At 45.7% G+C, this 108,853-nt stretch overlaps 1 protein-coding gene across 4 annotated transcripts; it reads right to left on the bottom strand.

Annotated features, from left to right (window-relative positions):
* Positions 1-5,685: 5,685 nt before the first annotated feature.
* On the bottom strand, positions 5,686-94,434 carry INF2 (inverted formin 2). Of its 4 annotated transcripts, none has more exons than XM_044271215.1 (23): positions 94,083-94,434; positions 50,489-50,882; positions 48,996-49,111; positions 39,898-40,057; positions 33,904-33,937; positions 33,029-33,170; positions 32,312-32,453; positions 31,376-32,215; positions 31,123-31,265; positions 30,985-31,046; positions 30,384-30,486; positions 28,723-28,808; positions 27,651-27,751; positions 27,179-27,249; positions 26,704-26,811; positions 21,979-22,049; positions 20,807-20,927; positions 17,747-17,911; positions 17,229-17,331; positions 15,410-15,565; positions 10,766-11,879; positions 8,849-8,902; positions 5,686-5,885 (listed from the first exon to the last, which is right to left on the bottom strand). In XM_044271215.1, the coding sequence occupies exons 1-21, from the start codon at positions 94,107-94,109 to the stop codon at positions 10,921-10,923; spliced, it is 4,104 nt and encodes a 1,367-aa protein (XP_044127150.1). In that variant the 5' UTR covers positions 94,110-94,434; the 3' UTR covers positions 5,686-5,885; positions 8,849-8,902; positions 10,766-10,920. The 4 variants fall into 4 exon arrangements, with proteins under 4 accessions (XP_044127150.1, XP_044127152.1, XP_044127151.1 ...); XM_044271217.1 differs by having other exon boundaries at positions 15,410-15,556; positions 94,083-94,433; XM_044271216.1 differs by lacking the exon at positions 8,849-8,902.
* Positions 94,435-108,853: the final 14,419 nt, after the last annotated feature.

Here is a 108,853-nt window from a genome sequence, read left to right as displayed (position 1 = left end):
CAACTGTTGTGAAGGGCGTTTTCTTCACCAGGGAAATAATTCTTCGGTCATCCACCACAGTTGTTTTCCGCGGTCTTCTGGGTCTTTTGGTGTTGCTGAGCTCACCGATACGTTCCTTATTTTTAAGAATGTTCCAAACAGTTGTTTTGGCCGCGCCTAATGTTTTTGCTATCTCTCTGATGGGTTTGTTTTGTGTTTTTCAGCCTAATGATGGCTTGCTTCACTGATAGTGACCGCTCTTTGGATCTCATCTTGAGAGTTGACAGCAACAGATTCCAAATGCAAATAGCAGACTGGAAATGAACTCTGGACCTTTTATCTGCTCATTGTAATTGGGATAATGAGGGAATAACACACACCCGGCCATGGAACAGCTGAGAAGCCAATTGTCCCATTACTTTTGGTTCCTTAACAAGTGGGAGGCACATATGCAAACTGCTGTAATTCCTGCACCGTTCACCTGATTTGGATGTAAATACCCTCAAATTAAAGCTGACAGTCTGCAGGTAAAGCACATCTTGTTCGTTTCATTTTAAATCCATTGTGGTGATGTATAGAGCCAAAAATGTTAGAATCGTGTCGATATCCCAATATTTATGGACCTGACTGTATAACTATCTATCTTTATGCAATGTTAGGACAAAAAAAAAAATCAACACTAATTTTCTGCAAATAAATAATTTATTAATAGGCAGTTTGCACTTTGAAAAAAACAATTACAAATCAAAAAAGATATTTTCCAAAATACGGATATATACAAAACAAGCAACTATTTAACATTTTATTGGATAATAATTATATATACTTCTATAATTAGTAGATAATACCAGGCCGATGCAGCATATGGGATAAGTATCTTTAGGGCAGTTCTATTGTTTTGTTTAGATCTGAAGTGATAGAAGGTCCTACGGGGATGATGCCTCTTATATTTTCTAAGTGAGGTGGATGGGAGAAGAAAAGAGGATGCGCATTGGTTTCGTGTGCTTAGAATAACAACCTGTTCTGAGTTTACTATCCTTGTACAGTAAGGTATAGTAGTGTTCAAAATAATAGCAGTCAGACATCACTAACCTGATCAATCACTGTTTTTAGTAGAAATTATATTTCTACATGGCAAATAATTTACTAGCAGGTGTAGTAGAGTAATAGAAATCCAACAGTCATGACATGCATGCTGCTGATTCTGTGTAATTCAATCACTTATTGAAAGGGGCATGTTCAAAATAATAGCAGTGTGGAGTTCAATGAGTGAGGTCATTTATTCTATGAAAAACAGGTGGCAATTATTGCCCTTTTTTAAGGAAGGAAGGCAGCAAATGTTGTACATGCTGATTACAGTGCATTTCTCTCTGAAATTCTGAGGAATATGGGTTGCTCCAGACATTGTTCAGAAGAACAGCGTACCTTGATTAAAAAGGTTGATTGGAGAGAGAAAACATATAAAGAAGTGCAGAAAATGATAGGCTGCTCAGCTAAAATGATCGCAAATGCTTTAAAATGGCAACCAAAACCTGAAAGACGTGGAAGAAAGCGAAAAACTACCATTCAAATGGATAGAAGAATAGCCAAAATGGCAAGGACTCAGCCAACAATCAGCTCCAGGAAGATCAGAGAAGGTCTAAAGTTACCTGTGAGCACTGTTACAATTAGAAGACACCTATGTGAGGCCAAGCTATCTGCAAGAAGCCCCCGCAAGGTCCCACTGTTGTAAAAAAGACATGTGCTGAAGAGGTTACAATTTGCTAAAGAGCACATGGACCGGCCTAAAGAGACATTCTGTGGACTGAGGAAAGTAAGATTGTTCTTTTTGGGTCTAGTGGCCGGAGACAGTTTGTCAGACGACCCCCAAACACTGAATTCAAGCCCCAGTACATTGTGAAGAAAGTGAAGCGTGGTGGACAAGCATCATGATATGGGGATGTTTCTCATACTACAGTGTGGGGCCTATTTATCGCAGACCGGGGATCATGGATCAGTTTGAATACATCAGAATACTGGAAGAGGTCATGCTGCCTTATGCTGAAGATGAAATGCCCTTGAGATTGGTGTTCCAACAAGAGAGCGACCCCAAACACACCAGTAAACGTGCAACATCTTGGATACAGACCAACAAGATTGACGTTATGGAGCGGTCAGACCCAATCCCCGGATCTTAATCCCATAGAAAACTTGTGGGGTGACATCAAAAATGCAGTTTCTGAGGCAGAACCAAGAAACAGAGAAGAACTGTGGAATGTAGTGCAATCATCCTGGGCTGGATACCTGGTCACAGGGGCAGAAGGTGGTGACTCCGAGCAACACAGATGTCCAGCAGTTCTCAGAGACAGCGGTTACACAACTAAATATTAGTGACGGGATTCAAAGTAAAGAAACATCTTCAAACATTTCTCAGTTTATATCGTGAATGTTTGAGTTTGTAAAGAAGAATACAAACACTGCAATTTTTTTGAACAGTCTAATATTCACTTTTCTTCACTTTTATTTAGAGGAACAACACAAATTTGATATATTTTTCTTCATGTTTTGATTTGGAGTAGAATGTGTAGTGTTCCCGGTGCATCTGTGTGTATGGAAATCGAAGCTATTAGAGGGATTTTGAGCTTTATTCACTTTTTTTAAACACACTGCTATTATTTTGAACAGAACTGTATCTCCTAAGTATTCGTATGGTATATCGCTCTTTATGGATGCAGGTGCCCTGTGTACTTATTCTTATGGCAGGGTCTATGGTGTAGAGCTGTTAGAAAGGGCCCGTCACAGTTTTTCTTTGCTGGAAGCTACAGGACATCTCCATTCAACTGTACAGAGCAGGTTGCAGTTTTCTGCAGAGCTAGGTGACAGGGAAACGACACAGTGCCATATTAGTGCCGAGGGATTGTCATTATCGGGATCAGGTGGGGTCCCAGAGGTCACATCCCCTCATGATCATACAGTGATGGACCTATCCCTTTATGAAATGGGATTTTTCAGCTTTAAATGGCTTGCAAAAAGTTCTAAAGTTGTCCTCTATCCAAAAGATAGACGAGAACCATCTGATCGGCACAGGTCCCACTACAGGGGCCCCTGCCGATCATGAGGGAAATAACAGGTTGCACATGCTGCTGCTCCACTCATCTCTACGGGCGTACTAGCCTTGCGCTGTGCTCGGCTATCTCCAGCAGTCCCATAGAAAATTAATGGAGCAGCAGAGGTCATGTGCGATTTGCCGTTCCATTTATTTGGGGGAATGCGGTAAACGTTAAAACTTGGCACAACCCCTTTAAAGTAAAAAGCCTAAATGTACTTCTACTATTTTGTTTTGGCAATACTTCTCTACAGAGCACCCCATGTTTTTTTTTTTCTTATATCCCCCATGCGTAGGAGACTGATCTAAATTGTACCTACAATGCTCAGTTGTTTTTGCTGATTTTCATGTGACAGTTATTAAAAGTGCTCATAATTGCTTTGTGCAAACCGAATATACAGTCCCAACCAATCAGATCACTGGTGAGATTTATAAAGGTGATGAACGGGAGGAAGTTAATAAGGAGACATAAGATGGACAACACCTTCTTAGAAGGAAGCCATGCTGAATGCTGCAGCTTCTGTTACCTTGGTGCTCAACTAATATAACCAGGGAGAACTGTGCGGCTGATCACTTCCTCTATAGCTCTTCAAATGAATGGCTGACCATATAACACATGGCCATGTTGAGCCCATAGATCTTTGCTAAGGCTCAGTTAGAGTATGGAGGGTCCCAAGTAAGTGGGCCTCTATGATGTCCCTAAGCTCTAATCAGGTGTATGGGAAGTGTTGTCCAGATGGGTCAACAATAACTTCCAAGCTGAAAGGGTCCAGAATTGAAAAATTCTCCACGACCTCTACATTCTTGTGACCAACGTTGGTCAAAACTGCATGTCCCCCCATAACATGTCTTGGAGCCAAAATATTGGGGTGCCTATTCACTTTAATGCACTGAACTGCCCATTATAATTGGATGGGGAAGCAGAACCTCACATACGGCCATGCAAACAGGGGTTCTTTGGGGCAAAGCCCCTGCCATGCCCAACATCACCTTTCATCATACTGGTAATGCTTCATTCATTAGCCATTCATTACTTTATTCATTATATAAAGTGCAATTTATCATCTGAACACTTTTTTTATGGTTTTTGCTTTAATAAAATGCCTAGATACTTATGTAAAGATAGTGATTGTCCTAAGTATTTCCCTATCAGTTACTATTGTATAGCAATCTTCCCCTGCCACCACTACAAGGGGCTCATGCACATGACCGTATCTAGTTTGCAGTCCACAAAACATGGATCCGGAAAAAAAAACATCAGAAAAAAGGCATCTGTATGATGTCTGTGTTGTATTTCTACTTTTGTGGATCCATTGTAACAATGCCTGTCCTTGCCTGTAAAACGAACAAGAATAGGACATATTTAATTTTTTGGTGGAGTAGAAGTTGTGGACATACGGACACAGAATGCACACACAGTCATTTCAGTTTTTTGCGGCCCCGTTGAAAATGAATGGTTCCGTATATGGGGGCGCAAAAAATAAATAAAATGAACATACACAGGCAAAAAAAAAAAAAAAAAGATACGTTTTTTGTGCACAAGCCCTAAGGCCTTCAGAGTTTGTACAATAAAAAGATATATACATTTTTTTTTTTGTTACACGTCAATGTGAGGGTTTAGACACCCCCTTCAAATTTGGAAAAACAAAGCAAAATCTTTCGAAAATAGTTTCTCTCACTTCCGCTTTGGTCTAATGGCCCCAGATACAACCAAGTCCCAGAGGTAACTTCAAAGTCAATACCTTCTTTGAAAAACATTCTAAAACATTACTATACATACTTCTATAGCATAAAAAACTCCAAATTGCCACCATTTCTGGTCATGTTACTCCTAGAATTTAGGCAAGGAGACAAAGTAGTCAGAGGGTGCATCATACAATGGCATCTGTGAACATTTCCACAATATATTCCATGGCTTCTTTACCCATGTTATTAAACATATACCCGGTAGTCTACTTTACTTCTTAAAAGGTCTACATGGGTCAAATTGTTTTTGGCCACTACGTCACCATTCACTTCCTGATCTATCCCGCACTATCAGATCGGTGGGGGTTCTACTGTTGGGACCCCCACTGATCACTGCTCTCCTGAAATGACCGGAACAGATGGTCGCAAATGCTCATGGCCACTCCATTAATTTCTATGGGAGTTCTGGAGATAGCCAAGTGATAGAGATATAGCGCTTCACCTACCTCCAGAATTTTCATAGAAAGGAACCGGTCCCTCTAGTGCATTTCACAGGGAGCAGCAGGGGGCATGCAGGGGATACGAGGCCTCCAAGCTCGTGATTGGTGGGGGTCCCAGTGGTAGGACCCCCCCACCACCTATCTCATAGTTATCCCCTATCCTGTGGATAGGGGATAATTCTTACTTACCAGAAAACCCCTTTAACAAAAGGAGTAACTATCTCAAATCTTAACGAAAACCTTCCAATTCTGAGTAGAAACCAAACTGTAACATCGAGCACAGAGCTCTTATAATTTGGAGTAAGGAATTCATACAAAAGACTTTACAAGAGAAGGTTTTTCATTTTTTGGCCGGCGTTTTCCTATTGTGACTATGTAGCTAGAGAAACAATGGCCTTTTGAGTCCCATTACTGTTAGGAGTTATTTTTTTCCAGATATGCAAAACCCTTTTAAAGGGATCTGTATAAAGAAAGAACATTAAAACGCTATATACAAAAAGTTGAAAAACAAAAAAAAGTTATATACAGCAAGTTTCCCAAAAAGCATTTAAAGAATTCAAAATGTAGGCAAACAGAACAGATGACAGTAGTTTTCCAAGATCTTCACTGCTTGGGGATATTCTTTGTTCTGAAACCTATAATAGAATAAAGGGAAACTAATCAGAAAACAAACATTCAGCTATTGTATTCTCCTGATGGGAACAGCCCAGAACTTCTGATAGATCCACTTTGACAGACATTTGATAAAACAGAAGATGACAAAAGCTATTTTGCTGGATCGTGGAGCAGGGTTCTCCCATTCATTTGTAAATTCACAAATATGTTGAAGCCTTGGCAGTTTCCCCTTTCTTGCTTTCCAATATGACCTTTCACTGAAGGGAAACCAGTACGAAAGCTGTAGCCAGTCTGACATTCACAACATTTTGGAGGAGATGACGCAGAACAGATTTTTACGTTATTGAAAGCCATGTGTTATACAGTATGTGGCCTTGCAAACTAGTGCATGTAAACTAATTGCCTTGCATGTGGAAGTCTTGATGCTCAAATGGAAATTTACAAGAGAAAAAAAAAAAAGAAAAGAAAAGGCCAGGATGAGTTACGATTCTGCTCCAGTCCTCTCTGCATCTGTCCTGGTCCAACATGACTGAAATTGCTGGAAACGCCCACTAAACCAATCACTGGCCACAATGATGACCCATCTCAGCCAGTGAATGGTAAGGTGGGGTTCTCCAGCCATTTCCTGCGTGTTGAGATTGGACCAGAAAGTGGAGTGCAGCAGGAACGGGAGCAGAGTTAGATCTCGTTCGCATTTCCTTGTCCATCGTAAGTCACTGAAATAGACATTTAGGCCAACTATTACCCTGGACAGTGAATGTTGTTTTTTTTTAAATCCTTTTTGAATTTTACAATTTAGGTAAAATTGGAATCTATGGGTAGTAGTGGGCCATTATGGCCATTATATTTTTACCATCTTCGCTCATCTTGGGGGCATAGCTAGAATAGGGTCATTGCTTCCATGATACAGATTAAACAAAAAACACAAAACACAAGGTACTGTTGTATGTAGACGCAAGATGTCAACACTGAACATTTTTGGAAGTATAAGCAAAAGGGAAATATCTGAAATTTGACACACAATGAATATTATGTACAGTAGAAGAACGAGCCAGTGGGGTTTTACTAGGCTACGACTTGTCAATCCTATGTCAGAAAAGTCACATTAGTGGGAGCCTGATGGCTGGAACCCCCACCAGCAGTCAAAAAGAACAGGTCTCGGCAATGGGACCCATTTACTGTGTATATGAGGTCACTTTTCTATTTAGCGGTTTATGGAAAGGAGTTCACTAATGATGGGTTATAAATGGTCTATGGTCAGAAAAGCTAAGGTCCACTTCACTTCAACAGACCCATTTGAACGTCTGCATTAGGGTGGTTTCACTCATGCAAAAACACTATTAAAGTTTTAGAAAGCTTTCGTTTTTTTTTTAGCTAAAGTCAGAGGTTGATTCAAAATAAAAATCGGCAACATAATGGAAGAACAACTTCTTCTCTGCCCTGCTAGATCCTCTTCTAGCTTTAGCTCAAAAGCCACATAAAAAATTGCTGTGGTGTTTTTGGCAAAAATACTGTCTGTGGAGGTTACATGATGTTACTGAACCAAACCTAAATCATCACAGGGTTATACAGTGATCAAAGTTTGGAGGTATTGAACTGCAGAAGATCTATATCTTGTGGGACGTTGAAATGTGGCCTGATTAGGCTACATAACTTTTGTCACATCAAGTCTCAGTAATACCTCACGAGTTGACCAAAGGGAAAAAATACAAAAAATAAAGATTTTGGCATGTTGTCCAGTGACTATTTAGATTTCTGATTTGGTTGTGAACAAACCCCCCCCCCCCCCCCTAAACAACTAACATGCCTCAAGCAAGTTGCATGTGACTTTCAACCAAGAATCCAGCAGGCTTGGATTTTTGCAGAGTCATGATGCAGTTTGTGTTATGTTGCGTGCCGCAACATAACCACGTTGACATGATAGATGCAATTTCACAATGCAACATTATGATCTCCATGTCTCTCGACCAAAGTCACCATGTAGCCATAAACCTTGGTCGTCTGAAACCTAAGGTCTGTTTTGCAAAGCTGCCCAGCTGACTTGGTCATACTTGGCTATAATTGATAAAAATCAAGACTACCCAATATCATTGGGACATCCAATCATGTTCAACGTAAAAGCAAGTTTCACAATTCAACGTCCAAGAAAAACAATTTTTGAAAAAAATCAAAAGCCTCATATTGAATTTTACCCATCACCCTGTGAGCAACCTAAATAATCATATTATCAGTTTATATTAATGAAGTTTAGCTATTCACTTGGAAATTCCAAGTGAATTCAGATCATTTACATGAATACCACCACCCTACATTACATGGCTGGACATCTTTGGAGGAGATTTTTAAAATTATTGTATTCTACTCATTTTGGGCTAAACATTTTTCAAATTGGTCTTTATTAAAATATTTTTAGGAGTTGTGATACAGAGGTAAAATTTTAGTCGAATTGCAGACTGTTACTCTGTTTACTGCGAGTCCCAATCTGATGGGTCCTGTATAGCTCTTATCTCTGATCTCCTGACCTCATGAACTTTCATTATACCTAATCTACTGTATTATCAAACTGATAATATAGTTTAAATGAGTGTTTATGAGGCTGAATTGTAACCCCTTTATCAAAAAAACTGTTGAATATGTTTTTTTTTAATAAAGACCAATTGCAAGAATGGTTTGCAGCCCAAAATGAGTAAAATGCAATCAAAGAAATTGCCCTGAAGTTGTCTATAGCCTTTAAGTTCTTGAGATGCCATCACACCCACTGGCCGTTCCACACTTGATTAATCATCATTGGATTGGGAGCAGGAGACAGATATAAGCATCAATTAATTTAGAAGTCACGTAATCAAGACACATAGAATACAAGTAGCCGGACACTTAAGGGTATGATTAGTCTTGTCATTTAATTTGTAGGAAGGGTATGGAGTGAGTTTTTGTGGACGTATGTGACATTAGTTGACAAAGTCGGCTTTACATCTATACATACCTTACTGTACCACACAACTCTTTGTTTTGTGTGTGCCAGAGTCAACTCCAACCTCTGTTTTGTGAGAGAGAAAATAGAGTATCGCTATAGACACAATTACTACATTACTGGTGTTAGGAAAACCGTCCAACTTTAATTTCCTCTTTTAATTATCAACCCATTATCTATAGGACATCTGATATTAGAACATCTAAAAATAGTCCAACCCCTCATCACACAGGCAGTGCTTGGCACCTACTGCTTGCTACCGGAATTTCTTAAAAATGATGTCCAGGATCGGAAAAACAGACAAACAGTGTTGCTTCTGTCCATAGGTTCTCTCTGATATCGTAATTTAGCCCTATTCACTTTAAAAGGTGTGAGCTACTGTATCAGATATGGTCAGTGGACAAGAGTGGGGTGGTTTCATTTGTCTCTGATCCTGAACAACACCTTTGATACTGCACCAGAAAATAACATACATTATTAGATGCTAAAGCAGTTTGTCATGACAACTAAGGTTAATTAGGACACATTGAGTAGTTTAAGGGCCTAGAATAGGCGACTGTTACTTAGATGGAAGTCTCTTTAAAAAGGGCCAGAATTTACAGATTCAAGAGTTCTTACACTGGCTACTGGAGCATCATCGCTCATCAGATTTCCTATGTAGACTGGGACAGTACTAGCAGAGTCATCCCACTATTATTATAGGATGGGGGATTTAAAGATGAGCAATTGTACTAGGCTGTCTCAGGCAGTCCCATAGAGTTGAAAATACAGCTGCTCGATTCAAACAGGGAAACACAGGGTCTCCATTCTCATGATTGGCTGTGGGTCCCACTGCTGATCAGAAGCTTATCTCCTATTCTATGGAGAGGAAATAATTGATCACATTAGTAAGTTTGGCCCCATTATATCTATTCTACATTTTTAAATAGAGGTAAAATTCCCTTTAAGAAACTTTAAAAAAATAAAAAAATTGTATTTAAAGGGATTCTGTCACGTAGATTTTGCATATAGAGCTGTGGACATGCGCTGCTAGATTGCCGGTAGCACATCTGCAATATACATTCCCCATAGCTATGAGTGCTTTTATTTAGGCAAAAAAAAACTATTTTATAAATGAGGCAAGTAAAGAGCCCAAAGGGATGTTACTAACGTTTATGGAGGCCAGCCACGACCACTGTGAAGGAGCCAAGCACCGCCCCGCATCCTCCGAATCTCCTCCTTGCTCCCCAAGGTCACCAAGTCAGAGCTCTGTAATCTCGCGCATGCGCGAGTATGCGGCATGTCAGTGCCGACATAGTGTTCCTTCCCTCCTGTGCTGGCATCAGCCTCAGGGAACAAACTGCGCATGCGCTAGCTGCGAAATTACGGCGCTTTAACTTTGTGACATCCAGGAGCAAGGAGGAGATTCGGAGGATGCAGGCGGTGCTGGGCTCCTTCACAGTGGGCGTGGCTGGGCTCCAGAAACATTAGTAACAGCCCCTTGGGCTCCTTACTTGCCTCATTTACATATATAAAATAGTTTTTTTGCCCAAATAAAAGCACTCACAGCTATGAGGAATGTATATTGCGGATGTGCTAGCAGCGCATGTCCACAACTCTAGGCAAAATCCAGGTGACAGAATCTCTAACACTTGAAGAGAATGGGGACTCAAACATGTGCCATTGGTCTTCATCACTGGAAATGGGTCTCTGGGATTGAACATCTGGTTAAGTTGCTGATGAGCAAATAATTATGTTATCAGTAAAAAAAATTTTGGTCACAACTAAATCTCAAAGTGGTGGCTTCGGTCAGACAGAATTGTTTAATTTAAGTCCATGGATGTGGGAAGTTACTGTAAGCAGATGGTTTGGTGTTGTATAGCAAAATAACTGAGCTCCTAAAATAATATAGTATGGAAAAATTAAATAAAACATTTTGTAAGAAATTACCTTCTATGTTTTTTGAGTTCCTTTTTTTCTTTTTACTTTTTGTCGAGCTCCTTTTGACCTTTGATTCAGCCGAACTTTGTAACTCCGTTGTCGTTTCATATGATTTATTAATAGAGCCATCACTTAAAATATTTTCATTGGCTTGAGGGACGACTTCAGGTTGTTCTTTGCCTGTCAATTGGCAGAGGTCCTTCAACCGACCCATTTTTTTGAGCTGGCAGGGAAACATCTGTAGTTTCATCATTCTGAACTGATGGAGGAACATCAGTGGCTCCATTGTTCTGGACAGGGACAGGTGGGAGTTTATCGGTGGTCCCATCAGCATGGATGGATGTGGACTCATCAATCATCTCTTTGCTTTGCACTGAAGACAAATCAACAGAAGCCCCATTCTGTTCCTCTAATTTGAAGACATTAGCAACCTCACTCTTCCCATGTAGTGGGGAACCATCCATTTTCTCCTTTTGGTCTATTGAGGACACCTGATCCGGTTTCTTATTTTGAACTAAAACAGAACTGTCAGCCAATGACGAGATTTCCTTAGAAGAAACATCAACTGACCCTCTTTCTAAAGCTAGCACAGAGTCAGTCAATGTTTTTCCCTTTGTTGCAGAGTGTTTATCGGTTTCATTATTCTGGTCATGAGGAACGTCTTTCAAAAATGTTGTGCTTTTGGAGTCTACTTCATCAGCTTGACATTGAGGTTTCTCCATTTTACGCAAGGAATTCTGTGGTGGCACCTCAATATCCTGGGGATGCGTTGTATTTTTGGCTGCAACACTGGTACAATTTGGGTCATCAGAATCAGTAGATAATTCTTGCTTAACATTCACAGGAATAATCTCTTTGTCCACATGAATACTAGAAGCTTCTGTGGTCAAGGTCTCTTTTTTATCATTATTTCCAGCACAAGTTTGTGCAGCTTGAGTGGCCTTACATGCATTTTCATCTACAACTATGTTATCTGATGGCTGACCCAGAGGCAGGTCCCTTTGGTCTTCAGTGGCCTCAATGGCAGGAGATGGCTTGGCGCTATCTTTACTATTATCAGTGGGACGGTCTTTTATACTATCCGTCTTTTTTGAGTCTTCATCCTTTACTTGCCCTGGTTTGCCTTTGTAAAATAGGATCAGATACTACTTTTAGGTGGCTTTATGTCAAAAGCAACACATGCACGTAAATAACTTGGTCTCCACAGGGTTAGTTGACGTATCTGTTAGTCATGCACACCATTCACAAACTTGGATAGAAATTATGCCATTTGTGCTCATGCAAGGTGCCTGCTCCAAGCATAAAATTTACAATAAGGCCTCTTTCACATGAGCGATACGGAATGGGCCAAAGTCTGTTTAGTGAAAAACAGATTTTTTTATTATTTTTTTCCAAAAGTTCAATTAGTTTTGTCTGTGTGCGTTTTTTTTTTTTTTTCCATCCAGACTGCATCCATTTTTCACACAATTAATTTATATGGGGCAAGGGCTGTGTGGAAAAAAATTGTGCAATATAGAACATGCTGGGATTTTTCTGAATGTAACAATGCTTGTGTTCCTATACACATTGCAATTAAAGAGTCAGGATTCACTTTGGATGCTCTCCGTTCACAAAATAGAACAAATCTGGATGGAAAACTCACTCATGGGAAATTAGTCTTATTCGATAAAACAAAAACAAAAAAAAAAACAGTAAGGACCAAGTAGCAAAAATAATTTTATTCCTTTTTGGCATAGGTGGTCTTGACTGCCTTTCAATAAATTAAACAAAAATTCCTAGTTCTATGGTGACTACCCATGACACAATCTTAAATTATTTTTATTTTTTATACAGCATTTGCTGTCAATATGTATAAACCATTTTACACTCACGACACACTCACCGACTTTTTTCAAAAAATTTGCACTTCGTCTTCCATATTTTTACATACTGCTTTCTAGGATATTGAAACACATTTTCTTGCTCAACCCAAAAGGAATGTACTCCGCATAAGAGGTCTTTTGAGGGGGAAAAAAATACTTTAAAAATAGGTTTTCTGAGACGTGATGACCAGGCCAACCTTCATTTATTAAACAGGCACGGTGCCAATCAAACAGTGGTGACTGTGCCTGGTACTGCAGCCCAATTCCATATAACCCATCTGCAGTACCAGACACTGACACAACCGCATCACAAACGTGTCACACATAGACTGTGCAATTCATATCCAGGTAAGTATATTGCGTTTATATAGTGACTTTTAATCCCAGAACGTTTTGGTCATATATGACATTTATCGTGGGAATCTGGAAAAAGACGAGTAGGTATTCAACATATATGTTTTCGGGATAGGAAAGATTATATACAGGGAATTATAACAACATAGGGCAAGAAAAGGAGAGAAAACAAGTCCAAAGAGGATGCCCAGAGAGGAAGCAACCTAGGTACATTGGTTAAAATCATATCAAATATGGTGCCGTGGTGTTAGAAAAATCAAATATACAATGCCCAAAAGTCTGGTAACATAATATAAAAATATCACATGATATGAACCCCAAAGGTATGGCAACATATAGAGAAATATGACAAAACATTTCTACATATGTTGCCATATCTTTGGGGATCATATCAGGTTGTCATATTTTTATATCTTACTTACTCACTTTTTGGCATTGTATATTGATTTTTCTGACACCATTGTACCATATTTGATATGATTTTAACCTCTCTGGGCATCTTCTTTGGAGTTCTTCCTTTTCTGGACGTGTTCTCTCTCTAGGCATCTTTAGACCTGTTCCTCTTCTGGACATGTTTTCTCTACGTTTCTTACCCTACGTTAGAATTATTTCACAGTATATAATATTCCAAATTCCGAAAAACATCTATATATTGAATACCTACATGTCTTTCTCCAGATTCCGTTGATAAAGGTCATATAGACCGAAACGTTTGGAGATTAAAAGGGTCTATATAAAGCAATATACTTATCAGGATATGAACTGTATCTATGCGACATGTTTGGGATTAAAGCATCTAAAAAGCAACAGCAGTGGCATACATTCGTCATATCAGACATAGGACTTCCAGTCCTCTATGAGCACCCTCAAACAGTTAATTGGAGTGCAGATCACACACATCTACTACAACTGTATGTATGGCGCTGTGCCCATTTAAACAATGAAAGGGGCCTTTCCTCCTAATCAGATCTTCACTGATTGAACACTGATGAATAGGTCATCTGTATTTATGTCCCAGAAGAAAAAACATCAAATAGGCAAAGCCACGTGTTCACATTAGAGCTCGTTCACATCTCTGTGCTCATCCAGTTCCTGGGGAAATGTTATATATAGAAGGGAATATGAAAGTAAAAGGGGTTGTTTCACGTCAGCAAATTGCATTTATCATGTAGAGAAAGTTCATACAAGGCACTTGCTAATGTAGTGTGATTGTCCATATTGCCTCCTTTGCTGGCTGGATTCATTTTTTCCCATCACATTATACAGTGCTCGTTTCCAGGGGTTATGACCACCCTGAAGTCCAGCATTGGTGGTCGTGCTTGCACACTATGGCAGGGCTGGCCAACCTGCGGTTCTCCAGCTGTTGCAAAACTACAACTCCCACCATGCCCTTCTGTAGGCAGACTGGGCATACTGGGAGTTGTAGTTCTGCAACAGCTGGAGAGCCTCAGGTTTGCCAGCCCTGCACTATGGGAAAAAACTCTGGCCTATGCGCACTCCCATGGTCCCAGCCACCAGAGAGGCCGGCACTTTTTCCCCCATAGTGTGCAATCGTGACCACCGCTGCTGGATTGCACGGTGGTCGTAACTCCCTGGAAACTAGCAGTGTATAAGTGTGGTCAAGCCTGCAACTGGAGGCAATATGGACAATCACAATACATTAGTAAGTGCCTTGTATTCACTTTCTCTACATGATGAATACCAGTTGCTGAAAAGAGACAACTCCTCTAAATAAGCTTTGTTGAGTGAGCCTATAAGGTCCTGATTTAGATTAACCTTATTGGCCTCCTTTTTGGGTTTCTAAAAAGACCATGACCCCCGAAGCTCGACTGACCCAAACTCCGATCACAATACAGTTTAGTAGAATTGTGGCCATAAAATACAGCTACCTGAAAATGGCTTAAGGATGCATCTAACGGCCCAGGGACAAGAAGCGAAATATCATTCTAAGTACTTAAGATATGAAAACCTACCAAGGCAACATAGGTTAAATAAGGTCATACTGAGAGGCAACACAGGTTCATTTGACAACTAATTTCATTTTTTGAAAATATAAGTGCTCTCACTCTCAAAATGTATTATTTTTTTTAAGCAGGAAAACAAAAACAAAATTTTCTGATCTCATGCACATTAAATCATGCAGCATTATGTACAGGGTTAGCATGTATAAAACAGGATCAAAGGAGCAAAAGGAATTTAGCAACAAAAGTACATGCAAAATGCAAAGCATTTTTTCAGAAATACTTTGCTTATGGACTTTTTAGTACTTTTTCTTCAAACAAAGCAGGTTTTTCAAAAGAATTAGTAAGGGAATGGAAGGCATGCGGTCCACAAGAAGCAAGTCAATTTGATTAGTCTTTTTTGAAAGCCAAGCTTGAGAGATGCATTCGCATAGGTGACAGAGCTGGCCCCCTGGGAAAAGTTACAGTCATTTTACCATTTAGATCGCAACTCGAGTTCCTTTGAGCATCCTCAGGATCTGGTTTGCTTTTCGCAGTCTTTCGGAGCTGGAAACCTCTTTTGATATCGGCCAGTAAAGCATCAATGATACAACCTTCTTCTATCTTGGGCCCTCCTTTGCGAACTTTGCAACCAAAAATAAAAAAAATTTAAAAAAATTAAAAATGACATTAGTTTAGTTTATTTTTTATGCAATTTGTGCAAATTACAAAATGGCAAAAACTTAATAAAAACATAAAAAAAAAATGTCTGAAAATCTCACGGGATAAAATGATATTTTAATTTAAACAAGTCAAGTGTAGATAGATAACAATCATGAGAAGTAACGTATAACAGGAAGGGGTCCATGGAGGGTACTTGTCCAAAACAAAGTATTTTTGTGACAGCTATTTATACATCCCTAACAACCTTCATCGTACAGTCCATTCAGTAGGTAACGTGTGCTTTTTGGTAAATTCAGTACCTTACTTTTAAACTAACCTATGCAATACCCCAGACCTGGGGGTATCTCCAATTGCATTGTATAAAGTTGTGTATTATAATGTTATATATTTCATATTATTTGGCTATAAGTTCCAGTAAGGGAAGATATGGTTGGTAAATGGCTGGCAGGAACAGGGACAACTACCCTGTTCCTCCTCTTCCTGCCAGGAAGTGAAGTTCTTGTGTAGCTACAGAGAGGAGTAGAAGCACATGCTAGAGCTCCTACTCCTGGGAACGACTTATTCTTCTATGAGACCAGCAAAATTCGGGTTCCAGAAAGCACCTGAGTGACAAGACAGCAGAGTGATCTGCGAAATAGAGCTTTACAGATACTGCTGCAAGGTGAGGGACTACGGCTCAGGCACCCATACCATCACTAAGCCAGACAAAGCTCAACTCTGAACCTTACAATACATTAGACACCTATACCCACAAATGTCAATATACAACCATCCAATCTACCACCATACCTCCTCAACTAATGGCAGAAACTGCACTTTGAATTTGCTGCTAGTGGATGTACCGCAAGTTATATTTTGTACTAAGTAAAAAGAGACTGTTAGGCCCCTTGCAGACGAGCGTTCCTCCCGCAGCGAGTCCGCATCGCAGCACCCAGCCTGACCTCCCATCGCTGCCGGGAGTCACATAGCATCATAAATCAATATAATGCTATGTGACTCCCGGCACTCTACAAATTACATTTCCACTGCACCGATCCACAGGGAGCAATGGTATGAGAGCGTGCACCGTGACACATCATCTCATCAAGGCCACTACTACCACACCCATCCTCTGCATTGGCTGCACACTTATTCTATTGGATGGTCATAGAAAAATATCTAAAACCTCAGCTGAAATGTGGTAGACAACCTTCAGGATGACTCCCCAAAATAAAATTGTTACATCTTCTTGTTACGGTTCTTGTAATCTGAAGAATTTCCAAAACATTCCACACTGTATGGTGGTTCGTTTCTGAAAACAAGCGGCAGATTATCAGAGTTTCTGGACTATTGTATGCCGGATTAAGGGAATCTTACTGCACTCTAAAATACTGCAGGGTAATTGTAGCATGGACAGGACGAGACACTAACAAACTGGCTCATAGAGCAGGTCCACAATGTAGGGCAGCCACCTCTATGATGGCCATTTGCCCTAATAGGACATTTAGACAGGGTCTGCCTGTATAAGACCACCCTTGTAACAAAATTTAACTGTTGCCGGTGAAAATGGTTTTACATACATTGTTAGAAATTCAGCTAATATTCCCAACGTCCCATAGGGTCCATCTCGTGGACAGTTCTGCTGGAACTTACTGATTTTCCCGTTCTCTCCTTTCTGTCTTTTTGCTTCGTCCTCCTCGATTTGCTTCTTTCTCTTTTCTGCCTTTACAGCTTGCTCTTTTCTATCTTTATTTTCCTAAACAACAAAAAATTCATAATTATCATCAAATTATACAAAAAAGATCAAAGACAACGAAGTGTAACCAGTGACGCAAACCATTGACAATTACATATTCAAGGCACTTTTCCAAACACAAAACTATCTCGTACTTGGTCATGCGAGCAAAGAAAATTAGAACATTGACTGAACATTTTAAATCTTTCCAGCAAACCATTAAAAATGATAAAAGTTTCCTATTTTTTTTTTTGCACAATTTGAGCTCAATCTACTACATTTTATAACAATCTTAACATACATACATATCTTTCAGCCAAACCAATTATGTTCCATGTTAATTTGTTGATAACGGAGAGGACCATGGGGGTTGTTTGTCAACGTTTTCTTGAATTTCCCAATGTGTTATCTATGGAATAATTATGAGGCTACAAACCTTCCTTGCTTTCAGAAAGAAGTCCCGAAATGTTTTTATGGTTCCAAAAGTATCTTCCAGTGAAAGTTTTGTTGGATCTTCGCATAAATAATCTGCCAATTTCTTTTTTTGCTGCGAAATGTCTTCCAGCTGTAGCTCCAAGTCCTTTAGTGCATCAAAACAGTCCTAGAAATAGAACATTGCATGTGATAATTATCCATCTATTGTTTTCTTTGATTTTAGACTTTGCAATAATATGCAGCAAGCTATTGAAGACATCAGAACAGGGATTCTGGATTTTAGAAGGTGTTTTGGACAGTACGTTTAGGAACTGGAGAACACTATACAATAGTTGGCTCCAGGGCCGGTTCTAGGTGAAATGGGGCCCTGGGGCAAAAAACAATAAGGGGGCCCCCCCATGCACATTTCTCCAGTCCAACTGACTCCAAACAGAACCAGGGCCTCAGGGCGGGCTAGTACACTGGCATGGGTGAGATGGTGCCTGGGATGGATCTGATCCAGTTTAATCAACCAACCTACCAGACTGGTAGGTTGGTTGATTAAACTGGATTGGGATCCATCCCAGGCACCATCTCACCTGTCCCAGTGTACTACTAGCCCGCCCCGGTTCTGTTTGGACAGTTGGACTGGAGAAATGTGCATTTGGGAAAGGGGGGGGGCAGTTACTGGTAGTACCAGTAACTGCAAGCCCACCCCCCTCCCCCTAAATGCACATTTCTCCAGTCCAACTACTGACTCCAAACAGAACCAGGGCCGCAGGGCAGGCTAGTACACTGATGGGGAGTGAGTGGTATTTGGGAAACTGGGAATGAATGGATCCGATCCAGTTTATTAACAATAAGTTTAACCAACCAACCTACCAGACAGTAACTGGTCTGTTCTCTCTGTAGACTGTACTTAGTTGGAAGTGGAACTTGGCCGTCGCTGGCAGAGTCAGACTGTGGGCTGTGGCTGGGTGCCAATGGCGCTTGCTCCTTCTTCAAGTTCTCTGCTCTGGGGGGGCGGAGCCTCTGGCAACGTCAGCCAGACGCGAGACGTGCCTGCCTGTGCCGTGCATGCCACTTTAGTCGTCTTGAATCTCTTAAAGAGACAGGCAGCGCAGCGCAGGTAGAGCGGCCGCCGGCGCCCCTCCAGTCCAGACAGTTTAATTACATTACTCAGCGCCGCCACACTGTCCTGTCCATCCCAGTCCCACACAGAAAAGAATTATAGAATAGTAGTTGCGGGCCGGCGCTGGGGGCCCCTAAGGAGTTGGGGGCCCTGGGGGAACAGGGCACCCCCCTTGCCTCTATAGAACTGCCAGCCCTGCTTGGCTCTCTCTGACACTTACGTGCATGTTGGGACTGGATAGGGAAATTACATTTTAAAGGGGTTTTCTGGGAGTCCAATATTGATAGTCTATCCTCAGAATAGGTCATCAGGATCTGATCAGTGGAGATCCAACTCCCAGCACGGGTTTGATGAAGCCACGGCGATCCATTGAGAGCTACGGCTTTTTCCAAGGCCAATGACGTCATGTTCATCTGTCCCATGGCCTATTGGCAGCTCCGCCCTGTTCAAGTGAATGGGCCGGGGCTGCTATACAATGTACAGTGCTTACCAAAGCATTGTATCCTCTTCAAACAGCTGATTGCTGGGAGTGCTAGGAGTTGGACCCCCACCAATCACTTATTGATGACCTTGTCCTGAGAATAGACCATCAATATTAAATTCCCCCAAAACTCCACTGAACATGTTCTGTCTAATGCTCTGCAGAATCTCAGAACTATGGCGTCAAAGAAGAAAAATCAAACAAGGGTCTATGGTGTAAATAATTCAGACTGGACTAAAATTAAAGCCCCCAGGAGAGATTTATCAAATCCGGTGTAAATGAAACTAGCTTAGTGGCCCATAACAACCAATTAGATTCCACCTTTAATTTTTTAGAGCTCCGTTGGAAAGTGAAAGGTTAAATCTGGTTGGCTGCTATAGGCATCTAAGGCTACTTTCACACTGGCGTTTTGGCTTTCCGTTTGTGAGATCCGTCATGGGCTCTCACACGCGGTCCAAAACAGATCAGTTTTGCCCTAATGCATTCTGAATGGGAAAGGATCCGCTCAGAATGCATCAGTTTGGCTCCGTTCCGTCTCCATTCCGCTCTGGAGGCTGCCTGCAGCGGTTTTCTGTCCGCCTCACGAAGCGGAGCCAGACGGATGTGTCCTGGCACACAATGTAAGTCAATGGGGACGGATCAGTTTTCTCTGACACAATCTGGCACAATAGAAAACGTATCCGTCCCCCATTGACTTTCAATGGTGTTCAAGACGAATCCGTCATGGCTATAGAAGACATAATACAATCGGATCCGTTCATGACTGATGCATGCGGTTGTATTATTGTGACGGATCCGCAATAAACGATAGTATGAAAGTAGCCCAAACCAGTTCTACTTTACACCAGTTTTGATAAATCCCCTCCCCATAGGTTTCAGATCAAAGTAATGTAGATGGGCAAAATGAGTAGATCCTCCACATTTGCCAATGGTGTAAGGGGAAGACTTACAAAATTCAGAATGGGGAAAGCTAATAAGAAGAGATGAAGGTAAAACTGGGAAATCTGATGTAAAAAAACTGAAGGACGTCTAAACACAAAGAGACAATACAATAAAATGGTTGAAATTTGGTTCTGCTGCTATAGAAGAACAAACCGCACAGTAGAAAGTATCGCCAACTGACTAGCGGCATATAAGGTGGAGTCTTAGCTAAGCTTTCATGAACCCAGGCCAAAGATTAAAAGGGGTTTTCTGATTTTTTTTTAAACTGATTACCTATCCTCACAGATGTTTTGATCCATGTGATGGGGAGATGCAGCAGTGGCCGTGACACAGGTGTCGGGGGAGAGGGATAAGTATTATCTATAGGAGGGGCCCAGGCATTGTGGCAGACATTTTTAGAATTAGGTAACCCCTTTAAGTGGTTCAGTTACTTTTTTTTTGCAGCTGACTCACCCAAGGGGTGTCCTCTGACTAAATTAAACGGGATTAGTAAATCTGCACCTGGATGTAACTTTGTAAAAACTCACCCGAACACCTTTTTCGTACTGTTCTCTGATGTCACTGGACGACTTGGAGATCTTCATTTGTAGTTCTTTTAATCTTTTTAGATTGAGACTGATTTCAGAGTAAATATTTTCTACATTAATTCTGAAAATAAAAAAAAGGCGACTTTTTAGGAGGAGGAAGAAGTAGTCTCTGGTCTACAATGCAAAATATGCAACGGGATCCCCACCTGTTCCATCTGCAATTTACAACGCAGGATATGCTTATGTAGCAATGGGACTTTCAGGCCCCTCAGGCACCTAAGCCCATGCATGATGGCTACCTCTGCACTCCCTGTCGGCACTCTGGCCCTCACCACAGTACCAAGACGAACTGGGCATTCGTTCTAAGACTGGACCCTGCAGTTGGGCATTGCAGAAAAATATTAAGAGAAAGTGCACCGCTTCAGTCCTTCGGGAAGATTCATTGCACCTATAGAAAGAGGCTCAGGGAGAACCACCATAGAACTGAGAACTTTGCCTACAGCTTGTATTTGCACTGTGACACCCATCATTATTCAGTAAAGGAGACACTATATTTTACAATAATTAAGCTGGCCTGGTCATTGGTCTCCCTATCTGGCCTGGACTCCTGTTCTCCTGCCTTGCAACCCACTGCTCATCTAACCCCAAGACCACCACAGCCACCTCCAGGCAGGAGACCCCAAAAGCCAGGGTGTGTCCCGAGGGGTAAAAGGGGTTGCAGCCTGGGAGAGTGCTGGAGCAGGAAACAACCAACGTGAGGACTTCAACCACCCACCTTGCTACCCCTCCCCTCGTTCCCTCTAGCTCAGCACACCTGCCCCCGCGGGCTCGTATGTGGCAATATTATTTGATACATTTCTATAATTACCATATTGTACACACCCTACTTTAGGGTCTATTCACACGTCCGCAAAATGGGTCAGGCATATGGGTCAGGCATCTGTTCCGCAATTTTGCGGAAAAGGGACGGACCCATTCATTTTCAATGTGCTGTCCGCATCCACATTTGCGGATCCGCAAAAAAATAGAACATGTCCTATTCTTGTCCGCAATTGCGGACAAGAAAATGCATTTTCTATGAGAGTGTCGGCGATGTGCGGTCCGCAAAACACATACGGTCGTGTGAATGGACCCTTAGAGAGTAAAAGCTATGGACTCTGCTCTGTTCTTACCCAGCAGCTTTCGCTACCTTCTCAAGGTCATTTGGAAGCTCCAGAAGATCTGTATAATTTCCTTCAATTTCCTTGAAAAATAAGAAAATACGTTATTTACACAACACGTGTGTGTGTGTGTGTGTGTGTGTGTGTGTGTGTGTGTGTGTGTGTGTGTGTGTGTGTTCCGCGATCACTCAAAAACGCAACCATCAATTTCAACGAAACTTGGTATACACATCCCCTGCTACCTGGAAAGAAATCCTGTGGGGGCCTCAGCTCTCTAGGACGTACCGTTCCTGAGATATTCCCCAAAAATGACCTGCATCAGCCAATACAAGCCTCTCTTCATATGCCAACTGCCGTACACAAGCTCACATGACCCTTATCAGCCAATAGAAGCTCGCAGGCTCTTACCCTCCACACACACACACAGCTTTACTCCAGGTTTCCATAACCACCCAGCCAACCCAAGTCGCGCAACACATAGGGCGCAACTACACTGCTACATGCATCCATCTTGGATGAATTTTTTTGCGACTTTCGTGTCGCAGTCGCAGTGCAACACCATAGCCTATCATTATAAAAATAGTTGAGACAAAATGTCGCGCAACACATGTCATGTAGCCCTAGCCTTAAAGGGGCAGGGCACCGTGGGGCTCACTGTTAAAGGGGCAGGGCACCGTGGGGCTCACTGTTAAAGGGGCAGGGCACCGTGGGGCTCACTGTTAAAGGGGCAGGGCACCGTGGGGCTCACTGTTAAAGGGGCAGGGCACCGTGGGGCTCACTGTTAAAGGGGCAGGGCACCGTGGGGCTCACTGTTAAAGGGGCAGGGCACCGTGGGGCTCACTGTTAAAGGGGCAGGGCACCGTGGGGCTCACTGTTAAAGGGGCAGGGCACCGTGGGGCTCACTGTTAAAGGGGCAGGGCACCGTGGGGCTCACTGTTAAAGGGGCAGGGCACCGTGGGGCTCACTGTTAAAGGGGCAGGGCACCGTGGGGCTCACTGTTAAAGGGGCAGGGCACCGTGGGGCTCACTGTTAAAGGGGCAGGGCACCGTGGGGCTCACTGTTAAAGGGGCAGGGCACCGTGGGGCTCACTGTTAAAGGGGCAGGGCACCGTGGGGCTCACTGTTAAAGGGGCAGGGCACCGTGGGGCTCACTGTTAAAGGGGCAGGGCACCGTGGGGCTCACTGTTAAAGGGGCAGGGCACCGTGGGGCTCACTGTTAAAGGGGCAGGGCACCGTGGGGCTCACTGTTAAAGGGGCAGGGCACCGTGGGGCTCACTGTTAAAGGGGCAGGGCACCGTGGGGCTCACTGTTAAAGGGGCAGGGCACCGTGGGGCTCACTGTTAAAGGGGCAGGGCACCGTGGGGCTCACTGTTAAAGGGGCAGGGCACCGTGGGGCTCACTGTTAAAGGGGCAGGGCACCGTGGGGCTCACTGTTAAAGGGGCAGGGCACCGTGGGGCTCACTGTTAAAGGGGCAGGGCACCGTGGGGCTCACTGTTAAAGGGGCAGGGCACCGTGGGGCTCACTGTTAAAGGGGCAGGGCACCGTGGGGCTCACTGTTAAAGGGGCAGGGCACCGTGGGGCTCACTGTTAAAGGGGCAGGGCACCGTGGGGCTCACTGTTAAAGGGGCAGGGCACCGTGGGGCTCACTGTTAAAGGGCAGGGCACCGTGGGGCTCACTGTTAAAGGGGCAGGGCACCGTGGGGCTCACTGTTAAAGGGGCAGGGCACCGTGGGGCTCACTGTTAAAGGGGCAGGGCACGTGGGGCTCACTGTTAAAGGGGCAGGGCACCGTGGGGCTCACTGTTAAAGGGGCAGGGGCACCGTGGGGCTCACTGTTAAAGGGGCAGGGCACCGTGGGGCTCACTGTTAAAGGGGCAGGGCACAGTGGGGCTCACTGTTAAGGGGCCAGGGCACCGTGGGGCTCACTGTTAAGGGGCAGGGCACCGTGGGGCTCACTGTTAAAGGGGCAGGGCACCGTGGGGCTCACTGTTAAAGGGGCAGGGCACCGTGGGGCTCACTGTTAAAGGGGCAGGGCACCGTGGGGCTCACTGTTAAAGGGGCAGGGCACCGTGGGGCTCACTGTTAAAGGGGCAGGGCACCGTGGGCTCACTGTTAAAGGGGCAGGGCACCGTGGGGCTCACTGTTAAAGGGGCAGGGCACCGTGGGGCTCACTGTTAAAGGGGCAGGGCACCGTGGGGCTCACTGTTAAAGGGGCAGGGCACCGTGGGGCTCACTGTTAAAGGGGCAGGGCACCGTGGGGCTCACTGTTAAAGGGGCAGGGCACCGTGGGGCTCACTGTTAAAGGGGCAGGGCACCGTGGGGCTCACTGTTAAAGGGGCAGGGCACCGTGGGGCTCACTGTTAAAGGGGCAGGCACCGTGGGGCTCACTGTTAAAGGGGCAGGGCACCGTGGGGCTCACTGTTAAAGGGGCAGGGCACCGTGGGGCTCACTGTTAAAGGGGCAGGGCACCGTGGGGCTCACTGTTAAAGGGGCAGGGCACCGTGGGGCTCACTGTTAAAGGGCAGGGCACCGTGGGGCTCACTGTTAAAGGGGCAGGGCACCGTGGGGCTCACTGTTAAAGGGGCAGGGCACCGTGGGGCTCACTGTTAAAGGGGCAGGGCACCGTGGGGCTCACTGTTAAAGGGGCAGGGGCACCGTGGGGCTCACTGTTAAAGGGGCAGGGCACCGTGGGGCTCACTGTTAAAGGGGCAGGGCACCGTGGGGCTCACTGTTAAAGGGGCAGGGCACCGTGGGGCTCACTGTTAAAGGGGCAGGGCACCGTGGGGCTCACTGTTAAAGGGGCAGGGCACCGTGGGGCTCACTGTTAAAGGGGCAGGGCACCGTGGGGCTCACTGTTAAAGGGGCAGGGCACCGTGGGGCTCACTGTTAAAGGGGCAGGGCACCGTGGGGCTCACTGTTAAAGGGGCAGGGCACCGTGGGGCTCACTGTTAAAGGGGCAGGGCACGTGGGCTCACTGTTAAAGGGGCAGGCACCGTGGGGCTCACTGTTAAAGGGGCAGGGCACCGTGGGGCTCACTGTTAAAGGGGCAGGGCACCGTGGGGCTCACTGTTAAAGGGGCAGGGCACCGTGGGGCTCACTGTTAAAGGGGCAGGGCACCGTGGGGCTCACTGTTAAAGGGCAGGGCACCGTGGGGCTCACTGTTAAAGGGGCAGGGCACCGTGGGGCTCACTGTTAAAGGGGCAGGGCACCGTGGGGCTCACTGTTAAAGGGCAGGGCACCGTGGGGCCTCACTGTTAAAGGGGCAGGGCACCGTGGGGCTCACTGTTAAAGGGGCAGGGCACCGTGGGGCTCACTGTTAAAGGGGCAGGGCACGTGGGGCTCACTGTTAAAGGGGCAGGGCACCGTGGGGCTCACTGTTAAAGGGGCAGGGCACCGTGGGGCTCACTGTTAAAGGGGCAGGGCACCGTGGGGCTCACTGTTAAAGGGGCAGGGCACCGTGGGGCTCACTGTTAAAGGGGCAGGGCACCGTGGGGCTCACTGTTAAAGGGGCAGGGCACCGTGGGGCTCACTGTTAAAGGGGCAGGGCACCGTGGGGCTCACTGTTAAAGGGGCAGGGCACCGTGGGGCTCACTGTTAAAGGGGCAGGGCACCGTGGGGGCTCACTGTTAAAGGGGCAGGGCACCGTGGGGGCTCACTGTTAAAGGGGCAGGGCACCGTGGGGCTCACTGTTAAAGGGGCAGGGCACCGTGGGGCTCACTGTTAAAGGGGCAGGGCACCGTGGGGCTCACTGTTAAAGGGCAGGGCACCGTGGGGGCTCACTGTTAAAGGGGCAGGGCACCGTGGGGGCTCACTGTTAAAGGGGCAGGGCACCGTGGGGCTCACTGTTAAAGGGGCAGGCACCGTGGGGCTCACTGTTAAAGGGGCAGGGCACCGTGGGGCTCACTGTTAAAGGGCAGGGCACCGTGGGGCTCACTGTTAAAGGGGCAGGGCACCGTGGGGGCTCACTGTTAAAGGGGCAGGGCACCGTGGGGCTCACTGTTAAAGGGGCAGGGCACCGTGGGGCTCACTGTTAAAGGGGCAGGGCACCGTGGGGCTCACTGTTAAAGGGGCAGGGCACCGTGAAGGTCACGGTTAAGGGGGCGGGCACTGTGAAGGTCACGGTTAAGGGGGCGGGCACTGTCAAGGTCAATATTAAAGGGGCAGGCAGTGTGGAGGTCACTGTTAAAGGGGCGGGGTGCTGTATAGGTCACTGTTAAGGGGGCATGCCCCTGAGAAGATTAATATCAATGGAGTGAGGTGCTGTGAAACTCGCTGTTAAAGGGGTGGGCTGCTGTGAAGCTCAAAGTTAGCGGGACGGGCTGCTGTAGACGTCTCATTGTAAGGAGGCGGGGCACTGTGGGGGGGCAGTGTTAAGGAGTGAGGGGCAGTGGAGTTTACTGTTAAGGGGGCGGGTGCTGTAGATGTCACTGTTATGGGGGATACTGTGGATATCTTTTAACGACACACAAACATGAAATGAAATAGATTAAACATATCCGTGCGAAGCCGGGTCCTTCTGCTAGTGTGTGTGTGTGTGTGTGTGTGTGTGTGAGTGAGTGTGAGTGTGAGTGTGAGTGTGAGTGTGAGTATATATATATATATATATATATATATATATATATATATATATATATATATATATATATATATATACACATACACATACACACACACAGTATATATTGTACAAAATTGGATATATTACAAATGCGTTTTGTAAGGAATGAACGGAGGTTACCTCTAAGATATGGTGCAGTAGAGTAATTCGGGTTTGATTGGCCCTTGTCTCAGTCAGTTTCAGTAAGGTACTTATCTTAAAGCCATTGGCGTTTCCAGTATGACTTCCCTAGATAAAAATATTGTTATCAGGATTTTTCCTAGTTTTGTCCACTTCATGCCATTTTTATGTCTTCCATAAAATGTAGATAAATTTCTAGCAGTTGGAGATCCATTTTTCTGCATAGAGGTAAATTATAAAATTGCACCTGCACGTGGCCACCACTAGGGGAGCTTATACGATTATGCTGCTCCTAGTGGTAGCTGCAAGCAAACAGAATTTTTATATTCAACTCTGCATGAAGCAAAGTAATGCTCAAGCAGACAAGGGCATTATAGAACATATATTATAGACTTATGTGCTCATGGTTAACATAACTACAAGCTTAGGGGATATCATCTCATTACTCCAACAATACTATATGCCTGATACCTACATAGTTTAAAAAGTTCCCAACTTTCAATACAAGTTGACAGAAGATCGGAAGCCTGTGGCTGGCAAGAATGTCTGAAATAAATAGACGTAATTAAAAATGAGCAGTTATGTGACACTATACCATCACTAAAGGGGTTGTCCACTCCTTTACAAGTGATGGCCTATCCTCAGAAAGGCCGACGCTATCAGTGGAGGTCTAGTATCCTGCACCCCTGCCGATCAGCTGCTCTGCAATAGCTCCGGTGCTGGAACTACACAGCTCCGTCCATTGTGCAGTCCAACAGGAACAGTGCTGCAGTAACCAGAATTTTGGCACAGAGGTTATTGCAGAACAGCTGATCGGTGGGGCCCCCACTGGTCAGACAGCGATTGCCTATCCTCAGAATAGACAATCTCTTACAAAAGGGTTGGACAACCCCATTTAAATAACTGAAAAAAATAAAATAAAAAAAACATATGAAACATGCAATTACCATCACAAGCTTTGCCGACAACGTCCGCCTTTGGTTGTAGCGTTTCTAGCATGAGGCTACATTCTTCACAAGCCAGCATGCATTCAATCCGGAGCTGATAGCTTTAAAGAGAATTGTATATGTTGAATAAAATTGCATCATTAGGTTCTCTACATGAGAAAACTGATGCCTCTCCGGACCTTTGGGGCCCACTATTGCAGCATAACCGGGGTCCAATAAAGGATCCTTTGGTGGGCAAGTCTGACTCTGAACAAAAGTGCCACTTTTTTGGAGTGGGGAAAAAAAAATATCTCAGCAATCCATTAGGGTCTTTTCACACCGAGTCTTGATTGCTTGTTTACCGTATTTGCAATGAAAACCCCCAGCACATTTTTTTAAAACAGAGCCATACAACGATTCCCATCTAATAAAGGTTATGTTTTAGCAGTGGTGGTTGTGTGAAACTGATTGATGCAATTTCCACTACTTTATATATCCGACTTGCTGATGGTATACTTGTCAGACCGGTGACTCACATTGCCATTAGACAGCTGCGGTCACAATCAATCCCCCAGAGACCAGCAGAAGTGGTCTTTCTGCGAGGCATCATTGTAGCAGGGTGCTACAACAAACCATCGCAGTGTAAGGCCTCATTCACACACACGTGGATTTTCACTGACCGTGAAAACCCGTCCTGCCGAGTGCATGGCGTCATTGGGTGCTATGACGCCATGCGCTTTGTGCCGCCGCAAACAACGATGCCATGCGCTCAGCAGGACGGTAGGCCGGGTTTTCACGGACCTCGGTCCGTGAAAATCCACGTATGTGTGAATGAGGCCAAAAAGTGTCAAAGCTAGTAGAGGAGTCTGCAGTCTGTGAATGAACCCATTCCTGCCCCGACTGTGGCACTATTTTCATTACTAGGTCCATTTAACGGACACACTGGGACCTTTCCCAGCACGTCGCAAATGGACGATCAGGACGTAGTGTGACCTCTAAAACTTATCTTATGGGATGGTGACGATTTTTGCCCATCAGTCCTTTTGGAGACCTTCAGCTAATTGCACATTACAACAAATACTAAACTACTTACTTGGAAACGCCAAGAAGCAGCAAATAAAACTGATCAGCATTTGAGAGCTTGGATTTATCTTCTTGGAAAGCCTTCAGATTTTCTACCTAGAAGCAAAAAGTACAGTCCTTATTGACATGCTGCATATAGGAGACAGTCAATACGCTGGTGTATTGTTCTGTATGAGGTCAGAGTAAGGCTAGGTCTACACGACGACATGCGTTGCGCAAAACATAGGGCACAACTACACTGCAACATATGTCGCGCGACAATTTTTATAATGGTAGTCTATGTGTCGCACTGCAACAGTCGCAGAAAAATCCATCTTGAATGGTTTTTTTTTCCGACTGTCGTGTCGCAGTATGTCGCACGTAGCAGTGCGACACCATAGAATACCATTATAAAAATTATCGTGTGACAAATTTCGTCGTGTAGACCTAGCCCAATACATATAAAAATGACAATTCTAGTATTAAAAACTTGGCGAAAAACAAAAACTGGGCAACATATAGATAGCGAGTTTGTTCATATCTTGATTATTTCATGTGTCCTATCCATGACAGCCATGTCTACAATATGCACCTCAGGGCAATCGATACTAAAGGGGTTTTTCTGGGAGGACAATATTGATGGCCTATCCTCAGGATAACCGACATATATTCAAATATAATAAATAATTTAACAAGTTTTTTTTATATGAATATAGGCTGGTTGAGGTGCTGTACATTGAATATATGTATGTAGTTCAGTAAATCTAATGTGTTATGTGCCACTTGTGCAGGGGTGGGAGACTAGGGGCCCTACTTGCTCAGGGGCCCACCGGTGAACCCCTGTGGGCCAGTGCAAGCCTGCCACCACCGATCATAAAGTGATGACCTAAAGTCAAATAACAAGCTTGTTTTATAAGGAACCTGTCTTTCAGACAGATCTATGAGGTATTAGGGCTCTCACACGAGCGAGTTTTCCATCTGCGATGCTTGGTGTGAATGGATACCATCCAGACTGAATCCTGACCCATCCATTGTAATGGGTCTATGTACATGCATGGGCGTACATCTTCTATAATGTGCAATTTTCATGCAGCTCTAGCCCCATAGAAGCAACTGGAGCTTGTGTGAAAAACTGAAGGCATCTGAGCATGCAATGCGTTCTTCACTGATGGTTGCCATTTTTCCTTCACATGCGTGAAAAACACATGCACGGCCCGTTTTACAGTGGCGTTAATGGTTTCGGCAGGGGAACAGCCTGTCGGATCTCTAACTATCATGTTTGTGATTTTTTTGGTCCAATGACCGCTGCCAAACCACAGGTCACATTGGCTTGAACCGTACATCACTGCTGCATTCAAGCTGCCGCACCCGCTAACAAGTTCCCATGATGGGAGATGCAATGAATCTGCAGCATCAGTCCATTGTAGTCTGGTGTGTAGTTTTTATATTCCTGACACAAGAGACATTTCAGGCCCCAGGACCTGTATGGAAACCATAAATATAGATCGATAAAAGTCCTAAACCCTTATATACTGCTTTTTTTTTTTTTACCTCAAAAAGTATGATGCCTACCTATGCCCCTCATGCACACTCACCAGTAGTTTGACAACTTGCCTTAAAATTAAATGTTACCCCAAGTGTGGCTTTTTAGATTTTACAGCCAGGAAGACAACAGATAATAAATGCCTTTACCTCATGTTTTTCAGGAAGCAGCTTGAGGAATTGTTTTAAAACTTCAATGTCAAACCTAGAACGATCTCCTTTTTCAATCAGTCTAATTACCTCTTCATTGGGACTAGATTATAAAAAAAAAAAAAAAAAAAAGTTTACAAAAGCAATACTTAAAATCAACCAACCCAAAAAGCAAAAAACAGAGCCAGGGGTCAGGCATGGGGTTACAAGAAAGGGAACTGCCCCGGGTGCAAAGAATATGGTCAATTTCTACAGATACGTCAAAGAAGGGTTTGCACTAGTATACATTGTATGCTATTCTACACTGATCTGTGTAGCTACTCTGTAGAAGTAATAGCGGTAGGACAAGCTGGAGCTAAATGGGCCTCAGGAAACGGTATACCGGGCCACAGTTGTTCAGTACAAATAAAGCTTCAGTGACTTGAAGCTCTTAGGCCTAATGCAAAATGTGTAACAGGGCCCCCACCAATGATGTACCATTTAAGGAACAGGTCAAGCACCCCAACATCCCTGGGGCTGTATGTTTGCCATTAATTAGGTCTTCGAACTTGACCACAGTAAAATTCTTGGTCTTCCGTAAACCCATAAGTGTCTGACTCACCATTTAAATTGCTTCAAAAATATGTTCAAGTTGAGGTTCTTTTTAGAGTCCAAAAATGAAATCTGGAAAAAGAAAAAGTATAAAACATGAACATATTTAAGACGTTACCGTGATACTCCAGGGATGGGGATATAGTACCTCTTTTGGTGGTTTCTTTACTGGTAGTGCTGCTTTGTCTTTGACTGCGGCTTGTGGAAGACAGAAGAGCTGCTCGATGCTGGAGTAGTTGGGCTCTGGAGTTTCTACAATGGTGCTTGGTGAAAACCACATAGACTGGCCATCTTAAACGGAAAAAATTGTGACCATGAGATCCTTTATATATTTGTTCAGAACGAAAAATAGACCCTCTGATATATAAAAGGAAATAAAACACACAAAAGAGATATAGTACCTTTAGCAACGTTGGGAGGCAGTTTCTGCCAGTTTAGTTTCTTCATTTTTAATGATGGCTTGTTGACTTTGATGAAGGGTGGTCTTGCGTAACCCAAAGAATAATCAACACGTGCAACAATAATTTGCTCACCAAAGCCTCCTAGAGGTGGTGGTGGTGGTGGCATCATTCCTGGTGGAGGTGGTGGACCACTAGCTCCTGGAAAAGGGGGTGGTAGGCCACCCATGCCTGGAAGGGGAGGTGGTGGGGGTGGTAGGCCACCCATGCCGGGAAGGGGAGGTGGTGGGGGTGGTAGGCCACCCATGCCGGGAAGGGGAGGTGGTGGGGGTGGTAGGCCACCCATGCCTGGAAGGGGAGGTGGAGGAGGAGGTTGCATTCCCCCCGTTCCTGGAAGAGGAGGTGGCGGTGGAGGCAAGACCCCCATACTAGGAAGTGGAGGAGGAGGAGGTGGTGGAGGTGATGCCAAAGCACCTGGAAGAGGAGGAGGGGGAGATGGAAATCCATCCCAGCCAGGAAGAGGTGGTGGTGGAGGCGACACCTGTATCGAGGAAAGAGGAGGAGATGATGATGTAGACTGGTCCATAGGCAATGAAGGAGGAGAGCTTCCAGATAAAAGAGTTGAAGTGTTTTCAATCATTGAAACTGTCATCTCCTGAAAACCTTTTGGGGATTCAGTTGTCTTATGACCAGTTGAATGTGCCTTACAAGGATCATCTTTGGGTTTGTCTGTCTGTATACTTTTGTGTACTCTCTCGACATTTTGATCTTTGGTTTTTTGTTTATTTTGTTTCTTGGAAACTAAAAGTCTGTCCATGACCTCCTCAAGGTTGTTACTTTTGCCTATTTGTAGGAATGAACAAAATAAGTTGTAATTAGACTACAGTACAATGTAATGTAAGCAAAAAATTATCTTGATAAATTGTAGGAATTACGTACAGTCATCTGCAAGCAAAACAGCTCTGTTCACCAGAAATTCCAAGGCCTCCCAAAGTAATGGGCTGGAGGGATGTGAAACATCAAAATGCAAAAGACCTTGCAAAATGGAGAGTAGCTGGACTGATAATGGTGAGCAACTCACCTGCAAGACACCAAACAGACATAAAAACATTCCCAAAGTTGTATGGTGGATCAAATTGGACTATTGGCCAAGGAAATGCAACAATAGAGAAGACATTGACCAGATTATGAAGGGATAACTTTTGTACCTGCAGCAGTATTTCATATTGCCTGCTAAATTTGGCGTAAACCCAGTGTCCTACTCCCTCCCCAGTTGAGCAGACCCACTACTTTCCAAGTGTCAAGAAGGTTTATAAAGATGAAATGCCTTCATATTTTCTATTAATGACCAATATAGTCATATCTGCATCTGCTACCTAAGAAGACAGCAGGACCTTATCTGGTATCTATTAGTGTGGCCCCAATATAGATTGTGTATTGTGTCCAGGAGCTGAGCTTGGCTGCGCCATTGACTACAAATGGTGGACATCACTATACTACTTCCAGTAATGAGACATCTGATCAGTAGTGATCCTTGCTGCCCCTAAAGAGTGCCCATCAAGAATCTCCTGAAGATGACCCTGATGTCATGTAACATCAGCAATGAGTTCTTCATGACTGGATCTTATTGTAAACCACAGAGCAGAATACACGTACTTTGTTAAAGAGTGTTGTGAAAACCTCTTGGTGATTGTTCATATCAATTCCTCCGTAAATCTTGAGGAGATCCTCATCATCCTCTGACTTGGCTTCCTCAAAAACAGTAGCTTGAACTAACAAGTCTTCATCCTCATGATCCCTGAACCAAAAGTGAAGAACATGAAGTCAAGAAGAACTTATCCAGTAGAGTTCAGCGAATGCAATAGAAATAATATGTCTGACTGCCATCGTTGTGACCTTCAGTGGTTAGTAATAGGGTCACTCATGAAAAGGGGTTTCCAACATTAGAAAAACATGGACGTCTTTTTCCAAAATAAGCGCCTCATCTGTCCATGGGTTGTATCTGGTATTGCAGCCTAGTTCCATTGAAGTGACTGTAAATCAGCTGCAATAGGATAGACAACATGTGGGCAGGTGGTTTGGGGGAAAAAAAAAAGTAGACTTTTTTTTTTTTATAAACCTTTATGGGTACAGCTACGCAATATCAAAAAAAAGTCACAAGTAGGCTTGCAACAAAAAAAACAAAAAAAAAAACTGTGATTATGTGCTTTGTGTGACTACCATTGTGACTGCTATTCAAGGTCCTACAAGGGTTGTCACCCTGTGTTTCAAGACTCCGGTCTACCCCATAAGGACTCCATTAATATATAAGATTCTATAGTTATATACAGTAGATTTTAAAAAATATATAATTTAATGCACTGCATCTTCCTGATATTATACACAGATGCAGCAGACTGAATCACCAGGAGTAGTGGCAAAAAAACTGAGCTCTGCTACATACTTTTTGGAAATAGAACTCATTGGTTATGGATTCGTAAAATAGTTCTACACCCTCTTTATTACGGCCGTCAAGCCTTTTACGTAATTACCTTAATTTCGTTAACACATCCAGCAGCTGAAGACCTGCAATACAGAAGGATATTAACATCACTCTGGGTGTATGCCATGACTTAATAGACCTCTCTGTTGGGTCTGAATACGCATCATGCAATAGTCCTATACCCCATAATGTATTGGACTTAGGCCTCATACACACAGCCGTGGATCGGCCGTTCCGTGCACTGGGGACTGCAATTTGCGGTCCCCAATGCACAGGCAACATCCGTGCGTATTCCGCAGACAGATCCAGACCCATTCAACTTGAATGGGTCCGTGATCCATCCGCACCATCTGCAGGCACGGATAGAAACCCCACAAAGCACTCCATGGTGCTTCCGTGCCTCCATTCCACAATGGACCTTTTCAAGCGAATGGGTCCACATCCGTGATGCGGTGAGCACACGGCCGATGCCCATATATGGCGATTCCGTTGTTTGCGGGCCACAATACGGGCAACGGCTGTGTGCATGAGGCCTTCTCCCCAGAACCTGTTCGCCTTCATTAGAAAACAAATACAGTTGCCCACAGCAAACATTCAGCGAGAAGAGTCACGCCCCAAATTTACTGCGCATTATATGGGGGTGCTAGGGCTCTCAGTGATATTAGGGCATGTGAAAAATCTGCCATAGGGAAGTGGGGATTCATTTTGATTTTGGGATGTTGAAGGCCATGCACCTGGCCCCTGGGTTGTGCATGGTAGCACACATCTGATTAAGGGTCCATTCACACATCCGTTGTTTCTTTCCTGATCTGTTCCGTTTTTTGCGGAACAGATCTGGACCAGATCTGGACCCATTCATTTTCAATGGGTCCTGAAAAAAAATCTGACATTGTGCTGTCCGATTTTTTTCAGGACCCATTGAAAATGAATGGGTCCAGATCTGGTCCAGATCTGTTCCGCAAAAAACGGAACAGATCAGGAAAGAAACGACGGACGTGTGAATGGACCCTAAAGGGCTGGTCCAGGATTTTGCAGCTGATGGCCCATCAATATCTGATCAACCAACGGCGATCCGACACTGCATTCCCGCTGATCAGCCGTCACGCGGTGGCTCTGGCAGGAGCAGAACTTCAGTAACCGGTTCTGTCCGCTACACAAGGGATGGAGCTGTGTAATTCTGGTGCTAGAGCTACCCCAAAACAGCGGGTAGGTGCGGGGTATTGGATCCCTACCAATCAGACACTGATGGCCTATCGAAGGGTTAGGCCAGCGATTGTAAATTCCTGAGCAACCCCTTTAATAACATTACAAGCTTCATTAGGGGAAAGGAAACATCTGTTTACTTCAGTCTCAAGAGTCTCTTCTGCTTAATGGCTGCAATCATACAGGACGTGCGGAAATGAAGACATCCCGCAGGACAAGTCATAGAGCAAGCGGGGACATCATGAAGTAATGGGAATGACATCTGTGCGGTCAGGCCCTATTACACCGCACAATTTGGGGCCATTTATCGGGAACAAGCATCCATACAAACGGTTGTTCCCGATGATTGGCTCGTATAATCGAACAGCCAATCAGGATGAAAGGCGCCGAATACAGGCAGCACATCTCCCCGAATGAACGGAAGAGAATGAGGCAGGAACGGCTGGGTTGCATTCCTTCCTCACACATTCAAAGCTTGCATTGGCCTGTATAATCAGACTGGTGCAAAGAAGCCCCGATGGACGAGTCCAAACCATCAGGCAGTGCAAGACCGCCCATAGGCTCTAGTGATAGGGGCACATTTGTTAAGACTGGCATTTTAGACTATGGTCTTAATAATCCCTGTACCTGGCGGTGGATCTGCTAGAGTTATGTAGAGGCGCCGGGATCCACCGCCGCTTCTACATGTAAGGCTCCATTCACACATCCGTATAATGGGTCCGCATCCGTTCCGCAAATTGCGGAACGGGTGCGGACCCATTAATTCTCTATAGGGACGGAATGGGTGCGGAAAGCACACTATGTGCTCTCCGCATCCGCATTTCCAGAGCGTGCCCCCAGAAAAAAAATAGAACATGTCCTATTCTTGTCCGCAATTGCAGAATAGGCAGTTCTATGGTGGTGGCGGCCGGGTGTATTGCGGACCCGCAACGCTCTACCGACGTCTGAATGTACCGTAAGACAGCCTCCTTTCTGTCTTAGGGCTCATGCATATGAACATGTGCTGGCTGTTCCGTGCACTGGGGACCGTAATTTGCAGTCCCCAATGCACGGGTACCATGCTTGCGATTGCCGTGGTCCGATCCAGATCCGTTCTGCACCGCTCCTCACGGATTGTGGGTCGCATTACGGGCGCGGCTGGGCAACGGCCGTGTGCACGAGTCCTTATATTTAGACCATTTTCTACGCCTAAACCAGGCGATGAAAATGGTAAATGCATCCCCTTCCCCGCCCAGAGAAGTCCTTTGCGTTGCAATCTAAAACAAAAATACACCTAATTTAGGCGTATTTATGTTTAATAAATGTCCCCCGTAATCAAAATCAATCTGCACTCTCCGCCATTCCTGCAGGTCCTACCTCACCTCCCTCTACTGTACCTCTCTATGCACTAACCAATTTACAACAATCCTCCCCGAATGTATGGTAACCATCGTTGAGACGAAGTGCTGTCCGCATCTTTTGCGGCCCCATTGAAGTGAATGGGTCCGCATCCAAGCCGCAAAAACTGCGGCTCGGATGCGGACCAAAACAATGTTCGTGTGCATGAGGCCTTAGGGAGCCATGGGTAGGTACAAGGATCCTCATGCCCTATAGTAGTGGTCATGCCGATCATGCCAGTCAGATAAAAAATAAATAAAATAAATATACATTAAAATGCATTAAAAGACCACGCTAGTCAAAATACCTAATTCAGGGCGCGACACGTGAATTCACAGAACACTGAAGCAGCAGTGGGGCACATTTACTGCAGTGTCTGCGCCTGTTTGTAGGCTACAGCTTCACAGATTATCGCGGAACGGAACCCCCTTTTTGCAGACCACAAAAAAATACTGTCGTGTGCATGAGGCCTAAGGCCTAGTTTGCAAAACAGACTAATTATGTAACAATGCATCCCTTTGCTCCCCCCTAGGAGCCATATTGACCATCATCCAGCTTTCCTAGAAACAGATACAAATAAGGAACAACCAGAGTCTTGCAGAAGCCGCACATATAGACAATATATCGATAACTTACTGTGACCGGGATTCATCAGTAGGCAGCACCAACCCTAGCTGCAAATTACTCATGACATACAAATGATGGAGGCCTCCTGCAGTCTCAGGAACCGTGCGGACATTACACCACCCACCATGGACTGATCTCACTCTCAGCCCTTGACCTACACACACCTGGAGCCAGGTTACAGATTGCAGGTGGGAAGTTTTGTTTTAAAGCTGATGGACCCGGGTCCAACCTGTTCCATTAATGACTGTATAATAAGAAGTGCTGTTTCTTTTTAATTAAAAAATTTGACTTTTCTTTTTTTTTTTAACTATAACTTTCTAAAATTTAGCAGACCCTTTTATTTTACAGACCCGACCTGCTGGTGTTTCTTCCAGACTGTTGGAGCTCAAATGGGATCTTACCCTGGATTGGTTTGCCAGGTGCTGTGTGGAAGTGCTCTGATTAATTGAAATCCATTTAGGTGCTTACCTCTAGTTCACCACTAGAGGGAGACAATTTGCTTTCAAATGAGTTTGCTAGGAAATGTATGAAAAATATTTCGGGGGGGAATTCACACCTATGGTTGGGGGCCAAGGATTTTTAGCTATGGATCTGTTTTTTTTTCTTGCATCTGGTAAAAGTTCTCTTTGTGTTTATGGGAGTTTAAAGAACGTGTTCTGTTTTATATACCTAAAGCTTAAAGGCAGGGGCGTAGCTATAGGGGGTGCAGAGGTAGCAGTCGCTACCGGGCCCAGGAGCCTGAGGGGGCCCAAAGACCCTTGTGCTGCATAAGAAGACACCGGTATTAGGCCTCATGCACACGACCGTTGTTTTATTCCGCGCCGTTTTTCGTGATTTTCTGCAGACCCATTGATTTTCAATGGGTCAGTTGAAAACTCGGCTAATGCACCGTTTGCCATCCGCGTCAGTGATCCGTGGTTCCAGTCCGTCAAAAAAATATAACCTGTTCTATTATTTTCGCGGAAAACGGTTCGCGGACCCATTCAAGTCAATAGGACCTCAAAAAAATGCGGAGGCACACAAGATTGTCATCCGCGTCAGTGTCCGTTTTTTTCCTATCATTTGCATGGCAAACCTGTCTTAGACTTTTTTTTTACATTCCTTTATGTCTGGTGATCCTCCCAAAATAAAGGAAGACACACGAAACAAAAACGGAACACAACAGTCGTGTGCATAAGGCCTTATAGAAAGTGCATGCTGGTCAAGGGAAGGGGTTAGGTCAAGAATTTGGCATGGGGGGGGGGGCCATTTCAATTTTTGCCTTGGATGGCACAAAGGTTTGTGCTTCCCTGCCCCTGGCCACAAAGCACTGAGGGAAGGGGGGGCCCAAGCTGAACTCTTGCACCAGGGCCCATGAGCCTTTAGCTACGCCCCTGCTTAAAGGGGTTTTCTCATCTCAGACAATGGGGGCATATCGCTAGGATATGCCCCCATTGTCTTATAGGTGTGGGTCACACCTATGCAGGGACCCGCACCTATATCGAGAACAGAGCCCTGAAAGTGAAGGAGAGCGCACTGCATGCTCCCATTCATTTCCAAGGGGCCGTCGAAAATAGCCGAGCGCTGGCTCAGCTATTGCCGTCTGCCCCATAGAAATGAATGGGAGCATGGGCTGCTCATGCGCGGCATGCTCCCATTCACTTCTATGGGAGAGGCGGGGATTAGTGCTTGGTGATGGACGGACCCCGGGAAATCTGGGGTCCTCAAGTCACAGCGCTCCCCGCTCCATTCTTGATATAGGTGCGGGTCCCAGCGGTGGGACAATGGGAGCATATCCCAGAGATATGCCCCATTGTCTAAGATGGGAATACCCCTTTAAAGGGTCAGAATTTTCAGATAACTTTTGATAGGCAATAGAGACATATCAAAACCGTCCTATTGCTACAGAACCATAGTGACAGCTTTATGTCAGTATGATCCTGTGGAAGGAAGGTCAAGCAGAGGCACAACGCATTATAAATCAGTATAAGGCCTCATGCACACGGCCGTTGCCGACCGCGGCCCGTATTGCAGCCTGCAAACAGCGGGTCTGCAATATGCGGGCACCGGCCGTGTGTTCACTGCATCACAGATGTGGACCTATTCACTTGAATGAGGCCTTATACCGTGCGTTCCTGCAAGTCCAGAACGCTGGATCACGCTCACACACGGAGCGCCATTCTCGCACTGCACACGCTTGTGTGAAACAGTCTTTGTAAATGACCTCCATTAAGTCTGGTTGTATACAAGAGTGTTCCTATTCATTGAAAGCAAGCAGGCTTTTTATAATCAGGGGTTTCTGTGGCTCTGTCTCCTACGGACTATAATAGAAAGTAAATCACATTTAGGGCTCATGCACACAAACGTATTTTCTTTCTGTGTCGGTTACGGAAAAAAAAAAAAAAAAGAACATGTCCTATTATTGTCGGCATTACTGACAAGGATAGGACTGTTCTATTAGGGGACAGCTGTTCCGTTCCGCAAAATACAGAATGTATCAGTATTTTTGGCGGATCAGTTTTTGCGGACCGCGAAATACATACGTTTGTGTGCATGAGGCCTTACTTAGGGCCCTCTCTTTTGGATTTTAATGCATATCCAAGATTAGAAAAAAAGAAAATCTGCTTTTCTTTCCCCAAGAACAGCGCCACTCCTGTCTGTTGGCTGTGGCTGGTATTGCAGCATTCACAGGAATGAGGCTAGGCTGCGATACTAGACACAGCCCATGAACAAGAATTGCGCTGTTTCTGGAAGAAAGCAGCCATGTTTTCCTGATCCCCTACAGACTTTTAGGTAAAGCGATATCCTCCGTGTATAGGATGTGAACATGCAGAGCGGCTTGTATGTAGAAAGTTACCTATGAGCTCGTTTCTCAGCTGTATGCGCAGCCTCAGCTCCTCCGTTCCCAAAATGACGGCATTGATGACGCTGAGCAGCGTGACCATGTAAGGAACGTTATCCGTTGCGGAGAGCTCGTTCATGATGACACTAAATCGATACTGCTGATTCTTCACAGCCTGCAAGGGGAAGAGAAAGCTTCAGAGCAGCGCGACGATAAGGTTACACCTAGTCCAGGGATGCTCAACCTGCGGCCCTCCAGCTGTTGTAAAACTACAACCCCCACCATGCCCTTCTGTAGGCTGATAGCTGTAGGCTGTCCGGCAATGATGAGAGTTGTAGTTTTGCAACAGCTGGAGGGCCGCAGGTTGAGCATGCCTGACCTAGTCCATTACTGGTGAGGATACGATAATAAGGATAGCAATGTGGAAGAAGATATGAAAGATAATAATAATCTTCATTTATTGGTCTCCACTCTTTTAAAGGGGGTATCTGGATTTAGAAAAACACGGCTGCTTTTTCAGGAAGAGCTCCACACCTCTCCTTGGGTTGTGTCTGGTATTGCAGTTCATCTCCATTGAAGCGAATAAGGCGAGGCTGCAATACCAGACACAACCTGTGGACAGGTGCGGCGCTGTTTTGAGAAAGCAGCCATGTTTTTCTAATCCTGTGCAAAGTGGCCATAGAGATAAGGCATCGTTCACATCTCTTCTCTGAGATCCGGCACAGAGCATCCTGCCGGATCTCAAATGTCACCACTGGATCCCCAACCCCGAGGTCCGGCAGGGATTTGGCCGATTTCCAGGATAAATGCTGGGTTTCGGCCGGACAAAAACCATTGCATGCAATGGGTTTCTTGTCCACCGACAGCCAGCATTTGCATCGGATCAGGCAGCCGGATCTCCGAAACAGAGATGTGAACGCAGCCTAAGGGCCATGACTTCCGATGAGAATTTTTTAAAACAACATCAACCAAAGATATTCAAATATGAAACATTTAAATTTTAACAAGACCTGTTAGGTGCCGGATTATCAAATGTTCATAGAAAAGTATATAGACCCTGCGGGAAGAAAGCCCAATATAAAGGTCAAGCAGAGGCACAAAGCAATATAAGGGCTCATGCACACAAACGTATTTTCTGTCCGTGTCCATTCCGTTTTTTGTGGCCCGTACGCGGAACCATTCATTTCAATGGGGCTGCAACAAAAACGTAAATGACTATGTGTGTCCGGAAGTCTGTTTCGCAAAAAAATAGAACATGTCCTATCTTTTCTGTTTTGCGAACAAGGACAAGCATTGGATCCGCCCCCCCCCCCAAAAAAAAAACGGATGTAACACGGGCATCACACGGATGTCATACATTTTTTGGGCGGACCGCAAAATACAGTCATGTGCATGAGCCCTAAATCATGATAATGTCATGTGCTCCAGCAAGTCCAGAACAGAGGATCACGCTGACAAACGGAGCATGAGTCCTGCAATGTGAAACAGCCCTAAGTGTATGGCTACATGGTGATAGCTGTTGAGGCCAGGTTTTCAGAGTAGTGGTGATCCCAGAGAAACAAATCCGATCGCTGAGCCTTTTGGATTTGTTGTAACTGCAATGGTGATTCCATAATTTTCTATGGGATCACCGCTACTCTGTGAACCTGGCTGTGACCTTAAAGGGCTTATCCAGGAATTTGATATTTATGGCCTATCCTCAGGATATCTGTAAAGAATAAATCAAGGCAACTGGACTTACTGTAGATTTCTTGAACACGTTTCACTCATTCTTCCAACGAGCTTTCTCAATTCTGAGTGACTGTACTAGAATTCTCTGGGAATAAATATGTAATATTCCCAGATAATTATTGTACAGTCACTCAGAATTGAGAAAGCTCGGAGGAACGAGTGAAATGTTTTCAAGAAATCTACAGTAAGTCCAGTTGCCTTGATTTATTCTTTACAGATATACCATGACCTGGATAAATGAGAACCTTCCTCAGGATAGGTCATCAATATTAGTTCATTGGAGGTCCGAGTTCCGACACCTTCACCGATCAGCTGTTCGAAGAGGCTGCGCTGCTCTGTGAAAACACAGGCCTTTTCGTAGACCAGTGACATCACCAAACATTAGTCACATGACCTAGATGCAGTTCAGTCCTGCTCCACAGCCACTATACAATGGACGGCCCTAGGGTTGGTCAGCTGTGAGGAGACCACAGTGCTCACAGGAGCTCAGCGTCCTCTTTAAATGGCTGATCGGCGGGAGATGCCGGGAGTTGGACCCCTGCTAATAATCGAAAATGGATTGGCTGGGTCCAACCGATGGGGCCCCTGCTGAACACGAGAATAGAGGACTGTGCTTCCAATTTGAATGGAGTCTTCAATAGCAAATGAGAAAACACAGGCAGGCGCTCATAGGGTAAGTAGGTCTTGCTAAGAGATCTATGGGTGAGAGAATACTACTTACCTTCTCCTGTTATGGAAGAATAGGCACAACACTACTGTGGGGGTAGGTGCTGCCCATGTCACCAGAACCTCAGGAGGTCAAGATAAATAGGGTTCAGCAGTAGAAAGGACTTCCAGGTAGATACCTTCTGGCACAAACACGATCCAGACAAAATGCCCTGTGACAACGCGTTTCGGGGTCAGTGTAAGCCTTTTTCAAGTCTGTGGATATCGGTTTGAGGATGTGTCCAGACGCTCTGGATTCACGGCTCTCAAAGAAGTTAGGCCCCTTTCACAAGAGCGAGTTTTCCGCGTGGGTGCAATGCGTGACGTGAACGCATAGCACCCGCACTGAATCCTGACAACGGGTCTGTGCACATGAGCGTTTTTTTCACACATCAGTTCTGCGTTGCGTGAGAATTGCATCATGGTCTATATTCTGCGTTTTTTCACTCAGCCCTGGCCGCATAGAAGTGAATGGGGCTTCAGCGAAAAACTGATGTAATCTGGATGCAGTACGTTTTTTCACTGATGGTTGTTAGGAGATGTTGTTTGTAAGTCTTCTTTTTTTCCAAGCGCGTGAAAAATGCATCAAAACGGATAGCACCCGCGTGGAAAACCGGAACCCCTGAATGCAAATGCAGACAAAACTGACTGAACTTGCTTGCGAAATGGTGCGAGTTTCACTGAACGTATCCTGACACAATCCGTATCGTTTGTGTGAAAGAAGCCTTATCCTGACATAGATATCTTGGTCGTGTTAGCGCCAGAAGGTGTCTACCTCACAGCGTGTTGGAAGTTCTTTCTACTGCTGAACCCCATTTGAATGGAGTGACAGACGCGCGGCGCACGCTTATCCACTGCTCCATTCAACTTTATCGAGCTCCTGGAGATATCCAATCAGGGGCGCACCACCAATGAGGCCAGGGGAGCCGATCGCCTCAGGCAGCACCAGGTAGGGACAAGAGAGGGGCAGCCTAAGGGCCATAGGCTGAAGAAAAGGGGTTAGGTTAAGAAATTGGCATTGGGGAGAGGGGGGCGCCGTTTCAGTTTTCGCCTCAGGCAGCAGAAAGTCTAGGTGCACCCCTGTATCCAAGTACAATCGCTTGGCTATTTCCGGCAGTCCCATAGAGCTGAATGTAGCGGCAGCGCATATTTGACCTAAATCGTCAGCAAGTGGCAGCAATGTACTGTTGATGGCAAAGGAAGAAGAAAGAGATAGGACTATGAAAAGCATCTCTCCAGTTCGGGAATCTAATGTCCCCCTGTGGTATGTAGCGCCATATAGTAGCTCGGTGGCGCCAGGCATCAAGTCTTTGTTTGTCTCGGGCCCCGTGAGGAAACGGCAGGGATCTTCGTCGCTAATGAGAACAGATGATGTCAACGCTACAAAGCCGCCAGTCGCCCTCTTCAGGATTCCTGTTACCATCTAATCACTGTTCATAAAACCGTCCTTATCAGTTACTTTATAACAAACTCATTAGTTTTATTTCTACCCATAAAAGCGAGCAGGATTTTTTTTTTTTTTTTTTTTTTTTACTGTCATCACAAATACTTTGTACTTGTTAAATGTCAAATAAATTAAAAATCGGCAAGAAAAAAAAATTCTGATTTACCTGAGCGGTGGAGTGGTATTTTCCAATTAATTAAAAACAGCAAATGTTTCATCCAGACTAATTACAAAGCCCTTGTAATGTCTGAACGCGAAGCCGTCACTTAGCAGAGCTGCGCGCTTGGGGATTAGAAGTTCAGAAATTGCATGTTGTGACTGTTATATCATACTCGCATTCAAATGACCAGACCGGCCTTATTAATGCAAGACGCTGCTTAATTACAGACGGAATTCGTAAATTAATTCCAGGGCAAAATTAAATTTTTCTGAAGGAGCCTGTGAAGAACATCGGCGCTGTCTATTACAAGAAAGTGACGCCTATAGGTCCTTCAGACCCTGTATCTGTTCATCTTAGGGCTCATGTACACGACCATTGCCTGTTTTGCAGATCCGTAAAAAAGGGGTGCACTACCAATAAGCCCAGGTGAGGCGATCGCCTCAGGCAGCACCAGGAAGGGCCAAGAGGGGGGCAGCGGAAGGGCCATGGGAAAGGAGTGCTTTCATTGTGGCAAAGGAGTTAGCTTAAGAAATTGCCATGGGGGGGGAGCCCGTTTTAGTTTTCGCCCCAGGCAGCAGAAAGGCTAGGTGAGCCCCTGCCGCAAAACACAGATACCGGCCGCGTGAATTCCGAATTTTGAACAGTCCTATCCTTGTCTGTAATGCGGACAGGAATAGGACGCGTTTTAGATTTTTTGCAGATGCCACGGAACGGACATATGGATGCAGACAGCAGCCCCATTGAAGTGAATGGGTCCACATCCGACCCACAAAAAATGCAGACAAATAATACATTCGTGTGCATGAGCCCTTAGTGTGAAATTGAAAAAAAGTGGCTGTTTTATTCCAGGAATAGCACCACTCTTGTCCAGTGGCTGTTTGTGGTATTGCAACCCAGCCACAATCAAGTAGAAAAAAAAAACAACAACAACTAGATATCAAGTTGCGTAGACAACCTGTCCTAAGATTCGTCCAACCCATGGACATCATAATGATGACCCGCTGTCTTGCCGTAGGATAAGGCCTCGTTCACATCTCTGTTAGGACATCCAGCCGGATCTTGCAGGATCTGGCGTTGCTGGATCCCCACTGACTGAGTGTGCCTCATCATAAATTTCACCAATTTAAAGGCAACCATAGACTTTGAGGAAAAATTATTTTACCAACATGGATGCCTCCTTCTCTGTCCCGTCCAACTGTCAAAAACTTTTTGACACCAGCAGTGTGACTTAAAGGGGTTGTCCCATGAAGAATATTCTACAGTTTTCAAACCAGCACCCAGATTAGAATACCTTTGTAATTGCATGTAATTAAATTTTTTGTATAACTACTGAATTACTCCATAAAATGTATCTGTATAGCACCACCTACTCTTTGTTCGGTCTCATTTCTTTGTCTGGCTCACTGAGATGGTCGCACATGCTCAGTTTCATCCTTCCACTGCCTCCTGAGCTGTGATAGGGAGAGCACGGACACGCCTCCTCAGCTGTGATAGGGAGAGCTGAGACACGCCCCCTGAGCTGTGATAGGGAGAGCTGAGACACGCCCCCTGAGCTGCAGCAGAAAAGACACTGAGCTGTCTGCTTGATATAAATCTAGCAGAGCCATGAATGAGGAGATCTCTGGATCCATGTGAGGTGCAGGGCCGGTTCTAGCTTTATTAGAAAGAGACTCTCATGTACTATATGGTCTCTGATTTTCATTTTTTACAATATGCTGAGATAACCCCTTTAATATTGTTGCACAGCTGGTCAAAAAAGGGACCTGCGACTATTTTTACGACTAAAATAGTCTCAAGTCCCTTGATAAATGACCCCCACTGCAAGTGGACTGAAGGCTCAGCTGCCATTCCCTTGAATAGTGCTGCAGTACCCCAGCATGGCCACTACACCTTGGATGGAGCTGGCTGCATCCACCATATACTTTCCAGATCTGCCCAAAACAGCTAATCCACGTGGGTGTCGGGTGTTGGACAGCCACCGATCTGATATTGACGATCTGTCCTGAGGATAGGTCATCTATAGCCAAGTCCCCTTTAGCCTATTATTTATGCTGCACGGGGCAGATAATGTTCTGCTTAGAGCAATATCCATAATGGACACGAATGGAAAATAAAAAAAAACAATCAGCTGTCATATGAGGACAAAAAATAAATAAAAATTGTGACCAAAGCCTTGAAGATCCGAGGATGGAGGGTCGCAAGTAAAAGCAGCGCACACGGAGGGAATGCGCAGCTGCAATCCTCTGCTGGATGCGACGTCTCCCAGTCGCTTCACAATGTATTACACGAAGATCAATGCGGGAACACAGAACACATGTTGTATTTAATTAGGACGTGCTGAGAAGTCCCAGGCCCCAGATTACACAGCGTAATACGCAGTAATGTAATATTTTGCTAATTCATTTATTCATGTTTTGTTGCTTCCTCTTCGCTGCTTTGCGTTCAGCCATTAAACTAAAGGGAGAATTTGCCAGGAACGGAAAGAAACACTCCAGAAATGACACGTGGCTATAGAACTACATAGGGTCGAAAGCGAGGAGGATGTGCTGCGATTCCACCGCTCCATCTTGGCAGATTTCAATCCATTGGTCTGACAGCAGACTGTCCTACCGAAGAATAGGGGACCGTCTATAGAAGCTTAGGGCTCATACACACGACCGTATGTGTTTTGCAAACACAGATCCACACAAAATACGGATGACGCCCTTGTGCATTCCGTATTCTGCGGAACAGAACAGCTGGCCCCTAATAGAACAGTCCTATCCTTGTCTTTGTCTTTGTCCTTGTTCTATTTTTTTTTGCGGAACGGACACAGGAAAACGGAATGCACGCGTTTGAAATGAATGGTTCCGCATGCGGTCCGCAAAAAAAACACCCCCCCCCCAAAAAAAACGGAACTGACACAGAAAGAAAATACGTTCATGCACATGAGCCCTTACAGACATGGCTGCCTTCTTCCAGAAACAGCGCCACTATTGTCTGTGGGTTGTATCTGGTATTGCAGCTCTGCCCCATTCAAGTGAAGGATGCAAGCTGCTATAAGACATGCGTCACGAACAGGAGTGGAGTGGTTTTTGGAAGAAAGTAGCCATCTTGTTCTTTTACTATACTCGTGACTTGGACATACAGTACGTTTCGAAGTTATATTTTTGACATAATGTACACTTGGTTATCTCACAGACTATTAAGGGACAAACCTGCTGACAATCTAATGTGTATGGGAGCCTCCCGACTCGATGATGTGGCTGGAGAGAAGGATCGGACGCTTTGAATTTCACTGCTCCATCCCTTTGTTCTCCCAACAGATAAACCAGCGTCAGAGGTATCTAGCAGCGACTATGCAATGCAATGCATGGGCACAGACCGTGGGGCAGCCGCATGCAGATAGCGGACCCATTCACTTGAAAGGGGTCCGCGATCCGCATCCGACAGTCCGCACCGCAAAAAAAGTAGTGCATGTGCTACTTTTCTGCGGTGCAGAGGCACGGCCAGAAACAGCACGGAAGCACTCCGTAGTGCTTCCGTGGGGTTCCGATTCGTGCCTCTGTTCCACATCTCCGTGATTGCAGATCTATTTAAGTGAATGGGTCCGCGATCCGTGATGCGGAATGCACACGGCCGATACCCGTGTATTGTGGATACGGTTGTGTGCATGTAGCCTTAAAAACACATGTATCACTCCCATCATGTCTATCCTTGTAGGTATTATTTTCTCTTAACTTGTCATGGTCTCATTCCTCTGTTATTCCTCCTAAAAGTTTATAAATAAATAGACATTTGGGTGTTAAATTTTTTTTTTAAACACTCGTAGGCCTCATACTCATGGCCTCATGCAACGGGTCCGCAATAGACGGGCACCGGCCGTGTGCACCCCACTTGAATGGGTCCGCAATCCGGGAGATGCGGTGCGGAACGGAAGCACGGATTGGAAGCACTACGGAGTGCTTCCGTGATGTTTCGGTCCGTGCCTCCGCACCACAAAAAAAATAGAACATTACGATGGGGACGGATCACAGACCCATTCAAGTTGAATGGGTCTCGATCCGTCCTGGCCACCGCACGGATGTTGCCCGTGCATTGTGGACTGCAAATTGCAGTCCCCAAAGCACGGAACGGCCATACACAAAGTATTTTTTTACGTCTAAAATAACGGATTTCAGATGGAAATGGCTAAAACGGATGCAAAATGTGCAAAACAGATGCATAAAGTACAGGATCCATTTTCTTGTGTTGTTTTCTGTTCCGCTGATGAACCCAGCTTCAGAGCTCATGCACACGACCGTTGGTGCTTTGTGGTCCACAAATTGCTGATCTGCAAAACAAGGATAAGGGCCGTGTGCATTCCGCATCTTGACATGTCCGTGACATAGACACGGAACGCATATTTTTTTATATATTTGTTTTGCGGCCCCATTAAAGTGAATGGTTCTGAATACAAACCGCAAAAAAAATATATATATATAAATGGAACGGACACGGACAAAAAATATGTTTGTGTGCATGAGCCCTTACTGTATAGGGACACCCCCCTAGGGGAATGGTAACGCCCAGTTGTCAATGGATTCATATATTTCTAATAGGAGGAACAAAGGAACAGCACAATGAAGAGTTTTTATTACTTGGGAAATGCAAGAATTTACGAAAACAGACATGTGATGAGAGCGGACAGATCCAAACAGATTTATAACATTATCATTTATAGCAGTACATTATACTGCTGTATTATATTATAAGGCTATGTTCACATACAGCAGATATTTACCGTAACTATAATTTCATACATGAAAATGAGGATGTTTCTGCAGCAGGTGCATGGATTTCTGCAAGCCCCGTTCAGAGAAATGAGGCAACTGCAGAAACTGCTGCAACAAATCTGCCATGTGTGAACATACCTCTGCATGGCACTAATCAGGGAGGTGCTGCAGGGCATGGACAGGTGGCCGAGGGTACTGAAAAACGTAATTTTAAAAAGGTAAATTTATGTTATATCTATTCCTATGAAATTTTAGTATAAAACTCCCAGAGAAGATGGACAGGCTTCGTAATAAGAAAAAACAACAACTGAGGATTTACCTTATAATGCTCGAGTGCATCCAGAGCCAACGCGTGGCCCTCCAGGGAGTACATGCACAGGGCCGCAATCAGTTCAAACACTTGCTTTTTCACCATCACATTGGACGTGTCAAGAGCTGGAACCAAGATGAAGAGATAATTCATTAGAACAAAAACATTCCATAGATGAATCCATAGTAAAGTGACGATAGCAGTGGTTCCTGGCTGATCAGATCACTTTGGATCTGGGGCATAACTATAGCGGGTGTAGAGGTAGCCATGACACATGGATCCTGGTTCCTGAGGGCATCCAATCTCCCCTCTGCCAAAAATGAAGACACCAGTATTATAAATGGCAAGTGGGAGCCGTGTTATAGATTTTACATTAGGGTCCGAGAGCTTCAATCTCTGCTTTTGATAAGATCAGAAGCTGATTTTGAGCTTTTCTTGTGTCTCAATGCAAATACCAAGACCCCCCAGGACTGGACCGGGCAAGCAATGATATAGTAAAGAACGTCTGGTGCCTCAGTGCAAATACCAAGGTCCCAATGACTGAATCGGGTAAGCAATGACATAGTGAAGAACCTCTGGTGCCTCAATGCAAATACCAAGGCCCCAAGGAGCCAACTGGGCAAGCTATGAAATAGTAAAGAAAGCACTTCTGGTGCCTCAATGCAAATAACAAGATCACATGGACCGGATTGGGCAAGCAATGACATAGTAAAGAAACCCAAAAGGTCCAAGAGAAGACAACCCCATTTATAGTGGTCTTTAAAACAACGCATTTACAACTGGGGTCTTTTGTCTATGGGATGATTCCTAAATAACCTGGTAGACCTTACTGATGATACTGTGGTTTCTAACTGTTCAATGATAATAACATGTATAACAAATTGGTGTAAAGGGTGGACCCACAGAATATTTTTTTTCTACTAGACCCAAGGAATCTCAGTCCAAACTGAAGGCCCATATATTTTGTATGACATTTACATGACTGTTGTGTAGTTATAGGGCCTTTAGGACCACTTTATTCCAAGTCGTTCACCATCTACATGTTCCTTTGAACCAAAAGAATAAAAACTTAAACATGTGTTACTATCCAAGAATTCAGGTTAGCTTATAAACTCTGAACCTCATTACTAATCTCTAGGAGCAATGGTACAGGCATGGGCACGGTGACATGGTGCCCACGCAAACTGTTCTGTAGACCGGTTATGTTCATAGGACTCTGTCCCTGTATTACAGACATCCCGTCCATGCAGCGAGCTGTAAACAGACCAATTTAGCAGCAGTGGCCTTCTAGATCAGCTCTCGGGAACCACATTACCATGTACAAAATACATAGAATCCCAGTAAAGGGTAGATGTTACTGTACCTTCTGATATACGGGCCTATGAATCAACCCATAGGCATCTCCCAAAAATCCCCTATATACAGTAGATCATATCATGGTCATTAAATATGTTCTTCCTTAAAAGGAAGAACATTAATGCATTACTTCTTGACATCCTCACCTTGAGAAAGCTTTCGAACATAGCCTTCATTGTTGACAATGTATTCGATCCCCTTATGGGAATTCATTAATGTTCGGACACAGTTAATGCAAGTGAGCTGGAGGAGAGCATCAGATATCCTGGACACTCCTCGGCCCGACAACCTGTCCAAGGCCTCCAGCAGAAGATCCAAACCACTGAGCTCCAAGAACTGCACCATCCAGTTGTCATCACTGCTCTCAAGTCTCTTCTTAAGGCCAGAATAGTTCACCACAGATGGGATTTGTAAGAGGCGGATGCACAGCTCGGGATCTGCATTCTCCAAGTTGGCCTCGCTCTGGTCCGAATCTTGAGGTGAAAGCTTCTCCTTCAGAGAGGCCCATTTTTTGCTGAGTGACATTTTTGGCACCTTTTCCTGAAGAGAAAAAAAAACAAAACATATAAAGATCTGATAATGTTTGACTGTTTGATTGTTCATACCATCATGGGGCTAGGCTTGGGTGTTTATGGTATGTGCCAGTTATTGAACTGGTGCATGCCATATTTGTATTAGAAATCACCTTGGATTAGCATGACCTGGTAAAATTCCCAGTCTACAAACTCCATGCACATGTTGCCCTTGGTTGGATGAATATTACTTAGCAGGAAAGAGTCAGAATCTTAAGAACAAGGGCACATTGGGCAGATCAAGGGACACATTTCTCAGATCAGGTTCTAATTGAAGGATGATGGAAATTGAAGGTTACTTCCACCTTGTATTATGGTTAACACTACACATGGCCATATTACCGCGCCATATAAGTTGGTGGAGATGTAACGTAGCACCCATAGAAGTCTACAGGGCAGGCAACCTGTGGAAGGAAGATCATTTCACCACTATTTTACCATTTCGTCACACCACCGATTCCGCAATCTGGGCTGTGCTCTTGTGACTGCCATACTCTGGCTACGGGTTTTTCTTCTGATGTGTCGGCTGGATCTGTTCCTGTGTCTTCCTATTCAACTACATGTATATTATTCAGCTGAACAGGAACATACAGGAGCAGATCTGATCAAGACTTCAATGGAAGAGCCCACAGCCAGAGTCAGGCAGTCACGTAAGCCCTGCACCGATTGATGAATTGGTAGTGGTGAAACAATCTTCCTTCCACAGGTTGTCTGCAATCTATGATTTAGTCAAAGCCCCAGAGAATCCCTTTGAATGAAATGGTGAGGTACATAGAGTAGGACACCATGGGGCAGCATGTAGCGTGCCTAAACTTTCATATGGAGTCCTTTGGACTCTGTGTGCTAGTAAATAATACACTTAACCAGTGCTCTGTTGCTTATTTTCAGCATAGAGTTGTACATAGAGTGTTGCCCTTGGTTGGATTTGAACCATGAGCCCCCGAAACTGAAAGACAACTGATCTAACCACTGAGCCACCAAATTAAAATAAACCATTGACTTGTACTTATTTCTAATGTAGCTTAAAAATATTTTTGACCATTTCTAAGAAAGCTGACAACTCCCAACATGGCATAACAACTTGGCAAAAGTGGAGAATATAAGAACTGATATTTACTGGAGGTTTTTACAATTTTAAAGACGTAAAACTGCTTAAAGGGAGACTCCATGAAGAACTGGTACACTGTGTTATACCTAGATTAGGTCACTGAGCGATTGGAGCTTGACTGTCACGGTCTCTCCTGTGACAGGGGTCAGAAGATCTAAGAGACTGGCTGCACGTTATGTGATCTGACAGCCTCTTTGATTTCACTTCTGTGTTGTTGCTGGTTATGACCACACCTCTTGTCTCAGGTGTAGCTTAAGTGGTCATTCCAACTCCTCTATTTAGTCTGGTCTCACCCATCATGCTATGCGGTTGATAGCTCCTTTCTGGTTGTGAAAGTGCTGGTGTCTGGTTCTCCTCTGAGTTCCTGCTCGTCCACATACTTCGGAGTTAAGTTTTTTTTCCCCTATTTCTTGTATTCCCCTATCTTTTGGTATTAGGCCTGAGGGAAGGAACAGGGAAGGAACAGGTCATCTTCTGTCCTGACACTATTTCCAGGGCCCTTTAGGGTCAGATAGGGCTCTAGGTTCCTGCGTATAAACATTCCTACCATCGACGTCTGTTCATACTGATAGTGGTCAGGGGTCGGTTTAGGGACTCACTAGGTGGTGACTTTTCCCCCTTTCCCTCGTTTCCAGGCCTAGTACTTTTTTCCTTCCCTCCTGTGTTCGGTGTGGAGTTTACCACCCTTTTATTTATGGTTCAAATAGCCTTGCGGCTAATGGATTCCCGTTTGTGGTCTAATTAAAATTTAACATTTATTATATATTCCTTTAAAAAGATATACGGGAAGGCAAAAAAGAAAAAAAGGATGTGTCTTAAAATTGAAGTGCCCTTGTGCTTGCCGCAATGATTGTTTTCTTTTTCAGCGGTTACTGCTTATGTTTGCAGTCTCTAATCATATATCTACCACTCAAACTATGGGGTTTATCTTTGTCTATTTCCCTACTCTGATTTCATAAGGATCTGACGAGATAACTGCTCTCTGTCAGCCTTACATCAGAGTAGCTGGAGTATGTAAACTCTGCGTCTTTGTTCCCCTTAGTAGGTTGAGTGTTGCCGTTATTTGTGTCGGCTTATCCGGTGTCTGCAGTGCACCGGGAGCCGAACACTAAGCACAAGCTTCACAATTTAAAACCTAACTAGCAGCTCCCCCGACATGTTTCACCACAGATGTGGCGTCTTCAGGGGCTATGGAGCTACTACCAACACGATCGCTATATCGATTGATGTTTAAATATAATAGGGGTGGATCTTTCCTTTCCAAGTCTCCAATGCATTTGTAGCGATCGCATGATAGTCACGTCGTTAGACCAATAGGTTCCGTTTGTAGTCAGAGGACTCACCAATGTCTGTTAACAGTATAAGGCATGAGATGCTACGCAGGCGCCTACTGTTAACAGACATTGGTGAGTCCTCTGACTACAAACGGAACCTATTGGTCTAACGACGTGACTATCATGCGATCGCTACAAATGCATTGGAGACTTGGAAAGGAAAGATCCACCCCTATTATATTTAAACATCAATCTATATAGCGATCGTGTTGGTAGTAGCTCCATAGCCCCTGAAGACGCCACATCTGTGGTGAAACATGTCGGGGGAGCTGCTAGTTAGGTTTTAAATTGTGAAGCTTGTGCTTAGTGTTCGGCTCCCGGTGCACTGCAGACACCGGATAAGCCGACACAAATAACGGCAACACTCAACCTACTAAGGGGAACAAAGACGCAGAGTTTACATACTCCAGCTACTCTGATGTAAGGCTGACAGAGAGCAGTTATCTCGTCAGATCCTTATGAAATCAGAGTAGGGAAATAGACAAAGATAAACCCCATAGTTTGAGTGGTAGATATATGATTAGAGACTGCAAACATAAGCAGTAACCGCTGAAAAAGAAAACAATCATTGCGGCAAGCACAAGGGCACTTCAATTTTAAGACACATCCTTTTTTTCTTTTTTGCCTTCCCGTATATCTTTTTAAAGGAATATATAATAAATGTTAAATTTTAATTAGACCACAAACGGGAATCCATTAGCCGCAAGGCTATTTGAACCATAAATAATTTGAAAATCCCGGGTCCAAAGGGTCCCTGAAGGGAGTTTACCACCCACATCGCACCATTACATTGACAGAAGGATTCAGAAACACCAAAAAGAAACATCTTAGTGTATAAGTTTTACACGGAGTGTTTCTTTAAGGAGCAAGTACATTTTCCTTTTTAATTTGGTTTCTCATTCAGGAAAATTCTGCTTGAATACAGATAGGTGCATAGTAAAAGAATGGACACAACTGAGGCTAACTGTTTTACAGCCCTGGCAAAAAAAAAGAAAATAATTATGGGATTAGTCATCTGACAGATTTCACAGAGGACTTGAAATGCTTGAAATGACTTGAAAGAAACTTGGCAGCAGTCCTGAGAAACAGTCCCACTCTATTAGACACTTAAAAGGGCCATTAGAATAAAGTCCATAGCCAAGGACAGCTTATAAGGTGAGCTGAGGTGCTCAGGAGATTTCACAACATGACTGATACAGTATAAGATGTAGTAGAGATCATGGGGGGCAGGGATGTTGATGGCCATCCTGTCAGCAACTAGTGATGAGCTGCAGGGGCTATATTTGAATTCGCAATATTTCACGAATATTTGGGTGAATATTTGTCATATATTCACAAATTCAAGATTATTTTCTTGATTGTGAAAAATTGGCAATATAATATTCGCGTAATGCATGCGAAAAACAGGCGTGGGTCACTTTTGCTACATTTTCGAAGCTGCTAGAAGTTTCTTGTGACTGGATAAAACGGTTGGCACGGCAGAACATAAAAAATGGCTTTATATGCAGTTAGAGTGCTCCAATATATTTGCGATTGCACTAATCGGCACTAATGATGCGAATATTTTGGCGCAATACGTGAAACTTCACATTTTAGCAGGTCTGCATGTATGTATGGACAGCAGAACCTATCACACTACCTAACACACTGCACTGCAACAGCTACACTATATCAGGATATAACCTACACTGATCTCCCGCTAACTATCTGTATTATATATAAGCTATCTAACGATCTATCTAATGTAATGTGGAAAGCACAGAGCACAGCAATGACACTGCCGTCTCTCTCTCAGAACTTTAAAAAACTAGAAAATTTGCTGCTGGGATGGTTCTTATATAGTAAGGGGTAGGCAACTTTCCTATTGGTTGCTAGGGGTGTTGCTAAGCTCAGACAAAGATATTGCAGCCTTCTCATTGGCCCACAAGCAAGAAGGGAGGTTACTAATGAAAAAAAAAAAAAAAATAGAATATTCGACATTATGAATATATATCACTATATTCTAAATATTCGCGAAATATCGAAGTGCCTATATTCGCGCCCAACACTATCAGCAACGTGAAGGTCAGCTTCTCCTCACTGGTTTGGACTGGTGGTAGACAGAGAACTTAAAGTGCCCTGGAAAAAAATCTAAAAGTGGCCCCATGTTTTAGCTGGGTCCAAAAAAAGGGCAACACAAGTAGGCGGCGCCTGCAATATTGTAGTGCAGCACAAAATACTGCTGCCCTTGCCACAGTATTCAACTGTATTACCACCCTGTGCATGGCTATACAGTTGAGTTCAGGAGGGAGCACCTGTAGCCATTGGCTAGGTGCAAAAGTACCTGAGGCTCATAGCATTATTAATGCTGAGAGCATCAGATTGTTATGTACGTGGCCATGAAGAGTGCTCAGGCGGACCCCTGGGCATCAGCCCCCTGGGAAATTTCCTTATAGGTTCTATGGTCTGTACACCCCGGGAGTCAATGCAGAGTAAAGAGGGCCCCATATCAAAACACAAAATGGGTCTTCTGGTTTAGATCACACCTAAACATCGCCCCATCTATGGCCTCATGATTGCCTGACTCCCTTATAGGAAAAATGGGCTTCTGTGCCCCTGCAGACAAATTTTACCATCCTGGTGCCGGAAAATAAACAGCGTACATACCACCAGTGCCGGAAAATAAACAGCGTACATACCACCAGTGCCGGAAAATAAACAGTGTACATACCACCGGTGCCGGAAAATAAACAGCGCACATACCACCAGTGCCAGAAAAACAGCGTACATACCACCGGTGCTGGAAAATAAACAGCGTACATACCACCGGTGCTGGAACATAAACAGCGTACATACCACCGGTGCTGGAACATAAACAGCGTACATACCACCGGTGCTGGAAAATAAACAGCGTACAAACCACCAGTGCTGGCAAATAAACAGCGTACATACCACCAGTGCTGGAAAATAAACAGCGTACATACCACCAGTGCCGGAAAATAAACAGCGCACATACCACCGGTGCTGGAAAATAAACAGCGTACATACCACTAGTGCCAGAAAATAAACAGCGTACATACCACCGGTGCTGGAAAATAAACAGCGTACATACCACCGGTGCTGGAAAACAAACAGCGCACATACCACCGGTGCTGGAAAATAAACAGCGTACATACCACCGGTGCTGGAACATAAACAGCGTACATACCACCGGTGCTGGAACATAAACAGCGTACATACCACCAGTGCTGGAAAATAAACAGCGTACATACCACTAGTGCCAGAAAATAAACAGCGTACATACCACCGGTGCTGGAACATAAACAGCGTACATACCACCGGTGCTGGAACATAAACAGCGTACATACCACCAGTGCTGGAAAATAAACAGCGTACATACCACCAGTGCTGGAAAATAAACAGCGTACATACCACCAGTGCCGGAAAATAAACAGCGTACATACCACCAGTGCCGGAAAATAAACAGCGCACATACCACCGGTGCTGGAAAATAAACAGCGTACATACCACTAGTGCCAGAAAATAAACAGCGTACATACCACCAGTGCTGGAAAATAAACTGCGTACATACGACCGGTGCCGGAACATAAACAGCGTACATACCACTAGTGCCAGAAAATAAACAGCGTACATACCACCAGTGCTGGAAAATAAACAGCGTACATACGACCGGTGCCAGAAAATAAACAGCGTATATACCACCAGTGCTGGAAAATAAACAGCGTACATACCACCAGTGCCGGAAAATAAACAGCGTACATACCACCAGTGCCGGAAATTAAACAGCGTACATACCACCGGTGCTGGAAAATAAACAGAGTACATAGCCTTCAGCTTCTGCTCTGTACACTGTTAGCTTTGGCTGCCTGAAACAAGGTGTTGTGTCACGAAACCAGCACCTAGTTCTGAATACTTTTGTAATTGCATGTATTTAAAAATTTTGTATAGCCACCAAATTATTCAATAAAATGTATCTGTATAGCGCCACCTGCTGTTTGTTCTTTTCCTTATTTTTAGTCCGTCTCACTGAGCTGGTCGCACGTGCTCAGTTTAAATCTTCAATGGCACCAGCCATATGTTCTGACGTGAATGCATAGCACCCGCACTGAATCCTGACCCATTCATTTCAATGGCTCTGTGCACATGAGTGTTATTTTTCACGCATCATTTCTGCGTTGCGTGAGAATCGTAGCATGTTCTATATTCTGTGCTTTTCTCGCATCCGGATTTTCACTGATGGTTGCTAGGAGATGTTGTTTGTAAATCTTTAGTTTTTTTTAACACGCGTAAAAAACACATCAAAACTGATTGCACCCGTGTGGAAAAAACTGAAACACTGAACGCAATTGCAGACAAAACTGACTGAACTTGCTCGCGAAATGGTGCAAGTTTCGTGTGAAAGAGGCCTTAGAAGCTGTGGCAGTTAAGCCTCATGCAGACTTCCGTGGAACATGTCCGTGAGATACAAGACAGGCATTACAGGAGCGCACGGCGTCATTGGTTGCTATGACGCCGTGCGCTATTGCAATGCCAGTCCGGTATCTCACGGACCGTGTTCCACGGACGTCTGCATGAGGCTTTACAGGGAGAGAGCTGCAGCAGAAAGGACACGCCCGCTGAGCTACCAGGCTTAAAAAATAAAAAAAAGGGGAAATCTCTGGACCCATGTGAGGTACGGGGCTGGTTCTAGCTTTGTTAAGCTTCATTCACATATCAGTGTTCCACGTACGTGTGCTGTACGTGTTCTCCGCAGACTGCACATGTTCCCATTCATTTTAATGTGTGTATTCACACATCATTTTTTTTTACCACAGTCCGTGTTTTTAGCACGGAGGCATGCTCTATTTTGTCTGTGTTCACGGATCCATCACGCCCATTATAGTGAACCCACTGTACATGTGATAAGTCAAGGCCCTCTTCCATACTATGTCATTTTCCCAGTTATAAAACTGGGCCTACAAGGCGACTTTGGCCTCCACAAATATTAAAGTGGCCACGGAGCCATATCCTAAGGAATACGCACTGCACGCATCTTTCGGACGGGGTCTGGCGGTGGTTTATTATATTTTGTCAAGAAAGCACAGAAGGTCAACCTGGCATATTCCCTGTCAACAGTTAATTCAGTTTTCTGTGGCATGTAAAGACCTTGTGCCGCTGTAAAATCTCAAGAACGCAGCTTCTCCCCCAAAAAAACTAAAAACATTGAAATGTTGAACTGGCTCACAAAATAGTTGCTTTCAGATGTGCAGCCACCACAGGGAGGTCATCATTTAGGAGCTAGGATGACCCCCTGCCAAATACAGGTAGCAAGCGCATCTTGCCTAAGCCATTTTTAAGAGAAATGGCTTGGCTAAGATGGGATAGGACAGGCCATCAATCCCAAAATCCTGGACAGCCTCTAATATTTTTTTTTTTTTTTACAAATGTTATGTGTCATGTAATATCCCATGTAGATGTTCTGTCACTAAATAACATCTTTTCCGATCTTGAAGCACAAGAGGAAGGAAAAGCTCGTTTCCTCACAATCAGCATCTTCATAAAAGTCCTTTCATTTGCACTTAATACCAGCACAGCAGGAAGAATTGTCAGAACCGAGGGCAGACAGGGAAACCTTACAATTTACTTAAAGGGGTATTCTACTTTTACAAGTTATTCCCTATCCACAGCATAAGGCCTCATGCCACACGGCTGTTGCCCGGCCGTGGCCGTATTGCGGTCCGCAAACAGCGGGTCCGCAATACCGGCCGTGTGCTCCCCGCATTACGGATGTGGACCCATTCACTTAAATGAGTCCGCAATCCGGAGCTGCCGTGCTAAACGGAGGCACGGAACCCCACGGAAGCACTACGGAGTGATTCCGTGGCGTTTCTGTCCATGCCTCCGCACTGCAAAAAAAAAATTAACATGTTCTATTTTTGGGCGGTGCGGACGGATCATGGACCTAGTTGAATAGGTCTCAATTCGTCCCGGCCACGGCACGGATGTTTCAAATTGCGGTCCGCAATGCACGGAACGGACGCACAACAGCCGTATGCATGAAGCCTAAGGGATAGCTATTAGATTGGTGGGAGCCCCAACAATCATGAGAACAGGAACTCTGTATTGGCCCAAAGGGGGTACAGGTGAATCCACCTGTGCAAGGTAGGCCCCTAGTCCCTCACCCCCATTTTGTGAACAGGTAATATTTGCATGGACAGTAGCTTTACAGTGGGCCCCCAGAATAAATTTTACCGGTGGGCCTGAGGCACCCCAGTCCGACACTGTCCTTACCCATCGGAGCCCCCAAAACGAACGGTGTGGCAGGTCGGGCATGCAGACGGCCGCTCCATTCATCTCTATGCGAGTTCTGGTGACAGCCGAGTACAGTTTTTAGTCCTTGTCACATCTCCGTTTGGAGGTCTGGTAGGCTGTTTCGGCACAGGGAAGCCTGCCGGATCCTCTGCTTCACCGCAATGGGATCCGGTGGTGATCTGGCCGATTTCCGGCATAAATTCCGGGTTTTGGCAGTACAAAAACTGTTGCATGCTGACAGACAGCATTTGTGCCCGATCCAGCAACGGATCTCCGCAAGGGAGATGTGAACAAGGCCTTAGCTATTTCTGGAACACATAAAGAGATGAATAGGGCGGCATGTCCGACCTACCGTTCTATTCATTTCAGAAGGCTTCGAGGGGTACGGAAACCCTGTTCTCGCGATCTAATAGTTATTCACTATGCTGTGGTACATCCGAAATATGCCTTAAATTAAAGCCATTCGACCAAAACCCACGTTTTGAAAGAATTCCCCCCCCCCACCAATGTGTTCCCTTTCATGATATGTTCCCCTTTGACCAACTGAGAGATACTGTAGTATCAATAAGGCTTTAGGTAAGTCCATACACCACAACCATGGACTCTGAAACTATATATATTAGGCACAGGGTTGGGGTAAGCTTTCCTGGTGCCCATGAAAGGGGTTTTAGATGTGCCCCTGGTGTGACAGACCCTGTTCCCTCACAAATTTACACGGTAAATTAGCACCTACATCATTATCTGTCTTAGTTGCTTATAGCAACCAATCAGATTGAGCCTTGCTTTTTCCAAAGGAGCTCTGAAAAATGAAAGGTGGAATATGATTGGTTGCTATGGGCAACTAAGCCAGTTTCCCTCAGGCTGTTCTAGGCCTTCACCAGATGTATCACAGGGGCTCAGGCTGGATGATAAATCTGGTGCAGACACTTTTCTCTGACTCTGTACCAACTACTGCTTGGTTTACACGGAGAAGGGATTATGTCCCAAAGTGAAGCTCCGCCTGTCCCCTTGTTAAGCATGTTGGAAAAAAGTGTAGAAACCGTAGATAAATTGCTCCACTTTTTAGACTGATTTTTGCATAGTTGACAACTGTCCCGAATTTGGCAGGACTGTCTCAGATTTTTAGACAGACCGGGCAAGTTTGCTCTGTCCCGGGCCAAAAGAAGGGGGAGTGGGTGAAAAATGGGTGCCCTGATTTTACCAACTGAAACTTTATCATGTATGATTTTTGGCACAGACACATTAGTAACTGTGGGCCATAGCCAGACTTCAGCACATAGGAGCCCAAATTTATTGGCAGCAATAAAAATGGCGCAGATATATCATAAATTTAGGGCAAATGTCTACTCCAGCAAAAAAACAGGCAAAATCACTCCCTTTTCTGGAGCATCACTTAATACATTAACCCCCTTAGCTTAGGCCATCTATAGGATTAATAAATCTGCCCTGTGGCGTCTACAGCTCCATAATACAGAACTATAGGGGCTTTATGTGCCGCCTTACTGGTCCTGTGCGCACAGCCTTGCTGTAAATTGAGGTCCTGTAATAAAATATTATTGACTTCGCTATTTTCTAGGTTACAAAGGTGACTAATAGGTGACTAGGAAATCTAATTTATTAAAGTACACAGTCGTCACCGTCGGTAATAAAATAGAGCTTAAATAAGGAGGTAGCTGCAAGAAAACGGCTTATAAAAGCTAGTGACTGGATGCATTCCAGCTGAGTCAGAAGTCAGAGCCACGGGGTCCTATGCGGCTCCATTGTACAGAGCCACGGGGTCCTGTGCGGCTCCATTGTACAGAGCCACGGGGTCCTGTGCGGCTCCATTGTACAGAGCCACGGGGTCCTGTGCGGCTCCATTGTACAGAGCCACGGGGTCCTGTGCGGCTCCATTGTACAGAGCCACCGGGATTCCTTGTGCCAAATCCACAACAAAATCTGCACCAGAATTCACACCAAAAAAGGGCTGTACCCTTAAAGGGGCAGTCCCGGATTTTTATCAATTAATGTTGAGTGAATCGAAGCATCCAAAGTGGAATTCGATCTGAAGTTTAGGAAAAATTCAATTCGCAATGAATCCGAATTTCTTCGTGCTTCGTGGTAATGAATCATTTTTTTCATAAAATGGCGGCTACACGTCTTACAAAGTGAAAGTAAGAAGCGGAAAGGAACAAGAGACCACCCATAGTGCTGTGCAGACAGCCAATATGCAGCTAGCCAGCCCCTGTGAGGTCACAGCCCTTTAAAAGCCTCATCCTTCGCAGTTTCCGCAATTTTACTGTAAGCTCAGCATAGGGAGAGACATGACATGCGGATTCATTGCGAATATTGGATGGGGAGACTGCAGGCACAGCATAGGGAGAGTATAGGGAGACTGCAAGGACAGTAATCTGAAACTAAAGGGATCCATAGGTAGGAGACAGCGCACTTTGCATCAATCCCTGTGTAGGCCACAGAGCCACGGAATTAAACGGTGTCCTCATTGTTTAATAGATAAGCAATTCTATTGATTCTCAAATTGGGGTGAATAAGCTGTCTACGTTTACTGTTAGTGGGGTGCCCACATTGACATTGAATAACTTATTTTACATATACAGTTAGTGTTACAGTACAGTATGTCTGACAGACAGGTGCTAGTGCCCTCCAAAGGAACGGACAGTGGCAAAACTGTTAATGGAGCCTGCAGAATTAGCAGCAGAAGAAGGGGAAGGGGGGGGGGGGGTGGAAGGATTGTAGCAGCAGCAGTCTCGGCAACAGGCCAGAACTGCTACTGTCATCCAGCGGTCGTGTTTTTCTTTTGATTTAGGACTTGTTGGTGGCCTGCACGACAATGCACACATCCATATACTGTATGTGACCTGCCTGTCATACTGACGCACAGTAAGGGCTCATGCACACGACCGTATGTATTTTGCAGTCCGCAAAAACTACGGATCACATCCGCGTGCATTCCGTATTTTGCAGAACGGAACAGCTGGCCCCTAATAGAACAGTCCTATCCTTTTCCGTTATGCGGACAATAATAGGACATGTTCTATTTTTTTGAGGACATGCAGACATACAGAAACGGAATTCACACAGAATAACTTGCTTTTTTTTTTTTTCTGGAACCATTGAAGTGAATGGTTCCCCATACGGTTCGATAAAAAAACTGAACGGACACGGAAAGAAAATGCGTTCATGTGCATGAGCCCTACCTGTTTCCCTACCAGAAAGGACTAGCTATACATGTTGCTTCCCTGCACAGTGATGTACACCGAGATGCACGCTCCCTGCAGGCCAGGATATAGCTGATTTAACGCGCTTCGTGACAACTTAATTCGGAAAGTAGCAAATTTTTGGGAAAAATTCTGCAAAGAATCCGAATAGAATTTTTTGAGAACTTCGCTCATCTCTACTATCAATTTCTGATCGGAGAGCGCCAACACCCTGCATCCACACCGATCAGCTTTCCAGCGACAGCCACACAGTGCCATCGGTTGTGTAGTGGACAGAGCCTGTTACTGCAGCGTTACTGACTACACGGTGGCTGGAGCTATGTAGTTTCAGCACTGCTACGGAACAGGGGTGTGGGATGTTGGATCCCTGCCAATCGGATATTGGTGTCCTATACTAAGGAGACCCCTTTAAGCTGGACATATATTTTAGATCATCGGAAACAAAGGGGTCGGCACGTCAGGGCCTGGCAGACGCTTATCTCCCCTTCCTATGGCAGCAGGCATACACCCTGGACCATCCTAAGTAGGCATGTTTAAGGGGTCTTCAGGGGGCAGCTGCCTTGTTCATGTCCAGGCCCTGTAGTTTGAAATCGGCAAGGTCCAAGTATCATGGGAAAACGTGACTGCTTTCTTTCAAGAACAGTGCCACACCTGTCCACAGGTCATATGTGGTATTGCAGCTCAGCCACATTTTCTTCCATGGAGCTGAACTGCAATACCCAACACAACCCACGGACAGACGTGACGCTATTTATATAAGAAAGCAGCCACGTTTTCCTAATTCTGGAAAAACCCTTTAAGATCCGGTCTCAGTTTGAGGGCTCATGCACACGACCGTTGTTGTTTTGCAGTCCGTTTTTCCGTATCTGAGGGTTTTTTTCTCCGATTTAAGTCCTTTTCCGTTCCGTTATTCCACAAAACATATCCGTATGTGATTAGTTTTTTTATGGATCGGAAACAGTAACTTATTAATCACCAAACACATGAGCAATATGGGCTGGGCATAGCATTTCTACAGTATGGATCCGCAAAATACGGATGCATTCCGTATTTTTTGCAGACCCATTAACTTGAATGGGGCCTCGGACCGTGATATGCGGACAATAATAGGACATGCGCTACTTTTTTGTGGAACGGAAATACGGAAATGGAATGCCCACGGAGTACCTTCCGTTGTTTTTGCGGACCCATTGAAGTGAATGGTTCTGTATACAGTCCGCAAAAAAATAAAAATAAAGCGAAAGCAGAAAGAAAATACGTTCGTGTGCATGAGCCCTGAACCTGATGTGATTTTGCGTGTTGTGACTCAGGCTGACCACAGTACGGTATCATACTACAGGGTTGCAGATCATTGCATGTGTGCATTCTGGTCCATGTCTCAGCAATTTGGAGTAGCAAAAAATGTCAACAATCTCAGATTTTTTGCAAATCTAAATCACCTGTTAACATGCGCCCCCTACCTGCAAACAGCAGCAGCAGCGACATGCAGTATGACCGTCACTGCGATATGCAATTATCACCATGCTTAAAAAAAAAAAATCACAGACATGGAGCCTGGGCCCCACAAATGCAATGTCTGATCAGGGGCCAGCAGAATGTGATTAGTGTGTGACTGGAGAAAGCAGATCTGCAGGTGATCGGCTCTTTAATGACCCCACAGGTAAAATCACTGACCGTCAACCTGTCCTCCACCAGATCTCTGATTTCCTATCCAAGCCTCCTACTAAAAATCTTCTCCTGGTTTATAGTTTTCCCATGAACTTTACCGTATCCAGAACCATAAACTCACCGCCGCAGATCCTTTTGTATTGGCCTCAAGAAGAAGACAGCTTGGAAATCCCTGGTCCTGCAAGCTCCGCTGTCCTGCAAGCTCACTGACTCGAGGAGATCACAGCAAACACCATTTAAAGAGCCATTTTATGACAAGGGAGGTGCACGGTCAGGATCATTACAGCTCAGGTAACATCTTAGCTTTATTTTACTATTAAACGCAGGTGTTGTAGCGATATGCAGAGCGGGGCAGTAAGGCTACTTTCACACTAGCGTTTTTGATGAATCCGGCAGGGCTCATTATTATCTTAATTATCTTTAACATTGCCAAGACGGATCCGGTTGTATTATCTTTAACATAGCCAAGACGGATCCGTCATGAACTCCATTGAAAGTCAATGGAGGACAGATCCGTTTTCTATTGTGTCAGAGAAAACGGATCCGTCCTCGTTTGTGGGTCATGACGCATCCGTCTTGTTCCTCATCCCATGACTGCTGTGGTTTGCTCTCCGGTATGTGAACGCAACCGGACGTAATGAATTCATTTTGGAGCATGCCGTTTTGTTCAGAATCGTCTTTCTCCGCCATTGAGCTCCTATGACGGATCTCAATACCGGAAAAGAGAAACGCTAGTGTGAAAGTAGCCTTACACCCAATGCCCCTCTGCTCCATAAGACGTCAATGCCGCATGCACACGACCACATGTATTTTGAGGTCCGCAAACTGCAGATCCATAAAATAGGAATACTGGCTGTCTGTATCCCGCACTTTCCTTGCTCCCTGTTATATAAATGCCTATTTGTGTCCGTAAAATGGTCAAGAATGGGAATGTTCTATAATATGCTGAATGGCCGGATAGATGACACCTGCGTGCTGTCCACGGTTTTAGCAGAACCATAAAAAATGCGGATCAGATGCAGACCAAAACAATGGGTATGTGCATGTGTGCTGGACGTGTTCGCCACGGACAGCACACGTACCCATTCATTTTAATGTGTGTATTCACACAAGTGTTATACCACTGTCCGTGGCTTCGTGTTTATAGCGCGGATGAATGCTCCATGTTGTCCGTTTTTACGGATCCATCACGCCCATTATAGTCTATGTGTCCATGAAAACCGCGGATGCAACACGGATGCCATCCTTGTTTCATGGATCATTAAGAGTGGATGCTTTGAAAATGATTTTTTTCAGCTGTGCAGTGTCAGTGAAACACGGATGACACATGGACAGCAAAAACTAAAGGCATTCCGTCATAGAATTGCGTTATGGTCCGTGGTAACTGAATCTATAACGCAATTCTGCTTTTACCAGTAAACAAAAAGATGAAATTCGCTCATCTCTAGTTCTAATAGCCGCCCTATGAGGTGTCATCCAGCTTTCTCTGATATATAACGAAGGCTCTGTATTGTATACATTGGGGAACATTTATTAAAACTGGAGTAAAGGAAAAATGGCTTAGTTGCCCCTAGCAACCAGATTCCATATTTCATTTTCCAAAGGTGCTCTGAAAAATGAAAAGTGGAATCTGGTTGCTAGGGGCAACTAAGCCAGTCTTCCTCTACACCAGGTTTTATAAATGTGCCCCATTGAATTTATGGCTTTGGATGCTCAGTAGTTATATGGCAAATAGAGGCCTGTGACGGATGCCCAAAGTCTCTCATCTCACTACTGCACTCAGCTGTGTGGTTGGAACGTAGACTTAATTTAAGATTTTTTTTTATTTATTTTTTATATTATATTGCCTCCATTGGGTGCATGGAGCCACGTGGATACATTTCGTATATGCTTGCAGTGTAGTGCTCCAACACTGTGTGCACTGGGCCTAAGGCTAGGTCTACACCACGACATGTGTCGCGCGACACATAGGGCACAACTACAATGCAATTTGCGCGACAATTTTTATAATGATAGTCTAAGGTGTCGCACTGCGACAGTGGCAGAAAAATCAATTTCGAATTGAATTTTTTTGCGACTGTCGCGTCGCAGTGTGACACCATAGACCAGGGCTGGCCAACCAGCGGCTCTCCAGCTGTTGCAAAACTACAATTCCCACCATGCCCTGCTGTAGGCTGATAGTGGTAGACAGTCTGAGCATGCTGGGAGTTGTAGTTTTGCAACAGCTGGAGAGCCGCTGGTTGGCCAGCCCTGCCATAGACTATCATTATAAAAATTGTAACGCGACATTGACGCGACAAAATGTTGCGCGACAAATGTGATCGTGTAGACCTAGCCTAAGAAATGTCTGAATGCAATTTCCTCACATTCGGAATTCTACTCATTGGTGAAAAATCTCTAAACGTGTAACAGCAGGAGGATCCTGAGTCGCAGTACAGGACCCTCTCCTCCGTGGCATAGCTCATACTTTCCAACTTAAAAAGCAAAGTGGGACAGTTCCTGCAGATTTTTTATTTTTTTTTGTTCTCCAACATCTCGCTCAATCCCTTCATACCAACTCAGTCCTACATAGTCGTCTCCCCCGCTCAGTGATGGTGCCCTCTTTATGTGGCACACAGTAATACTGTCTCCACGCAGTGACTTTGTCTCCTTTGTGTATCTTCAAAGTATTGCTACCCCCTTAGTGCCCTCCACGCAGTTCTGACTCCCCCTCAGTGCCCCTGTGATATATGGCCCCGGCGTTGTGCCCTGTTCACTGGTCTATGTTGCCGATATCTCTCTGAGTCAGGGGGCACATTCTTAAAATTGAAGAGTTTATTAACAAAGAAATTACACAGAAAATAATAAACAAATAATACATAATTATTAGTAAATACCTTCCCTAACGCCAAGTACCTATTCATTACCACGGGTAAAGGCCCTTTATAATAATAATAATCAGAAATCACATCCATATCCAGACACATCCCATTCCTCCACCCATACTCGGATCTTGCCCCTTGCCACTACATTATCCAATCGTTTTGCCATTCCCCGGTCAGGGGCAATGTATGTTATGTGGTGTATAAACAGATCTGTTCCAGCAGGGGGCAGTCTTGCACCTCTGTGATCGGCGAGGCTAATTACACACTTGTGCTTATTGGATCCAAAAGGTTGTTCCGGCAGAGGAATAGCCTGCTGGAGTTCACCGGATCCAGACTAGCCGGATACCGCCGTTCAGCGCCAGACCCTATTAACTATAATGGGATCTGGCCGGTTTCCAGCATGAGTACCAGGTTTCAGCCGGACAAAAAAACGCTTTATGCACTGGTCTGATCCCGTGAACTCCGACAGGCTGTTATGTGCCGGGACAGCCTGCCAGATCTGATAAATACAAGTATGAAACTAGCCTAAAGGTGGGTTTATACTGTCTGGGCAGATTATCAGGGATGAACGTTCCTATGTTCCCGGTAATCCGCCTGTTTAAAGATACAGAAGATCACGTGATGATCGAGCGAAACGTTCGTACGTTGGGAAAAGTCGTTGATGCAGACAAGTAAATCATAATTTCCGGTCAGCAGATCATGTGGTCTAAAGAGCTGCCCAGAAACAATGCAGCTGTACGAGGACGACCAGTAGCAATATCCTTCATACTGTGGAGGTGATCGCTGCATGTAAACGTAGCGCTTCACCTCCACTGAACGAGGAGCCAATTGTTGGGAGGGAACCATTCCTTCCCGAAAATTGGCAGCTGGTTGGAGCGTGTAAATCCAACTTTAGTCCTGGGCCATCTTCTGGTTTGTGCAAGATGGAAGCAGATGAGACGATAAGGTAGTATCATCATCCACAATAGAATTCCAGGAGACATGGTAACAATGATGTTGGGTTTGCATCCCCCATACAACTCGCTGGGATGCCTGATCCTGTTGTTTAGGCCTCCTGCACACGAACGTTTGCGCCCCCTGGCCGTTCCACAAAAAGATAGGCCACGTTCTATCTTTTTTGCGGAACGGAAGTACGGGACGAAACCCCACGGAAGCACTCTGTAGTGCTTCCGTAGGGTTCCGTTCCGTGCTTCCATTCCGCATCTCTGGATTTGCGGACCCGTTGAAGTGAATGGGTCCGCATCGGTGATGCGGAATGCAGACGGAACGGTGCCCGTGTATTGCGGATCCGCAAATGCGGTCCGCAATACGGCCACGGGACGCCTACGGTCGTGTGCAGGAGGCCTTACTCCTATTGTCCCAGGATATCAGGGAATTATATGACTTGCAGACCACAAGGTATCTGCAATTGTTGAAAGTTCGAAGATAAGTTTGACAAACAATCTTCAAGCTCCTTGGTATATCCCAAAACAATGGTCATTGTGTGACTAATCTGCAGTGTCCTTGGGCTCAAACCAACAAATATAACCCATGAAATCAATTTTTTTTTTTTTTAGGATCATATTGAATCCAACTGCACCCCGCGCGGCAAAGGCATCCCCTTGCTGCCCCCCCCCCTCAATGTGGCAGTAATGCCCCTTTAGCGCCTTCCATAAATTAAGGATGTCCTTTTTACAGTAGTGGTTCCCCTTACAATATAAATGTCCCTTTTGAGTCTCCTCACAATAAAATGTTCCCCAGGCAGAAATACTGTCCATAGTGATGCCCCCCTCTGTAATTGTCACCTATCCCTGTTCCCATGATGAATGGAGCACATTATTTAGGAGAGCATCCCCCAGCGGATGTATGCTACTGTATAGGCATATAGTTGCATTCATCTAGGTCAGTGATGGCGAACCTATGGCACGGGTGCCAGAGGCGGCACTCCGAGCCCTCTCTGTGGGCAGCCGAACAAAGTCTATGGTGTACCAATATGCCTTAGACTTTTCCTGCCATTCATCAGCGCATGGCGCACTATGAACATCGTAGGCAGGGCACTGAATGTAGGCAGGCTGTTATAGCTAAAAGATAAAGTACATTAAAGATATACTATATTGGACTGTGGTATTCAGGGTAAATTGCCATGTCGGCACTTTGCGATAAATAAGTGGGTTTTGGGTTGCAGTTTGGGCACTCGGTCTCTAAAAGGTTCCCCATCACTGATCTAGGTTAAACTTTTTGTCTGGCCCTGAGAAGCTCGTGCCTGTGACTTTGCTCCGAGGCTCTGCTTCCGCTACTAGAGCAATGACTGGGATACCCGATCCTAGACTAAGGCCTCGTGCACATTGGCATGTTTTGGCGCTAGGTTGTACAGAGCTGTAATAGGGATTGGGATAAGACCTCTATTATACCTTCATATGTAAGCATATGGGTGATTCTTCTGTTGGATTATGTGTACATCTATCAGAATTACAATAAGTAACAACTATATATAGATAACACAGGATCCACCTTTCACAATAGTTGATGAACACAGCTCACCCCCTCCTCCTCCCTGCACAATGACCCCACCACAGGTCACAGAACATGTCCATAACACTCTATAATCTCCTTTTACTACTGCTACTATGTGGCTGCTGTAATGCAAATGCTGAAATAGAAAAAAAATAAAAAAATCTACCATCATAAAAGATTAGAAAACAATATACGTATCCCCGTGATCCATTCCCGTTAATCACTGCAATATGAACATGAAGCTATGAGAAAAAAACTCTGCATGCTTCTATATGAAATTAGAGGTACAGTATAGGCACATAGGTTTCTCTGGGTGCGGCAGTACAGATCCGGGTGCATGAGCCTTTAGACATAATTTTGATGGAGTCCTGTTTTCTTTTTGGAAATCATTTCCCAGCTTCTAGTACATCACACATGCTCATAAAACAAGCCGAATCTTGAAGAGTACATTAAATTACATCTTGCATCTGCCGTTCTACTTTAATTAGATTTCCTCTGCTTCTGCCAGTACAATCTCGTGGAGAACCTGTCAGCAGTGTCGGATAAATGCTGGTTTAGGCTACATGTACTCAGTTTTTGTGGCTTGGATGCGGACCCATTCACTTCAATGGGGCCGCAAAGCTGCGGAAACCACTCCGTGTGATGTCCGCCTCCGTTGCTCCGTTCCGTGGTCCGCAAAAAAGTAAATAAATAACTTGTCCTATTCTTGCCTATTTTGTGGACAAGAATAGGCAGTTATATTAATGGCTGTCCGTGCCGTTCCGCAAATTGCGGAACGCACGCGGACACTATCCGTGTTTTGCAGACCACGAAACACACAACGGTCGTGTGCCTGTATGTAGATTTCATCTGAGGGCAAAAAGTGGCATTTCCTTCATTGGGTAAACCAATCTTTAAAGTAGAACCCTCCCCAGTAGTTAGCTCCTCGGTAGGCCCACCCTCCAGCCGCAAAGAGTAGGACTATGCCCCCTTTAGTTGCATTGTTCACGCAGGTTTAGGTTGTTCATGGTAACAAAAAAACTGAAAGTGACCTACTTTAACCTAGCTTCTGAAGAGGTTGTCCTTTGAGGGACCTCATGGGCCTCACTATTGGGTCGCAGCTTGGGCCTACCAAAAAGCAAGCTCCTGAGTACCAGTACAAAACCTGTGTCCTACATAATACCAGTGTCTTATGTGGCAGAGGGGCATTTGGACCACCACAGGCACCAAAGCCTGGGTGAAACTGCTACCACTGCACTTCCTATAGCTGCACCCCAAATCACTTCTCCGGCTGTCTTACAGGACATAATCTACCTATGCAAAGGTTATCAAGGGCGCAGGGCATACCCCTCTATTACATGAAGGCCAACTCTTTGTATCCTAGCAAGAGATTTTCATCTTCTTCATTGGTTCTCTAAAGAGATGAATTGAACAAATCGGCTTTGTTCGTCTTGTATCCTGATCCCAGTGACTGATTGCCAAAGTGGACGGTCCTATCGGTGATTGACAGCTAGCTCTTAGAGGGCAGGCTGTCAGTCACTGATAGGACCGCTCACATGACCACCGACAGGTTCCCTCTAACAGTCCATTTGCATTGGGATTCTAAAGAGATCTGGATAGTAGTATAACGTCTTCAGGCTTCTAATAACATCCCGAATTCCCAATGTAATCCGTATGCCTAGAACTCGTAGATAAGTGATGGTGAGCATCATGGGTTGAAGCACCGACATGTTCAGGCTGCCACCCCAGCAAATTCTTGAAATAGATGTTATTATTATGCAGTTCTGATGGCATCATCAGTACAAGCAAATGTAGCGCTGTGGATACCAGAGCACATGCAAGACTACTATCCATATATGCATAGGGCTCTATAGTGACTTACTGCATGTGTGATCATACATGCAGAAAATGATTTGGAATACATTAGCTATGATATCATATTGGGCTGTCTGACATGCTAGGGACTCGCCACCATAACATAAAGCTCTGGAGTCTAAATGCAACCTTTCTAGCAGACACTCCTTCTAGCATGTGCCATTTATAATATTGGGTCTTTGTATGCGGCAGAGGGAGCTTTGAGGCACCAGGGCCATCAGAGCCGCAGGTTGAAGGCAGAGGGAGCTTTGAGGCACCAGGGCCACCAGAGCCGCAGGTTGAAGGCAGAGGGAGCTTTGAGGCACCAGGGCCACCAGAGCCGCAGGTTGAAGGCAGAGGGAGCTTTGAGGCACCAGGGCCACCAGAGCCGCAGGTTGAAGACTTCTAGACTACAATATGTTCTACTGCAGGGATGTCGCACTCCTGGTCCTCCCACTGTTGCAAACCTACAACTTCCATCAGGTGCAAACAGCCAACAGGTATTGGGGCATGCTGGGAGTTGTAGTTTAGCAACAGCTTGGAGGGCTGTGAGTTAGACATCTCTGGTCTACTGACTCATTTGAAGTGAAGCTGGAGCCATATAGGAATGTTTCCAATATGATGTAATTGCCAGCTATGCAATTTCCCTTTGTTTTTAGGTGATAAAGTATAGCTGACAGTTCATTTATTTTTTCATGTGCAGAGTGATTTTGTTTTGGTAATATACTTTATTAGAGAATTATGTTAATTTTTAATAAACAACCTATAAAGTGTTCCCTTAGCAGCACTCTGAGTGTTGGTAAGGAAATTCTATCTTCAGCATCTACTGAATGTTAAAGATGGGTACCTGTAAGATGCAAAGGCAGGCTTCTCAGCCTGCCTCTCCTCTCCCTGCCCAAGCTGCTACCTCCCGACATACATTTTACTAAAAACTAATGTTACATGCTTCTCTGCATATTTAATCTGCTGCCAGCAATGCTGCCCTCTATCTGTCACGGCTGTTTAAGGGTAACAAGAGTATACACAGTAAAAAGAGCTACTGACCGGACCCCAAACTAGGGAAGAGAAAGGGTGACCCCTGTCAGACCCTCAACACTCTCCCTATGCTGCTAAAGCACATGCCCGGATCCAAATGGTGGAACGAGGCATGCCCGCGTACCTTAGACTGATGAGCCCTGTAACCCCTACAATAGTGGAAGGGGCACGGCCACCGATGCCCTGCACAGAATATGGAGGGAACCGGGGCCACCTCGGATCCAGTCAGGAAATCACCAGGTACATAACAAAGTCTGCACACTTAGCTGATGGAGCTGCAGCCGCAGAGAAGACGGATCCAAGGGCCGCTGGCAATATCCGGAGTGCTTGCAGCAGCAGAACACAGGTCCAGAGAACTAGTAGCTAAAGGAGTGAAGATACTCAAGGCAGAGCTACAACTGAAAAGAGAAATATAATCCACGCCCTGCAATAGGAGGAGGGGTGATTTAAAGGCAGAGAAATCAAACGCAGGAGAGACAGCTGGGAGTAAGACCTAATCACAGGGGCGGAGAAACAGAACAGTGAGAAAACCTCCAACCCTAAGTGACATCATCACAGGGGTGGAGACACAGAGCTTTGAGAACGTCTCAAAGCTCTGGTAGTGACAGTACCCCCCCTTCTACGGGTGGACTCCGGACACCCAGGACCCACCTTCCCAGGATGAGCCCTATGAAATGCCCTGATAAGGCGAGTGGCTTTAATGTCCGACATCGGAACCCACATCCTCTCCTCAGGACCATAACCCTTCCAATGAACGAGGTACTGAAGAGAACCGCGGACAATGCGAGAGTCCACAATTCTGGAAACCTCAAACTCCAGATTGCCATCAACCAAAATCGGAGGAGGAGGCAAAGAGGAGGGTACCGTGGGCTGGACATATGGTTTTAAGAGAGATCTGTGAAAAACATTATGTATCTTCCAAACCCGTGGAAGATCAAGGCGGAAGGCAACAGGATTGATGACTGACAAAATTTTATAAGGCCCAATAAACTTGGGACCCAATTTCCAGGAGGGAACCTTCAGTTTAATATTTCTTGTAGACAACCACACCAGATCACCCACATTCAGGTCCGGACCAGGCACACGTCTCTTATCAGCCACACGCTTATACTTCTCACTCATCTTTCTGAGATTACTCTGAATCTTTTGCCAAATGGTAGACAAAGACGAGGAAAATCTCTCCTCCTCAGGTAAACCAGAAAGAGCCCCTCCCGAGAATGTCCCAAACTGCGGATGGAACCCATATGCACCAAAAAATGGTGACTTATCAGAAGATTCCTGACGACGGTTGTTCAAAGCAAACTCAGCAAGAGGGAGAAATGAACACCAATCCTCCTGGTTCTCTGCCACAAAACAGCGCAAATATGTCTCCAGATTCTGATTGAGGCGCTCAGTCTGACCATTCGACTGCGGGTGAAAAGCAGAAGAGAAGGACAGCCGAACCCCCAGGCGAGAACAGAAAGCCTTCCAGAACCTGGACACAAACTGCGTGCCTCTATCGGAAACAATCTCAGAGGGAATGCCGTGCAATTTAACAATATGATCGACAAAAGCTTGCGCCAACGTTTTAGCATTAGGTAAACCAGGGAAAGGGACGAAATGAGCCATCTTGCTAAAACGGTCCACGACCACCAGGATCACCGACTTCCCCGAGGAACGAGGAAGATCCGTGATAAAGTCCATGGACAGGTGTGTCCAAGGACGGGAAGGTATGGGTAACGGGAGAAGGGAACCTGAAGGTCGTGAACGAGGGACCTTAGCGCGAGCGCACGTCTCACAAGCCGCCACAAAACCCTCCACAGACTTACGAAGAGCCGGCCACCAAAATCTCCGAGCAATGAGATCTACCGTGGCTCTACTCCCGGGGTGACCAGCAAGAACTGTATCATGATGTTCCTTAAAGAGTTTGTGACGTAGCTCAGGAGGCACGAACAACTTCCCGGAGGGACAACGGGCAGGTGCCTCAGACTGAGCAGCCTGGACCTCGGCCTCCAAATCGGAATATAGAGCAGAAACAACTACCCCCTCCGCCAAAATGGGACCCGGGTCCTCGGAGTTTCCTCCTCCCGGAAAACAGCGAGAGAGAGCATCAGCCTTCACATTCTTGATCCCAGGGCGGAAAGTAACAACAAAATTAAATCTGGAGAAGAACAGAGACCATCTGGCCTGTCTCGGATTCATACGCCTGGCCGACTCCAGGTACGCCAGATTCTTATGGTCGGTAAAAACGGTGATAGGGTGCCTGGCCCCCTCCAACCAATGGCGCCATTCCTCGAAAGCCAACTTGATGGCCAACAACTCCCTATCTCCCACATCATAGTTTCTCTCTGCCGGGGAGAGTTTTCTAGAGAAAAAGGCACATGGTCGCCATTTGGCAGGAGAGGGGCCCTGGGACAAAACTGCACCCACACCCACCTCGGAAGCATCCACCTCAACAATAAAAGGTAAGGAAACATCGGGATGCACCAAGATGGGAGCAGACGCAAAACTCTCTTTAATCTTAGAAAAGGCTGCAAGCGCCTCCTCCGACCAAGAGGAAAAATCCGTCCCCTTTTTTGTCATGTCAGTAAGGGGTTTGACAATAGAGGAATAATTCAAAATGAACTTTCTGTAGTAGTTAGCAAAACCCAGAAAGCGCATCAATGCCTTCTGATTTTCAGGAAGCTCCCACTCCAGCACAGCACGGACCTTCTCCGGATCCATGCGAAAACCAGAAGCAGAGAGGAGAAAACCCAGAAATTGAATCTCTGATACCATAAAAGACATTTCTCCAGCTTGGCATACAGTTTATTTTCCCGCAGTATCTGCAGGACCTGAAAAAGATGATCCTGATGAGTCTGAACATCAGGGGAAAAAATCAAAATATCATCAAGATACACCAATACAAATTTCCCCATTAAATGATAGAAAATACTATTAACAAAATGCTGAAAGACGGCCGGAGCATTCATCAGGCCGAAAGGCATAACGAGATTCTCGAAATGCCCGTTAGGGGTATTAAAGGCCGTTTTCCATTCATCCCCCTCTCTGACCCTGACCAGGTTGTACGCGCCTCTCAGATCCAATTTGGAAAACACCTTGGCCCCAACAATTTGGTTGAAGAGGTCCGGGATCAGAGGAAGGGGATAGGGATCGCGAATCGTGATACGGTTCAGCTCCCTAAAATCTAAGCAAGGTCTCAGAGAGCCATCTTTTTTTTTAACAAAAAAAAAACCCGCGGCAACAGGCGACTTTGAGGGACGAATATGCCCCTTCTCGAGACTCTCAGAGATATAGGTTCGCATTGCGAGTCTCTCCGGTTGTGAGAGATTGTAGAGGCGTGCCTTTGGCAGCTTGGCGCCGGGAATGAGGTTAATGGGACAGTCAAACTCCCGGTGAGGAGGTAGCTCCTGAACACCGCTCTCGGAAAACACATCCGAGAAATCAGAGAGAAATGATGGCAGAGTTTTAGTAGACACCTCTGCAAGAGTGGCTGTGAGACAATTCTCTCTACAAAAGTCACTCCACTCATTTATTTGCCTTCCTTGCCAATCAATAGTGGGGTTATGTCTAGTGAGCCAGGGTAGCCCCAAAACTAGAGGAGAAGGCAATCCGTTAAGGACAAAACAAGATATCTCCTCCACATGAGTGTCACCTACAGCTAGCCGGATATTGTGAACAATGCCTTTCAGAGATCTCTGCGAGAGTGGGGCAGAGTCAATAGCAAAAACAGGTATATCCTTTTCTAATGTACAAACCTGAAAACCATGCAAGGCTACAAATTGAGTGTCAATAAGATTGACGGCCGCTCCACTATCGACAAAAATCTCACAAGGAATGACCTTGCTCTCTAGCGCCACCCTGGCAGACAGGAGAAAACGGGAACTGCAGGTCAGAGGAAAAGCATCAATTCCCACATCAACTTTGCCCAAAGTAGCAGATGAAGCAGAACTTGATGATCCACCTCTTGAGGTTTTTCTCTTATTATCGCTCTTAGTACAGTTCAGGAATCTCCTAGACGGACAAACATTTGCCAAATGACCTATGCCCCCACAACAAAAACACACCATATTCTGAGGACTAAATCCTCTTTTATCAGGGGCAAGTCGGCCTAGCTGCATGGGCTCCTCCTCAGAGGGGAGCGAGACAGGATGAGACCCCTGCATACTGAATGAGTCCGCACCATTGCCCCTAGACTGACAATGACTGGACAGAGAGGTCTTGTTTCTTTCCCTTAGACGCCTGTCAAGGCGTACCGCCAATGACATGGCAGACTCTAAGGATGTTGGTCTCTCATGGAAAGCAAAGGCATCTTTCAAATCCTCTGAGAGACCATGACAGAACTGACTTCGGAGTGCAGCATCATTCCAGCCTGAATCAGCTGCCCATCTCCGAAATTCAGAACAATAAAGCTCCGCAGACAGTTTGTTCTGGCATAGAACACGTAAGTTCGATTCTGCCAGAGCAACACGATCCGGGTCATCATATATCTGCCCCAGGGCCACAAAAAACCTCTCCACGGATCGCAGGGAAGGATCCCCTGATGGCAGCGAAAAAGCCCAAGTCTGAGCATTACCCCTGAGCAGGGAGATGACAATCCTCACCCTCTGTTCCTCATTACCAGAGGAGTGGGGACACAAACAAAAATGGAGTTTACATGCCTCTCTGAAGCGAACAAAATTCTCACTGCCCCCGGAGAACGTTTCCGGAAGTGAGACCTTTGGCTCGCAACAGACTCCATGAGCCGGAGCAGAGCCCAATGCTTGTAGCCGAGTCAGAGATTGACGGAGATCCGCTACTTCCAAAGAAAGACCCTGCATGCGGTCAACCAGGTCAGAAAGCGGATCCATGTCAACAAGGACGGTTTTGGTGGATTATAATGTCACGGCTGTTTAAGGGTAACAAGAGTATACACAGTAAAAAGAGCTACTGACCGGACCCCAAACTAGGGAAGAGAAAGGGTGACCCCTGTCAGACCCTCAACACTCTCCCTATGCTGCTAAAGCACATGCCCGGATCCAAATGGTGGAACGAGGCATGCCCGCGTACCTTAGACTGATGAGCCCTGTAACCCCTACAATAGTGGAAGGGGCACGGCCACCGATGCCCTGCACAGAATATGGAGGGAACCGGGGCCACCTCGGATCCAGTCAGGAAATCACCAGGTACATAACAAAGTCTGCACACTTAGCTGATGGAGCTGCAGCCGCAGAGAAGACGGATCCAAGGGCCGCTGGCAATATCCGGAGTGCTTGCAGCAGCAGAACACAGGTCCAGAGAACTAGTAGCTAAAGGAGTGAAGATACTCAAGGCAGAGCTACAACTGAAAAGAGAAATATAATCCACGCCCTGCAATAGGAGGAGGGGTGATTTAAAGGCAGAGAAATCAAACGCAGGAGAGACAGCTGGGAGTAAGACCTAATCACAGGGGCGGAGAAACAGAACAGTGAGAAAACCTCCAACCCTAAGTGACATCATCACAGGGGTGGAGACACAGAGCTTTGAGAACGTCTCAAAGCTCTGGTAGTGACACTATCTTCCCAGAATGTCTCCGCTTAGTGCTGCAAAGAAAGGGTGAGAAGCGGGGCTGCAGCATTCAGAGAAGCGGGGCTGCAGCATTCAGAGAAGCGGGGCTGCAGCATTCAGAGAAGCGGGGCTGCAGCATTCAGAGAAGCGGGGCTGCAGCATTCAGAGAAGCGGGGCTGCAGCATTCAGAGAAGCGGGGCTGCAGCATTCAGAGAAGCGGGGCTGCAGCATTCAGAGAAGCGGGGCTGCAGCATTCAGAGAAGCGGGGCTGCAGCATTCAGAGAAGCGGGGCTGCAGCAGTCAGAGAAGCGGGGCTGCAGCATTACTGTCAGCACTGACTGCTGCAGCCCCGCTTCTCACCCTTTCTTTGCAGCACTAAGCGGAGACATTCTGGGAAGATAGAGGGGAGCATTGCTGGCAGCAGATTAAATATGCAGAGAAGCATGTAACATTAGTTTTTAGTAAAATGTATGTCGGGAGGTAGCAGCTTGGACAGGGAGAGGAGAGGCAGGCTGAGAAGCCTGCCTTTGCATCTTACAGATACCTGTCGTCAATTGACTAATCATAACCCTTTTTTTTATTATTATAAAGGTCAATATATAAAAACTTTTATTAGACAAACACTTTGTCATTGCCCTTTCACAGGAAAAATGAGATAACTGAAATGACTGTTACACCTTAAAACAGAACTAGGATTGCTGCTCTTGTTTTTCTGCGTGCCGGTTTTATTAGATGCGCTGCTGTATGTGTCATTGAACAGACATCATGTTATATTGTTTCTTTACAATAAACAGGACTTGTACAATGCCGCCTGTTTCCTTTTGAATGGATCAGATGCAAGCAGACCTCGCACATGGCGCAAGCAGATAACACGTCAGTAAAACCACACACTCATGTGGCAATGTGTATGGGATTCTTCATTGGAGATTGGCAGGGAGCTGAATTTTCCAGGCCACTGCCCTATTAAATGCGCTAAATATACAGTACAAAGGTTTCCACATAAAAGTGTGAAGATTAACTTGTATCATGAAAGCATCAAGAGCTAAACCGACAACATTGGCCAAGTGTCCTCCTTGTTTGCTGGAGGCAAACCATCAAATTCCTAGTAATTCCATGTGCACCGAGGTGTAGAGGGGGGCCTGGCGTAAAAGTTTAGCTTGAGTCCTCCTTGTGTTCCCACCACCTGTGACAAAACCAACATTTTACCCTGTGTACATAGCGTACACACATGCATGCCAACATCTGGGTAGGCAAATTCAGGGCACTTAATCCCCCCCCCCACGTTTTTTTCTTTTTTGTTTTGTTTTTTTGCCTCTCTTCCAAGAGCCATAACTATTTTGCTTTTCCTTTCACGTAGCTGTATGAGGGCTTGTGTTTTTTTTTTTTTTGTTTTTTTTGAGACGAGTTGTATTTTATTATAATGCCACCATTCAATAATAACAAATATTAATGGGCTAGAAATGGAAAATGAAACAGAATTCTGCCCTAATTTATGAGTTTTGTCTTTATGACATTGACTGAGTGGTAAAAAGGAAATGTTACCTTCATACCGTGGATCAGTTTGATTAAAGTGATACCATATCGATACAATTTTTGCAATATTTGAATGTAAAAAATATTTTAATTTAAAAAAAATTCTGACACCCATAACTTCAAAAAAATATTTCTGTCTATGGAACAGGGTGCCATGTTTAAAACCCCTATGTACGGCAGATGTTACAAATGGGCAAATGGGCTGTGACCTATCCCTTTCCAAATCTGACAGGGAACACCCACTTGTGGGTGGGGTGTGCCTAAAGCCCTCCATTTTCAATCTGTGACGAGCTGAATTTGTCTGGATTGTCTGTGAAAAATTGGGACAGTCACAGCAAATTCAGGAGTGTTTACAGCGGGATGAGCGAACTTGACCTTTACAAGTTCGGGTTCGTTGTTCGGGCGGTGTAGGAACTCCGTTACGGAATAGGTAGACGGAATGCAAAACAGAAGTCTTTAAAAGGCATTCTGTTTTGATCCGTGTTAATAGAAGTCTATGGCCAAGAATAACGGATCCGTCTGGTTTCCGTTATACAGGATCAAAGCGGAAATCCTCTTAAGGGCTTCCGTTTTGCATTCCGTCTACCAACTCCGTTATATTCCGTCATAATGGAATCCATAACGGAATTCCTAGAGCACCCGTACAACGAACCCGAACCTGTAAAGGTTGGATTCGCTCTTCCCTATGCACACAGGCTGTTGCAATTCTGCCATTGTGCCGTTTCTAATAAAACCTTTTTCTGGCTTGATTTTCCCAAATTGCAAGACCTCCTAAATAAATCCAGACTCGCGCAGCCGGCATCTCCTTCTGTCTTCTTCTTTGCTGTGTGCAGTAACGGGACCTGTGATGACGTCACTCCGGTCATCACATGGTCCATCACATGATCTTTTACCATGGTGATGGATCATGTGATGGACCATGTGATGACCGGAGTGACATCACCACAGGTCCTGTTACTGCACACAGCTAAGATGAAGACAGAAGGAGATGCCGGCTTCGCGATCAAGTGTATAAAGGTGAGTTAAAAAAAAAAAGTATTTTATTTTTAACCCCTCCAGCGCTATTTTACTATGCATTCTGTATTCAGAATGCTATTATTTTCCCTTATAACCATGTTATAAGGGAAAATAATAATGATCGGGTCTCCATCCCAATCGTCTCCTAGCAACCGTGCGTGAAAATCGCATCACATCCGCACTTGCTTGCGATTTTCACGCAACCCCATTCATTTCAATGGGGCATGCGTTACGTGAAAAACGCAGAATATAGAGCATGCTGCAATTTTCACGCAACGCACAAGTGATGTGTGAAAATCACTGCTCATGTGAACAGCCCCATAGAAATGAATGGGTCAGGATTCAGTGCGGGTGCAATGCGTTCAACTCGCGCATCGCATCCGCGCGGAATACTCGCCCGTGTGAAAGGGGCCTGAAAGCGCTTAATGCCTATGGCCCTTCTCTGCTGCCCCCCTCTTGCCCCTTCCTGATTCTGCCTGAGGCGATCACCTCATTGGTGGTCCACCCCTGTTTGTAGGCACTATATCAGAGTTGGAAAATCGTGGCGGAACGTGGTAACAATGCTCTTAAAAAAATCCACATGAAGTCAAAACATGTCCACCTAGATAGTGGTGTCTATTGTGCCATTCTGTATCCCATATGATGGTCTCCCCAGCATAGCCGGCCACCATTTACCTCCTCGTCGCAACCCTGCAGTAAAATACAGCAGCCTAGTGTAATGTATAAAGAGTGGGCAGCCGGCCGCTGACTCATGGAGGAAATCCAGCGGATGACAATAGCATCTACATAGGAAGTCGATGTCTGTGGGTCACTTCTCTGGAGGCTCTATGATGAGTGTTTGCTTGTGCTGACTAATATGCTGTTAAGTACTCCAGCCGCACCCTGACAAAGCTGTACTTGTATTATCCAGAACACATCTGTAATCCCAAGCGAAATCCATCCTGTGTCTCCGGGGCATCATTTCTTCATCCATGGATTTATGTTCCTTATTGAGTTATTGTGTTTTTGATAAATGTAACTCTCGTGTGTCCTTCAGAAAGCTCACAGGGGATGCTGAGAGATCAACTGCTGTGTGGCAGGGTGACATATCTAGGGAATTTAGCCAAACCAGAAGATCCTCCAGCAGCATGAGGCGCCCATCTGTAGACAGCCGATTTAGGGTTTTTTGCCCCTTCAGTATAGAGCAGGGTATGAGTGGTTGAAGGAGAAGATTCATGTAGCTCTTTGGGGGTACTATTTTACCTTATGGCATGGGTAAAATCTCTCTTTCTCTCTCTTTTTCTTTTTTTTTCTCTTTCTTTCTTTTTTTCTTTTTCTTTTTCTTTTTCTTTTTCTCTGCAAATGCTGGCTGACTGCCTGGCAAAAAACCATTGTATGCAACGTTTTCTGTCCGGCCAAAACCCGGCTTCAATGCTGTAAAGTGGACTAATTCTGAAGGCATCTGTGTTGGTCCCATGTTCCGATGTGCCAGCATTGCTGAGAAAAATGAAGTTCAAATATATGCAAATGAGCCTTTAGGTGCAATGGGGGCGTTGCCATTACACCTAGAGGCTCTGCTCTCTCTGCAACTGCTGCGCCCCTTGCACTTTGATTAACAGGGTGTCATGGAACCATGAACCAGACGTACAACAAGAGATAAGTGGAAATAAGAAGGCTTTATTGAAATCAAGCTGTGAGCAAAAGTCCAAACGGATGGCTAAACCGAAGCAGGGTCTTGCGTAGCCAGAGGTCAGGAACCAGAAGGGTAGTCAGACGAAGCCTGGATCAGGAACCAGCAGGGTAGTCAGACGAAGCCAGGATCAGGAACCAGCGGGGTAGTCAGACGAGGCCAGGATCAGGAACCAGAAGCAGCAGCAGTCTTAGAAGCATGTGAACACAGGAGGACCAAGCAAGGAACTGAAGCCACAGACCTCCTATATGTATGAGCTAGGCATCCAGCTCCTCCCAGTGGGAAGGAGAAGCCGCAGGGTGGGAGGCTACAAGAAACCCAGAAACCAAGATGGCCGCCAGCACATGTCAAACGAAGGAGGACGGCAAGAAGGTAAGACCATGACAGTACCTCCCCCTCAAGGGCCCCTCCTCCGCGGAGTAAGGAACGGTTTCTGAGGGAAGCGTGCGTGGAAGGCTCGGAGCAAAGCAGGAGCATGGACATCTGCGGAGGGAACCCAGGAACGCTCCTCTGGACCATAACCACGCCAATGGACCAAAAACTGCAACCGACCGCGGACCAGGCGTGAGTCCAGGATATTGCTCACCTCATACTCCTCACGATTGCCCACTTGGACCGGACGAGGGCGAGGAACCGAGGAAGTGAAACGATTACACACCAATGGCTTCAACAGGGAGACATGAAACACGTTGGAGATCCGCATGCCAGGAGGAAGCGCAAGGGCATAGGCTACCGGGTTTACCCTGCGAAGCACTCGGAAGGGACCAACAAAGCGAGGCGCCAACTTGGGAGTGGGCACTCGAAGGTTGAGGTTGCGGGTGGACAACCATACACGGTCTCCAACCTGGTAGGAAGGAGCGGGCGCTTGTCTGCGATCAGCCTGGAGTCTCTGGCGCTGCGCAGAGACCTCAAGGGACCTCTGGATCTGTACCCAAGAAGCACGTAGGACGGAAAGGTGATCCTCCACAGCCGGAATATCCTGGGGAGAGAATACCTCCGGTAACACGGCAGGTTGGAACCCATAATTGGCCATGAAGGGAGACGTCCCAGAGGAAGAGTTCACCGCCGTGAAGAAAGAGAGATGAATCCCCAACTGGGAATAAAAGGCGCGCCAGAACCTGGACACAATCTGACTCCCCCGATCCGACACAATCTCCTTGGGCAAACCGTGCAACCGGAAGACCTCCCTGGCGAAAATCGTGGCCAACTCTTGTGCAGAGGGTAACTTCTTGAGAGGAACACAGTGGCACATTTGGGAAAACCGATCCACAATCATGAGAATGACCGTATGGCCTCGGGATGCAGGGAGGTCCACAATGAAATCCATCCCCAGGTGTGACCATGGGCGCTCCCCGGTGGCTATGGGTTGCAAAAGGCCCAACGGAAGGTGCCGAGGGGACTTACTCTGGGCACAAACGGAGCATGCCGCTACATATGCGGCGATGTCGGAACGTAGAGAAGGCCACCAGAACAGACGTGAAACAGCCCAGGACAGCTGATTCTTTCCAGGATGCCCCGCGGCCTTGGAGTTATGGTAGGTTCGCAACAACCGAGTGCGCAACTCCTCAGGCACAAAACATCTGCCGTTGGGTCTCCCAGAGGGAGCACCAGATTAAGCCGCCAAAATCTGCTCACCCAGGGGAGAGGTCAGGCTGGTGCGAATGGCGGCCAGGATCTGATTCGGAGGTATGACCGAAGTCGGAATCGACTCCTCCCCGGACAGCTCGGAGTACTGCCGTGATAAGGCATCCGCTCTGATGTTCTTGGAACCGGGTAGGTAGGAGACCACGTAATTAAAACGTGACAAGAACAGAGCCCATCTGGCCTGACGTGGTGTCAATCTCTTGGCCTCAGAAAGGTAGGTCAGATTCTTGTGGTCCGTCAGGATAAGAACCGGAACCACCGAACCCTCGAGCAAGTGCCTCCATTCTTTAAGGGCCTGCACGATGGCCAATAACTCCCTGTCACCAATCTGATAGTTGCACTCCGCGGAAGACAGTTTCCGGGAGTAAAACCCACAAGGAAGCAGAGGACCCTCTGGTGTTCTACGCTGAGACAGAAGGGCGCCTACTCCCGTCTCAGACGCGTCCACCTCGAGGACAAAGGGCAACCCAGGGTTGGGATGCGACAGAATCGGAGCCGACACAAAGGCGGACTTTAGAGCCTCAAAAGCTCGGATGGCCTCGAGCGGCCAGACCTGGAAATTACTGCCCTTCCTGGTCAGATCCGTGAGAGGCTTGGCTAGCATAGAAAAGTCCCTGATGAACTTCCGATAATAATTGGCGAAGCCCAAAAAGCGCTGCAGGGCACGGAGACCACTGGGCTGGGGCCACTGTAAGACAGCCGAAACCTTCTCAGGATCCATGGAGAACCCCTCAGCGGAAATGATGTAACCTAAGAAGGTTACCTGGGATCGGTGAAATTCGCATTTCTCAAGCTTACCGAACAGCCTGTTCTCTCGTAACCGTTGCAACACTCGTCTGACATCCATAATGTGGGCCTCCATGGATTCAGAATATACCAAGATGTCATCCAAATAGACCACCACACACTGCTGCAACAGGTCACGGAAAACATCGTTGATGAATTCCTGGAAGACTGCGGGCGCATTGCACAACCCAAAGGGCATAACCAAGGATTCATAATGACCGGTCCTGGTGTTAAACGCGGTCTTCCACTCATCGCCCGCCTTGATCCTTACCAGGTTATATGCCGCCCTCAGGTCGAGTTTGGTAAAGACCGTGGCCCCTTTGAGGCTATCGAACAGCTCGGAAATCAAGGGTATCGGGTAAGCGTTCTTGATCGTGATGCGATTGAGACCCCTGTAATCGATGCAAGGCCTCAACTCACCGCCCTTCTTTTTCACAAAGAAAAATCCAGCCCCTGCCGGGGACGAGGATTTGCGAATGTGTCCGCGTGAAAGCGCCTCCCTCACGTACTCCTCCATGGCCTCATTCTCCGCTACCGACAGTGGATAGACTTTGCCACGAGGAGGAACGGCACCAGATTGTAACTCTATGGCACAATCGTATGGGCGGTGCGGAGGTAGGGCAACCGCGCGCACCTTATCGAATACATCCCGGTACTCTTCGTATTCAGGAGGCAACAGAGAGTCCGAGGAAGTACACAGCAACTTGACAGGCCCATGGATGCAACTAGCCCCACACTGCGGTGACCACGAGAGGATCTCGGCCGATCTCCAATCGAAAGTCGGATTATGCTTCTGGAGCCAGGGGTACCCCAAGACCACCGAGTAGTGTGGAGACGAAATAACCTGGAGACAGACCGACTCTCTGTGAACGGCACCAATGGCTATCCCCACTGGAAGGGTCTCATGAGTCACGTGTGGCGGCAGAAGGGGTCTGCCGTCTATCGCCTCAAGAGCCAGTGGGGAACCTCGAGGCTGCAGAGGAATGGAATTGGCGGCAGCGAACACACTATCAATGAACAAACCACCAGCACCAGAGTCCACCAACGCCTGGGTCGTCACCGAGCCCCCGACCCAGGAGAGGACAACAGTGATCAGTGGTTTGTCAACACGGGAAACCGGGGACGAGGAGACTCCACCCAAGATCTGCCCCCGACAGGATCTCAGGTGCGAGCGTTTCCCGGACGGTTCGGACATGCCAACCGAAAATGCCCACCGAGACCACAGTACATGCATCGGCCCTCGCGTCTCCGGAGTACCCTCTCCCCCTCGGACAGGCGAGCAAACCCCAGCTGCATGGGTTCACCCCCAGACAAGTCATCCCCAGGAGGCGTGGGAGGAGAGGGAGGCACGGGTGGGACAGCAAACGTAGGCGCCAATCTGTTAGAAGACCTCCGCAGGCTCTCCTTAAAGGAAGGTCTCTCCCTGAGTCTGGTGTCAATCAAAATCAGGAAAGAAATAAGAGACTCGAGCTCCACTGGTAGGTCCTTAGCTGCAACCTCATCCTTCAAGGCATCCGAGAGACCATGAGAGAAAGCAGCGACCAGAGCCTCATTATTCCAGCCCACCTCTGCTGCCAGGGTACGAAACTCAATGGCGTATTCAGCTACGGATCGTGAACCCTGTCTGATGGACATAAGGAGCTTCGCAGCAGAGGCAGCACGAGCCGGCACATCGAATACCTTCCGAAGAGAAGCAACAAAACCGGAAAACTCGGCAACCACCGGATTGTTGTTCTCCCATAAAGGGCTGGCCCAGGCCAAGGCCTTGTCCGAGAGCAGCGAGATCAAGAAGCCCACCTTTGATCTCTCAGTAGGAAAGGCATGTGGCAGCAACTCGAAATAAATGCCCACCTGGTTAAGGAAACCTCGGCACTGAGTTGGCTCTCCCCCAAAGCGCTGTGGAAGGGGGGCTGAACCGGTCATACCCCGAGACACCGCAGGCGCAGCAACAGGTGTCAGGGTAGACTCTGGCGCAACAACCGGAGCGGCAGTAGGAGCGGGCCCAGGAACGACAACCGACCCATCGGCAACGGAAGCGAAATGAGCCGTGCGTTCAAGCAGGGTTTGCAACGCCACAGCGAACCGACCCAACAGGTGATCCTGCTGATCAAGTCTGGCAACCAGCGTAGGTAGCAAGGATGGCCCTGTACCGTCAGAATTCATGGCTTGGTCCTAATGTCATGGAACCATGAACCAGACGTACAACAAGAGATAAGTGGAAATAAGAAGGCTTTATTGAAATCAAGCTGTGAGCAAAAGTCCAAACGGATGGCTAAACCGAAGCAGGGTCTTGCGTAGCCAGAGGTCAGGAACCAGAAGGGTAGTCAGACGAAGCCTGGATCAGGAACCAGCAGGGTAGTCAGACGAAGCCAGGATCAGGAACCAGCGGGGTAGTCAGACGAGGCCAGGATCAGGAACCAGAAGCAGCAGCAGTCTTAGAAGCATGTGAACACAGGAGGACCAAGCAAGGAACTGAAGCCACAGACCTCCTATATGTATGAGCTAGGCATCCAGCTCCTCCCAGTGGGAAGGAGAAGCCGCAGGGTGGGAGGCTACAAGAAACCCAGAAACCAAGATGGCCGCCAGCACATGTCAAACTAAGGAGGACGGCAAGAAGGTAAGACCATGACACAGGGCCAGTGATCATGCCTAGAGAGGGCGTGGCAGATCCAGAGAAAGAAGAGCCTCTAGGTGTAATGGCAGCGCCCCCGTTGCACCTAAAGGCTCATTTGCATATATTAGAACTTAATTTTTCTCAGCAATGCGGGCACATATGGACATGGGACCAACACAGATGTCTTTAGCTGCCGAACGCACATGTAACAGGTCAGCCAGTGTCATAGGTAGAAAAACTGCTGACAGATGCCCTTTTAAGGCTAGGGCTTCACAATGATATATATTTATTTTTCTGCTGTAAAATCATGTTTTGGTTCTTTGGGGCAAAAATGCTTTCAACATGGCTGAAAATTCCTCTGATTGTTTCATGTTGTCTGCAGCTTTCCTTCCCTCGGTGATGCGCTGCAGTTACTTACAATGTGATACAAAGCTTCACATAACATGAGGATTCTTGCCTCTCTCTCAGTTCTGTCTTTCTTAAAGGGAACCTGTCACCTCCAAAACACATTTTAAACCGACATCATTACCTTACAGTAGCCCCCAGTGTGTTCCTAATCATGTTTTTCATTCCTCCACTGGTTGCGCGGTGCGCTCCTCGTCACTGCGCGATCCCGTCTTCGGCTCCCGCGCTCAGCCGGACGCTTTTCTCTCTCTGCGTATGCGCCAGGCACACTCGCATAATGGAAAAGCCTGGCGCATGCGCAGAGAGAAGAAAGCGGCCGGCTGAGTGCGGGAGCCGGAGACTGGATCCCGCAGTGACAAGGAGCGCACCGCGCATGCGCGAGACTTGCACAATCCCAGCCTCACAGCAGGATGTCAATCACAGTGAAGGGAGGAGGGGCGGGCTTAGCTTGACTTGAAGCAATAAGGCCGCTGGCTCTGAGGATAGCGAAAACACAGATTAAAACAGCGTTTTTATAAAGTATACAACAACCAGTGGAGGAATGAAAGATATGATTAGGAACACACTGGGGGCTACTGTAGGGTAATGATGTCGGTTTAAAATGTGTTTTGGAGGTGACAGGTTCCCTTTAGGGATCAGACTACTGAAGACTAAGCTATATGAAGAATGGCAGGTGATCTGATTCTTTACCGTCCTCCTTGTCGGGATTGTAGCCAAACCTTCCTTCACCTCGGGCAAAGATTCAGTTTGCTGCCCTAGCTCTGTATCTAAATTCCCTGGGTAAAGCAGAGTGCCATGTTGGCGTCCCCTGGCACCCACACCCACACCCAGCCTCCCCAGCTGTGCCCCTGCCGTGGCGGTCAACTTCCAAAATTATAAGCATGTTTTTCTCATGTGCACCCTGGTTCTGCCAAATGGAGAAGTGACTCAGAGGGGAGCACAGCCGGCTGTCTCCTAGGTTATGCCACTGGAATTTTGGAAACTTCTTAATCTTTTCCAGTTTATTTATTTATTTTTATTTTTTATTTTCCCATCTCCTCCTCTTGCTCCTCGCTCTGGAACTTCACAGACTTAATAGATACTTGTGAATACACAAAGCAGAGCGCACATACCGACCCATACTGCTCCATGACATGTGGACAGCAAGCAAGTGATTTTTAACTCCCTCATTGCCAAATAACAGAGATTTTAACCTAAAGTTAAAAAAAAAACAAAAAAAAAAAACTTTTTTCAGTTCCTCTTTTCTTTGATATTGCCCGGGGGTTGTCTGTCTTATAAAATCCATTTTCAGATACTGTGTTAGGGCATTTAACGATAAAGGGGTTTTCTGAGACTTTTCTACTGATGACCTATCCTGTGGATAGGGGATCAGTAGGTGATTGATGGGGGGTCCGACACCCGAGACCCAGGGGCGTAGCTATAGGGGGTGCAGTCGCTACCGGGCCCAGGAGCCTGAGGGGGCCCAAAGACCCTTGTGGTGCATAAGAAGAAAGAAAGTGCATGCTGGTCAAGTTACACCTCTGGCTCAAAGGAAGGTGGTTAAATCAAGAAATTTGCATGGGGGCAGGGGTGCTGTTTAAATTTTAGCCTCGGGCAGCACGAAGGCTATGCGCTTCCTGCCCTTGGCCACAATGCACTGAGGGAAGGGGGGCCCCAAGCTGAACTCTTACACCAGGGCCCATGAGCCATTAGCTACACCCCTGCCGATCAGAGAAGGCACTGGCCTTCGCCATAACAGCGAGGCATTCTCGCAGCCTAGCCTAAGCCATGTCACGTCACATTTAGGGATAAGAGGATCAATTTCAGGATAAATCTCTCCTCGAAGCAAAATTTACTTGTACTTCGCGGTAGGTAATGGTATAAAAAAAATACTTACCTGCTCCATTTCCTCACGACGGGCCACCCGCCGCCACCTTGCTTGAAGATCTCGACCGAAATCTCGAGATTTCGCACCAGACCTTCTAGCAACATGGCAGCAGCTGGCCCGTCGCGAGAAAATATATATATATATTTTTAACTTTTACACTCTTTATGTATATCGGATGCTGCGGTCCTGTATGAACGTGCCATCTGAGGGGTACAATGGTGGGGGGCAGTGCATCCGGCCCTCTCTGTCTTTGCACCCACTGCTTACAAAGAAATGCGCTTCGTGACAAAATAATTCATCATGAAGCAGATTTTTTATTTTTTTTTAAATTTGGTGAAGCAGCTCGTCTCTAGTCAGTCATAAGGACAAGGCGCAGCTTGGCCCCATTGACATGAACGGCGTTGTGCTTGGTGAGTTGAAAGAAGACTAAGGAGCTACTGCCTCAGCTGATCGGCGGGGGTCATGGGTGTCGGACCCCCACTGATCAGATACTTATGATCTATCCAGAGTATAGGTCATCGGTAGAAAACCCCTTAGGCCTCTTTCACACGGGCGTTGCGGGAAAATGTGCGGGTGCGTTGCAGGAACACGCGCGATTTTTCCGCGCAAGTGCAAAACATTGTAATTCCTTTTGCACTCGCGTGAGAAAAATCGCGCATGTTTGGTACCTTGGGATCGGTGTTCTGTAGATTGTATTATTTTCCCTTATAACATGGTTATAAGGGAAAATAATAGTATTCTGAATACAGAATGCATAGTACAATAGCGCTGGAGGGGTTAAAAAGAAAATAAATAATAATTTAACTCTCCTTAATCCACTTGATCGCGCACCCGGCATCTCCTTCTGTCTTCATCTTAGCTGTGTGCAGTAACAGGACCTGTGGTGACGTCACTCCGGTCATCACATGATCCATCACATGATCTTTTACCGTGGTGATGGATCATGTGATGGACCATGTGATGACCGGAGTGACGTCACCACAGGTCCTGTTACTGCACACAGCTAAGATGAAGACAGAAGGAGATGCCGGCTGTGCGATCAAGTGGATTAAAGGGAGTCTGTCATCAGCATTTCACTTTTTTAACCCTTCCCACAGCTCCCTAGCATGCTTACAGTTAATAAAAACGTTACCTCTGGCATCAATCCTGGACTTATAAAACAATCGAAAACGATCTTTATAACATATGCAAATGAGGGCTCGCAAGTGCCCAGGGGCGGCGTTACCCTCGTAGGTGCCCAGCTAGCTCAGCCTTTTCATTGCTTCCCCCCACCCCTTCCTACCCTCCGCCCGCCCATCCTTTCCCTGTGACCGCCTATCTACCAACTTGTTATTCCGCCGAGATCCCGCGCCTGCGCATTCATTCATTTGGCCGGCGCATGCGCACTGCAATGCCCATTCCTTGTATGGCATCACAGTAACTATTGCGCATGCGCCGGCTAACGACGCGAAAACACAACAAAGGAGGCGGTCCATCGGCACATGCGCATTAATTACTGTGATGCCGATCTCGGTAGAATAACAAGTTGGTAGATAGGCGGTCAGAGGGAAAGGATGGGCGGGCGGAGGGTAGGAAGGGGTGGGGGGAAGCAATGAAAAGGCTGAGCTAGCTGGGCACCTACGAGGGTAACGCCGCCCCTGGGCACTTGCGAGCCCTCATTTGCATATGTTATAAAGATCGTTTTCGATTGTTTTATAAGTCCAGGATTGATGCCAGAGGTAACGTTTTTATTAACTGTAAGCATGCTAGGGAGCTATGGGAAGGGTTAGAAAAGTGAAATGCTGGTGACAGACTCCCTTTAAGGTGAGTTAAATTATTATTATTATTATTTTTAACCCCTCCAGCGCTATTGTACTATGCATTCTATATTCAGAATGCTATTATTCCCCCTTATAACCATATTATAAGGGAAAATAATAGTGATCGGGTCCCCATCCCAATCGTTTCCTAGCAACAGTGTATGAAAATCGCACCGTATCCGCACTTGCTTGCGGATGCTTGCGATTTTCACGCAACCCCATTCATTTCTATGGGGCCTGCGTTACATGAGAAACTCTGAATATAGGGCATGCTGCGATTTTCACGCAACGCACAAGTGATGCGTGAAAATCACCGCTCATGTGAACAGCCCCATAGAAATGAATGGGTCGGGATTCAGTGCGGGTGCAATGCGTTCAACTCGCGCGGAAAACTCGCCTGTGTGAAAGAGGCCTTAGAGTTTTTAGACCTCCATCAGTTGGAGTGGAGAGCAATTGCCAAGAGCATCTATCTTGAAAGGTGATCGCTAGGGATCCCAGTAGCAGGATTTCCTATTTTCCTATTACTCAATTCTGCTTTTTTTTTTTTTTTTTTTTTTTTTTTACTTGCGTCTGTTCCTAGGAAAGCTGCCAATAGAAACAGCTTTCTGCAGAGCATCGGCAATAGTGTAGCTACAGGGGAAGTGTATTGTTAGCTGCCAGGGGAGGAAGGAGACTGATTCTGTCCAGCGCTAACACCCAGCAGTACAGACTTGCAGTAGCACCAAGTGGGGACATATATTCAAGCAAACCTTGATTTAAAAAAACAAATAATATGTATATCATTTTTTTATTTTTTTTATGCTTTCAGGACGTTGATATTAAACTGATTCATGGCATCGCCACTTTAAATACTCCCTGATAATAATAATCTGTGGTATTGGACTGTCCAGTAGAAATATAAAGCAAGGCCCCATTGGCATGTCATTTAATGTAGTGGGCATATACGGAAGTTTAGAGTAACAGTGCTATAATATTGCCCACATTATGATGCCATATAGTGAATAAATAATACCACCATACAGTGTTTACTTAGCTATGTGTTCACTTTATGGCACTGTTAAGACCAAAATTGATAGTGCTATGTATTGCACAAATTATAACACCTTACAGTTCATAAACAAACGATACCACCATATAGTGTGTCTACAAAAGAGCGGTAAAATGGACTGTAAATAAGGCTAGCTTCACATCTCCATTTTGTAAATCCAGTAGTCGGTTCTGGCAGAGGAACACACTACCGTAGTGAATGTATCCGAAATTGCTGGGCACTGCCAGATATCCATTAACTATAATGGGATCTGGTGGGTTTCTGTCCTAAGTGTCGACTTTCTGCTTGAAAAATACCGCTAAATGCAACTACTGTAAGTGAACGAAGCCCATAACCAATGCAGTGCACAAATTATTACACTATACAGTTCAAAAATACCACCATACAGTGTCTACATACAGCAAACATACCGAAGACAGTGCAGTGCACAAATTATAACACCATACACTTCATAAATAATACGACCATGTAGTGTCTGCATAATAGTGCCCTTTCCGTGACCACATAACTAAGACCGTGCAGTGCACACATTATAACACCATACACTTCATAAATAATACCACCACACAGCGTCTACCTAACAGTGCTGTACAGCAAACACATTACGAAGACCGTGCAGTGCACAAATAATAACGCCATACGCCTCATAAATAATACCACCATGTAGTGTCTGCATAACAGTGCTGTACAGCAAACACATTCCGAAGACACCGTACGCCTCATGAATAATACCGCAGCGGGCACTGTAATGGGAGTTTACAACTAAATGGGGCCTGTGTGGTGGAGGCGCAGGCGCAGTTGCTCTTTTTGTCCACGGTATAATCTGGCCGCATCTCAAATGCTGAGCGTGCATGTGTGTAAGTGAAATCACCGTAAATGGCGAAAAAACATCTAAAATCGGCTAATTCCCTATGTACTACATCATTTACTCGCATAGATTAATTAACCAACTCTAACGGACGCTTCTTAATTTTTTTTAGGTGGTAAGTAGATTATTTAACCCATCGTTATCCTCCTCCCAACCATTTCCCAAACTTTTTAGCCAAACTCTTCAAAGTTTTCAACCTGCCCTGCTCTGTACACCAGACTGCATCTACACCCTTCTCTTAAGAGACCCTTCCCTTCCCACCTCCTCTCTGAGCATCCCTGTCTCCAGCCGCCCCAACCCTAACGTCGGATGTAGCAGAGCCCAGTCTGTCCCCTTTGCTCTTGCAGTGTTATTAATTGCAGCCACGAAGCATCGAAGGACACGTTTAGCTCTGCTACCTCCCGTGCATTTATTTACCCTATAATTGGACTTTGCATGCCAAACATCGCCGAGGCAAGCCAAGTCCTGAAATAACGAACGTCGGGAACTTGGAACCGGCGTAAGAAAGCAAAGAACGTTCAATGTTTCTTGCATCCGCTAGATTGCCTCGCTCGACGAGAAGAACTTACCCCGGAGCCGCCGTCGTTTTTTTCCATCTTTGAACGAAGTTAGGTCTCGCTTATCATTCTCTTCGAAAGGAGCAATGGGGGGGGGTATTACGGTATCCGAAGGCGAGCTGGTCCTGATGTACTGTGCGGTTCCCTGATCAACAAGTGACATGAGTGCTCTGCTGTAAGGCTCAGGAATGCATTGCACAGTGGGTGTGAGAGTGAATCATACACTGCTTGTGTCAGCAGACTGGGGAGGTCCACCCAAAGCAGCCGCTCTCCCTCCCTGCTTCCCTCTCCCTCTGCATTCCCCCCTTTTCCTCTTTGAATAGGCCTGGCACAGGGAGGGTGAAATGAAAACCGTTCCTCCCAAAACGAGCTAGCAAACACCTACAGATGTGTATAGGATAGGTGCCGGCCTCTGTATGTGCAGCTGATCTACGCGTTTCCTACTTTTCGTTTTGCTATGGCAACTGTGTAAAGTGATTTTTATGCCTTGATTGCATAATAAAAAGTTCTGCAGCTTTCTCAAGAATATCTTGCTTGGATGCTTTTTGCTTAAAGGGAACCCGTCACCGGGATTTTGTGTATAGAGCTGAGGACGTGGGCTGCTAGATGGCCGCTAGCACATCCGCAATACCCAGTCCCCATAGCTCTGTGTGCTTTTATTTTGATACATATACAGATTAACCTCAGATGTGTCCTGTCCCTGAGATGAGTCCAGAGTGAAGGAGCCCAGCACCGCCCCGCATCTTCAAAATCTCCTCCTTGCTCCCCGACGTCAGAAAGCTAGAGCGCCATAATCTCGCGATGCGCGAGCTAGCGCATGCACAGTGTCGTCATAGTGTTTCTTCTCTGTGTTGGCATCAGCCTCAGGGAACCAACTGCGCATGCGCTAGCTCCCACATCGCGAGATTACGGCTCTCTAGATTTCTGACTTCGGGGAGCAAGGAGGAGATTCTGAGGATGCTGGGCTCCTTCACGCTGGACACATCTCAGGTTAATCTGCCTATGTATCAAATCGGTTTGTTTTTTTACACAATAACAGCACACAGAGCTATGGGAACTGGGTATTGCGGATGTGCTAGCGACCTATCCTGCAACACATGTCCTCAGCTCTATACACAAAATCCCGGATGACAGGTTCCCTTTAAAAGGATTGTCTCCTCCTGGACATTGGGGGCACAGGTGCGGGTCCCACTTGTTCTTAGAACGGAACAGAACCATGCATGCCTTCTCATTCATTTCAATGCAGCTTCCACTCCCATAGAAATGAATGGAGGGGGGGCCGCGCATGCACGGTGCAACCTGTCACTTTCCACGCTCCGTTCTAAGGATAGCTGCGGGTCCCAGGGGTGGTATCTGTCAGCAGATTTGTACAGAGGAAACGGGATCCTGTTACATTGCACTTGGCGCTGGGCATTCTGGGTTGGTCCCATGTTCCTATGTGCCGCATTCCGAGAGAACAGAGCCTCTAGGTCAATGAAAACTGCCCCCCCCCCCTGCTTCCTAGAGTGTTTTTTGGATATTACAACATAATTTCTCTCAGCAATGCGAGGCACCATATGACAAAGGTGACAACCATGCTCTAGACGTGCAGCTGCAAATAGACGACCATGCAATAGTAACAAGAACCTGATTTCTGCGAACACGGTGCAAGAACTCAATTGTACACATATGGGACAAGCGGTCCCTTCTTCTTCTCTGACATCTACTTTAGAAACTACTTGCATTTTCCATGCAATAACATTTCTGGAGCATCTATTCTTATGAATCCTTGATATGCCATTCCTTTATTATTCCTGCTAGAACTTATGAATGAATTGGTCCAGATCTTCTTAAAATTGTGTGTTCCTCTGTTATTCCTCCTGAATGCTATCATTCTCCTTGTCAATGGGGTGTGTCTCCCTACATACCCTGATACTGTCAAGCCTACTGTATCAGTGTGATAAGACACCTATTGACATGGGGAATGGATACACCCACTGCCAACACTGCTTGATTTTTTTAATTTTTTTTTATTGATTTTTGCAATTCTCAGCTCTCGGCAAACCGCAGATCCGCAAAATACGGATGTCGTCCGATCTGGGAGCATCAAGCAATTTTCAGGGGAGTTACTGTAAAAAAAAAAACTATTCTTGTCAGCAAAACGGACAAGAATAGGTCCGGTTCTATAATCTGCGGATCAAATACGGAGCAAAAATGTGGTCGTGTGCATGAGGCCTTATTCATACATGCCCAGGTGGAGTAATAAAAGAATGGCACAGTTTACAGTGGTAAAAAAGGATGCGCCAGAACTGCTATTTCATGACCAATATTGTAAAACAGACATGTCAGAAGAGCTTTCAGATTCTAAACACCTTCGACTTAACGGGACACTAGCCCAATATTCATAGAAAACCAATTTTTTATTTTTTTTTTATTTTTTTTACTTTTGGCAATTTTTTTTCTTTTTGGCAGTACTATACCATAAACATGCCCTTTTGGTAGCAGTCGGCACAGAGAGAAAATTCTACATACACTCTTCAACATTGAAATTGCAACACCAAGAAGGACAAGCTGTAAGGTTATGCAAATCTTGGAAGTAGCAGGTATCGCTAAGATCTGCAGATGGTCACAATTCCAAGCACCTAGCTCCAATCTGTGGCATGTGGGAGGGACATAAAAGCCAGATTAAAAGTAAAGTTTTTGTAGTCCCATATAACCTCAAAAATTGGATCAGGTCATGTGGGATGATTGTGTGATGCCTCCTGTTCATTGATGAACGAGTTATCACCATTTTTCAGAGATTGAGAGGGACAGAATCCTTGAACTGAGAGGCCTCGGTTTATCTCTTCGGCAGATCGCTACGTGCTGAGGTTGAGATGTCGGCCCTGGTCAGCATTGTATGTCCTGGTGGTTGGGAGAACAACGAGGAAGCTGCAATGATGGCAAGAGGCGCACCTCTGCACAGAGGGATCGTCTGATTAGAAGAATGGCGTGTAGTGATTCATTCTGCACTGCATGTGAAATTGGACGTCACATCCCAAGCCTAGGGTGGCAAACAGGTGTCTACACAAAACCTCAGAAGGCATCTACACGACATTGGGCTATGAGCCAGACGTCCAGTTAGGGGTGTTTACTGAAGGATTATCGTGTTGCACTGCAAAACTTCAGGCTGGAATAGGGGTCTATCCTCTTCACTGATGAGTCCTGCTTTTGTCTTGGACACAGTGATAGCTGGAGATTAGTCTGAAGACCACGTGGGCAACACCATGAAGTGGCCTTCACAAGGGAACATCACACGGCCCTACTCCTGGGATTATGATGTGGGGTGGCATAATGTACAGTAGCTGGACCCCACTAGTCATCATTCAGTTACACGAACAGCTTCTCCAAAAGTCTCCCAATACCTGTCCTGTTCCACAGGACAACACCAGGCCGCATGTTGCTCGTGCTACTGTGAGAAGCCTGCATGTCCTAAATGTGCTACCATAGCCTGCAGTGTCTCTGGACTTGTCTGCCATTGAGCACATCTGGGAAGTCACTGGTTGGTAACTGCAAAGGCAGCTGCCAGCAGCAGATCTTGATGATTTCAGTGCCCAAGTGCATTCAGCATGGCAGAACATTCCTCAGACAACCATTAATAACCTCACTGATGCCAAGGTGTTTGAGTGTGTGTATTTCTGCTTGTGGTGTTCATACTTGATACTGAATAAATCAAAACATTTTAAATATTTTTTCCATTTTGTATTATTTGCATATCATTAACATGTCTATCGATCCTGTGACTTCCATAATTGTAATTCCCCAACTTCTCATTCTTGGTGTTTCAGTTTGAGGAGTGTAGATGGGCATATCATTGGTTAGCAGATGACCTTACCCCTGACAGCAGCAGTAAAATAACAAATAGTAAATTGATAGAATTGAGATAACAGTATGACAGTTCTAGTGTTCTCTTGATAGGCCTAGATAAAGATAACCACAGAAGAACACTGCGCTTATCAGAGTGAAGCCTTATTCACACATCAGTGTTTTGGTCAGTGATTTTCATCAGTGATTGTGAGCCAAAACCAGGATTGGAGCCTCTACAGACAAAAGGTATAAGGGAAGGATCTGCACCTGTTCTGTGTTTAGAGCCGCACCTGGTTTTGGCTCAAAATCACTGATGGAAATCACTGACGTGTGAATGAGGACTAATTGGGTCACTACAGTGGGGGCCTCTCTCTGTTTGTTTGTCTGACTGAAAAAGTTAAGCAAGACTGCCTGCCAAGCAAAAAGTCCAAAGAGGAAGTTAAAGATCCAGGACAGGAAGTAGAATACATGGAGAAACTTCAAAAATTATATATATATATATATACACACTGTATTTTTCACACCTGATGATAAGACGCACCCCAGGTTTAAGAGGAGGAAAATAAGACAAAAATATTTTTCATCATCCCTCTTATCAGATCCTCAGATCAGGCCCCAATAAATATCAGGACATCACATCTGACCCCCTTATCAGGATATCGCCTCAGCCCTCCATGTCAGACCCCATCAGACCTCAGATCAGCCCACATTGTCAGATCCCCATCAGACCTTATATGAGCCCACATTGTCAGACCCCCATCAAACCTCAGATCAGCCCTCCATGTCAGACCCCATCAGACCTCAGATCAGCCCACATTGTCAGATCCCCATCAGACCTTATATGAGCCCACATTGTCAGACCCCCATCAAACCTCAGATCAGCCCTCCATGTCAGACCCCATCAGACCTCAGATCAGCCCACATTGTCAGATCCCCATCAGACCTCAGATCAGCCTTCAATGTTAGACCCCATCAAACCTCAGATCAGATTAAAATAAAAACCTCCACTTGCGTATCCTGCGCCGTGGCTCCTCTTCACCTCCAGCAGAAGTTGCACTTCCCTGTCTTCCCGGCCTGCACTGCTGTCACCTGACTGCATGCAGCGTCAGGTCATAGTGCGCGCACCACGTCCTGACACTGTACGCGATCAGGACAGTGAAGTGCCGGCCCCAGCAAGGAAGACCAGGGAGGGCGAGTACTACAAGCGCTTGCGGCACTTTGCTCCCAACTCCCGGCACCTAATTCATACTAGTGAGTTCTTCCATAATGGAAGCGCTCACTAGTATTCGTTTTATTAGACATGCATCCATTTTTCCCCTACTATTGGCAAAATACGGTATATATAAAATCTCTTATATATAGATGAGTTTGTCTGTCTGTTCTTTATGTGCGACCAAATGACTGGACCGATCTGCATCAAATTTGTCACACAGGTACATCAGGTGTCCGGGAAGGTTTTAGACCGGGTCTCGTCTCTAGTTCCTGAAATATTTCCAAAAAAATTTGGCACCATCACATGACCTGCATTCGCCAATAGAAGCCTGCAGGTCTTTCTCCTCATATCCCAACTGCCATACACATGGTCTCATGACCCTTACCAGCCAATAGAAGCTTGCAGGTCCTTCAGTTTCGACATGCACACAGTTTTACACCAGGTTTCCATAACAACCCAGCCATTTTTCCTTACTGCTGTAGTTCACCTTTAAAGGGGCAGGGCACTGTGGATGACACTGTTAAGAGAGCGGAGTGCTGTAGAGGTCAATGTTAAGGAGACGGGTTATTGTGGAAATCACTGTTAAGGAGATGGGGTACTGTGGAGGTCACTAATAACGGGGCGGCCACTGTTGAGCTCACTGTTAAGGGGAGGGATGCTGTGGAGGTAGCTGTTAAAGGGGTGGGCACTGTGGAGGTTACCGTTAAGGAGATGGGGTACTGTGGAGGTCACAAATAAAGGGTGGGCCACTGTGGAGGTCACTGTTAAAGGGGTGTTCGCTGTGGATGTTACTGCTAAGGGGGCAGGCAACTGTGTAGGTCACTGTTAAAAGATACGGGTACTGTGGAGGTCACTGTTAAGGGGGCGGGATGCTGTAGAGGTCACTGTGATGGCACTGTGGATATCTTTTACTCGTGCGAAGCCGGGTCCTCCTGCTAGTATATATAGAATTTTTACTTCTAGGCTGTTACTGTGTGAGAATAAAAAATTAGTGTCCCTTTAAGAGGACAATAAAACTGTATCTCATTAGAACAGATTGTGTAGTAACTGCATCTGGGTGTGTGGCGGTAATAACGCCCTGATAATCGCACCAGTAAGTCCTTTATTGTCTACTGGCTAAAATCCAAATCGTGGAGATGTATTTAGGTGGCACAGTTTCACACTGATTTGGCTATACCTAAAAGGTTATTTTGGGTTTTGTTTTTTTGTGTTAGATCTCTTCCCATTTTTTTTATAGTTCTGGGGATTTCCAACCATGCTCCTCCTAGACGACTGTTCTCCATCCGATCTGGATATGTAAGAGATTAGCAGGGGTGTTGGATTACTGGCCGTAACTATCTGCCCTAAAAATGAGGGAGGTACCTGCTTCTTGTCTATGTCAGGGTATCATCTATCCTTGGGATATGCCATAAATGTTTGATAGGGTCAGGTCCTATGTCTGGGACCAGCATCTATCTCAAATTGGGCATTGTCTCGAGGTGACAGGGTCACTGCTTATGGAAAGGCGGTGAATTTGCAACTCCCTCCATTCACTTCCATAGGAGTTCTGAAGATAAGAAAGTATGGAACAAAAATTGATAAAATGGTCAGTGTCAATGGATACCAGTCTAGGCTCCACTGGAAGTGTGACGTCTCATCACGTGCACCGCTGCAGCCATTCCTTAAAGGGAACCTGTCACGATGAACCTGGTGTCTGTGTTTATAGAACAGGAGGAGCTGAGCAGATTGATATAGTTTTGTAGGAAAAGATTCACTATAACTTGTCATTTACTCATTTATGTCTCTGATTATTCTGTGCTTTAAAGTCCAGGAGGCGGTCCTATCAGTGATTGACAGCCTTCCCTCTATGACTGTGAATACAGAGAGAGCTGCAGTCCTATCAGTGGTCGGCAGCCTTCCCTCTATGACTGTGTATACAGAGAGCTGTCAATCACTGATGGGACCGCCTCCTGGACTTCAGAGCCCAGAATGAGCAGAGATATAAATCAGTAAATAACAAGTTATACGGAATCGTTTCCTACAAAACTATATATCAATCTGCTCGGCTCCTCCTGCTTTATAACATGCAGATTACTTTGCGTCTTCATGGTGACCGTTTCCCTTTAACCTGAGAAGTACCACTTGGGGGACACATCACTGCTGAGGACATTGAATGGTTGCAGCGGTGCACGTGTCTTCGAGACCCTCAGAACTGGAATGGAGTGCCGGTGAATACAAAACTGACTTTGCCTTATAGGCCCGGTACTTTCAGTGTCTATAAGTAACACTTCTGTGGGGGTTGGACAACCCCTTTAAGCTTTCAAGACTGGATGTCACAAGTAGTATTCTGTTCCCCTCCCATGAGCCCACTACATGTATTCTAGGGACCTGAATGTATGCAGGAACATTACATTATTCCCCTTCATGTCCATATCCGTGGATTTGTGCTTGAGATGTATAACTGCCTTCTTCAGGTGACCAGTATAAATGTATGCAATGGGTACAAGCTGGAGGTTCATTGACATCATAGGTGGTTCATTAACCCGACCATAAGGCCTCATGCACACGACCGTTGTGTGCACCCGTGGCCGTTGTGCCGTTAGACGTGTTTTTCTGCGGCTCCATTGACTTTCAATGGGGCCGTTGAAAACTCGGCTTGTGCACCGTTTTTACACCGCGCCCGTGACCCGTGTTTCGAGGCCGTGAAAAAAATATAACCTGTCCTATTTTTTTCACGGCCAACGGTTCACGGGCCCATTCAAGTCAATGGGTCCGTGAAAATCACGGATGCACACAAGATTGTCATCCGTGTCCGTGATCCGTGTCCGTGATCCGTGTCTGTTTTTTCCTATCATTTCAATGGCAAACTTGACTTAGATTTTTTGTTCATCTTTCATGTCCGTGGATCCTCCAAAAATCACGGCAGACCCACGGAAGAAAAAACGGGCACGGATCACGGTACAACGGAACCACGTTTTGCGGGACGTTAAAAAATACGGTCGTGTGCATGAGGCCTTAGTCTGTATGGGTCCTAAATATTTCTGCTGGCCATGGCTGAGCTTATGGTGGAGTCGTCCCAATCAGCTTAGGAACAAACTGTAAGCCTAGTAATAATTAGGTAGGATTCTGGGTGACTTCTGAGGATTTCCACCTTTTTGTAGTTAATTTCTCAAATAAGGAAGTTATGGCCATCACAAATGCTTTCATGGCTGGTCCTGCACTTTGCTTATCCTCCTGATTCTCTCATCAGGCTGAAATATCAACCTGCGTATGTAACGCGCCCCAGAGTGGCATTACCACTTTTGCACCCCACCACTGTTTTTATTGGTTAACCTCATGTCATCATGTGTATTTATTTGCAGGTCTTATCTAATGTGCATTTCCTATTTTGTAACCGTTATGTTCAAATGTAATGTACCTGGTTCATCAGAAGGTGGCAGCAAGCATGGCAGAGCTACATTTGCAGAGGATGGAACCTTCTTTCCATTTTCTTCTCTCCCTCTGAGGAGTTTAGTTAGTTAGAGGTCAGTGGAGAGTACCTCCTGCTTGGGGAAGGAAGCAGGTCCACGTCCCTGCTGGACGTGTCCTGCCTGAGCCAGCTAGAGCACCTTCAGCTCTGCTGGACACAGAAGCCAAAGCCCGAAGCCTCTGAAGCCAGGAGGTATAGATCCCCTGGTAATAATCTAGAGACAGACTACAGAGAGAAGTTGCAGCATAAAGAAAGAAGCAAAGTTATACAGTAAGCTTGTCAGCACGGCAGATACAGAGAGCAACAGATGTAGCAGAGTTGAGTTTGTTTGCCTGCCAGAGTTAATGCTAACGCCTACTGAGACTTAGACAAAGCCTGAAACTGTTGGAGAAACGTTTATTCAAGTAAAGCTGTTATTGAACTTCATCACAAGGTCTGGACTCTATTTATTTATTTAAATCCCTCGATTATTCCCCCTATTTTCTGTGCTTCGGACAACAATGCCTGGGTTCCAGAGTATCCAGGTAGGAGCACCGTGACACGTGCACCAACATTAGGGGACATTTAGGCCACCCTACACCACTCTGGTATTCGTACACCTGGGTACCATCTACTACATCATTAAAAGGGGCCCTGTGCCCTTGTTGCTTCACTGCAACTGGCGTCACGAAAAACATTTGCTTTAAGGAACCCACGGCCGTTGCCGTGCGTCGCACGTACAGCAGTGTTTATGCAGTTTTTCCGCATGGATTTTTGGGCAATTGTGATCTGCTTGTGTTACTGGCAGGTTTTGTTGCGTTGCAAAGGGTGAAATCCGCACAAACGATTGACATGCTGCGGATTTTAAAATGTGCACCGCAGGTCCACTTTTGCACAGAAAATGTCCGTACTGTGTACACGAGACTTTGAAAAATCTCCTCTACTTAGCTGCCGCTGGAATAGGGCTCATGCACATGGCCGTTGCCCGGCTCCGCCAATATTGCGGCCTGCAAGCAGCAGGTCCGCAGTATGCGTGCCAGCCATGTGCGTACCGCCATGTGTGGAATAGGTCCGCAATCCCGATAATACGGTGCAGTGTGGAATGGAGGCACGGATTGGAAGCACTACGGACTGCTTCCGCGGTTTTTCTGTCCGTGCCTCCTCACTGCAAAATAGTAGTGCATGCAGTACTTTTTTTGCACTACTGGCCCTCATTCAAGTGAATGGGTCCACGTCTGCAGAAAGTAGGCACATGGTCGCTGCCCGTGCATTGCGGACCACAATTTGTGGTCTGTGGCACGGGCCCAGCCGGTTTGTGTGCATGAGCCTTTATGCTAAGGATTTTCCGCAGGTAATATGCATCGTGTCCATAAACCCTAATACAATGTCCAGGATTGGAATAAAGTGCGGGCTCTTTGACCAGAAATAGTGCCACACAAGCGAGTTTTCCATCTGGATGCGATGTAGCGAACCCGTAGCATCCGGAATGCTGCGTTTTTCACATAAAAGTAAATGGGGCTTGTAAGAAAAACGGAAGACATCCAGATGTGGGTTGCTCACAGATGTAGGTTGTTATTCTTCAGTTTTACACGCACAATGAATGCAATCACAGAAAAATACTGATTGGCTTTGCATACACGTTCATTCGTTTTTCCCTGAACAGATCCTGACCCAATGCGCATCGCTCATGTGAAAGAGACCTGATACATAGGCTTTGTAAGCTATTGCAAATCGACACCATTCATGGCTGCAGTACCAGGCACAGCCACTGGACTAAAGTGGCACTGTTTCTCAACTGAAAACAAACCCTTATTTCTAATCTTGAACAGCCCCTCTAATTTTTTTTTCAATATTGGACAGAAAGTGGCCAATTTTATATGGTATTTCTTATTATTTTCTTACCCTTTTCGTAAGCTGGCATTTCCGGTGAGAACGTCTGCCGGGTTTACGCGTGAAATGCCTGAGGAATTTTTCATCATTTTTCTAATCTGGATTTTAGCGAGGGTGGAAATACCTGAGCTGAGAGGTCACTGTTGGGGGATGGGGTGCATTCTACCCTTTTTACGAGCTTACTGAAGAACAAGTTTTTACTGTAAACTTACCAAAAAGTTACCGTTGTCAAAATTGCTCAATATTGCTTAAAGAGGACCTGTCACCTCTCCTGTATTCCCCATGTAATAATTCTGGAGCATCTATTTTTATGGCTCTATGTTGTGCCATTCCTCTATTATTCCTTCCAGAAATTAATGAATAAACTGCCAGCAATCTGCAATAAAGGTCCAACTGGGTGTTACCATTTGGGGGGGGGGGGGGGGTCCCTGCAGAGTCTGACAGTGACAGCACTGATTGAATAGGGTCAGACTGTGCAGGGACACACCCCAACTGGTAACGCCAGTCTGGACTTTCATTGCAAACGGCTGGCAATTCATTTGTGAACTTCTAGCAGGAATAATAAAGGAATAGCACAACACAGAGTCATAAGAATAGATGCTCCAGAATCTTAATTACATGGGGAATGCAAGGAGTTACTAACACTGACCTGTCAGGAGAAGGGACGGGTCCTCTGTACAAACAGTTTGTCACCATAAGCAATTTTAATTGTTCCCATTCACATAGCAGTATGAGGGCTTAATTTCTGTGGGACAAGTTGTACTTTTTATAATGCAACCCTTTGATTTACCATATCATGTATTAAAAAAATGCCCGGGCGAAATTGGAAAAAGTACCGTAACCAAACAAAAAAAACAAAACCACAATCCTGTCATCGTTGCTTTATTTATTTTTTTTTTTTTTTTTTTTACGGGTCCACTTTAAAACTGACATATCAAATTTATTCTGCAAGTCAGTACGTCTACAGCGGGGCCACATTTCGATTTTGTTCAGCTTTATCCGTTTCAACAAAATAAAATAACTTTGAAAAAATAATTTACCGGTACTTAATGTTGCCAGAATCTGACACGCACTTTTTTTATATATATATATATATATATATATATATATATATATATATATATATATATATATATATATATATATATATATATATTTTTTTATTTCCATCTTGCAAAACTTTTTATTTTTGAGTCAAGCTCTAGTTTTTATTGGATACCATTTGGGGTAGATATGAGTTTTTGACCAACCAATTTTTTTCAGAGGAAAAGGTGACCCAAAAAAATGATTCGGGCATTTTGTTTTATTTTCCTGTTACCAGTATAAATACTTCTTCTTTTTTCTTTTTGATTGAAGGTCGGAGGGAGCCCTTTCACACGAGCGGATCCCATGCGGGTAATCTGCTGCGTGAAAGGGAGCCAAGCCCCGCTCCGGACAGCAGAGACACGGAGCAGTAACATGGCTGATAATGCTTTTTTCTCTCTGTGATCTTTTTACTACAAAATCACTACAAAAAGATCACGGAGAGGCAAAGAGCGTTATCAACCATGTCTCTGCTGTCTGGAACGGGGCTTGGCTCTCTTTCACGCAGCAGATTACCCGCACAGGATCCGCTCGTGTGAAAGAGCCCTTACTGACTGATCAGATGCTCTCTTTGCTCTCTGTAAGAGCTGTGATCTTCCATTAGCCCAGGCATGTCCAAACTGCAGCCCTCCAGCTGTTGCAAAACTACAACTCCCAGCATGCCCTAATAGCTGTAAGCTATCCAGGCATGCTGGGAGTTGTAGTTTTGCAACAGCTGGAGGGCCGCAGTTTGGACATGCCTGCATTAGCCAAACATTTCCTGTGCTATAATAATGTCTCTGGGCAGATAATCCCTTTACTGTGACATCACTGTGTGCATTATCCTTGCACTGTGACATCACTGTGTGCATTATCCTTGCACTGTGACATCACTGTGTGCATTATCCTTGCACTGTGACATCACTCTGTGCATTATCTTACTATTGTGACTTCACTGTGTGCATTCTCAATGTACTGTGACATTGCAGTTTGCATAATTCCTGAACTGTAATGCCACCTTGCAGATTATACCTGTGCTGTGACATCACTCTGTGCATGATTCTTGTATTAGGACAGCATTGTAGGAAATTATCTATGTGCATTAGGGAAACTAAAATCATCAGAAGCTATTCACGTTCTGAACTTTTCTACTAAAGGTGATCTTGGTGAAAAGGGGCCTATCCCAAGTTTTGCTCTGGCGCCCCATGGTTATTTGTCACCCCCCCCCCCCCCGGCTAATAGGGTATTTCATATGGGTTCTCTAAACCGGACAATAAATATATCACAAAACAAAAATTCTGCAACTCCTATAAATGTCCGCGCAAACAAACGACCACGTGACGATACCGAGAGCAACAACATTCGCCTCCGCTGGCCGTGAATTATATAGGGGCTTACTATAAAACACTACCTTTTTGTCAGGCAGGACAGGCTCCCATTGTGCTTTAGACTTCCAGATACACAGGGAAATGGGAATTCTGAAAGAGCTGCACAACACTAGCTGCCTGTTCATCTTATGTAAGACTGGCACGGCTGCCATAGTTACAGCTTGTGCCCCGTTCCTATTTAAAGAGAAATTATAGCCTTTCACAAATCGGCAGAACGATACCGATAGAACGGTCATCGATTTAAACTGCATCCCGCGCCCAGATCCACCACAAATGACAGATGCAATGTCTTGAGGGCTTCTTCTCAACGTACACGAGAGAGTAACATTGGATAAACCAACCATTTTCTATGTATCGCGGGGTCCCTATTCTCCACCGATGATAATGTTAGGGGGCGAAGAAGGATCGGACATATTGGCTTTCACATGCCCCATCCTTCTGTCCCTGAGAGCTGCCACCAGAGGTGTCAGGCAGAAGCTTTCTCCCCTCTCCCCACTGAAAGCACATATATATATACACTTGGCAATACTAAGTGTACATGGGGAGTCAGCGGGAATGGCTTTCAGCCGATCGAGTTAGCGAATGAACACATTTAGGTCTACATACTGAAATGTAATGCATTTAGGTTTTGTGAAGACCATTGATCTCCATTGCTTTTGGCTGTCGCCTCCAGAGTTAGGGCCCATTCACACGCCCGCACCTTGGTTCCGGTCCGCTCTGCAATTATGCGGAAAGGGTGCGGACGCATTCATTTTCAATGGGGACGGAAAAGATGCGGACAGCACACAGTGTGCTGTCCGCATCCGCATTTCCAGTCCGCAGCCCGAACTGCGGCTCCGCAAAAAAAAAAAATTAACATGTCCTATTCTTGCCCCCAAGAATAGGCATTTCTATTGGGATGCCAGCCTGGTGTTTTGCGGAACTGCAATGCACTGTGGGCGTGTGAATGGACCCTTATACGTATGGAAGCAAATATTGAAATGGAGACTCCTTTCTGTTCTACACCACCAAATCCTACATCTAGTAAAAAGTGTAATTTCTGGAGGTATAATGGCTGACTAGATGGCAATTTTATAGCAATTGCACGCACTTGTGGATATAGGTGTCCACTGTGATACAGGCTTAGGCCGCATTCACACGTACGTGGATTTTCACGGACCGCGGTCCGTGAAAACCCGTCCTGCTGAGTGCACGGCGTCATTGGTTGCTATGATGCTGTGCGCTTTGTGCTGCCGATGTACAGTAATACACTCGTATAGATCATACAAGTGTATTACTGTACAGTGGCAGCGGCACTCGGCAAGATGGATTTTCACGGATCGTGGGCCATGAAAATCCACGTATGTGTGAATGCAGCCTTAATGGTAGTCTGGCCCTGGGGGTAGTTTAGGTGATGGGTGTCTGAGCCATAGTCCCTTACCTGCAATAATATCTAAAGCTGTGATTTAACTGATCACTCTGTTTTCTTGTCGTACTGATGCTTTCTGGAAGCAGTGTTCTGTATTCCAAGTCTCCTTGGATTGTTAGTCTCGCAGGAGAATAGTTCCTCTCACAGTTCCTAGGAGTAGGAGCTCTTACAAGTGCTTTCTTTCCCTTCTCTGACTAGACTGGAACTCCCCCTCCTGGCAGGAAGCAGGACCCACCCACTACCACCAAGAGTGGAGGAACAGGGTGTTTAGCCTAGCTCCTGCCTACCATTGCCAAACATACCTTCTCTAGCTGAAATGCATTGCCAAAACAATAAAATGCAAAGCATAACCTAATACATACACAATGACCCTCCTTCTTGAGAAGCTGGTGTAGAGGATAGGAGTGGTAGTTGCCCTGATGAAGTGTGTCGTTGTGTACTCTCTCAGGCCGTTGCTCCATGGGAATCTGTGCAGTGGAAATATAATACTGAAGAATGAGGCCAGAATTAAGTGTAACGAAGTCTCTTTTTTTACTAAGTGCCACATAGAACTTGAAATACATACAGTAG

Source organism: Bufo gargarizans, chromosome 11 (assembly GCF_014858855.1).
Source record: "Bufo gargarizans isolate SCDJY-AF-19 chromosome 11, ASM1485885v1, whole genome shotgun sequence".
In the NCBI taxonomy this organism is placed as follows: domain Eukaryota; kingdom Metazoa; phylum Chordata; class Amphibia; order Anura; family Bufonidae; genus Bufo; species Bufo gargarizans.
Note: the sequence above shows the minus strand (reverse complement) of the source record. Positions and strands in the feature narration are given on the sequence as shown.

What these genes read in the sequence shown, in the direction of transcription:
- INF2 (XM_044271215.1), bottom strand. Translation starts at nt 94,109, where the DNA reads ATGGAAAAAAACGACGGCGGCTCCGGG. An exon ending in GCCTCCCAACGTTGCTAAAG is followed by an intron (nt 31,266 to 31,375) that starts GTACTATATCTC and finishes TTTCCGTTTAAG; the next exon opens with ATGGCCAGTCTATGTGGTTT. An exon ending in TACTGCACCATATCTTAGAG is followed by an intron (nt 22,050 to 26,703) that starts GTAACCTCCGTT and finishes TTATTTTTCAAG; the next exon opens with GAAATTGAAGGAAATTATAC.